This window comes from Homo sapiens, chromosome Y (assembly GCF_000001405.40).
Source record: "Homo sapiens chromosome Y, GRCh38.p14 Primary Assembly".
NCBI classification, from domain to species: domain Eukaryota; kingdom Metazoa; phylum Chordata; class Mammalia; order Primates; family Hominidae; genus Homo; species Homo sapiens.
Window position 1 is genome coordinate 26,267,439 of NC_000024.10, and position 132,411 is coordinate 26,399,849.

Sequence of the window (132,411 nt, forward strand, 5' to 3'; positions counted from 1 at the left end):
CTTGGGCCAGTAAACTAGAAGGCATAAAGAAGCAGTCAGAGATTTGGATGCATCATATAATTATCATGGAGGCGGAGGTTAAATGCAGATCTATAGAACGTGTGGCATGATGTACTCATTATGTAAGTGGCATTGCTGTCAGGGATAAATAAAACTAAGAGCAGTTTCTCCTCATTTACATGGTGGTTGAATTTTTAGAACTGTCTTCCTCCCCACTGCCCCTCAAAAATGAGCTTAAACATAAAATCAAGTTTGTTTTTAGACTCAGATAACTGATAGGTTTTCATCTATGACTGTCAAGGGAGACAGTCAAAAGTCAAGCAAGCTTCAGGATACTTGTTTGATATGGGGCATTTTAGGATATCTAGCATCTCTCACCCTTTCCATTTAATGCATGCAGAACATCCCCCATCGCTGTATTCCCTGAAAGTAGCCCTATGAATTTTTACAACTTCCTCTAGCAATTCTCCTGCTGCTTTTGAGAGCTACTGCTTTATATTTTTCTATACTTCATGAATTTTCTTTAATGAAATTTACTATCTTTTATAAACTTTTTTTTAAAAAAAGCTCTGGCAGAGTTTTAAGCTCATCTGTGTTCCTATAATAAAAAGACATAAGGTCACAAGTCACTAACACAAACTAATATCTTGAAAGCAATTGGAGGCAGAAGAAATCAAAAAAAGAAAAGGTCAAGAAGTTAAGTATACTATCCTTAGTAGCTGGATAAACCTTTCACATCTTTGGATGAGATGCATGAGAGAAGTCCAAACAGATACCTCAAAGAACAATTTATTCTATCTTAAAAAAGATTTATGATTAAAGCAGAATTCACTGATGTAAAGGGACACTAGTTCCAAAAAATTACAAGGTCTCAAAGGAATACATGTGAGCTTTGATTACGGAGATTTCCTGGGCAACAGCACGACCTAAAATTAATAGAGTCCATAAAAGGAAGATGCCAAAAGAAACTTTGTGCTTAAGATGGTTTATACAGCTTGGGCTACAGCAAGACACAACCCATATATAGAAAATCACAGCATCTGCAGTATTTTAAGAAACTATAGTTGCAAAGCAAGAGCAAATGTACAGTGAGAGGAAAGATCCTTCAAGGCCAGTGTGGAGTCAACCACTAGAGAAGATTCTTCAGTGCATGCTGGATAACAGGCAGCTTCTCACATACTGAGTTGGTTGGCTGCCATTTCTCAATCTCTATCTTTTTCCCTGGGACTGCGCATTGTCATCAATTGCAGAAATCCAGGACAGCTTGCTTTTCTACATGTGGAATGCCTGCCAATTCCCAGAAGCTGGCTACCGCAAGACGGTTTATTAACAGCAAAGGCTGTTAACAGCCATTGCTTATCAAGTTTACCCTTACTTTTATATCCTTATGAACATTATCATGTTATCAAATTTCTCAGACTTTTCAAAACCCTTTCATTCTGGGGACGAGCTATCTTTTCCTTTTTTTAAAAAAAAATCTGCCTAAAGATTAAACAGGTTAAGAGGAGAAAAATCTATATTTTATTATCTCTCTAAGTCTGTTAAAAGCAACAGAGGCTTGCTTAAAAAATAGATTTTGGTTGTTATGTAATATACTGCAAAAAATATTACTTTACTACATAAATAACTATTAGATAGCTCATGTACCATGTCTTTAAACTTAGTCAAACTGTTGTTCTAACTCCACAGTGCAATCTTGTCTGGGAAATACCTTACCATATTAAGCAATCGAGCCCCAGAGAGAGAGGAAAACGAATCAGACTTAGGATTTTACCTAAAAGGAGAATGGCAAAAATACTGACTGGTGGTGGAGAGTGGACAGAAATTTGCTGGATACCCTCCAGCAGATAAAGTGGTTTCACAAGATTAAGTAACAATATTAAAAAATTCTGCTCGAGCGAAAGGATCCAGCAAATAGCCAGAAGCAATGCTGTGAAAAATTGGAGAAAAAGGGCTGCTATTTACTCAAAGGAAGAAGGTGGGAAAAAATAGTAAAGATCTCTGAAACTAGGACTGTTGGAAGCACTGGCAAAGAAGCATAAATGGAATGGGTTATTTAGGCATAAAAATGAAAGCCTGCTTGCTTGACAGAGAAGTTGCAGGGACTTGACTTGATCAGATGCTCAACAGGTTCCAAACACAATTTGAAACATTTAGTTCTTGTTCCTTTCCTTTCTACTCATTTCTTTCCCCCTACTTCAGCAATCTCCTTTAAAACTTATTCCTCAAAATTCTTCAGTTATGTGTCAGAACACATGTTGGAGTTATAGAGGATGTGGGGCTACTTCTGTGACTCTCCAAATAATCCATTCTTTAAGGATAAATTAATAACTTCAAAATCACATGATCCTAAGGCCAATAAAAGTATTCCGAAAGCCTTACTCTCATCCAGATGTAGGAACTTATAAATTTGGAAAATAATTTAAATGGATTGTAATCATCTCTGTTTAAATGTATTAGCTCATTTTCATTTCACAATTCTAAGAGGTAGACTATTATTATCCCTACTTTACAGATGAGGAAACTGAGGCATAGAAAGGTTAAATAACCTATCCAAAGTAGTTAAATGGTTAAGCTGGGGTTAAATGCAGGGAGTCTACCTCCTGGGTGTGTCCTCTTAACTATTATGCTGTATTATTTGTCATAACATTATGTGATATAAGAGATATAACAGATATAAAGATACAAATTTGGAAGGTAGTGCAACAGCTGTGCACTAGGACTACAACTATGTGACACTAGCAAGGTACTTAATCTCCTGGGCCTCAGCTGTTAACTTTAAAATGACAGTGTTAACTAGGTGGCCTTTAAAGTATTTTTTAGCTTTAAATTTAGTCTATAACTGTCATTCTAGCCACCCCAGAGAAATCAAATTTTAATATACAGTAACACATTTTAGGTGTTGTTTTATTTCTAATAAAAGTTTTTCCAAGAGTCTTCTTTTTTTTGGGGGGATAGGGTCTTGCTCTGTTGCCCAGGCTGATGTGCAGTGGTGCGATCTTGGCTCACTGCAACCTCCGCCTCCCGGGTTCAAGTGATTCTCATGCCTCAGCCTCCTGAGTAGCTGGGATTACAGGTGGGTGCCATCACACCCAGCTAATTTTGTATTTTTAGTAGAGATGGGGTTTCACTGTTGACCAGGCTGGTCTCGACCTCCTGACTTCAAGGTCCATCTGCCTCGGCCTCCTAAAGTGCTAGGATTACAGGTGTGAGCCACCATGGCTGGCCCCAAGAGTCTTCTTAACTGAAATTGAAGTGACAGTTATTCAAAGATGTAATAGAGCTGAAGAAAATTTGGCAAAGGAGACCAAGAGGTAAGTTAACAGATCATTTGCAGACATAGTAATTAATAGAATCCCTCTGATGTAGTAAGAAGAGTCTTATGACATCCCTGGACTCCAAAGGCCTCTAGACAAGTTTGCAGAAAGGAAGAAATTTCTAGTTCAAAAGACACCAGAAGATGCCCTGTAATGTCCAGCTCTCCTATACCATTGCACGGCCCATTTATAAACAGACTGAGCAGATTTCATGGGAAATAGCCCTTGAAAAAAAAAAAAAGGTAAAATAAGAACAATGATAAAACTGCCTATTGTTTCATGTGTTTTGTTTGATTTCGTTTTGGAAAAAGGGGGAAACTGCATCCATATTCTCAGGGTCAGGTACCAGGATTGCTCAGTTTCCTTTCTGATTCTTCCCCTTCTCCTCACTTTGAATTTCGGAGTGCTCCAGGGCTCTTTCGGCCTCTTCTCTGTCTACATTCATTCTCTTCGTGGTCACATTCAATCTCATGGTTTTAAAATACAATCTTTAGGTTTACTGATATCCAATTTGTAGTTCCATCCTGGCCCTTAAACCTGAATTGCAGATTCCTATATCTAACTGTCCTCTTGACATTTCCATGTGGAAATATGTCAATTAGACCTATTAGATTTAACAATTCTAAAACCAAAACCAAATGTCTACTTTTCCCCCACCAAATGTATTATGTATTCTTCTTGTAGTATTCTCCATCTCAATTAATAAAATTCCATGCTTTTAGTTGCCTTAGCTAAAACGTCTTAGTGTCAACCTTGACCTTCTGTTTTCTCACCTGATATCCAAGAAAACAGCAAATCTCATTGGTTCTAACTTCAATATATATCCTGAATATGACAACTTCTCAGCATCTTTACTGCTTGCTATTATCCTGGTACAAACCACCGTCAGTTTTCTCCTGGATTACTGTATTATAATGGCCTCCTAACTGATGTCCCTGCTTCCACTAACGTCCTCCCAGAGTACATTCTCCAAAATAGCAGGCAGTAATCCTTTAAAACATAAGTATAATCATGTCACTCTTCTGCTCAAAACTACAAAAGCCAAAGTTCTTATAACTTATCAGTCTATGCCATTTGGCCTTCTTGCACATTCCACTCTAGCCACACTGGTTTTTTTTTAATCTGTTCTCAAGCATGCCAGATACCTATCTTAGGGTCTTTGCAATTGCAATTCCCTCTGCCCATAACACTCTACCCTACATGTCCACATAGTTTCCCACCTTGCTTCCTTTAAGACTAGGCTTAAATCATATTTTCTCAGTAAGGCCAATCCTGACCACCCTACTTATAATGTCAACCTCCTTCCATGTTGGCACTTCTGATTCCTCCTTAGCCTACTCTATATGGTTTTTCCATAGCACGTATCACCTTTTAACATAGTATTTACTTTACATATTTATGTTGTCTGTCTCCCCCACTAGAATGTAAATTCCATAAGAGCAGGGCTGTTTGTTCATTGTTGCATCCCCAGAATCTAGAAAAGTGCTTGATCATAATCGGCGCTTAAAAGCACTTGTTGAATTAAGATGCTTACAAAAGTGAAGGCAGGACAAAATGGAAAATGCATTTAGTGGCTTTTGGTATATTTCTATTTATTTCTATGGCATTAATTTTCTGTTAAAGTTCAAAACTCAGCTCTGCTAGCAAATTCCAATTGTGTTCTTTCATTTAGTTTGAAAACTTTGCATTTAATAGCTTGACTCTTTTAGAAGACTTTTACCAACAGATCTCTCCACGAGCATACCCCCAGTTATCTAAGGCAGGTACCTTGATATCTATAATTTAGTAACTCTTTAACACTATCTCCTTTACCAATGAGTTCTGAGGGATGATTAGTAATCCAGACCTACTGATTGCATTCTGGATGGGGACAGCTATATTGCTAACTTTGAGGGTAAGGTTTCAGTAATTTTGTTCAGATTGAGTGCCACCTGATTTATCTAAAAGCAACAGAGATTCTAGGGGAAAAGAAAAGTATGAAAAGTCTTACTTCCTGACATACATAACTACCCACCTATGTCAAGGATAGCAGAAGAATGCTGATGCTCTACCCACTGAATCCTGATACTCTGAGTAGGCTTTTAAGTTGTCCTTCAAGAAGACGTTCCTTCACTCAAGGAGGTGAGATGCTACTAGCAAGTCAATTCGAACATGTAGCCTGCTGAGTAAAAAAACCAAATGGATGAATAGGGAATAGAAAAGGATGTAAGTCCTAATTTCAGTTTTGCTTCACTACAGTCAAACAAAGAGGTTCCCTGAAAAAAGGTACAGGTTGCTCACCTAGCAGAGATGTCATGCCCAAATAATTCTTAATTTCTCTGAGCCTCAGTCTTCTTAACCATAAAATTGGTTCCTAATCCAAGATATCTCTAGATCCTCTTCCAATCCTATGATACCAAAAGTTGGGAGGCAAGTACCTTTACTACATTGAACCGGGTCCTTCAACAATTCCTTAAAAACAAAAGCAATTTGTCTTCTGCTCAGCTTCTTTAGTGCACCATTCTGCCTGTTCACCAACATCTTTTCTGTTGACCACTTGTGCCCTCTAGTGATAAATTCAATTATACAACAGGATTGGCTTGGAAAACAGCTCCAGAGCAAACAGGGAAAACCGTAAGAAAGCAACAGATAAAACTCAATGTAAAGAAAATGGAATCCAGGTCAAAGATGCAGGTAAAAAAAGATGGAAATAATCCAAAAGGTCATTATCTTCTGTGGCATACCTATGCTTGTTCCCTCCAGGGCAAACATTCTATGTGATTACTACTATAGTAAAGAAAACAGCAAACACACTGCTGAATATAAAAGCATTTTCAGATATAATTAGAATAACCCTATTCCTCAAATTAAGATGCAGATTATTTTTCATTTAGAAAGACAAGGGATCTATTAAGATTCTCAGAGACTGTCATATACCTAATGTGGATAAACAAAACAGAATTGTTTTTAAACACATCTGTCAAGGAGATGCTAAGATGTCAATTTTATATATTAATTGCTAGTTTCACTGGTTCATGGATTTACCAGTGGAGATGGGTTCAGACTAAAACTATGCACTGTGTTGGGCTTAAGTAGGGTCCCCAGCCTTCTAAGCATGTTCCTTGCTGTTCCCAGCATAGCAATGCATGACTAGTCTATCACATACTCTCTTTTTAAAAATTTTAAATTGTTGCATTACAATAGTACATATTTATGTGGTACAAAGTGATATTTCAATACATATATGCAATATGTAACGATCAAATCAAGGTAATCAGCATATCTAGCATCAAAAATAATTTATGTTAGGAACATTCAAAATCCTCTCTTCTAGCTATTTGAAAATATACAATAAATTATCATTAACTATATTCACCCTTTAGTGCTATAGAACACCAGAACTTATTCCCCCTACCTGTAATTTTATATCTGTTAACCAACCTCTGACTGTCTCCCTTTTCCAGACTCCAGTAACCACAATCCTACTCTCTACTTCTATGAGCTCAACTTTTTAAGATCCTACATATGAGAGAGATCATGAGGTATTTATTTTTCTGTGACTGACTTACTTCACCTAACATAATGGCTTCCAGGATCATTCATGTTGCTGTGAATGACATAATTTCATTTTTCTTTATGGCTAAATAGTATTCCACTATGTACATATACCACATGTAATTAATCTGTTCATCTGTTAATGGACATTTAAGTTGATTCCATATCCTGGCTATTGTGAATAGTGCTGCAATAAACATAGGGGTGCAGATATCTCTTTGAAAGACAGACAGACAGTGAGAGTGAGAGAGAGAGAGAGAGAGAGAGCAAGAGCCAGAGAGCGAGAGCACCAAATCCTAACCACTAGACCACCAGAGAGCGTCATCTCTTTGATACACTGTTTTTCTTTCCTCTGGATAAATACCCAGTAGTGGGACTGCTGAATCATATGGTAGTTCAATTTTTAGTTTTTGAGGAACCTCCATACTGTTTTCCATAATGGCTACATTAATTTATATTCCCACCAATAGCGTATTAAGAGTTTCTTTTTCTCTATATCCTCACTAGGTTTTGTTATTTTTTGTCTTTTTGATAACAGCCATTCTAACAGGTCAGATGATCTATTTCATTGTGGTTTTGATTTGCATTTCCCTGACCAAATATTCTATTGATAGCAAACATTATGGCCACTCCTGGCCATAAATCTTACCTGTATATAAATGTTGGTTACATTTTTCTTGGTATATAAAAAAGGAAATGAACTTCAATGACCTCAACAGAGATTTAGTTTAAACAGCAGAAAGGTCTTAAACCACGTTGTTGTCACTGCTATACAAGTGAAGTATTAAACAATCTTCTTTTGAAATCTTTAAGAAGGGGGGAAAAACCATAGATATTTTGAATCATTTAGGGCTAACTCTGACTGGAGGCATAAGATAAAGATAATAACCATTGAAGCTTCCTTTCTACCATTAAAATTAAATATTATTGGCTGGGCATTGTGGCTCATGCCTATAATCCCAACATTTTGGGAGGCCAAGGCAGGAGGATTGTTTGAGCCCAGGAGTTCGAGACCAGCCTGGGCAATGTGGTGAAACCCCATCTCTAGAAAAACTCCAAAAATTAGCTGGGTGTGGTGGCTTGTGCCTGTAGTCCCAGCTACTTGGGATGCTGAGGTAGTAGGATCACTTGAGCCTGGGAGGTTGAGGCCGCAGTGGGCCATGACTACACCACTGCACTCCAGCCTGGGTGAAAGAGCAAGACCCTCTGTCAAAAAAAAAAAAAAATTAAATATTACTGCTGGTTGATTTCTATCTTTTCCATTCAATTCTCTGTCCTGAGAGGCAACCATTCTTCTGATTTCTATCACCATAGATTAGTATCGCTTATTCTTCAGCATTAATGATGAAACGTTTTAAGGTGATGGAAAAGTTCTATATCTTGATTTGGGTAGTGGTTATACTGGTACATACAAGTGTCAAAACCCAGCAAACAGTATATTTAAAATCTGTGCACTAATTGTAAATTATATTTCAGTTTAAAAAAACCAAGATATTAGAGTCTTGGGAAGAGATAACTTTAAAAATAATAGATATCATCATTCTTAAGGAGTGGACTAGGGAAGAGAAGGAAGCCAGCATGACCTCAATAGCAGATATAGTTTTATTGAACTAAAAACCAAGAAGGGAAAGAGCTGCCCTGGCTTCTCAACTGTATCCATGCTGATTAGCTAATAGCACCATTTCAATAGAATGCCCTCTGCTTTAACTGGCTCATTTGTTGTTGCAGAGCTGAGTCAACTGTACTGCCTGAAGGATGAAAACGGAGCTGGGGTAGAGAGGTGGTCATAAGATGCTACTGATTGTCTTGAAATAGAAATGTAGGAATTTACACTAGGCCATGATCAGGCATGTGGCTCTGTAGGCCCATACAGATAATGGCATCGTGCCTGCTAGCATTAGGAGAGAGTGCTCAAGGGAGAAAAAAAGTTAAGAATTTAACTGAAAGAAATGAAACAAGCAAATATAAGACTTTTACAAAAAGGATGCCTCACCCTATGCTGATTCATTATCGGCCTTTCTTCTTGCACTATTGGCGAGGCTGGAGATTGGCACTTGGAATATATTTCTTATAGCAACCTTAGCTTATCTGCATAAATTCAAATGTACCAGTCCACAGATAAGGGGCTGTTTATTCTTTCTGATTCACATTGTTGTTTTCTTGACACATGGTAAACACTAGTAGATGCCTTATGCAATTGGGTGTGTGGAGTATTTTTTAGTCTGACAAATGCCTTTCACATCAAACTGCAACGGTCTCTGCTTTTCTTCATACTTTCAAGTCAACAGTCCTAAAGTAAAATTCCCTAGGAAGTACTGCATCAAGATCATCTTAATTTTCCTTACTTGGTACCCTCTAGGCTAGGATTTTCCAGTGCCAAGGAGTTTAGAAAAGTAGAAAATAGAATTTTCACTGGCAAAAGACATTCTTATGACAACAAAGCCTTCCCTTTTGCAATTCCCTGGATTTAAATGGCCTACGTATGGATAATGTTCCATTTCAGTACTCTATTCCTAAGTTATATATGCTTTGAGTTATAATTCCCCAAAGGAACTTTCCTATATTCACTCTTCCTATCTCCAAAAGCCTTTCCAAGCCCCTTGAAGAAACTAAGAGTTGCTGTAATTCATACACGTACACACATGCATACACTCTTGCCCCAAGGAACCTCTATATACTATTTCCACACCTCATAGCTTGCCTTTATGAAATAGCCCCAGCTTCAGCCAAGGGCAGGCAATTCTCACCTATGTCACCATTAGTCATTAAAGGCACTACTTTCTGGAAGGCTACTATTGTCTGTTTTGGATCTAGACAAAAATATAGGCAGATCAATGACAATATATTATTTATATCTTCTCTGCTAAAGATGAGTTAGATGTTAATTTTCAGTACAGGTTATCAAATATACTCTGAGAACATACTTCCAATAAGTTGTAGGATACGATACAAAACGTCATCTTTTTACATAATTTCAATAGAAAAGCACATGTATTTCAATTAATTTAGTCAAAACCAAATTCCTTACTTCTTGGAAAACAGTACTGAAAAGAAAACCACCACCAATCTTGTCTGAGTGGCTTACAGGAGCCTCGAGTGTCTTCAGAAAAGCTGAACTTAGGCCTTTCACTGCAGGGAAGAGTTGGATGTCAGGCCTTAAAAGGCGAGAGTTATATAAGATGCCAGATGTTTAATCTTATCTCAAAGTCAAATATAAACGACTTGGGGACTGTCTGATGTTTTACATTCTCCACATTTATGTCCCTCTCTATTAGTGTGGATCCAAAAAGGAACTGGTATCACTCTTCACTTTTCATTCAAAGATTTCAAAGTACTTCATATAATCCAATGACATAGTCACAAGAGAGAAAATGATGGATCCTATAACAGTGTGAAAGACTGGCAGCAGGCATAGAAAAATGTAGGAAACTGGTTCAAGAGTATAGGCATTGTTACACCACATGAGAAAATAGTACCATAAACTAATACCTGCTCCATCTCTTAGAGGAATGTCTATCTCCAAACTCCCTCTCAACTAAAATCTGCATAAGTCTTGCCCTTTCTTCTACTAAAATTACATACAAGAGCAAGACTGTGCTCTCAAGAGACATGCCTCACTGGCTTGTCACTTACCCATGTTTCTTTGACCTCTTCAGAGCCATCAGTTTCATCCTCCTAAAAAAGAAAAGGGAAGAAAATCAAGAGGCTCATCATCACAGACATCCTTGAAAACAACAAGGTCAGATCCCATCAATTATGCATCTTGGCATTTCAAACATGGGCAATGAGAATTGACTTCCAAGTGATGCTCTGTTACTGCTACTTTTCACAGCCATCACAGGCAGGCAACTTAGAAATGTCACCTGTAGTCTAAAAAGTCAAATCGACCACAGTTGGTAAAGGGATATCTTTAAGACAGACAGACAGACAGACAGACAGACTTAATTTCATCTTTGTCAATACTTATCAGTCAATTTGGCCCTAAAACAATGAAATATTTTTATCTAAAAATAATTTATAATGGATGACTATTACTGTCTCATTTCTTGTCTCACTGAATAAAGTGTGTCCAATTTTCAAAGGAGTCATTGGTAGGCAGGGTCATCTTGTCCAAGTTATTGGCCACTTGTTCTTTAAAATGCCAATAACAAGGTTGAATGAGGCTACAGAACAAGATATGGAAGAGGATGAATGGAACTACTGAATGAGTATTTGTAGTTAGTAAACATTGGCATATCTGTCTTTATTTTAAAGCCAAAGTTCATCTATTTTATGTTATTTGTTCCACTTTTTCTCCAAAACAGTAAAACTAAGTGAACTTGTATTACTTAGAGGTTTTAAGTTCCTTGAACTTCTTGTAGTACTCCTACAATATTTAGTTAGAATCTGCTCATATGTGGCGTTAAGATATTGTTGACTCACTACATGACATTCAGGAAATATTAGGAAGGACTACTAAAACTCAACAAGCTTATTCATTTGTTAATATTTGTTTATATGGCTGTTGTACATTTCCAGTTTTTTAATTCTTTGCCAATTATTTACTGAGTGCCTGCCATGTGCTTAGTTAGCACTGTACTAGATACTGGGAATCTAGCCGGAACATACCAAATGAGTCCCACACTAGTTAGGTCTTTCTTCTCTTTTCCTCAGTAATACTTCCTGAGAAACTGCAAGATTCATGGCACCATGAAGGACTCTTTCTTTTAAACTCAACTGTAAGAATGGTGACCAAGAGTAATACGATATGCCTCAGCACAGACAAATCTACTTACATCCTTTGACCAGAAATTGATGTCTGTGCCTCTTCATCGTTCCTTGGGCCACCTCCTCTCTTGGACAGACAGCCTCTTAGAGGACTGCTCATCCAAATCTGCTTCTTCATTCTCTGGCCAGAGATAAAATAAAGTATGAACTTTAAGAATCTGCGGGATGTGCACTGTGGAGGGGCCTGTGTCTTTTGAAGCTCTACATACCATTTTTGTCCATTTCCTTTGCAGTTGTAGTGTTTGTGGTAGTCTTTGAACTCTCAGAATCAGGGACTGAAAATCTATTTGTCCATAGCAGGTGGGAACTGGTGTAGAGTGAGGGTCTTGATGTAGAAGGAGATGCTGGCGTGGTGGGTTTGTCTGGCTGAGCTGGGCACCTCAGGTGATGACAGATAGGCTGGAAATAATCCACAACATGAGATATTAGAAATCAAGTCCATCTAAAGAGTAAGGACAGCAGGTTTATACAAAATGTTTTTTTTTCTATATTAAGAGGCTTTTGAGGAGATGATGATCAATATTGAGTACCTGGTAATAGGTACTCAATAAATGAACTAAGCTAAAGTTAGTTAATTAGACAGAAAAAAAAAACAGCTTCTAGACTCCTACTCTGAGAATCCCATCATGTTGAGAACAGTTCAAGCAAATTATTCATCAATTAACCAAAGGGTACTAGATAGCATTAACCATGTAAAAAATTCCTTTGATCTTGGAATGAAAATAAGAATGATGGCCTTTTTAAGATGGAGGGCTGAAAGGCAAGGTTTATGTAGGGAAACAAAAAGATCAGGAGCATGAAGAAGCAAAAAGTAGGGATTACTTGAGAACAGAGAACAAATGTGATAATCCTACCGAGTTCTGAATACTCTACCACCTTGCCATAACCAGGCTTACTGAAACTTTCTAAAGTTCCCATTTTCCTTTTTGTAGTTTTGTTTTGTTGTTGTTGTTCTATTTTCTTTTCTTTTTTTTGAGATGGAGTCTTGCTCTGTTGCCCAGGCTGGAGTGCAACGGTGCAATCTTGGCTCACTGCAACCTCTGCCTCCTGGGTTCAAGCAATTCTGGTCTATTGTGGTCTTTTTTTTTTTTTAAACCTGAGAGTTAGGACAGATAGAGCCTAACAATAAGACTTAACTTGGTTTATGGAAGACTCAGAGATAGATAAATCCTTACTACACATTAAATTTATGACATAGAGATTGTACACATTTTTGTGATTTATAAAGACATAATACAATAAAATGTAGTAAATTTGGAGTCAGACAGATCTTTGTTCAAATTCTAGCTTCAGCATTACTAGCTGTGACCTTGAATAAGTTACTTAGCTTCTCTGGGCCATAACATCCTCATCTATAAAACAGAGATAACACCTTCTTCAGAGAAGATTATGAGGATTAAATTAAGAAAATGTGCATTAGGTGCTTAGAAGAATACCTGGTAATAGGTACTCAATAAATAGTAGCTTATAAAACAAACAAAATACAAAATAGAACTTCAGTTTATGGAATCTAGCCATTCAGAGTCAAAGCAAGGAGATTCCTTTCTTCTATAACCACAGTGACCATAACATTTATCAGTCCAAACGGGGACACTTTTGATAATGCAAAGGAGTGGTAATGATAATTACATAAAGTCAACAGTTGTAATTGGAACCATCTTAGGTAAACCAGGAGTTATGTTCACCCTAAATATAAACTTATACCTTTGACTACCAACTCCACTAGAGAAATGAAACGTAAATAAAAATGTCCCTCCCAACAGTGACACTCATGAGTGCTGTGTAAGCCCCTTAGGTTTATAAGAGTTTGAAAAACAATACACTAGTAGTTAAGAGAGCAAGCTGTGGAGTCAGACTGCCTATGTTCAAACTCTGGCTTAACCACTTCTTGGCTATGTGAAATGGGCAAATTCCTTAACCTCTGTGATTCAATTTCCTCATATATAAAATAGAAATAGTAATATTTACCTCAGAGAGTTGTTATGAGGATTAAATGCATTAATACATGAGAAGTACTTAAAATAGTGCCTGGCATAAAGTAAGCACGTATTGAGTAAAGTAAACACTCAATATATGCTTATATTTTTATTTGCATTTTGTTATACTATGACCTCTCCTTTTAGACTAGAAGGGCATTTATTCAAAAGCATCTGAGAGCATCAGTGAACTCTCAGAAGAAAAAAATGGTCATTTAAGGACCGACATCCTCTAAATTTTTGTCACACAGGTTTGCAAACTAAAGACAGCCATACTGAGTGAGTTGTCCATTGCAAGGTAGAACACAGCCTTTGAACTACCAGTGAAGAAGATACTCCCCAAACTAATTACCCTGCTTTTAGCACATTACATGCGAGCAAAAATGAGCTCACCTCTTCATCCAGACTCCTGCCCCAGGGCTGCTGGCCCTCCCCAGCTTCTGTTGCAGGAACTGCTTAGGTCTCATGCTTCTCAGGGCTCCCCTCAAGCCCTTCAGTGTCTGTAGGCTTCTCACGAGGCTGCTCCTGAGCTTGCCTCTCTGCCCTCGACTGGCTGAATGTCCTTTCTGCTTCTTGAAGGTCTGCTAGGGTGACACCCTGGGAAAATATCACAAGATCAGGGCTGTTTCACACTAACCATGGAATAACTCTTCATTGATCAGAAGTATTCCCAAAAAGATCTAATAGTTGTCAAATTCCAAAATGAAGCCCCTCAAAATGCATAATGAGGCCACTTCAAGCAATATATGCTTAAAATAAGCATCTCAGTGTACAAAGAACCCGGGCCTGAGTCTAGGTACATTTTAAATGTAATACTTTCTTTTTTCTGGTTTGATCTCCAGAAAACAGGTCAACATTGATGTCTGCCTGTTATAGATGTACTTTTCCCATACCAAATAGTTCTCAGTATCTTTATTTGAAAGGTCTCTACCCTCCCAAGATCAAATGGTTACCAACAGAGATTCCCTAAACAGCAGATACCGGGAAAAAAAATTCACTTAAAAAAAGAAAAACCTGGCTCAACAAGATGAAAATTCAGAGCTAGGCTATGATAACAACAACATAACCTCTTAAAACTCCTAGACTAGCTTTTCTTTAATATGAATTCCCAAGTAACTCTAGGAATCATATAGGGATATTCCAACAATTAATGCTCCCCCCCGCAGTGTCACAGGGGCAGCAAGACAGAAGAAAGGCAAATGATGACAAAACTACAGGAGAAGAGAGAAAAGGAGTTTAGAAAGAGCATGAGCTGATTCCAACTCAAGTAGTTATGTGCATGAGTCCTCAGAAGAAGGAAGTTCCAAAGCTGGAAGGTAGTTGATCAGGCACTGTATCCACAGCTTGCTTCCCCTCCCCACCCCCAGCTTTTTTACTATTAATTCATTTACTTACTCATTCTGTTAATAAAGAATTAGGTGTCTTTAGGCACTAGAACTACAAAGACAAATCCAATGGTTACTGTCAAGAACCTTTTATTCTAGCAGAAAAGATGTAAGAAAACAGATGAGTATAATGAGAGAATGTAAGTATTAAAACAGAAACACAAGAGTATATAAGAGGAATATCGAACACTGGGTTTTAAAGAGTAAAAAGAACTTGGGTAGGGGGAGGGAGAAAAGGCATTATAGGTAGAGGGATCCTGTACAAAGATATGGAAACAAGAGAGGCCATGGATGATTTAGGAATCTGCAGGTAACTTAGCAAAGATGAAGCCCACAACAAAAAAAGGAAAGTTGGAAGAGAGAGAGAGAATGAGGATAGGTGATTTTAAGAAAGCAGGCAGAGGCTAGGTCATAATAGATTTTGTAAGCTATGCTAAGAAGCTTAGATTTTACTTTCTTTGGGAGTTGGTGGTCCCTTTGAGAATCTCATGAAGACTACTGAGAATCTAATAAAATCTCCTCAAAAATTATGTACACATTTCAAGGAGTTCAAAGATCTATTCAAGTTTTGACATGGACCTTCACTCCCTCTCTGCTGAATCTTTCCCTCTAAGACGTTTCCATGTTCCTGTCTCTCCCACCTTCAATTCTATGCCCCTCTCCGGCAACTTCCCTATCTTCTCCCATTCCTTCATAAACAAACTTGAAATCATTCCACAGCAATTTATCTTCCCCTATCATTTATTTCTCACTCATTTATTTATTCAATAAATATATATTGATTTATTTACTGTATGATGGTGGAAAAGATGAGCAAAAGTATAGTCAGTCTTCTTTTTCACACCCATTAGGATGGTTATTACCAAAAAAAAACAGGCTGGGCATGGTGGCTAACACCTGTAATCTCAGCACCTTGAAAGGCCAAGGTGGGTAGATCACTTGGGGTCAGGAGTTCAAGACCAGCCTGACTAACATGGTGAAACCCCATCTCTACTAAAAATACAAAAATTAGCCAGGTGTGGTGATGGGCGCCTGTAATCCCAGCTACTTGGGAGGCTGAGGCAGTAGAATTGCTTGAACCCTGAGGCAGAAGTTGCAGTGAGCCAAGATCACACCATCGCACCCCAGCCTGCGTGACAAGAGCAAACAACAACAACAACAACAAAAATATTGGTGAGGATATGGAAAAATTAGAACCCTTGTGCACTGCTGATGGGAACATAAAATGGTACAGCCGCTAAAGAAAACAGTATGGCAGTTCCTCAGAAAATTAAAAATTGAATTACCATATGATCCAGCAAATTCCATTTCTCAGTATATACTGAAAAGAATTGAAAGCAGGGTTTCAGGGAGATATTTGTATAGCCATTCTCATAGCAGCATTAAACAGCCAAAAGGTGGAAGCAACCCAATGTCTACTGACAGATGAATGGATACACAAAATGCAGTATCCATAAAAGGCTGAAATATTCATCCTTTAGGAGGGAGGAACTCTGACACATGCTACAATATGGATGAACCCTGATAACTATGCTAAGTAAAATACGACACAAAAGGACAACTACTATATGATTCTACTTATTTGAGGTTCCTAGCATAGTCAAGTTCATAGACAGAAAGTGGAAGCAGCATTGCCAGAGGGAAATGGGGAGTGATTATTTAATGGATACAGAGTTTCAGTTTGGGAAGAGGAAGAAAGTTCTAGAGATGAATGGTGGCGATAGTTATACAACAATATAAATGTACTTAATGCCATTAAACTGTAAACTTAAAAATGGTAAAACTGGTAAGTTTTATGTTACATATATTTCACCACAATAAAACAAAACAAAAAAACAGTCAGTCTTGGTTCTCTTAGGGGTTACATTCTAATGGAGGAAACAGACAAATAATCATCAAGTACAAATAAAGGAAGAATACATGACCTACTTTGGGAGAGTCAAGAAAGACAACAAGGGTGTTTTTGCTGCCATATATAATGTCTCTTTTCCAGTGGTAAAATTTGCTACTTGACCTCTGTAGTATTTAAAACTGTGGAACTTCTCCTTTTCACTGGAAATGGACTTTTCATTCACTTCCATGCTGCTACTATTTTCTGATTTTCTTTTCAACTGCTCCTGCTGCTTCTTTTCATTCTGTTTCATGGGCTTATCTTTCTTTGCTTCTTTAAATAACAAATTCATAGCCTTCTCTCAATTTTCACTGCCATTACAACTTGATTTCATACCCTTGTAATTTCCTGGGACTACAATACAACTTGGACTACAATACAGTTCCCAGCAAGTCTTCTTGCTTCCAGGCTTGGCAAACATACCTCTACCTACCATTCCCATCAATTATCTGCAGGGTGATTTTTCTAACCTATAATGTAGACTATATCATATTCCCTTAAACTGCTTCAATGACTCCTTCAGGGATTCCTTTTGTAACATCTTTATTAAAATACAATCCTCATATCATAATCACCATTTGAAAGTATACAATTCCTTGGTGTTTAGTTTATTCACAGAGTTATAAAATTATCACATCTAATTTCGTAATTTTCATCACCCCAAAAAGAAACCGCGTACTCACCATTCTGCCTTCCCCCCAGCCCTGGCACTAATCTAATTTCTGTCTCTTTGGATTTGCCTATTTGGGACATTTCATATAAATGGAATCATATAATATATGGAGTGTTTTGTGTCTGGCCTTTTTTAACTTAGCATAATGTTTTCTTAAGGTTCATCCATGTTGTAACATGTATCAGTACTTCATTTTTTTTATTGCCAAATAGTATGGATTTATCACATTTGGTTTACCCATTCATTAGTAAATAGACATTTGGCTTATTGTTACTTTTTGGCTATTATGAATAATACTATTACAAACACCTATATACAAGTTTTTATATGAACATATGTTTTCATTTCTCTTGAGTAGAACTGCTGAGTCAAATGGTAACTCTAAGTTTAAAATTTTGAGGAATTGCCAAACTCTTTTCCCTTACGGATTCTTAAAATGTAGTAGGGATATAGGGATGTATAGGGATTCTTAAGGTCTTTAAGCACAAGTGAAATAATTAATCCTGTGAAGGAAAAGAGATAAACCTGTTCTAAGCCTGGAGGAATATTGGTGAAATGGGTAGATGTAGATGTAAATTCATTTGGTTCTATGTAGTATAAGATTCAACACAGTGAAAGCTTTTAAGACTGGCTGGAATAGGGCAGTCATTTTTATGTGTGTGTTTTGCTTTGTCTTGTTTTTTTGAGATGGAGTCTCGCTCTGTCACGCAGGAGGGCAGTGGAGCAATCTTGGCTCACTGGAACTTCTTCTGCCTCCCAGGTTCAAGCAATTCTCCCACCTCATCCTCCCAAGTAACTGAAATTACAGGCACACACCACCATGCCTGGCTAATTTTCATATTTTTAGTAGAGACAGGGATTCACCACGTTGGCCAGGCTTGTCTTGAACTCCTGACCTCAAGTCAGGAATGCTCTTGGTCTCAACTCCTTGGCCTCACAAATTTCTGGGATTACAGGTGTGAGCCACCATGCCAAGCCGTGTGCGTGTGTGTGTGTCTGTGTGTTTAAATCAGCAGTTGAACATGGATATTGCAGTGTGTTTTGGGACTAGAGCCAAGATGGCCAAATAGGAACAGTTCCGGTCTACAGCTCCCAGCACGAGCGACACAGAAGACGGGGGATTTCTGCATTTCCATTTGAGGTACCGGGTTCGTCTCACTAGGGAGTGCCAGATAGTGGGTGCAGGACAGTGGGTGCAGCGCACCGCACGCCAGCCGAAGCAGGGCGAGGCATTGCCTCACTCGGGAAGCTCAAGGGGTCAGGGAGTTAGTTCCCTTTCCTGGTCAAGGAAAGGGGTGACAGACGGCACCTGGAAAATTGGGCCATTCCCACCCAAATACTGCGCTTTTCCGATGGGCTTAGGAAACGACGCACCAGGAGATTATATCCCGCACCTGGCTCCGAGGGTCCTAAACCCACGGAGTCTCGCTGATTGCTAACACAGCAGTCTGAGATCAAACTGCAAGGTGGCAGTAAGGCTGGCGGAGGGGCGCCCGCCATTGCCCAGGCTTGCTTAGGTAAACAAAGCAGCCTGGAAGCTCGAACTGGGTGGACCCCACCACAGCTCAAGCAGTTCTGCCTGCCTCTGTAGGCTCCACCTCTGGGGGCAGGGCACAGACAAACAAAAAGACAGCAGTAACCTCTGCAGACTTAAATGTCCCTGTCTGACAGTGTTGAGGAGAGCAGTGGTTCTCCCAGCAGGCAGCTGGAGATCTGAGAACAGGCAGACTGCGTCCTCAAGTGGGTCCCTGACCCCTGACCCCCGAGCAGCCTAACTGGGGGGCACCTCCCAGTAGGGGCAGACTGACACCTCACACAGCCGGGTACTCCTCTGAGACAAAACTTTCAGAGGAACGATCAGACAGCAGCATTAGAGGATCACGAAAATCCGCGGTTCTGCAGACACCGTTGCTGATACCCAGGCAAACAGGGTTTGGAGTGGACCTCTAGCAAACTCCAACAGACCTGCAGCTGAGGGTCCTGTCTGTTAGAAGGAAAACTAACAAACAGAAAGGACATCCACACCAAAAACCCATCTGTACATCACCATCATCAAAGACCAAAAGTAGATAAAACCACAAAGATGGGGAAAAAAACAGAGCAGAAAAACTGGAAACTCTAAAAAGCAGAGTGCCTCTCCTCCTCCAAAGGAACACAGTTCCTCACCACCAATGGAACAAAGCTGGAGGGAGAATGACTTTGATGAGTTGAGAGAAGAAGCCTTCAGACGATCAAACTACTCTGAGCTACAGGAGGAAATTCAAACCAAAGGCCAAGAAGTTAAAAACTTTGAAAAAACTTTAGATGAATGTATAACTAGAATAACCAATACAGAGAAGTGCTTAAAGGAGCTGATGGAGCTAAAAGCCAAGGCTCGAGAACTACGTGAAGAATGCAGAAGCCTCAGGAGCCGATGCGATCAACTGGAAGAAAGGGTATCAGTGATGGAAGATGAAATGAATGAAATGAAGCGAGAAGGGAAGTTTAGAGAAAAAAGAATAAAAAGAAACGAACAAAGCCTCCAAGAAAAATGGGACTATGTGAAAACACCAAATCTACGTCTGATTGGTGTACCTGAAAGTGACGGGGAGAATAGAACCAAGTTGGAAAACACTCTGCAGGATATTATCCAGGAGAACCTCCCCAATCTAGTAAGGCAGGCCAACATTCAGATTCAGGAAATACAGAGAACACCACAAAGATACTCCTCGAGAAGAGCAACTCCAAGACACATAATTGTCAGATTCACCAAAGTTGAAATGAAGGAAAAAATGTTAAGGGCAGCCAGAGAGAAAGGTCAGGACACCCACAAAGGGAAGCCCATCAGACTAACAGCTGACCTCTCCGCAGAAACTCTATAAGCCAGAAGAGAGTGGGGGCCAATATTCAACATTCTTAAAGAAAAGAATTTTCAACCCAGAATTTCATATCCAGCCAAACTAAGCTTCATAGGTGAAGGAGAAATAAAATACTTTACAGACAAGCAAATGCTGAGAGATTTTGTCACCACCAGGCCTGCCCTAAAAGAGCTCCTGAAGGAAGCACTAAAAATGGAAAGGCACAACCGGTACCAGCTACTGCAAAATCATGCCAAAATGTAAAGACCATTGAGACTAGGAAGAAACTGCATCAACTAACGAGCAAAATCACCAGCTAACATCATAATGACAGGGTCAAATTCACACATAACAATATTAACTTTAAATGTAAATGGACTAAATGCTCCAATTAAAAGACACAGACTGGCAAATTGAATAGTCAAGACCCATCAGTGTGCTGTATTCAGGAAACCCATCTCACATGCAGAGACACACATAGGCTCAGAATAAAAGGATGGAGGAAGATCTACCAAGCAAATGGAAAACAAAAAAAGGCAGGGGTTGCAATCCTAGTCTCTGATAACACAGACTTTAAACCAACAAAGATCAAAAGAGACAAAGAAGGCCATTACATAATGGTAAAGGGATCAATTCAACCAGAGGAGCTAACTATCCTAAATATATATGCACCCAATACAGGAGCACCAAGATTCATAAAGCAAGTCCTGAGTGACCTACAAAGAGACTTAGACTCCCACACATTAATAATGGGAGACTTTAACACCCCACTGTCAACATTAGACAGATCAACGAGACAGAAAGTCAACCAGGATACCCAGGAATTGAACTCAGCTCTGCACCAAGCAGACCTAATAGACATCTACAGAACTCTCCACCCCAAATCAACAGAATATACATTTTTTTCAGCACCACACCACACCTATTCCAAAATTGACCACATAGTTGGAAGTAAAGCTCTCCTCAGCAAATGTAAAAGAACAGAAATTATAACAAACTATCTCTCAGACCACAGTGCAATCAAACTAGAACTCGGGATTAAGAATCTCACTCAAAGCCGCTCAACTACATGGAAACTGAACAACCTGCTCCTGAATGACTACTGGGTACATAACGAAATGAAGGCAGAAATAAAGATGTTCTTTGAAACCAACGAGAACAAAGACACAACATACCAGAATCTCTCGGACGCATTCAAAGCAGTGTGTAGAGGGAAATTTATAGCACTAAATGCCCACAAGAGAAAGCAGGAAAGATCCAAAATTGACACCCTAACATCACAATTAAAAGAACTAGAAAAGCAAGAGCAAACACATTCAAAAGCTAGCAGAAGGCAAGAAATAACTAAAATCAGAGCAGAACTGAAGGAAATAGAGACACAAAAAACCCTTCAAAAAATTAATGAATCCAGGAGCTGGTTTTTTGAATGGATCAACAAAATTGATAGACCGCTAGCAAGACTAACAAAGAAAAAAAGAAGAATCAAATAGATGCAATAAAAAATGATAAAGGGGGTATCACCACTGATCCCACAGAAATACAAACTACCATCAGAGAATACTACAAACACCTCTACGCAAATAAACTAGAAAATCTAGAAGAAATGGATAAATTCCTTGACACATACACTCTCCCAAGACTAAACCAGGAAGAAGTTGAATCTCTGAATAGACCAATAACAGGATCTGAAATTGTGGCAATAATCAATAGCTTACCAACCAAAAAGAGTCCAGACCAGTTGGATTCACAGCCGAATTCTGCCAGAGGTACAAGGAGGAACTGGTACCATTCCTTCTGAAACTATTCCTATCAATAGAAAAAGAGGGAATCCTCTCTATCTCATTTTGTGAGGCCAGCATCATCCTGATACCAAAGCTGGGCAGAGACACAACCAAAAAAGAGAATTTTAGACCAATATCCTTGATGACCATTGACACAAAAATCTTCAATAAAATACTGGCAAACCAAATCCAGCAGCACATCAAAAAGCTTATCCACCATGATCAAGTGGGCTTCATCCCCGGGATGCAAGGCTGGTTCAATATATGCAAATCAATAAATGTAATCCAGCATATAAACAGAACCAAAGACAAAAACCACATGATTATCTCAATAGATGCAGAAAAGGCCTTTGACAAAATTCAACAACTCTTCATGCTAAAAACTCTCAATAAATTAGGTATTGATGGGACGTATTTCAAAATAATAAGAGCTATCTATGACAAACCCACAGCCAATATCATACTGAATGGGCAAAAACTGGAAGCATTCCCTTTGAAAACTGGCACAAGACAGGGATGCCCTCTCTCACCACTCCTTTTCAACATAGTTTTGGAAGTTCTGGCCGGGGCAATTAGGCAGGAGAAGGAAATAAAGGGTGTTCAATTAGGAAAAGAGGAAGTCAAATTGTCCCTGTTTGCAGACGACATGATTGTATATCTAGAAAACCACATTGTCTCAGCCCAAAATCTCCTTAAGCTGATAAGCAACTTCAGCAAAGTCTCAGGATACAAAATCAATGTACAAAAATCACTAGCATTCTTATACACCAATAACAGACAAACAGAGAGCCAAATCATGAGTGAACTCCCATTCACAATTGCTTCAAAGAGAATAAAATACTTAGGAATCCAACTTACAAGGGACGTGAAGGACCTCTTCAAGGAGAACTACAAACCACTGCTCAATGAAATAAAAGAGGATACAAACAAATGGAAGAACATTCCATGCTCATGGGTAGGAAGAATCAATATCGTGAAAATGGCCATACTGTCCAAGGTAATTTACAGATTCAATGCCATCCCCATCAACCTACCAATCACTGTCTTCACAGAATTGGAAAAAACTACTTTAAAGTTCACATGGAACCAAAAAAGAGCCCACATTGCCAAGTCAATCCTAAGCCAAAAGAACAAAGCTGGAGGCATCACGCTACCTGACTTCAAACTATACTACAAGGCTACAGTAACCAAAACAGGATGGTACTGGTACCAAAACAGAGATATAGATCAATGGAACAGAACAGAGCCCTCAGAAATAACGACACATATCTACAACTATCTAATCTTTGACAAACCTGAGAAAAACAAGCAACGGGGAAAGGATTCCCTATTTAATAAATGGTGCTGGGAAAACTGGCTAGCCATATGTAGAAAGCAGTGTGTTTTCATTGTACCTCCAACAGAAGGGTAGATAGACAAAATGACATTTTAAAAAAAGCCACACTCACTTGAGTAGACCTTCGTGTCTGCCGAGCTTGTCTGGAGCGTGCTGTCCTTAAAACTCTGCTTCCTTATCCTGTACAGGAGTCAGATAGGACCTGCAGAGAAAAAAAAAGTAATAGCAAAAGGAAGATCTTTGCTGAATATACTTGAGGAATGACAAAGTGTTTCCATGTATTGAAGAGATTTCTACATTCTAGGAATGAACTTAAGCAAAGTCAAAGTGACAGATATGCTATCAACCATCAGCAAACATTACAGAATCCAAGTTATTACAGTTGCTCCCCTTATCTGTGGTTTTGCTTTTTGTGGTTTCAGTAGCCCATGGTGAACTGTGGTCTGAAAATATTAAATGAAAACTTCCATCAATAAACAATTCATACATTTTCAATTGTGCACTGTTCTGAATAGCGTGGTGAAATTTCATGCTGTTCCATTCTGTCCCTCCGGAGATGCAAATCATGCACTGTTGTGATATCACAGTGTTTATGTTCAACTAATCCGTATTCTACTTAATAATGGCCCCAAAGTGCAAGAGTAGTGATGCTGGCATTTTGTTATAACTGTCTATTTTATTATTAGTTATTAATATTATTGCTAATCTCTTACTGTGCCTAATTATAAATTAAACTTTAGTGTAGGTATGTATTTATAGGACAAATTGTATTTATATAGGGTTCTGTACTATCTGTAGGTTCAATCATCCACTGGAAGTCTTGAAAGGTATCGTGCGGTGGCTCACACCTATAATCCCAGCACTTTGGGAGGCCAAGGTAGGAGGATCACCTCAGGTCAGGAGTTCGAGACCAACCTGACCAACATGCTGGAACCCTGTCTCTATTAAAAATACAAAAATTAGCCAGGTGTGCTGGTGGGCACCCGTAATCCCAGCTACTCAGGAGGCTGAGACAAAAGAATCACTTCAACTTGGAGGCCGAGGTTGCAGTGAGCTGAGATTGCACCACTGCACTCCAGCCTGGGTGACGAGTGAAACTAGGTCTCAAAAAAAAAAAAAAAAAAAAAAAAAAAAAAAGAAATGTATCTCCCATGGATAACGGGACTATTGTGTTTTTAAATGTATTACTGTTCACACAGAATCATGTCATCTGTAAAATGAGAATTTTATTTCTTCTTTCCCATCCTTCCAATTTTTATTTCTTTTCTTGCCTTAATGCTTTGGCTAGGAATCTCTAGGACATGCTGAAAAGCAGTGATGATAGTAAGTTTTCATTCTCTGTAATCCTGCCATCAAAGAGAATGCTTTCAGCATTTTTTCATTAAGTGTAATGTTTGTTGTAAGATTTATGCAGATACCACTCATCAAATTAAAGCAATTCCCTTCTATTCCTACAGAAAACAGGCTAAGAGGGTTTCTCGTTGTTTTTTAATCATTAGTGTATGTTGAACTTTATCACATGCTATTCTTCCCCATATATTGAGATGATTGCTTTTCTCCTTTTTTCTGTCAGGAAGGTGAATTACATTGAATAATTTTTGAATGATAAAGCAACACTGAATTCTTGGGACAAGCTCAACTTGGTCAAGATGTACCATCTTTTTATATAGATTTTTAAACATATTCACTATTATTTAGTTTAGAATTTCTACCACATTCATGAAAGAAATTGGCTTATAATTTTCCCTTCTTGTAATATGCTGGTCAGCTTTGTGAATTAAGGTTATGTGAATTGTGAGTGTTCTCTACATGTCTATTTCTGTAAGAATTTGTGTAAGATTTGGGTTATTTCCTCCTTAAATGATTGGAAGTGTTCACTAATCAAGTCATCTGGGTTTACAGTGTTCCTTGTGGGAAGGTTTTGTTTTTTATTTTTGAGACAGAGTCTTACTTCGTTGCCCATGCTGGAGTACAGTGGCGTGATCATAGCTGACTGTAGCCTTGATTTCCTGGACTCAGGCAATTTTCCCTCCTCAGCCTTTGCAAGTAGCTGGGACTACAGGTGCACGCCACCACACCTGGCTAACTTTTTTTTATTTTTAGTAGAGATGAGGTCTCGCTATGTTGCCTAGGCTGATCTTGAACTCCTGAGCTCAAGCGATCCTCCCACCTTGACTTCCCAGAGTGCTGGTTTATAGGTGTGAGCCACTGTGTCCAGCCCTTATGGGAAAGTTTTAAATAAAGGGTTCAATGTCTTTAATAGAGTTAGGCTTATTCAAATTTTCTGTTTTGGTAATTGTTTTTTAAGAAATTTTCCATTTTGTCTGTATTATCACATTTAGTGGCATAAAGTTGTTAATAATACCCTTAGAATACATTTGTTATTTTAATATCTAGAGCAGTGGCTTTCAAATTGTTTTGGTCTCAAGATCCTTTAATATTTTTTAAAATTATTGAGAACCCCAGAAAGCTTTTGTTTATATGGGGATTAATATTTATCTTACTAGAAATTAAAATTTAAAAATTAAAAAATGTATTTATTAATTTATTTAAAAATAATAGCAGCCAGGAGCAGTAGCTCATGCCTGTAATCCCAACACTTTGGGAGGCCCAGGCGGGTAGCTGGCTTGAGCCCAGGAGTTTGAGACCAGCCTGGGCAACATGGCAAAACCTCGTCTCTTCAAAAAATACAAAAATTAGCCAGGTGCAGTGGCATGTGCCTGTAGTCCCACCTACTCATGAGGCTGAGATGGGAGGACGGCTTAAGCCTGGGTGGCAGAGGTTGTAGTGAGCTGAGAATATACCACTGCACTTCAGCCTGGTTGACAGAGCCAGACCTTGTCTCAAATAACAATAACAATAATAATAATATTAAAATAGCCCTAGATAAGATGGAGTGATGTCAGCAGGATGGCCAAATTGAGTTACCTAAAGCCCATCCTCTCCACAAAAAGGGACCAAAACAATGAATAAACAACGATATTTCAATTAAAATGACCAAAGAAGTACTCGGGAGAGCACCAGGGGAACAGCAAAATCCCTGTGGAAGACAAAAGCCCAGGGCAGCACCATAGAGAGGGGAGCAAGGTATTCTGCTTCTGCCACACTGTCTCCCCTACCAGGATCAGCCTGGAGCCAGAGGGGGCTTCTTAAGGGAAAAACGTAAGCTGGAGATCACCAGTGATCCCCATTGCTACCATAAATGCCAGAAATTCTTGCTATAGGAGAGTCCCTCTGTCCTCAAAGGCCCTGAATCCAGTTTGGAGAGTAGAGTTCATACAGTTAACTTTGCCTAGAGTAGGAGCTCACCTTGAGCACCCCCTGCCCCCCACCCTCACATCCTAAGCTGCTGCTACTCAGTATCATCTTGAAACTGGACCTACTACTAGAATGTGCCCTTCCCTGTAGTCCGGTACAAGAATGGACTTTCTCCATTCATGTAGCCCTGCCATCACTCTACCATGTTCACACAGGCGCCTGTAGCACTACAATCCTAGCTGCCTGAAGCCTAGTCAGATGCAACAACTGAGACCTCTGCACTTGAACCCATGTGGTACAATACCCTCCCAACCCCAGGAACAGCCAAACCTGCACATGGGGGAAACTGCCTAACTGCTGGCCAGTCCCCTCACCGGTACATACCTGCACTGCACAGCTAGCTTGCCAGCTGAACCTATGCACACCCACATCCAGCCCAACAACCAGTTCTACCGTGGTTCCACCCCTCAGACCGCTGCAGAACCACCCAGCCCTGCTGTGGCCACACACCACTGTGCCTGACAGCCAGTTTAGCAGCAGCCCTGCCCCAAAGACAGATCACTGCAGGGTTGTGTGGCCCTGCTGTACCCATGCTTGGCCTGATAGTTGGTCAAGCAGCAGCGCTGTACCCCTGGATTTCTCAGGAGAAACCTTGTAGGCCAGGAGAGAATGAGATAATACATTCAAAGTGTTTGGGGGAAAAAAACAAACCTGTCAGCCAAGACTACTATATCCAGCAGAGCTATCATCCACCAATGAAGGAAAAATAAAGACCTTCGCAGACAAGCAAAAGCTGAGAAAAAACCATCACCACTAGACTAGCCTTACAAGAAATACTTAAGAGAATGGTATAACTGGAAATAAAAGATTATAATTATTTTCATGAAAAGATGTAAAAGTATAAAACTCACCAATAGAGGTAAGTTCATAAATCAAATTCAGACTAGCCCAGTGATTTAATGGTGCTATGTAAGTCTCTCAGTCCTCTAGTATGAAGGTTTAAAGTCAAAATGGTCAAAACTCCTGACAGTTACAATTAGTAGCTAAGGAACACAATCACAGGTAAAAAAGTAATTACAGAAACAAAAAAGAGAAGTCTAGAGCATTTTAATGCAACCAAAGTTAAGTTGCTATCAGCTTAAAACATTCTACTATAAGACGTTTAATGTTAGCCCCATGGTAGCCACAAAGAAAGAAAGAAATTACTGCAGAGGCACAAACAAGAAAGAGAAAGGAAACAAAGCTCAGTACTACAGAAAACCACCAAACCACAGAAGTAAATAAAAGAGGAAGAAAGGAACGAAGGATCTATAAAACCACCAGAAAAAAAATTAACAAAATGGGAGGAGTAAGATCTTCTTTATCAATAATAAGCTTAAATATAAATGGATTAAATTATCCAATTAAAAGATACAGAGTGGCTGAATGGATTAAAAACAAGACCCAACCATATACTGCCTAAAACAGACTCACCTAACCATTAAAGACAAACATAGACTAAAAGTAAAGGGAGGGAAAAAGATATTCCATGCAAATGGAAACCAAGTGAGCAGGAGTAACCATGTCAGATAAAACAGACTTTAAGTCAAAAACTGTAAAAGAGGACAAAGAAAGTCATTAGACATTGATAAAGGGTACAATTAAGCAAGAGGATATAAAAACTATAAATACATACATCCATCCAAGACCAGAGCACACAGATATATAAAGCAAATATTATTAGAGGTAAAGGGAGAGATAGACTGTAATACTATAACAGTAGGTGTCAAATGTAGTGAACTACAAGTTTCTCTTCAAGGAATCAGTATGCCAGTATATTGAGCTCTCTTATTCTCTATTCTCCATTTTAAAGCTTAACTTCCTGGTTCTCTTCGCCCTCTTGCCTCTAGCTTCAGTACACAACCCCCTCCTAGCCTCTATCACCTGCTCTGTCCTGAGTCACCCCTGGTCGCCTGCTCTGACCTGAGTCATCCTGAGTCACCTGTTCTGTAACCGTCGTTCCTGCCAAACTACTCACTGGGATTTTGGGTGCAGACTTCCTCTGTTCCCTCTGTCAGTCTTTCTCTCTTTTTTCATATACTTTTTGGGTTTCTCTTAGAAGCTCTTCCATAGGTTTGTCTTTCCAGTTCTCTATCTTTTGTAATTTCTTGTTAATATCTTAGCCAAGATTGCACCTACTGCATTCTGGCCTGGGCAACAGAGCAAGACTCCATGTCAAAAAAAAAAAAAAAAGGTGTTCTTCATAAAAATAAAACAAAATCCTAAAATTCATATGAAACCAGAAAAAAAAAAAGAACAGCCAAAGCAATTCTGAGTGGAAAGCTGGAAGCATCACACTACATAACTTAAAAATATACTACAAACGTATAATAACAAAAACAGAATAGTACTGGCATAAAAACAGACACATAGACCAATGGAACAGAATAGAAAGCCCAGAAATAAATTGACATACCTAAAGCCAACTGATTTTTGACAAAGGTGCCACGAACACACATTAGGGGAGAAACTGTTTCTTCAATAAATGCTGCTGGGAAAGTGGGACATCAACATGCAGAAGAATGAGAGTAAATCCCTACCTCTCACCACATACAAGAATCAATTCAAAGTAGATTAGAGACTTAACATGGAAACCCAAAACTGTGGAACTACCTAGAATATAACATAGGAGAAATGCTTCATGACATTGGGCTAAGCTAGGATATTTTAAATAAGACTTCAAAAGCATAGAAAACAAAAGCAAAAATGGACAAATGAGATTGCAACAAACTAAAATGCTTTTCCATAGCAAAGGAAACTATTAAACAGAGTAAACAGACAACCTAAAGGATGGGAAAGAAAACTTGCAAACTATACATCTGACAAGGAGTTAATATCCAGAATATATACGGGACTTAGCAGCAAACAAAACAAAAAAACAAAAACCTGATTTTAAAAATGGGCAAAATACCTTAACAGACATTTACTTCTCAAAAGAAGTCATACAAATGGCTAATGAATATATGAAAAAATGGTCAACATCACAAACCATCAGGGAAATGAAAATCAAAACCACAATAGGTACCATTTCACACGACTTAGAATGACCATTATCAAAAAGACAAAAGAAAACCAGTCTTGGCAGGGATGTGAAGAAAAGGGGAACACTTACATAAGTTGGTGGGACTGTAAGCTAGTACAGCCATTGTGGAAAACAGTATGGAGGTTCCTTTAAAACTTAAAAATAGAACTACCATATGATTCAGCAATCCCACTACTGTGTACACATCTACAGGAAAGGAAATTAGTATATTGAAGAGTTATCTGCATTACCTGTTTATGGCAGCACTATTTACATTAACAAAAATATGAAACTGAGTCCTCAAAAATGGAAGAATGGGTAAAGAAAATGTTTATATCCAGAATGGAACAGTATCCATCCATTAAAAAGAAGAACAAAATCTTGTCATTTGCAACAACACAGATGAACCTGGAGAATATCAGGTTAAGTGAAATAAGCCAGACACAGAAAAAAAAATACTGCATGATCTCACTAATATGTGCAATCTAAAAAAAGGTGGGGGCAGTTGATATCATAAAATCAGAGAGTAGAACAGTGGTTACAAGAGACTGGGGAGGGAAGAGGTGAGAGAAGGATGGGGAGAGGTTGGTTTATGGTTCAAAGTTATAATTAGACAGAGGGAATAAATTCTGATGTTCTATTGCAGAGTAAGGTGACTATGGTTAAAAGCAAAATATTGTATATTACAAAATAGGTAAAACAGTTGCTTTTGAATGTTCTTACCACAAGGAAATGATAAATGCATGGATGATGAATATACTAACTACTCTGATTAGATCATTATACAACATAGATATGCATCGAAACATCAAACTGTACCTCCATAAATATGTAGTTATGTGTCAAATAAATTTTAAAATAAAAAAGAAAATAATAGCCCTAATACATTTTAACATCAATATTATTTTTTATTAAAAAAACTATATCTTCCAAAACAAAAAATTAGAAGAGTGGCATTGTTTTACATTTTCATAAATTTCTTTAATGTTGGTTTAATAGAAGACAGTGGGATCCTCTTATCTCTTTATGCAGTCAATATATTGTTTTGGTTAAAATATATAAAGACTAGTCTTTCACAAATACATAGTTGGAAAAGCGAGGAGTATTGTGATAGCTTTCTCAGATAATTGGGAGATATTTTTCTTTGATGCTACACCAACACAAGTGGTGGTTAATTACAATGTATACTCTAAAACAGGGGTCCCCAACTCCCGGGCTGCAGAACAGGACTGATCTGTGGCCTGTTAGGAACCACGCTGTACAGCAGGAGGTGAGCGAGTGAGCATTGATGCCTGAGCTCTGCCCTCTGTCAGATCAGCCACGGCATTAGATTCTCATAGGGACGTGAACCCTATTGTGAGCTGCCCATGCCAGGAATCTAGGTTGTGCATGCCTTATGAGAATCTAACTAATGCCTGATGATCTGCAGAACAGTTTTACCCAAAACCATCACCGTCCCCCACACCCCATGCCTCCACCAGTCTGTGGAAAAATTGTCTTCCACAAAACCAGTCCCTGGTGCCAAAAAGGTTGGAGAACACTGCTCTAAAATATATTAATAGATTTTTCATATTCTGTTACATTGAAATCCTTTGGTCTATCTTATACTTTCAAAGAATCTTCTTATTCATGCATGATTTTGTAACATATCTTTATAAGTCATTTGTAAAATATTGGTGCATTTGTAAAATATTGCTACATTAAGCAGATCTTCCCAATATTGACATACTACATTATATAATAATAGTAAAAATAAATTATTTAATATCACCTTTGATCTTAGAACAGTCTTTAAGTATTGGGAAGCTGTCAGTAATATTACTCATGGTGGCATATAAGTTTTCTAAAATTCTAATTTCTGCTTGAAAGTTTAAATTTTTAATTGGCAACAAATACTCAACGGCTTGACTCTATTTTCAAGAAAATGTCTGCCAAATTACTCAGGTGTGAATAACCATTGTTTGACCATCAGTAATGCTTTGAAGTAAAAAACGGTGTTCTGTGAAAAATCAAGCTAGTTTCTGCCCTCTCTTGGGACTCCAATCATTTATGTTAGACCTTACTGGCCATGTTCTACTGATTTATCATGCTTTTTCTGCATTTTGCATCCTTTTATCTCTCTGTGCTTCATTCTGGATATTTTCCACTGTCCAACCTTTCAGTTCACTATCATTTCTTTATCTGGTCTACTACTGCAAACTCACCAACTGAGTTTCTTGATTTCAGTGATTTTTTGTTTCTAGAATTTCCACTTGATTGTTTTTAACAGATTGCAGTTCTCTGGTGAAAATCTCTACTTCTTATCTACTTCCTGGAACATATTAATCACAATGATTTTAAAGTCCATGTCTGATAATATCAGTATCTGGACCTGTTCCTATTGTCTATTTTTTCTTTTGGTCTTTTGGTAACTCTTATTTCTTGGTATGTATGCTAATTTTTAAATTAACATCAGGCGTATTTAATAAAAAAACGTAGTGAGTGATAACTCATGACTGTTGTTGCTACCCTTCAGAGAGAATATTTTTTCCCCCTGGCAGTTAGGCTAAGGAAGTGGTTCTTAAACTTTCACTTGTATCAGAACCACTTTGAGGGCTTATGCAATACAAATTTCTGAGTACCACACCAACAGAGGTCCTGATTCAGCAGGTCTGGTGTAGGGGTCTGAGAATCTGCATTTCTAATAAGTTCAGATGACACTGCTGGTCTGGGGACCACACTTTAAGAAACAAGAGACTAAGGAAAAGTACCTTAATCCACTTTGATACTGAGCTGGTTGGAAGCTAGGCTTCAGTCTTTTCAAGGGCTGGTCTATTTCTGGTAAGTCCTTAGAATGTAGCCCTTCAGTGGTTCTAAATCAAAGTCTGGGGTATCTGCTAGGCTCTCTTTCTGAACTCCAATCATTCCCTGAGTCCCATGAGACTACCAAAATCTTGTTCAGTTTCTCAGGCTCATAGCCACTGCTTTACTAATCAGCAAATACCTCAAGGGGAAAAGTAGAGCCAAATGTTGGGTTTACCCTTTTAAGGTTTCCTTCTCTCCAGGATCTTGATCCCTCAAGTTCTCACTTGCTTCGTAACTCTCAAGTACCTTCAAAAACTTTTTTCTTATATTTATCCAGCTTTTTCTAGTTATTCTCAGTGGGAGATTTTACATAAACAAAATATGCCACAGACTGAAGCAGAAGTACCCAACCAGGCAATGTTTTTAATACTCATATTTTTTCCCTCAAGGTAAATTAGTAAATTGGAATTCCAATACATGTGTCAATATACTGTAGTTTGGTAGGTTTGCATATTTCCTTAATATATTCCTCTCCTCTGAGTGAACTAAAAAAATTAAGTCCCAAAACTAAAGCTGTAGTCCAGATACTGGAATTGGTGAGAACTAACTTCCCATGAAGTTCTGTCTAGATTACCAGCAAACCTACTCATATGTTATTTCTACCTGCAAAACATACAGTATCACTATTTTACTGAATTCTTGATCTTTATCTCTTCTTTGCATACAGTACAGAAGGCACAGTGAAAGAAAAAGGGCTCAAGCTCCCTTATCCTACTGTCTACTCTAGAGAGTTTTTTTGAATGAGAGAAACAGAGCTCATAAAAACCTGGTAGGTAAGATCAGGAATATTTTACTTGACTTGGAATCTTAAATATTTGAAATCACACATGTGAAATCACATTACTTTTTTGCCAGGGGGAAAAAACAGGCAAAAATATGAAAATAAAAATCAACTAAAATTCTACCACATGGAGATAATCTCATTTTTATTTTACTGCATATAAGTCCAGATTGTATGTAAATATATAGTATACAAACTATATATAGTTTTTTATAAACCATAAAACTATAAAAACTATATACTATGAATATCACACATATTACTCTGTAGCCTGTGTCAATATATGAGAGTTTTATTATTTAAGAAAAAATATATAAAAACAAAACCCATAAATTCCAGTACTTGAACTGTAAATGTTTTTGAAGGAACATTTTCATTTATTTTTCTTTATCTCAGATGGGCATTCGAAAGATCAGAGAAGTAACGTGCCTAACTTATAGCTGCGTTGAGGACATACTATACTACGTTTTCATTAGAGACTAAGTCCTTCTGTAACACTTTCTAAAATCTAGACCAGCTGGTCAGCAAACTATGACCTTGGGCCAAATCTGGCCTGCAACATTTTTGTAAATAAAGTTTTATTGGAATCACAGAGAAGAGTTTAGTAACTGCAACAGAGACAACATGGCCTGCAAAGGCCAAAATAATCACTATCTGACCCTTTATAGAAAAATATTGCTGACCCCTATGTAGAGCAAGCCCTCACTCCAAACTCCTTGATTTTTCTGAGAAGCATTGCAGCCATCCATGAATCTGAATGCTACAGGATTCTTCATTGCTATTCAAAGAAGACAGATATAGTCTCACAAAACAGAAATAAAAATAATGGAAGCCATGGCTTCTCATCTATCCCCTTGCCTCCTGCATCTGGAAAAAACTAGGCTAACACTCACAGTTTAGTAGCATGGGAAGGAATTCAGATGCCAAAGTCCTCTTATTACCATCTCTATCTATTATGTTTCCTAGAGGGCAGGAAGAATTTTTCTTTGTATTTGTTATGATATTGAGATTACACAATCAGTGGCATTCAAATAATTGATTACAGAGAATTAAGCATGACTTCACAGATATACTTTGTACTTTGTCTCTAAAGTTTATACTGCCCCTTCGCACACTATAAATGGACAAATTCTGCCTCAAGAAGTTGTTTTGGGAGAATTGCTTGAGCCCAGGAAGTCAAGGCTGCAGTGAGCCATCACTGCACCACTGCACTGTAGCCCAGGGTGACAGAGTGAGAGACTGTTTCAAAAAAAAAAAAAGAAAAGAAAAGAAAAAGAAAAAGGAAGTTGTGCAAAACATCCAGCAAATCACCAGTGAATATTTTAAAAGTCACAATAAATGATGATAAAAGACCTAAACTATACCTTTTATACAGGTATAGTGTAGTGATAAAGTACCCTGGCATAAAAATCATACTGCCTGGTTTTGTACCATGGCTTCTCAACTTACTTGGTAGGTGATTGTGGATAAATTATTTAAGCACTCTATACCCAAGTTTCTTATACAATGAAGATATGAGCAGTTGTAATAGATATATACAGATATATTAATAGAGTTGTGAAGATAAAATGCAAACCCATGTAAGGCACTTAGAATAAAACCTGGCACACGTTTGCTGCTACTACCATGACCAGAACTACTATCATCATGACCAATACTCTTACTACTACATTATTTTCATTGTCATATTAAAAGCTCATCAGTAATAATTTGGAAAATAAAGAAAGGATAGGTGTGCTACAATATTCATCACATCTAAATCAAAGAGTTCCCCTTAATTATTTTTACCAGGTATGGCTAACTCATTTGGAAGAGGACTTAATTCCCTTGAAATATTCTCCATGAAGCTTCATAGGGTTACCTAAGTAAAATAAAACTACTCCAAGTAGATGAATGAAAAAAGAAATAATCATAATTTCCAAGGAGAGAACAACGCTGCTTTCTCTAGAATGATAACAAAATAAATTTTGTCTGGAATCCAATGGGAAATTGGGTTTTGAAGTAGCTTTAGAGTCCTATACCTCAAATCTGTTGAGGAGAGAATGGTATTTAAACATGTTCACTCCAAACAGGAAAGGAACTAAGTTGAGTATATAGCTTTTATAGATGTCTCTTATAGTATATGTCTTACTAAAAATTTTTTTTTTTTGAGACAGAGTCTTGCTCCGTCTCCAAGGCTGGAGTGCAGTGGCGTGATCTCAGCTCACTGCAACCTCTGCCTTCCAGGTTCAAGTGATTCTCCTGCCTCAGCCTCCCGAGTAGCTGGAAATACAGGCATGTGCCACCAGGCCCAGCTAATTTTGGTATTTTTAGTAGAGCGGGTTTTCCACCACATTGGCCAGGCTGGTGTCAAACTCCTGACCTCAAGTGATCCCCTGCCTCAGACTCCCAAAGTGATGGGATTACAGGGTAAGCCACCACAGCCCGGCCATAAAAATTTACTATATTTACATATTATATAGCTTATAATATATAAAAATATAATTAAAGACATACTATATAAATATTTTATAGTATATGTCTAATACTGACCACTGAGGATGCTGTGGTCATTAATTACAGAATATCTAATGGTCTTATAAGATAGTTTATTATTGATTGAACTATGCCCTTTTTTTTTTTTTTTTTGAGACAGAGTCTCACTCTGTTGCCCAAGCTGGAGTGCAGTGGCACAATCTCAGGCTCAATGCAACCTCTGCCTCCTGGGTTCAAGCAATCCTCCCACCTCAGCCTCCCTAGTAGCTGGGACTACAGGCGCATGCCACCACACTCAGCTAGTTTTTGCATTTTTTAATAGAGAAGACGGAGTTTCACCATGTTGGCGAGACTGGTCTCGAACTCCTGACCTCAGGTGATCTGCCCGGCTCAGCCTCTCAAAGTGCTAGGATTACAGGCATGAGCCACGATGCCTGGCCAATGTCCTGTATATTAACATAAGATTACATCCACAAAAGTTCTTCAGACATCCTAAAAACACCTTCTTTAATATCAACCTGGAAGTAAATATGGATAGCTACTGGGGGCGGGGGTAGGGGGACAGACTTAGGGGGATCATGGGAATCACAGACCTATGCCTACAGACTTTATGAATTCAAGATGTCATTTGATCTAATTCTAAGACTTCAGGTAGACACAAAAAATGTATTCTTATTTTACGGATGAGTCAATAAAAGCCTAAGGAGATGCTAAAACACCCAAGGTAACAATGTTATATACCTAAAGGGATTTTAACCATGTTCTCCTGCTTCCGGTATAGTTTTTCTTATATTGCACCACAATGAACACTGTTTCCTCCACTCAGTACCATGGTATTCTAGCTATGTAGATTTATGTAGCAAGACATTTCTTCTGGCAAATCCTGCAATATCGGGAACTAATGGATAACAATGTCTTGCATTAAACTTCTCCTAGCATCCCGACATTTCCCAAAAATCTGTCATAATCAACACTCCATTCTTGGGAAAGTATGATTTTTACATTTCTAGAAATTTCCATCAACATGGTATAAGACTGCCATGAACAAACTATAAACATTAAAAATATCAGGGATAAATTCTTCTTTGGAGGATGCAGTTGACTCTACAGTTGCTAGGACACTATGAGGTAAATTTTAGTTTAAATTTTCCTTGCTGTTCCTAATTGGGAAGGGGAGGCTAATACTATGGTACAATAGAAAGAACAGGCACCTGGATTCTAGTTTTAGCTCTGCCATTAATTACTTGTTTGATCTTAAGTGAATCAATCTCTTGGAACTCTAGTTTCTTCATCTGTAAAACAAAGGGGTAAATCTAAAATTTTAAAGATCCCATTTAGCTTTAAACCATGATGAATCCATATTTATACTGATTCTGAACAAACGGCCTCTAAGTCTGCTCACCAAATGTCTATTCTCAGTCTGGCCAAATACTACATTTCTTTTATTTCATGGGTTACTTTCTTTAATACTGACCAACAGAACTTTGTGTAATAATGGAAATGTTGTATACCTGCACAGCCCAATATGGTTGCCACTAGTCACATGTGGTCACTGAGCAGTTAAAAGAGGAACTAAATTTTAAATTTAATTTTAATTATTTAAATTTGAGTAGCCACACATGGCTACTGATTACCATACTGCACACCACAGCTCTAGAAGTCCTGAGAATTCAATTAAAAGACAATATTATCAAGCCCTCTCCTCAAACCTGAAAACCAGATCCAACTCATAAAACTTAAACTTAACAAAATTTCATCAAAAATGCAATTTGTGGCTGGGCACGGTGGCTCATGCCTGTAATTCCAGCATTTCAGGAGGCCGAGGCGGGCAGATTACCTGAGGCCAGGAGTTTGAGATCATTCTGGCCAACACAGTGAAAGCATGTCTCTACTAAAAACAGAAGAAATTGCATAGTGGCCTACACCTGTAATCCTAGCTACCGGGGAGGCTGAGGCATGAGATTCACTTGAACCTGGGAAGCAGAGGTTGCAGTGAGATCGCACCACTGCACTCCGGCCTGGGCGACAAGAGTGGGACTCTGTCTCAAAAAAAAAAAAAATGCAATTTGTTAGTCAGCTAAGTTTAAAAGCAATTGATTCCATTTTCTTCTCAAAGTTCTCATTTTTCTCCTATGCTTCATGGAGGTGGTATTAGAGTAATCTTACATTTTTATATGTGGTACTTTAAATAGTGCCATATAGTGCTGGGGTTCCCACCTTTACAACAGTTCTATAGATATAGCAAATAGGAGTAAGCCCACAGATACAGCACACTTTAGAGCTACTTTTTCCCAATTGCAGCATTTATACTCTGCTGTCTCTGTACACCTTTCCCTGTACCACCCTACTTTCCCTCTGCCCCCTTTGACAAAGAGCGCTCCAAGAAAACAGGCTGTTACCTCCTCGAGCAGGCCTGCATAACAGAACGAAGGTCAAGAGATGCGTGGAAACGAATAGCCAGAAAGGTAAGTGGCTGCTGGGAAAGACTGCAGTCTCAGCACCCGGTCTCCCTTGGACACTGGAAAAGGCTTGCACTGCCACTGCTATACAGCAAGCCAGAGGCAAAGCTTGCAATTTGCTAAGGAGCTGCTACTAAGGAGGAGGAGAAGGAAGGGGAGGAGAAAAGGGAAAGAAGGCAAAATCTTGGGCCTCGGCAGAGCCAATGCTGCTAATAGTTCCCAAAATAACATTCAATTAGATACATGTTTTATACACTGTACCAAACCAATCAATACTACTTCTCATTTGACAGGGAGGGGAGAGAGAGAAATTATTCCTCATGTGAAAGAAGACAGAGCAAAGAGAGATGCAGCATTCTCATTCTGGATCCTATTTCATCTGCCCTTGAGCTACCCTAGTTGCTGCATCCATCCAACTGAGCTGTAAATACTGCCTCACTTGAGGCTCAGGCATAGCCAGCTGGCAAATGCCAACAGCTGTGAAGAGACAGATAGATAAAAAAGGAACACCTGACACACAGAAATGCAGGAACAAATTTCATATCTGCTATAAATGGGATAAACCTAGATAGATAAAGAGTTTACATACCACTCAATTTGATAAGCTAGCTACAGATCAGGAAGATTTCCAGGTCTAATATGTGTCACATATCAAAATATGATCTGATTTCATAGTTTAGGACAATTGCATTCAAATGCTCATGTGCCATTTTTGGCCTCTCTAATCTGACACTGAGATCAGAGCTCATGTTTAAGCAACGAATCAAAGCTACAATTCCATTAAGAATTTTTTAAGAAAGAATTTCCCTCAGCCAAACTAAGCATTTCTTAAATCTAGACCTATAATTAACTGGCCCCAAATGTCAAGAGTGCTGAGTTTGCAGGGGGTGAAGTCAGCAAATTTTGTCTGTAAAGGGCCAAACAGTAAATCTTTCAGGTTTTGCAGGCCTACTCAACAGCTCTGTTGTGAGGCCAAAGCAGTCACAGACAACACATAAATGAATGGGCAAGGCTGTGTGACTACTGCTTGCTGTGCTACACCAGCAGAAGGGAGCAGCTGCAACAGAAACCATGTGGCTTGAAAAGTCTAAAATATTTATTATCTGGTCCTTTGCAGAAAACATTTGCTGATCCCTGCTCTAGACGCTAAGTTATATATCACCAAGCTATGGCTCAGAGAAGTCCTTTTGCTTTAGAGAAAGTGTGAGTCTGGTGTTTCTGTGACCTACCTTAGATAACTACTATATCATCTTGAATTCTTTTCCATGTGAACATTTGTTCCATTAAAAACATGCCAGCCTCAGTGCCAAAGCCACTTGCACAATGACAATGCTTTTACTTATGTAGGTCACTCTACAGTTAATTCACTGGTCAGAACAAGTGTTACTGATGGTAAGAATGGCAGATTCAAGCACCAACAAGGCCAGTGAGTGCTGCTTTATTTCACACACATCAGCTATACCAGCTGGACCTGGCCAACTGTCTCAAATATTTATCATTTACTACAAAGTAGACCAAGACAAATTCAGCACCACCACTAATTTTTTTTAATAAGATAGCCCAAGAAACTAAACACACAAAATGTATATGGAAATAACCTATATATCAAACAATAAGGGGAATGGTTAAATAAAGAAAGTTCATATGATAAAATATTATAGACATTAAAAGACAAACTAAAAAGTACCATATATATGTAAGTTCCAAAATATTCATATCTGGAATATATAAAAAACTTTTACCCATTTTTTTAAAAAGAACCAACCTAATGACAACAACAAAATCAACAAAATACATAATCAGGAAATTCACAAAAAAGGAAACCAGAAAAGCATATAAACATAAGAGAAAATGTTGTTTCACTAGTAATAAAAAAAATGCAAATTAAAATGAGAAATGATTTCATCTTCCTTAGATTACCAAAAAAGCAGCAACAAAAAAAAAAAAAACAAAAACATTTTAAGTCTAACCTAGTTGTAAAGAATTAGAAACTCACATACATTGCTGGTGAGAGTGAAGAGGAGAGCAATCAGGCAGTGTCCAGTGAGATGCACTTACCCTATAGACCCAGAAATTCCATTTGGAAATAAATACTGTTGAGAAACTCTTGCACGTTTGTGTCAAGAAACATGAACAAGAATGTAAACAGCAGCATCATTAGTATTAGGGGAAGAAAAAAAAAGACCTAAACACCTAAATGTCCATCAGCACAGGAAAAAAACAAAAACAAACTGTGGTATAATGGTACAATGGACTAAACTAAGCATTTAGAGTGAACAGACAGAATGCTAAGTGACAAGAGCAAGTTTCAGAATGATGTGTGCAGGTTATACCATTTATATAAAGTATTAAAACATGTAAAAGAATTATATAAGTATGCAAATGAAAAATAATAGTAATAAAAATTTGAGAATGATAAATAGCAAATTCAGGATAGTGATTAATTTTAGGGAGAGAGTCAAGAGATGAGACTGAGGAGAGATACACAGGAGCTTAGCTATATTTTATTCTTAATAACTGAAGCAAATATGGCAAAATATTGGGATTTGATCAGACCAGAAGATGGAGAGATTGGGTGTTTGTGATATTTAGTAACTTTTTGTTTTCATTTTTTTTTTTTTTTTGAGATGAGGTCTTGCTCTGCCACCCAGGCTGGAGTACAGCTGGCATGATCATAGCTCACTACAGCCTCAAGTGGGCTCAAGTGATCCTCCCACATCAGCCACTTGAGAAGCTGGGATTACAGGCACAGGCTCCCATGCCTGGCTAAATTTTTTTTTTCTTTATAATTCTCTGTAGAGATGAGGTCTCACTATGTTGCCCAGGCTTGTCTCCAACTCCTGAGTGCAAGTGATCCTCCCACCTCTGCCTCCCAAAGTGCTAGTATTACAGGCATAAGCCACTGCACCTGGCCAATAATCTTTTAAAAGAAAAAGCCATACACAGCATGATCTCAAAATAAATAAAATATATAAAGATGTTAGCAGTGATATTGCTGATGGTAAGAATACGGGCAATTTTTATTTTCTATTTAAAATACAGTTATTGTGGGAAATTTTGTAAACTTTTTAAAAGGTTAGAAACTTTTAACTTTGAAAAATGATCATTAATATTTAAAGGACTGTTCCAAACAGTAAGATATACATAAAAGAGATGTATTTGTATTTCACACTTTTTTTTATTACCATAGTTCAAAGTGATATAGAAAGCACAGGTACTCCTCAGTATATGCTAAATACTAAAGGAAGCTAAATATGCCAGAAAAAAATTGGTCGGCCATAGGGGGCAAAGAGACAGAATAGAGGTCGGATGTGGTAGAAAAAGGAGTTCTAGCTTGCATAAGTAGGCAATCAGGAAAAGACCTGTGTTAGCATAGGTGGACTCTCTGTATTACGACCAGTAGATTCACAGACTCGCCTACTCTCACCAACTCCTAGAAATCGGTCTCCAGCTCCTGTAATCACTAGGATGGCCTCCAATGGGGGAAAAGGGTGGTATCTGGGGAAGCAGAAAAGCTCTTAGACCTGTGGTTCTTAACCTTTATTGAAATCTAACCCATCTTTAACAATCAGATAAGAAATGCAATCTCCTACCCCTAAAAAAGCACTTACGTATACACAAAATTTGGCTAGCAATTTCAGGGATTTCTGAACTTTCCATTAGCTCAGATTATGAAGGAAAGGATCTAGAAAGAAAGAACTCCCTAAAAGACCTAAATTCGATTTATCTTCAGAGAAAGCCTCTAAAATAAGTCCATTATTTTCACTTTCCAATTACCCTACTTTGCAGATGAATCCAATTCCTTTAAGACTCAGTGGCATATTTTTTTTTCTTTTTTGAGTCAGGTTTCCTGAGGTAAGTTTACATATGGTAAAATTTGTCCTTTTTAGCAAATAGGTCTGTGAGTTCAAGTTTTGACAAATGCATAAAGTCTCTGTCACTGTAATCAAGATACAGAACAATTCTGTCACCCTCCAAAACTCACTCATGCTACTTGGTAGTCACCCCAGTCCTAGCCTAAGGAAAATTTTTTTTAACTTTTATTTTTTATTTATTTATATAGGTAAACTCATGTCACAGAGTTTGTTGTGCAGATTATTTCATCAGCCAGGTACTAAGCCTACTACCCAATAGTTATTTTTAAAACTCACTGTTGAAGAAACACATTGACATTTTCTCACACTAGAAAGTAATATATAAACCAACAACTGCCTTAGCTCATTAAGTCAGATGTTGGCCACTATACTAAACTGTAGATTATAACAAAAAAAGTGCTATTCTACCCACAACTAACCACCATTCTCGAAGTTCTAGGAAGGTAGGGACTACTCTTCATCATTACATCATTAAAATTTAGCATTGTGCCTACCCTTTATTTGGTACTCTAAAACAATTATTGAACTGAATTAAGGTTATGGATGAAATTCAGAATCTGAGCTATTCAGTTTTGTTTTAGAGTTGACCCTAATTCTCTACATATTTATTTACCATTTTTAAAGTTTGGTCAACAGTGTATTGGTTCATGCGCTCATTTTGTTCATTCTATTCAACCAGTTTCCCATTTTACCTTTCTTTTCTTTTTTTTGAGACAGAGTCTTGCTCTGTCACCCAGGCTGGAGTGCAGTGATCACTGCAACCTCTGCCTCCTGGGTCTAAACGACTCAGCCTCTCAAGTAGCTAGGACTACAGGCAGGCACCACCATGCCTGGCTAATTTTTTGTATTTTTAGTACAGACGGGATTTCACCATGTTGGCGAGGCTGGTTTCGAACTCCTGACCTCAGGTGATCCGCCCGCCTCAGCCTCCCAAAGTGCTGGGATTACAGGCATGAGCCACCATCCCCAGCCACCACTTTACCCTTCTTTACCTATTCCAAATCTCTGTTCTGAAGCAAGATCTTGTAAGGGAGTTGGACATATTAAGTACTGATAATTAAAATTTAAGACAAAAATTGCCACAAAGAGATAGCTCTGGAGAGGAAATCTGAGGAGTATCAGGAATAAAATATTGCAAGGGGATGATCTGGGCAGAATCTAAAGAGAATAAGAGACTTCCTAGAAAACAACTGGCTAGCCATATGTAGAAAGCTGAAATTGGATCCCTTCCTTACACCTTATACAAAAATTAATTCAACATGGATTAAAGACTTACATGTTAGACCTAAAACCATAAAAACCCTAGAAGAAAACCAAGGTAATACCATTCAGGACATAGGCATGGGCGAGGACTTTATGACTAAAACACCAAAAGCAATGGCAACAAAAGCCAAAATTGACAAATGGGATCTAATTAAACTAAAGAGCTTCCGCACAGCAAAATAAACCACTGTCAGAGTGAATAGGCAACCTACAGAATGGGAGAAAAGTTCTGCAACGTACTCATCTGACAAAGGGCTAATATCCAGAATCTACAATGAACTCAAACAAAAATTACAAGAAAAAAACAAACAACCCCATCAAAAAGTGGGTGAAGTATATGAACAGACACTTCTCAAAAGAAGACACTTGGCCAGGTGCGGTGGCTCACGCCTGTAATCCCAGCACTTTGGGAGGCCGAGGCGGGCGGATCACGAGGTCAGGAGATCGAGACCATCCCGGCTAAAAACGGTGAAACCCCGTCTCTACTAAAAATACAAAAAATTAGCCGGGAGTAGTGGCGGGCGCCTGTAGTCCCAGCTACTTGGGAGGCTGAGGCAGGAGAATGGCGTGAACCCGGGAGGCGGAGCTTGCAGTGAGCCGAGATCCCGCCACTGCACTCCAGCCTGGGCGACAGAGCGAGACTCTGTCTCAAAAAAAAAAAAAAAAAAAAAGAAGACACTTATGCAGCCAAAAAACACATGAAAAAATGCTCACCATCACTGGCCATCAGAGAAATGCAAATCAAAACCACAATGAGATACCATCTCACACCAGTTAGAATGGCGATCATTAAAAAGTCAGGAAACAACAGGTGCTGGAGAGGATGTGGAGAAATAAGAACACTTTTACACTGTTGGTGGGACTGTAAACTAGTTCAGCCATTGTGGAAGTCGGTGTGGTGATTCCTCAGGGATCTAGAACTGGAAATACCATTTGACCCAGCCATTGCATTACTGGGTATATACCCAAAGGATTATAAATCATGCTGCTATAAAGACACATGCACATGTATGTTTATTGCAGCACTATTCACAATAGCAAAGACTTGGAACCAACCCAAATGTCCAACAATGATAGACTGGATTAAAAAAATGTGGTGCATATACACCATAGAATACTATGCAGCCATAAAAAATGATGAGTTCATGTCCTTTGTAGGGACATGTATGAAGCTGGAAATCACCATTCTCAGCAAACTATCGCAAGGGCAAAAAACCACACACCGCATGTTCTCACTCATAGGTGGTAACTGAACAATGAGAACACATGGACACAGGAAGGGGAACATCACACACCGGGGCCTGCTGTGGGGTGGGGGGCGTGGGGAAGGATAGCATTAGGAGATATACCTAATGCTAAATGACGAGTTAATGGGTGCAGCACACCAACATGGCACATGTATACATATGTAACAAACCTGCACGTTCTGCACATGTGCCCTAAAACTTAAAGTATAATAATAAAAAAAAAGAGACATCCTAGAAAACAAGGGAGGACAACATTGCTTGCAGGACCATTCTCAGATTTTAAGCAGGAGACAGTGACTGGATGAGATTTGCATATAAGAAAGATCACTAATGCTGCACTGTAGATGGTGGAATGGTGGGTGGGGCAGGGGAGAGGAAGGCCCAGTTAGGAGGGCCTGAGTTAACAGAAAGAGAGGAGAGGATGGAATTGAAGGATTCTTAAGGAGAATGACAGACAAGAGTTGGTGACAGACTAAATATGAGAGGTAAAGAATGAAAAGCCTTCTAGTTTGATTTCCAGGTTCTCAGTTGGGTGACATGTAAGACAATTAGCAAAGAGATTTCTAAAAAAAAAAGTGAGAACAAAGACTTTCTCTTGCCTTTTTAAGGCTAGAGAAAAGAAAGATTTGGTTTACCTGTTTGCTTATTCCCTCTTTCTAAAGAGGACTTGAGAATTCTTACAGAAATACATGTCTATAACAATACTTCAAATAGATAAATAAAGGAAATAAGAAATAAGGAGATAAAGTAACAGCCAGAAATGGCTATTGTTATGGAGTGCCTACATGAAGTTAGGCACTGTCCTAAGTAAGTCCTTTACATGTAGTACAAGGAACTTCTGCAAAGAAGTTTGAGCTGGAGAGAGAGATCTGAGTGCTAACTGCAGCAATCAGAATGGATGAGATCAGCTAGGGAGAGTCCTAAGGAGAGAAAAGAAGGAAGCCTAAGGAACAATACCTAAGGTGTTTACAGAAAAAAAAGGGCTAAAAAGAACACAAAGAAGGAGCAATCAGAAAAGGTAGAAGTGAGCCAGGAAAGAATAATATCAGAGAGGTTATGGTAGAATAAAAATTTAGGAAGGCAATAGTCAACATTATAAATTACTGCCAGGATTCAAGGTAAAAGATGAAGTGACTAAGGAATTTAGTAATTTGGAAGTTCACAGGGCCCTTTGCCAGAAAAAATTCACTGGATTGGGGGGTGGGGCAGAATTTCTGTTTCAATATGTTGAACAATGAATAGAAGGCCAGGAAATGGATAAAGTGAAATTGGAAGACTGTTTCAAGACTAACAGTGAAGGGAAGAGTGAGATATGGTAACCCTAGAGAGCAGTGCAGGGTCAAATGTGAATCCTATTACGACAGGAAAAATAAACAACTGTCAAGGACAAATGAAATCATGGTGCAGGTGTATTTTTGTAATAGATAGAACTAAACTTGCAGTTTTGCTTCCCAATGTTTATGCATTTTGTATGCTAAGTGTTCTATTAAACACTGTCAATTTCATTATAAAGAAATTTAGTTCTCAAAGGATTCTTGAGCTATTACTATATTTTATTCACATGTCAATGATTAATGAGCCATTTTCAGCACAAGTGTGCAAGGACTGTGAATCATACTCTAGTTCCCTTTATCAGGTTAGAAGACTAGATTTCCTTAGAAAAAATAAATTTAAAAGCTAGGTCAGTATACTATCCAGTATTATCTAAGAGACTCTGAGGAAGAGGAAGAAAAATCACTGTTTAAAGAAGAATCAGAAACAAGCCTTCAGGTAATAGCTGTCAGCCAATTCCATTTTTAAAAATACTTCTTAAAATAGAAATATACCTTCCCAAGGCTCTGGAACTCTCCCAAAGATAAGTTTCTTATATTCAGCAACCTCAGCCAACCCTGGACAGCCAGATGACCCATAAGACAACCTCTCATTTGGTTCTCAAAACAAAAATAAAAACAAAAAAACCCTATTTCCCATCTAGATTTCAGAGAGGCTAGCAAGTTTTCAATTTGCTTTACTTTCAGAAGTGATATTTCCCTACACAAAGACTCATTTCCTAGAAGTTCTACTTCCCCTTCAAATAAATATCAAGAGATTCTAACCATTGTGCTTATATTGCCAAGCTCATGGTATACAAATATCCAGTGAAGACTGACCCCTTGGACACATTTTCTTGGAGGTGTAGAAGAGCAAGCATGGGCCTCAAAGTCCAAAAGACCTGGTTTTGAATTCTGGCTTTTCACTACAAATTCTGTGACTGTGGACAGATTCCTTAACCTAGCTGAGCCTCAGTGCATTCTCTTACGTGAATTAAGAAAAGAATATTACTTATCTGACAAAGTTACAAAGATTAAATGCATCTAGCAGGGTACTTGGCTTATAGTAAGTTTTCAAAAACATTAATTCTCTTACAGCATTTAAACCTTTCATATACTTAAAGGCCAACTCAATCTCCTCTGGCTCCATGAAGCCCCTTCTGACTACTCCATCCTATACCATTCATCTTCTCTGAACTCTTAATATACCTACCTAAACACAATTTTGCTCTCAAGGACATATTATTCCTTAATACACACTCATGCCTAACTATGTGTACATTTGATGTCTTGGATCATGAGAGCACTTGGGCATGTCCCTTTTTTATGATACTCACAGTTTTTAACACAATATTGAGCACATAACTAAGGCAGTCACTGATGACTTAGAATGCTATTATTTTATAATCTAATATTCCCTATAGATCTCCTAACTCCACCAATTAGCTGAGTAAGAAACTGAACAAGAGAAGTTAAATGGCTTGCCTGAGAAGGCATAAATTGTGGGCTTAGCTGGAGAGTAAACTAGGTATCCTCTCTTGCAATCCAGGGAGCTTTATACCTTGTACCTGTTGCTCTTGTGTGAAGAAGTGCCAGGGTGAATGTGCACAAAGGGCCTTCATGTGCCAAAAAAAAATCTGCATTCCCTATACTAAAACACTTAAATGGAATGGGATAGAAAGGCTCATCTGCGAACTCATCCAAACACAAAACGGTCTTTGCTAGCTTCATACTCAAGTAGATCAATAGACATTCTTCTGCTGCCATCTTATGGGCATAGAAGATCACTACACATGGGCTTATTTTCATTTTAGAAATAATTTTATTCAATAAACATTTACCCATCATCTACTATGTATTAGGCTCTGTGAAGAAAACTCAATTAAAAGCACCCCCAAGAAGCTCAGAATGTAGTAATGAAAAGCAACAACATACCACTTAATAAATTAGTAAACCAATCCTAAGACAGTGTTACAAAAAAAGAACACTGAAGACAGAATACTAGTTTTAGCCTGGGGCTCGGGTGTAGCAAGGTAGTCAGTAGTGGGTTTTAATTTGCAGGAGTTCTTTTTTTTTTTTTTTTTTTGAGACGGAGTCTCGCTCTGTCGCCCAGGCTGGACTGCAGTGGCGGGATCTCGGCTCACTGCAAGCTCCGCCTCCCGGGTTCACGCCATTCTCCTGCCTCAGCCTCCCAAGTAGCTGGGACTACAGGCGCCCGCCACTACGCCCGGCTAATTTTTTGTATTTTTAGTAGAGACGGGGTTTCACCGTTTTAGCCGGGATGGTCTCGATCTCCTGACCTCGTGATCCGCCCGCCTCGGCCTCCCAAAGTGCTGGGATTACAGGCGTGAGCCACCGCGCCCGGCCTAATTTGCGGGAGTTCTTACAGTATGAATACAATTTTGTTAAGCAGAGAAGGTGAGAAAAAACTATTCCAGAAAGAAGGTCACACATGGACAAAGGAAGAGGGTCATGAAAGTAAAATGTACAGGAAATAGGCCTAATCTTTCTACCTGAGTAAAGTGATGCAATTACCAGGAAGAAGAGTTGAGAGAAAGGGATAAGAAAAATAGAGAGAAAAGTATAGTCCTGGGTAGGCTGAATTCAGAGTTTGGTGAGTGCTCTCTCTACAGAACTAAAATGACTAACAATCAGCAGGATTTTCTATATTGCCTGATTCAGCATGTGTTTGTATTCTGTCCAGAAATTGGTCCTCTGAACAAGATCAACTGGGAAACTTCTCATCTTATATACATGGAAAAACATTAACTTCCATTAATATTCATTCTGATTGTAGAGTGTGTAGTAAGTAAATAACTTTTACCCATACCTGATTGAACTAGTCTCTTCATTTTATAATTTCAAAGGCCAACTCAAGTTGCAATCTGCCCCTTCACCTACGTAAATGAGCTTCTTTCTGTAATTGCCCTAAATATCCAACAATACTTTTTTCTGTTTTACTTATTTAAAACATATATAATATTTAAGGCAAACAAAAAAGATATAAAGAATAATAAACCATCACCTATGTCTTACTATCCAAGTTAAGAATAACAGTGCCAATTCCAGTTTCTTCTTTAAAGAAGAAGCATGTTTCTACTTCTTGAAACTCTTAATTGTCCTCTGCTACCCTAATCTTTTGGGTCTGATGTTTATAAGTCAGTGCACATGTTTAAATTCAATAGGAATGTGAAGAAACACTAGAGAAGTTCCATACTGGTTATATCTTATTCTTACCACTTGCCTTCTCCCACTTCTCCAACCATACCACCAAATCAAAGTATGCAACCAAGCCAGTTTCCCAAAGAAACATGCATCTAGGACATTAAAGCCATCAAACAAAGAAATTTTACCTGCTGCTTCTGACATTCCAGGCCCAGCACTTGCTGATGTCTCAATTCAGCACACTGGAGTTAGCCTCCAAACACATAGAGCGCTAACAAACTATGGCAGAGGCTTGTCTCAATTCCCCAGAATGCCCAGATCAACTTCCTGTGCCTGATTCCATAAAACCAGGAATAGCAAGGAACTCTATTGCCAGATCAAATCATTCCAGGAGAGCAGGTCAAGCTACCTCAGACACACCTTGCCACACACCTGTGCAGCAACTTTCCCAGAAGCCCAATTTTCAACAAACAGGTGGCCACTCCTCTGACTGTCCTTCTCTAAACACTGGAGCTCATTTTATGAGATTGTACCAGCAACTGTCCTTTTCTAACATGGGAAAATCAACTGATAAAAGAGAAGGGAGGGTTGAATGAGGGCTGAAAATTTTGTTCCCTCCTACATGTCACCAATATTCACAGCTCTGAAAAATGAACCACTTTATCAGAAGGAGATTAACCGCAAAAACATGGCTGATAAGCGCTTTTAGTAGCACGTGTTGGGTGACTGTCTTCGCTGTGAAGCAGCTGGGAACTGGGATAGAACTACCAGAGGTTCTGCTACATAAAGAAATGGATTCTTGTCCTTTCATCTAAATGCAGGTGTCCTGAGGGGGAGGGGGAAACACTTTAAGCTTCCACTTCTGAACTGTTAAGTGGTGGGCTGAGAAACGCATGACAAATGCCCTTGTCTCTGAAAATGAAGTGAGATGGTGTTGGCAACAGCCGTGTTTAGCAACAGAAATACTGAAAAAAGAAAATAGACTCTTTTATTCAAGGCTCTAAATCTCATTATTTTAACTCTTAGTAGACACTATCCAGGCCTCCCTTCCCAGAACTGTTTGGTAGAGATAAACAGTACTAATGTTATTTTTAAACAGCTTTATCGAGACATAATTCACATGCCCATTAGGTGTACCATTTAAAGATTTTTAGTATATTCAGATTTATGCAATCGTCACTATAACCAATTTTAAAACATGCTCACCCTAGTATCAAAAATATCCACTACTGCATAGTATGGAATGTTCTTGTTTGCAAAACAACAGAAATTGACCTCACTAACTTAGGCAGGAAAGGAATCTGTGGGAGGGAATTACTAATATTTTTAGCATAAAGAATATCACCAGGATAGGAGGCCAAGGCTCAAACTTGCCAGCAAGGGTCAACTGCTACCATTATTACATTCAGCTCACTAGCTCTTGCCTCAAATAAATGTTCAAATGCTTAGATTCCTGGACACTGCTTGGTGAGGGGAGAAAAGGCATAAGAAGGTACCTGTGTATGGCTGCCACTTACTATGTCAGCACAATGGAGATTTTCCCTTAGGGCTGCAGAAAATAATGTATAACATTATAAATAATTGGTAAGGAGATCAGAGGCAGGATAAGTGAGCTTAAATTTAAAAATTAAGTCTCCTAAACTTGAGATATGGAATCCCTATAGCATGTAGGGTTTAAAAATTAAATAAAACATCCCTAAAATCTAAAATGGTATTAATATTTAGCATTTTAGGGTGGAACTTATTTCCAAATGTATTAGCTCTGGAGAAGCTAGGAATGGATCTTAATGAAAGTCAAAAAAGCATTTTCCTGGTAATGACATAAATAATTGTCATATATATCTCTAAATTGTTTTGTAGTTTGCAAAGTACTTTCACATAGTCTGTCTCATTTGATCTTCACAATAGCTCCATGAGATAGATTTGGGAAAATCTAGGTTACTCGTAAATCATTTCTAATCCTCATATACATGCAAACAAGGTAAGCATTATCTCTTTTTTACATATGAGGAAAGAGTCAGAAACGGAACTTGATTTATTTAACCAAAATCACACATATAAGAGGCTGAACTGGACTATTCTTTTTTTTTTTTTTTAAAGAGATGGGGATCTCACTATATTGCCCAGGCTGGTCTCACACTCCTGGCATCAAGTGATCCTCCTGCCTCAGCCTCTCAAGTAGCTGGGATTACAGGTGTCAGCCACCATGCCCCATTTGAACTGGAACTCTTAAATCAATCCTGTGAATTTTCGACTAAGTCTAGCCATTCGCAGTTATCTAGGGGTAGCCTCATCTCTCAGGTAGCAACATATCATCACTATTATTTCAAAGAGATATATTCTGAAAAAAAATTACGTAGAGGTGCCATATGACACTGAAAGCAGTTTGTTTGTAAGGCATATTCAGCCTGGTGAAGGCTCTTGTCATTTTGCTACCTAAGGATCAGGGCCAAAGCACTAAAAGAATCACCTTTTTTCTTTCTGTTCCAGAATTGTTCAGAGTCCCACAGCATAATCCTAATTCTATAAGCAATCCAGAGACCTCCAGAATGGTAATATAGTAGAAAATGTACCCACTGCTACATATGTTTCACTCTCTTCTTGTTCAATATTCACACTTAGGAAGAGAGAGCTTATTTCTATCAGTAGAGAAAAAACTTGGTAGTGGCAGCATGGCCACAGACTTTTAGATAAACTAATCACTTTAGAACAAAAATGGAGAAAGATTGGAGTCATTTGTGGAACCTCTTTTCTAGAGTACCTTTTTGAATTGACAACAGACAGTCTTTAGCTTGGACACAGGGGAACAAATCAAATGACTTTTAAAAACTATAACTCAGAGTTTAAATTCTTGATTTAAATTTTGAACATTCCAAAGATGATGCCAAATTAATCTGCTGACAGCTTCACATTAGTAGGTATAATTACCTAGCTTATAAAGACCCCAAGGGACTGAAGAAGGTCCATAAGTGTGGTATGTATGACTCAGCCAGTACTCACTGTATCTTGACCAAGAAAAGCAGAGTCATATGTAATGTGAGCTATTTGGGAAAGATAATTTTAGCTTATTGTGGAGAAAAACTATTTTTAACCATTTCTACAAAGAAAAGAAAGAGCACCATTAAAAAAGAGGTAAAATTCAGGGTTGGGTGAGAGAGAAAAAGCTAAAGGAAAAACAAAAGAATCAAAGGCAGACACTATTAGACTTTAATATTAGCGATGGGAATTGTTTACATTTTGTTGCTAAGGAAAACTTGGAGCTTTGGAAAATGAACCCAACCACCACCCTATTGTGACAGCTGCTGCCTGGCCCTGGTATTTCTGCAGAGCTATCTGCCAACAGCTTGCCACCTGCCATTTCTATCCTGTCAAATCAGTCCCTTTAAAATCAGATGACCTTGTTGGTTTCTATAGTTCTCACAAGCAATCCAAAGACTGAATGGCAGTTATCAGAAAGCCCTAAAGATAGACTGTTGCATTCTGAGCTGTGGACTGGCCCCTGAGTCAAAACCTTTATTCTGAACGGATAATACTTAAATTCAATAGAAGAAATGGTCAGTGAATTCAATGAGGAGGAAAAGAAGGCCTAAGTGATGGTCTCTAGTGTGCCTCTGACTCAGAGTGTCATATTAAGCAAAGACTCTATGCTCTTAGGGCCTCAGCATTCCCATTTGTAAAATAGGGAGCGTATGTTCTATTCCTTTCTATCTTATAAAGAGAATACATTTAAGCACACTTGAGCTTTTCAGAGGGGAAAAAAAGGAACTTCACAAATCCAAGATTATGCCCTTCTCAAAAAGGAATAAAGTGTTTCAGAAGTTCTGTACTATGTATGCAAAACCATAAATTATCTAGAATCCTGCAAACCTTGAATCTCTGTTATATTTACTCTTCAACGATCACGGCCTTCTTCACAGACTTACATTATAATAAAGACTGTTGTCCCTATAATTAATATTCCTTCATGCCCTCCTGCTCCCTCTGCCCCATAATAACAGGAATCCTTTATCATTCTGGAACTTTGGAAAATACACAAAAAATAAAAATAAAAACTATCCATAATACACCCAAAAATCCAATATTAACATTTCCATGTTTATTACTATTTGGCATCATAATGTATTCTTTTATATCTAGCTTTGTTCATTTAGCAACATATCTGTAGTTAAACTGAGTAACAAACTGTTAGCACAAGGGTATAAAGCTGAGACTGATAATTGGCCAATTGGTATGCACATACCCACTTATCCCCTCTTAAGATAAAACATTCTCAGAAAAGGAGAGCCAGCTGTGCAATTTAATGGTAAAACCCACTCCCCAAATGAAGTGCTTTAATTACACTGCAAATGGAGATTATTTCTGAGAGAGAACCTTCTACTACTTTGGTCTTGCTGTGGCCAGTTTTAAAGCCCCATTTATCCCAATGCTCACTAATTGTCTGAATTTGGACCTGTGAACCCAGGCTTCAGGCTTTTATCAAGGTTTCCCAGTAGGAGTCAAAATCCTTCCACAATTAGCTGATTACAGAGAAAGCTGCAGCTTCAAGAGTAGAATTAGCATCCAGCATGCTCTTTCAGAAGTAAAATTTAGCTGTTTTCAAAACATCTGATTTTTTTTCTTTCATTTAATGCTTGTCTAGCCAGAGAAACTAAATGGCTTTAATTCTGTAAAGGCTTAAATGATATGTTTTATTTGATCAAGTCATTCCCCTGCTGGAAATCCCTCAATTGTATTCCATAGCTGTGAGACTAGAAATTCAACTTTCTTAGCATAGTAAAGACAAAAATCTACATGATTTGGTTCCGGCCTACCTCTCTAGCTTGTCAATTTCCAAAGTTTCTCCAGTGGAATACCAGTCTTGGGTTTCTTTGATTAACAAAACAAAACTACTGGATGAACTCAGAAATTTGGAAAATGCTGCAAATTCCCTAACCACTCCCATGTCCCACTCTCCCCACTCCCCAGAGAGGAATGACCCTAAGAAGGCTTTTGAGTGATCCTATTTAATTTTGTTTAATCCATTGTTCCCAAATTCATTTAGCCACAGCATACTTTTTTTTTTCCTTCATCTAAATCTGTTTCCACAAAAGACACTTTCAGAAATGCTAGCCTGGCCTCACCTTCTCCCAGCTTCAGGCATTCTGAACTTGTTTGTTTCTTGAATTTCTCATGTTTCCTCTCAAATACCATCCTCCTATTACTACTTACAGTTAACTTAAAGTTGTCTTTCAAAATTCAACTCCAGTTACCTCCTCTGGTAGGCCTTCCTTGTCACCCTATTAAATCTAATTTAGATTCCCCTCCTCTACACTCTCATAGCAATCTATACATATCTTTACCACAGCACTTAACAATTGTACAATAATATTTGATGTACTTATTTGACTTCCCATAATAGTTATATCCTCAAGGGTAGAAAAAATGTTTTCTTTCTTTTTTTTTTTTTGACACGGAGTCTCGCTCTGTCTCCCAGGCTGGAGTGCAACGGCGCAATCTCAGCTCACTGCAACCTCTGCGTCCCAGGTTCAAGTGATTCTCCTGCCTCGGCCTCCTTAGTAGCTGGGATTACAGGCACGTGCTACCATGCCCAGCTAATTTTTTGTATTTTTTTAGTAGAGATGGTGTGTCGCCATGTTGGTCAGGCTGGTCTTGAACTCCAGACCTCAAGTAGTCCACGCGCCTCGGCCTCCCAAAGTGCTGGGATTACAGGTGTGAGCTGCTGTGCCCGGCCAAAAGAATGTTTTCTTTGGTCTTGTATCCTTAATGTCTCTGTGCCTGGCACATGGCAGTCTCTCAATAAATGGTTGTTAGGTGCTTCATACATGTGGGTTCCCATTTAAACAAGATTCTATATAGATAATACTATTTTGCAAAATCTTATACTTTAAAAACCATTCCTGATTCATTTACCAAACTGTTCCTATACGTGTGTCTATCTTCAATATAGCTGGTCAACTGTAATTCTTGTTACCTATTCCAATAATAGTTTGAGGTGTCTTTCTGCATTTAAAACTTATATTACATGTTAGTCTGCATCTATGAGTTTGTCATAGAACTCTCCCTCATGGTGACCTTCAGTGTTTATGTTTTATGTGAATTCATCTTTGGTTGAAACTGTTTTTACAGTTTACAGTCTTTTACTCTGGATTGCAGCTGTGTTCCTCCAAGGTGGTTTTGAATTTACTTGTGCCAGGGCCCCAGAGTTTCAAGAGTACAGACACAGTTTCTGTATTAAATCCCTGACTTCTGGGATTTCTAAACTATATGAATAGTGAAAATTCCTCACAAGTGAGTCGTCTGCCCTACCCTGACCCTTGTATAGATTTCCTTCCTTGCCACTTCTTTGAGCTATGGCCTAAGTACCTTTTCATGAACCCTTTGAGATTTCTAGCTTGATATAGTTTCTTAGTTACAACTTGCAGCCTTAGTAGGTCCACAGCCATGCTTTCTACACACAGGACATTAAAATCTGAGTGTCCAGACCTTATGGTCTACATATAAGTCTGACACCAACCCTGGGTCACTCAAACTACTCTGGCTTTTGAGTACTCTTCACTTTTGTCATCTGAGAGTTCCCTATTATTCTTCTGAATTCAACTATGAATTTCTGTTTATAATGGGCAAGGGAGCCTTATAAGTTCCATCTACCATGTTGGAATTATCCTCCTAAACCTGTTTTGAAACCACTCACATTTCTTTCTTTCTTTTTTTTTTTTGAGACGGATTCTTGCTCTGTCGCCCAGGCTGGAGTGCACTGGTACAATCTCGGCTCACTGCAACCTCCACTTCCCAGGCTCAAGTGATTTTACTGCCTCAGCCTCCTGAGTAGTTGGGATTACAGGTGTGTGTCACCACTCCTGGCTAATTTTTGTATTTTTATTAGAGATGGGATTTCACTGTGTTGGCCAGGCTGGTCTAGAACTCCTGACCTCAAATGATCCACCCCCCTCAGCCTCCCAAAGTGCTGGGATCACAGACGTGAGTCACTGTGCCTGGCCAAGATAATTCACTTTTCTCTATCTCTTCTACCATTATCTCAGTGCAAGCCACTGTTCTCTCTCATGAGCCTTTCTTCTGCAGTGGTTTCCTTACTGGTCATCTCACATCCATTCTTGTCTATTTTTCCTCATCCAATTCATATGTAAAACTGCAGCCAGAGTTTAAAAGTCAGAACTTTAAAAACTATAGGTCAGGTCATGGTACTTTTTGCTTAAAATCTTCTAGTTGCGTATGACCCAGAAATTCTACTCCTAGGTATATAATCAAGAGAAATGAAACCAGATGTCCACATGAAAACTTCTACACAAATGCTTGTGGTAACATTATTCATAATAACTAAAAGGTGGAAACACCTCAAGTGTCCATTGACTTATGAATGGACAAACAAAATGTGGCATTATCTATATGATGGAATATTATTCACCCATGTAAAGGAATAAAGTACTGATACATGCTATCATATGGATGTACCTTGAAAACATTATATTAAGTAAAAGAAGTCAGTCACAAAAGACTGTATTTTTATTCCATTTATATAAAATGTCCAAAATAAGCAAATCTATAGACAAAAAGTAGATCAGTGGTTGCTTAGGCCTAGGTGGAATGAGGAGATTGTGGGGGATAGTTACAGGGTACAGGCTTTCTCTCTAAGATGATGAAAATGTTCTGTAATTTACTGTGATGATGGCTCCACATATCTGTGAATATACTAAAAACCACTGCACTGTACACTTTAAATGAGTGAATTGTATGGTATGCAAATTCTCTCTCTCTCTCTCTATATATATATATATGTATATAGCTCCTACCCATTCCTCAAGCTTCATCCTAGACCTCTCTCCCTCATTCTCTACTCTTTGTCACAATGTCTTCTCTCAGTTTCTCCAAAAGATCAAGTACCTTTCCACCTCAGTGTCTTTTCAATTGCCAGGCCTTTTGTTTGGAATGCCCACTCCCTTCTCTTCACTTAGCTATTACTTAACCAGCAGATCTCAGGTTGAGCAGTATCACCCCCTCATGAGAGCCTTCTTTCATCCTCCAGGAGAAGGGAAATATTTTTTTTTTCAGAGACAGGGTTGTGCTCTGTGGTCGAGGATAGAGTACAGTGGTGTTATCATAGTTCATGGTAGCCTCAAACTCCGGGGCTCAAGAGCTCTTTCCGTCTCAGGATCTCAAGCAGCTGGAAGCATGTGCCACCACCCAGTTAATTTTATTTTTGTAGACATGGGGTCTTGCTGTGTTGCCCAGGCTGGTCTTGAGCTCCTGGTCTCAAGTGATCCTCCCAACTTGGCCTCCCAAAGTGTCAAGATGACAGGTGTGAGCTACCATACCTGGCCAAGAAGGGAAGTCTTCTGTTGGCAGATTTTCGGTATGACACTGTTAGAACAACTCATACTACTTCTTTATATTACACAAATATAATTATTTACATTTTTCTTTTTCACTAGCATATTTGTTTCACAAGGGCTCACATCATATTTGTCCGGTTCACTGATGTATCACCTGGGCTTCTCATAGCACCTGGAAACAGGTACTTTAAAATATTCGGTAAGTATTTTGAAGATGAATGAATGCTAGAACATATCCAGTGAATAAGTCCAACCAGTCTACATCTAACATCTCCCTACTTACTTATCTTGTGCCATTCCTAAAATTCACTTATTTTGACTGTACTTGATGTACCACATTCAACTCATAATTCACTAATATTTTGATTTAACCCTTTGATTCATAAATCTGGTCTCTGTTACAGGTATTATCTTATTGATTGTAGGTTACAACATTTGCAGAAGGTAGTAAAACTAAGTTTCTCCAAATAACAGTTCATGCAACAAGGTATTTAATAATGCAGTTTGTTAAACAACTTGATTTCCCCCATACTTTCTGGGATCATGCTCTTAATGATGAATTTAACTCATTTTACTTCTTTCAGCTCAGAAAGATTTTTTAAAGAGAGTTTTTGTCAGCTAAAGATTACTTTTGCATTTAGTTTCTAGGTAAAACTAATAGTATCTAAATTACATTTGAGCTATTAAGTATAGAAGCATTTACTATTCATGATTGATTTATTACTATTTCCTTGGCTGGAAACCAATTTTAAAAAGACAGTTATTGGCTCTGAAACCTGTTAGCCCAGAAATTAGTTTTCTTCCATTTTATGTAAAGAAATGAAAAAAAAAAAAGAAAAAGAAAAAAGAAAGGAAGGAAAAGAAAAGAAGAAGAAAAACACTATTTTCCAACTCAACATCTCCCTTAACTTCTTTCTTAAAATGTGTCTTTATAAAAAAAAAAGTCTTTATAATAGACACATTAGAGCTGTCCTTATAATAAGCAAACATAAAAAGTTCAATTTGTATTGTATCTTGCATCTTGTTTAATTTGTATTGTGTCTTTTATACTTACTACACATACATACATACTCACGTGGGACCTGATGGCTTCACTGCTGAATTTTACCAAACACTTAAAGAAGAATTAATACCAATCTTACTCAAACTATTCTGAAAAACAGAAAAGGAAGGAATACTTCCAAACTTATCTGATGAGGCCAACATTACCTTGATACCAAATCAGACAAAGACACATCAAAAAAAGAAAACTACAGGCCAATACTAGCAAATCAAGTTCTATAACACATTAAAAAGATAATTCTTCATGACCAAGTGGGATTTATCCCAGGGATGCAAGGATGGTTCAAAGATACACAAGTCAATCAATGTGATATATCATATTGACAGAATGAAAGATAAAAACACTATGATCATTTCAATTGATGCTGAAATAGCATTTGATAAAATTCAACATCCTTTCATGATAAAAACCCTCAAAAAACTGGGTACAGAAGGAACATACTTCAACACACTAAAAGCCATATATGACAAACCCACAGCTATTATTATACTGAATGGAGAAAAACTGAAAGCCTTTCCTCGAAGATCTGAAACAAGACAAGGATGTCCACTTTCAACCACTGTTATTCAATAGGCCAGGCACAGTTGTTCACGGCTGTAATCCTAGCATTTCGGAAGGCAGAGGTGGGAAAATATCTTGAGCCCAGGAGTTTGAGACCAGCTTGGGCAACACAGTGAGACCCCATCTCTATTAAAAAAAAGAGAGCGAGAGAAAGTAATACATGACATACAAATTGGAAAGGAAGAAGTTTGCAGATAGATAATCTTATATTCGGAAAAACCTTAAGACTCCACCAAAAAAACTACTAGAACTGAAAAATTAAATAAAGTTGCAGAATTTAAAATCAACATACAAAAATCACTAGCATTTTTTTTGCCAACAGTGAACAATCTGAAAAAGAAATCAAGAAAGTAAACCCATTTACAGTAGTTACAAATAAAATAAAATACCTAGGAATTAATCAAATAACTAAAAAATCTTTACAATGAAAACTATAAAACACTGGTGTAAGAAATTAAACAGCACACAAATAAAGGAAAGATATAGCATATTCATGGACTGGAAGAATCAATATTGTTAAAATGTCCATACTACCCAAAGCAATCTACAGATTCAATGCAATCCCTATCAAAATACCAATGCTATTCTTCACAGAAATAGAAAAAATAATCCTAAAATTCATATGGAACTACAAAAGACTCAGAATAGCAAAGTCACCCTAAGCAAAAAGAACAAAACTGGAATAACATTACCTGACTTCAGATTATACCACAAAGCTATTATAACCAAAACAGCATAGTACTGACATAAAAGCAGACACATAGACCAATGGAACAGAGTAGAGAACTTGGAAATAAATCCATACATCTACAGTGAACTCATTTTTGACAAAAGTGCCAAGAACATACATTGGAGAAAAGACACTCTCTTAATACACACAAATATAAAAGCTCCTTCCTTTGGATATTCAAAATAATATGAAGTCAAACTGAAATCTAAATTCTGATAAGATTTCACCTGGTCTAATCTTAACAAGGGATAATTATAGCCTTAGTCTTTAAGTACACTTGAATCTCCCAAATGCAGTACATTCTATTTTTAATACTTCCTCAAGTAGGAGAAAATGACCCATTCTTGCTCGGTCACATTTTCTAATGTTTCTCTTAATGCTGGCAATCAAAAAGTTTTTCTTAGCTTCTACCTTAAATCTCTATGTCAATTCACAATATTCTCTCATAACTTCTCTCTAAAGAAATTACAGAATATCTAGTCACTATTCTTCTACCATAACATCACATATTATTCATTTCTTTTTCTGGTATTCTTCTCAAATTAATCAAAAGTTTATATCCTAGTTCTATTTATTTGAGCCTTGTGTCATACTGTTCCCTTTCTTTGCTGCCAGAGAAGTCAACGTAGACTATCCATAACAAAATATCCTTCTCTGTGCTTCACAGGTTCTCCATTACAAAATGGTGAAATAATGCCTAACAATTGTCTCTATCACAAGACAAACAGAAAAAAGATATACTTAAATCCATAATGACAGCCGGGCGCGGTGGCTCACGCCTGTAATCCCAGCACTTCGGGAGGCCGAGGCGGGCGGATCACGAGGTCAGGAGATCGAGACCATCCTGGCTAACATGGTGAAACCCCGTCTCTACTAAAAATATAAAAAATTAGCCGGGCGTGGTGGCAGGTAGCTGTAGTCCCAGCTACTCGGGACGCTGAGGAAGGAGAAGGGCGTGAACCCGGGAGGCGGAGCCTGCAGTGAGCCGAGATCGTGCCACTGCACTCTAGCCCGGGCGACAGAGCAAGACTCCGTCTCAAAAAAATAAAAAATAAAAAATCCATAACGGCGTGTCTATGCTAAATAATCATAAATAATTGAGTCACCAAAAACTGACTGCTCAGAGACAAAATACAGAACAGTAATATAAAGATATATTTTCAGGCTGGGCGCAGCGGCTCAGGCCTGTAATCCCAGCACTTTGAGAGGCCGAGGTGGGTAGATCATGAGGTCAGGAGATCGAGACCATCCTGGCTAACATGGTGAAACCCCTTCTCTACTAATACAAAAAAATTAGCCGGGCGGGGTGACACACGCCTGCAGTCCCAGCTACTCGGGAGGCTGAGGCAGGAGAATTGCTTGAACCCAGGAGGAGGAGGTTGCAAGTGAGCCGAGATGGCGCCACTGCACTCCAGCCTGGGCAACAGAGTGAGGCTCTGTCTCAAAAAAAAAAAAAAAAAAGACATATTTTCATAAATGTATTTGAAATTGGGAAAAACACTTTATGCCCATTCCTGTATCGTCTACCTCAAAGCAGAGCCCCACAAATGAAATCAGTAACTCAACATACCTCCTCTTCTCCCTGGCTTCCACAGAGGAATCTGTTCCAGTAATGGAGAGCACAGGAGTAGCTGTAACCCCATTGGCAGTGCTAGGCAGAGGGCGATTGGTGATCACACAGAACGGGGTGCTAGAAGAGACATTGTCTGCTGTTTTCTCTGCTGTTGAGTCAGCCTGGGATTTGTGAGGAGTCCTGAAATTTAAAAAGGTACAAGCAGAAAGGAAATGGTTAGGCACACTATACAACAAAGCACTGGCACAGAGACAGAAGGATTAAAGAGTGGTTCATCTCGGAAATCTTGCTCTGATTTTGTTTGTTGGTTTCTTAATTTTGAGCTCTTACAGCTTGCTTGGAATAGTATAATTACATGTTTAGTCTGACATCCTTTGCCTGAGGAGTCACATTTTATGAGACTTGTATGTGTATGTGTGTGCCTGAGATTTCGTTTTAATAAAAATCATTAGCTGTGGCACAAGGCAAGATAGTGACATATGCAAGAGTGTTTTAAATGACTCCCCAGTAGCACCTGGTCTCCACACATGCACATGGAGACAGGGCCTCTCTACACAAGAAAAAGACATTAAAGTCACTTACAATATTAGTCTCCACCTGTTCCTTAATTCTTGGCAGTGGGAGTCTTTGTGGTAGTCCTCAGCCTAGATTTGATGACCATCTTCTTGGATTATCCAGAGACAACTGATACTCTACAGTCTCAGTATGCTTAGTTCTCCCTCACCTAGTTCAGCAACTGCTCTCTCTTTCCATTTAACCAAATGCCTAATTGTCTATATTCATAACTGCAAAAGTGAGAAATTGAAAGAAAAACCAAACTGGATTCTATAAGTATCCTTAACCACAGACTTTTCAACAGCAAGCTGTATAATTAAACTCATTTACATGAATACAAGATCTTTGTTTCTTGACAAAGAGTTGGGAGCAACCATTGGCTCTCCACACAAAAAGCTATCATTTGTGATGTCACAGCTGTTGCTGGGGTAACAGAGGTCCAAAACTGATACAGAGATAGAGAAAGCAATGAAAAGCACAAATATTAAAAATCTATTTTTTTCACCTACTCACAATTATTAGCAGAAATGTTCACGGGTAGCTCGAAGCTTACTTCCAAATAATCAAATTATGAGCTTGAAAAAAAATAAAAACATAAAAATATAAATATGGTACCTAGATACAAACATAAAAGCAGAATATTTTAAAAGATAGATATAATATCTAAAAAACACATGCTACTTCTCCAGAAGCAATTAATGACTAAGAAAAAAGGTGAAATTTTATAGTCTGTTTTAATAAAAAAAGAAAAGGCAAAAAATTCCTCAGACTTACAAGATATGAATCTATAGGAAGTACTAATAAAATTAGCTAGACACACAGCTATAAAAAATTACACTTAACCAAACCTTACCTGAAGTTCTTTTTAGGTTAATAACACGTTTTGGTCTCACTGTAATTTCTTATGCTTTTGAAATGCCAAGGATTTTATTTTATTAAATTACATAATAGGACTTTTAGTATTATTTTGAAATGCAGTGTAATTTTACAAGTAGATTGTTAGAATAAGAACAGCCCTAGAGCAGAGATCAGAGGATATGCAATGGAGTAGAATAAATATGGGCTTTGGAAACACAACATTTGCTTAAATGTAGACTCTCTGATCTCTTCTTCATTGACAAAATAGAGATAGTGGCATCTTAAAATACAGAGTTCTTCTAATGATTAAATAAAATAATGTCGGCAGGACACCTAAAATAGTACCCAGAATAAAATATAAACTCAGCAGATACAAACAGTGACAAAATAGGTAAGAGCTTTGAAATGTACAAATCTGAGTTCAAATCCTATCTCAGTCCCTCACTAGCTGTGTGACCTTGGGCAGATGATTAACCTTTTGGTCTGAGTTTCCTCATCTATAAAATAATACTTCATATAATAGGGGGCTCATTATAAGAGAATAGATGATATATGTATGCATGAGACAGCTAGTTGTCCAACCCATATCCATTGTCCCTTTCTTCTTTATGAACTGAATCCCTATATCATTGAGGGCAGCAGTATACCTAGTTAAAAGTCCACACTTCTCAAAGTCTCCTGGCCACTAGAGCTATCCAGTGAGACATATGCAGACAACTAGTACTTCTGGGAAAATTCTCAGTTCAGAAGCATTCTTTCTTTGTCTGCCTCCTTCTTTCCTCTTCCTTCTTCCCTAGAGTACTGCCATGATAGCTAGAGCTCCAGCAGTTATTCTGGACCATCAGGCAACCCATGGAAATGGCAGCCATGATGCAAGAACTGTGGAGCAGAAAGAACCTGGATCCTTTAATGACTGTGGAGCTACTAAGCCAGCTCTGCCTATTTCTGGACTTTCTTAAGTGCAAGAAAAAAAACAAAAACCTTTATCTTATTTAAGCCACTACTATTTAGATTTATTGTTACATATGAGCAAACTAAATCCCAGTATAATACCCAACCAAATGCCTGTCACATAATGGGGTCCAACAAATGGCAGCTGTAACTATTTTCTCAGCTGCAGCTCTTAATAGTTATAGTAATAGCAATATAGTATTATTATATAATATATAATATTATATATGTAAAATATAGTAATACGGCCAGGTGCAGTGGCTCTCGCCTGTTATCCTAGCACTTAGGGAGGCCGAAGTGGGCGGATCATGAGGTCAGGACATAGAGATCATCCTCATCCTGGATAACATGGTGAAACCCCGTCTCTACTAAAAATACAAAAAATTAGCTGGGTATGGTGGCACGTGCCTGTAGTGCCAGCTACTCGGGAGGCTGAGGCAGGAGAATTGCTCGAGCCCGGGAGGTGAAGGTTGCAGTCAGCCAAGACTGCACCACTGCACTGCAGCCTGGGTGACAGAGCGAGAATCCATCTCAAAAAAAAAAAAAAAAATATATATATATATATATATATATATATATAGAGAGAGAGAGAGAGAGAGAGAGAGAGAGAGAGAGAGAGAGAGAGACATATAGTAATAATAACCTCTCTATGTTTGTTTCTTCAGCTATGGTGATAATAGTTAACATGTCTATGCAACTGGATTATTATAAGGACCTAATAAATTTACCCATAATTATACAGTATTATTATTAATAATCCATCATAAACCCTTCCCTCGTGGCTGAATTAATGATCACTGCTTATTTTAGGGAAAGAAATCTAGTAAACTGACAAATATCAATCAAGCACCATCACTGGTGTTCCTGCAACAACACTATCATTAAGATTTTTTTCATTTTCTTTATCAGTTGTAGACAGACCCAAAAAAAGGAGACCCTTTGCCACCACACATAAAGGATTAAAAGCCACAGTTAAAACTACAGCTAAAGTCCTAATGTATTTTCACAATAACATTCTACCATGCTATCCCTTAGATGAACTAGAAACCAAGAAGATACTGCCCCCAGAACACAGTTTAGACAAACACAAATCTGTCCCTTTTCACAATGTTTCCAGGAAAATACTCTCGTTGGCTGTAATAACAACTTTGACCCTAAGAGCTTCTGCAAGATCTCATCTTCTCTGCCTCTTAGCATACTGACATTTTGGAATTTGGTCTCTATGCCGTTTACCAACCCGGAGTAAGGAGAGTTGGATTCCTCACATAAGAATTATTATCTTTTCTTTTTAAATTTTTTTGTAGAGACAGGGTCTTGCTATGTTGCCCAAGCTGGTCTTGAACTTCAAGCAAGCCACCGCATTTGGCCTCCCAAAGTGCTAAGGCACTGTACCCAGCATTCACCTAAGAATTCTTTGTGCACCTTATCATATGGCTACACAGGAATTGGTAGATACAGTCTAACATAGCTCACAGTTTTTACATCAGGTGGTCACTGGCAATTTGATATCTTATCCTTGAAAACTAAACTTCAAGCTCTTTTTGGAGTCCTGTGAGGCCTGGCTAGCTCTCTGACAAGGAGATAGAGGATCTTTACTATGAACATCTTTGCATTACCTGCCTGCTTCTCAGTTTCTGACTCAGAAGCTTCATCTTCACCTTCCTCCTCCTCTGAGCTGGAGCTACTAGATTCTTTGTTTTCTTCCTCCATTTCTTGGGACTTAGGTGTCTCCTCCTCATAGAGCATCTTCTCTTTGCTAAATTAAAAATGACAACTTGAGTATAATTCAGAAATGATAATCAGGTATAATAAAGGGAACAAGTCTATAAACTTATATGTGGAAGCAATAACAGAAACATATTTAAATTCTTCTTTACATCTGTGTGTTCTTCCAAACCCTTCATTTTTGCAGACTAAGATTTAGTATTTGATGACAGAGTACGGCTCAAGGAAATCTGGCCTGTTTAACACACAGACAAAAGGAGAACTATGAATTTTGATGACAGTGGATAAATATTCAAAAAAATCATTTAACAAATGTTTACTGAGTACTTATTACATGCCAGGAATCATGCTAGGCACTGGTATAGTCATAAACAAAATAGACATTGTCTCTGAGTTCATGAAACTTACAGTAAGTAGAGGCAGAAGTTGAGACTAAGAGCGCCTAAGCCAGGATTTTAAAATGCTGCACACTGTCTCAATTAATTCTGAAGTTTAAAACACAGTCAACCATCCTTAGTGTCTCCCTCACATATCAATGCCACTCTCTTGTCCCACAAAGTTTCCCACAAGTTTATAGATCATTTGGCTAAATACAAACAGAGTTTCTTCACTTTATAAATTCTGAAGTTAAGTATGTCACTGACACAGAGCAAAGCTCATCCCATTACTCAAGCCTAAATGTCTTACTTCTTAAAGAACCCACTCTGAATCTTGCTGTTCAGATCTTACTCAATGACTTTATTCCATGTCTCCTTTTCACTTTGAAGCTGGAAATGGAGAAAACGAGAGAAAAGGGAAGAAGTTGACTATTGGTGAAAAATCAGCAGTATTGAGAACCAAAATGGTAATGTTATTCTGAAGAAAATAGGACCAACACAAAAGAGGTAGTGGGGAACCTGAGAAAAAGAGAAACATATCAGTTGGGTCTCCTTAGATGACAGAACTCATCCAAGGTAGAAGAGAAAAGCCATGGTGTTAAGAACTTCAATAAAACTGCTCCTATCAAATATCCAAACCTAATCTTCAAAAAAAAAAAAGTCTAGATTCTCAAGAATAAAAAGCCAAAAGGAACCTGAAAGAATTCTTTATGATTCATATACTGAAATAAGTTGGCAATATTTCTAAAGAAAACACAGGTACCGAATGGGAAATAAGCCCTTAGGGAAAACGGTCTGCTATTTAGATGCATGCTCTAGATAAAATGTATTCATATCCCTGGAACTCAAAGTTATGCAGAGGGCAAAGATAAGTACTATTCCCACTGGTGTAGAAATACTATTTCATGAATAATACTATTTCATGAATAATACTATTGATGTTCAAAAACCTTACCATGCTAGGTACAGAATACACAGGAACTCTCTATTTTTGCAACTTCCATGTGAGTCTAAACTTCTTCCAGAAAAAGTTTTTAAAATTACAAGAACCTAACTGTGCAAAGTATACAACTTATAATCAGGAAGGCTGTTGCTGCTAAATAACAGCATTGACACTGCATTTGAAAATCCTAGTTTCAGTGATCCTGACTGCTCAACAAAGAGAACAAAATGAACTTTAAGTTGTGTTTGTCTGAGCTTTATGTATGTGACTTTTCCACTGAGCCTTAAAATAACCAGAATCTTCACTTTACCATACCAGACATAATGCTGAACACAACAGAGATTAGGTATGGTTGATCTGTCCCATCATTGAGCTATATAGTTCTTTGATTCAGAACCGCTGTTTTCCACATTTGTCCTAAACTTTAGTTTACATTACCTGAGTGACAACACGTGCAGAAGAAACAAAAACAAAAACAAAAAAAGTCATTGATTTTTTTTTGCCCCTAATGTCCCACCCTAATGTCATTGATCTTTATTCTCCCCAACTCAAATTATTCATCTGCTTTATGAGTAAAAAATATGGCTTATTCACTCTTCATCCATATATTGGGTGGGTTTTCCATTGTGCAGTCTGAACAAAAATACCATACTTATGTAGTTCTCCTGTATAGCACTAATTAAGCCAAAGACATGCATGACCAAACTAGCATGACCAAACTATAAAAGATTCAAAATGAGGAGCAGAGAAAGGAGGACTGAATTGTAGATGTTTCATAAAACTGGAGTAAGTATGAATCACTGACCAAATACTCTCCTATATGAAATAACGGTTTTAGTATTATGTGTATTTACTTATTTTTTAAGAAATGTATTCTTCTCTGTGATAAATGTGCTTAAATAAAGATAGTCTTTTAGTCAATAAGAAAAAGAAAAGCTACGAGGTATCCTCCACTCTGGTACTTTCTATTTGGAAAAACATCTGATTTGAACATATCACATTCATTTTCTAGAACTCAAGTGTAATTATTAGTTTTTTGTGGCTGTTTTTAACTTTCAGCTCCTTGAAGTCTATCTTATAATGAGCAAAAAACCTGAACAATAATGGTTTCTGGGATATATTCTTCTAACAGACTGTTTACAGTTCCTGAAGGGAACAATTAACATGTCTGGAATGCAGATATGTCCATTTCAACTCTCAGCAGACACAACTGAAACAAGTGATTGAGATACTTGATGTGAACTGCAAACTATTAGAAAACTTTTGAAAGCACCAATCAGAAACTCACCACATTCTGCTTCTTCTGGAGCATCTCCAAATGCTCCACGAGACCCTCATCAGCCACATCAAATGGTGTCTGGCCTGGCAGAGAAAAGGAGCACCATGACTGATAGAAAACAGAAGCAGCAATTACATGACTTTATTAGGGAACTATTCAATAGTCACTTTTTGCCTTTGACTCCAATAATAGCTGCTTTTCAAACTAATCTACCATACATTATGGTAACACATTCATCTATCACACAGATCACATAACAAGAAACACCAAATCCTTTAAATATAGAGTTTGTACAAGAGTATTGTAGAAATCACACCATTTCTAATCCTTACTGCCACCTGGCAAATAATCAAGTGAAGTCCCTACTTGTATCTGTTCTAAAATGGTCTTAATTGCTATGATAAATTCCAAAAAGGGCTCTTCAAAACTTCAGAGGGAAGTTCAGGGCGCATGTTTAATAAAGATTAAATCACAGGAATCATCTTCCTTTAAGTGAGGGGAGGACTGACAAGAAAGTTAATTCTTTCAGGAAGCATCAGCATAATTAAGAACCCTGACCCATAGTCTGAGAATGAAACCTGGGTTCAGGAGAGATGTGATGCAGATAAGAATATCTTCTAATTAAAAGGCCATGTCTCTGCACTACTAGAAAATCAGTATATATATGGGCTGGGCACAGTGGCTCACACCTGTAATCCCAACAATTTGGGATTACTCAGTATTATTGAATATTCACTTTTTGCCTTTAATTCCAATAAAAACTGCTTCCCTAACTAGTCTACCATACATTATGATAATACCTTCATCTATCACAGAGGACACATAATGAGAAACACCAAATCCTTTAAACACAGAGTTTGGGATTACAAGTGGCAAGGCTGGGGAATCACTTGAGCCCAGGAGTTTGAGACCAGCTGGGAAACCAGTGAGACCCCCCATCTCTACCATAAAAAAAATTAATTTAATTAAAATAAAATCAGCTGGGCGTGGTGGCTCATGCCTGTAATCCCAGCGCTTTGGGAGGCCGAGGCAGGTGGATCACGAGGTCAGGAGATCGAAACAATCCTGGCTAACACAGTGAAACCCATCTCTACTAAAAAAAAAATACAAAAAATTAGCCAGGCATGGTGGCATGAGCCTGTAGTCCCAGCTACTCAGGAGGCTGAGGCAGGAGAATGGCGTGAACTTGGGAGGTGGAGCCTGCAGTGAGCTGAGATCGCGCCACTGCACTCCAGCCTGGGCGACAGAGCGAGACTCCGTCTCAAAAATAATAATAATAAAATAAAATCAGTAGACATAGGGATAGGAGTTCCAGAGCTTCTAAGTTGTTTGAAGTGAGACTGAATAACACTATTTTCAGCCAAACTCAAGGATCTTTGTCATTATAACATTTTAATGACTCACATGAATACAGCAACAATAAAATCTTTCATACCTCACCACAGACAGTAACATTAGGCTCCTCAAAGCTCATTTTTTTGCCAAGAACAAATATTTTTTTCCTGTTTTAGAGGCTTGAACATAAATACAATCAGAAGGTCCATGGAGTTTTATTTTAAATAACAAACATAACTCTGTGTTAATAGGGCCAGAGGCAGGGTGGTGGAGGGTAACATAGCTACCAGTGATGTATATTTCACCACAACAGTCAGACTGCCATTGAATAGAGATGTTAAGCCTTTTATTCTAGAGACCCAGCCACCAATCTCGTTGTTCTTTTAGAGGTTCAGGCTCACTAACCAGTTTTTTTCGAATATCCATGTCACAAAGTGCTTCTGCCAGGATGGAGCAAGCCTCTTTCACTCCCCAGTGTGCAGCAGCATGGAGGGGAGTCCAGCCATCATAATCCTGAACATTGAGTTCATAGCCAGCCTGAATTAAAAGTCTAAAAAGAAAACCCAAAACAAGACATATATCTCCTGTATATTACAGTTTTCTGGCAAATACACTATTACCTAATTGATATTTCAGATTTTGGCCCTGAACCACAGGGGTCTTATGATTACTTCTGCCCTCTAAGGCACGGTTTGGGTTTCATATTTACTATTTTGTGTACCAATCATAGATGACCTTTACCAATCCTCTCCAAAAAGTCATAAGATATTTCCTAGGCATATCCATGTTATACCATACAAGGGGAGTATACGGAAACATATGTACCTAAGATTAAGCAAAGCATAATTCAATTAGCCAAATCACATAACTCTGTTAAAGATACATTTTCCATTTTCCAGTGCAGGGAAGAAGTAATATATAAAATGAAGATTCTCATAGGCTGTGGTCATTCTGTCTATCTGTAATAGTGTCAACAATAAAGATAAAGTTTAAAAAAATAAAATAAAATGAAGACTCAATTCTCTTCAGGGTATTTTCTCAACTAGCTTTCTGGTTGGTCTTTCTAGGACACTATATTTACCATATATCCACATATCTCCAACTTTTTGCTAACTATAAAGCTGTAATTTAACTTGTATGCATGGAAGAGAAAAGATTTGACTCCTGAAGACCCAAACTACATTGGGGCCCTTATGGATAGCACTATCAGGCAGAAATGGAGCACCAAAACACTGCTATACCTATTAGAAACCCTGCATTGGGTGAAATATGAAATACTGGAAGAGTCCAGTTAACAACTGCACATATAATGCCTCTGGCAACCCATGTATCTGGGAAAGCCTGTGAACATTAAGTACCAAGAGCTACAAGAAGCGTGTATGGATGTAAGGAAAAATGGAACAGACAGAGTGGTAGAGTCCAAATCCCTCATATAAGTTTGGCTATCCTGTGCCAGCTGGACACTGCATACTCAAGATCTATATAATTAATCTAATGACACAAAAGAAATTATATAAGTCAAAATGGAACAAATGATCACAAGTATTACAGGTCACAAGAAGAGGTCATTGCAGGGATATTAAGGACAAATCAGAGAACTGGAAGAAGTCCCCTCCTAGGACCATGTACCTCAACTCTGTTTCACAACATACATGTTAGTGAGAAGCTAGAGGAATGGTAGGAGGGAGGGAGACAATCCATGGATGAATACCAGCAAAATGTGAGAAAAGACTGCACAATCAGAGAGGAAACCAACAAAAAAGGAAACACGTCATAGCGGAAAATCTAATTCAGCCTCTGCTTCCAAAACCTATTTCATCTTCTCCCAGTGAACCACTCCTGATTGATGTAAATGGACAATACCTGAGGACTTCAGAGTAGCCCTTGGCAGCAGCCACATGAAGGGCTGTAGCCCCGGAGCGAGCCTGCCTCACATCCTCTATTTTCCCACTGTTGAGCCACTGGTGGGCATCCTGCAACATCTGCTGCTCTTCTTCTTTTCTTGACTGCTCCAGATCAACTCCTACAGAAACCAGACACCAGATAGCCAGGATTACTAAAGCTCCACTTAAGTTTGACAGGATATTTTCTTTAGATTAAAGCACATCATAAACATAAATACAAATAACAGTTTAGCCATCAAATTGGGTAATTATCAAATTTAGAAGATCAATGGCATTTGTACACATATTAATGGTCTTACAGGATTAAATCATCAGGTTAAATATTATGTGATATAGATCCATTAAGGGAATGCACCTAAAATTGTTTCCAACAGAACATAAAGATAAAGGGGACATTATTTTTACATTATAATATTTGTACAAAGCTATAAAGTCTTTTTACATGTTATATGACTTTAGTTTCCCAACAATCCTTCAAGGTAAATATAATAGATATTACAGTCTTCATTTAACAGATGAGGAAATAAAAATAGAAAGATTAGGAATCTTGCTCAAAGGCACAAAACACATTAGTGACAGAGCTTGCCACTAGAACTCTGATATCCTGGGTCCCTCTCTGTCATTCCTCTTCTGGGTCCCTATCCACTCACTATACCATAGGATTAGTATCCAAAATTTTGGTTTCAGGTATTGATATACTTTAAAAATTGAACTATCTCTAAAGTTCATTTCCATATACAGGTAAATACACTGACTTGAAGCTATATAATCTAGGACAGATTAGTAGGTGATCTGCAGTTTAAAAACCTGTCTGCTTTCAAGGGAATGCAGATTTTGTTTTCCTTAAAAACATTATGGGGGAGAGGAGCCAAGATGGCCGAATAGGAACAGCTGCAGTCTACATCTCCCAGCGTGAGTGACGAAGAAGACAGGTGATTTCTGCATTTCCATCTGAGATACTGGGCTCCTCTCACTAGGGAGTGCCAGACAGTGGGCGCAGGTCAGTGGGTGCACGCACGGTGTGCAAGCCGAAGCAGGGCAAGGCATTGCCTCACTCGGGAAGCACAGGGGGTCAGGGAGTTCCCTTTCCTAGTCAAAGAAAGGGGTGACAGACGGCACCTGGAAGATCAGGTCACTCCCACCCGAATACTGCGCTTTTCCGACGGGCTTAAAAAATGGCGCACTAAGAGTTATATCCTGCACCTGGCTCGGAGGGTCCTACGCCCACGGAGTCTTGCTGATTGCTAGCACAGCAGTCTGAGATCAAACTGCAAGGAGGCAGCGAGGCTGGGGGAGAGGCGCCCGCCATTGCCCAGGCTTGCTTAGGTAAACAAAGCAGCCAGGAAGCTCGAACTGGGTGGAGCCCACCACAGCTCAAGGATGCCTGCCTGCCTCTGTAGGCTCCACCTCTGGGGGCAGGGAACAGAAAAACAAAAAGACAGCAGTAACCTCTGCAGACTTAAATGTCCCTGTCTGACAGCTTTGAAGAGAGCAGTGGTTCTCCCAGCATGCAGCTAGAGATCTGAGAACAGTCAGACTGCCTCCTCAAGTGGGTCCCTGACCCCTGACCCCCAAGCAGCCTAACTGGGAGGCACCTCCTAGCAGGGGCAGACTGACACCTCACAAGGCCGGGTACTCCAACAGATCTGCAGCTGAGGGTCCTTTCTGTTAGAAGGAAAACTAACAAACAGAAAGGACATCCACACCAAAAACCCATCTGTACATCACCATCATCAAAGACCAAAAGTAGATAAAACCACAAAGATGGGGAAAAAAACAGAGCAGAAAAACTGGAAACTTTAAAAAGCAGAGCGCCTCTCCTCCTCCAAAGGAACGCAGTTCCTCACCAGCAATGGAACAAAGCTGGATGGAAAATGACTTTGACGATCTGAGAGAAGAAGGCTTCAGACAATCAAATTACTCCGAGCTACAGGAGGACATTCAAACCGAAGGCAAAGAAGTTGAAAACTTTGAAAAAAATTTAGAAGAATGTATAACTAGAATAACCAATACAGAAAAGTGCTTAAAAGAGCTGATGGAGCTGAAAACCAAGGCTCGAGAACTACGTGAAGAATGCAGAAGCCTCAGGAGCCGATGTGATCAACTGGAAGAAAGGGTATCAGCGATGGAAGATGAAATGAATGAAATGAAGCAAGAAGGGAAGTTTAGAGAAGAAAGAATGAAAAGAAATGAACAAAGCCTCCAAGAAATATGGGACTATATGAAAAGACCAAATCTACGTCTGATTGGTGTACCTGAAAGTGACGGGGAGAATGGAACCAAGTTGGAAAACACTCTGCAGGATCCAGAAGAACTTACCCAATCTAGCAAGGCAGGCCAACATTCAGATTCAGGAAATACAGAGAACACCACAAAGATACTCCTCGAGAAGAGCAACTCCAAGACACATAATTGTCAGATTCACCAAAGTTGAAATGAAGGAAAAAATGTTAAGGGCAGCCAGAGAGAAAGGTCGTGTTACCCACAAAGGGAAGCCCATCAGACTAACAGTGGATCTCTTGGCAGAAACTCTACAAGCCAGAAGAGAGTGGGGGCCAACATTCAACATTCTTAAAGAAAAGAATTTTCAACCCAGAATTTCGTATACAGCCAAACTAAGATTCATAAGTGAAGGAGAAATAAAATACTTTACAGACAAGCAAATGCTGAGAGATTTTGTCACCACCAGGCCTGCCCTAAAAGAGCTCCTGAAGGAAGCGCTAAATGTGGAAAGGCACAACTGGTACCAGCTACTGCAAAATCATGCCAAAATGTATAGACCATCAAGACTAGCAAGAAACTGCATCAACTAATGAGCAAAATAACCACCTAACATCATAATGACAGGATCAAATTCACACATAACAATATTAACTTTAAATATAAATGGAATAAATGCTCCAATTAAAAGACATAGACTGGCAAATTGGATAAAGAGTCAAGACCCATCAGTGTGCTGTATTCAGGAAACCCATCTCAAGTGCAGAGACACACATAGGCTCAAAATAAAGGGATGGAGGAAGATCTACCAAGCAAATGGAAAACAAAAAAAGGCAGGGGTTGCAATCCTAGTCTCCGATAAAACAGACTAAGAGCTAAGTATCTTAAATATATATGCACCCAATACAGGAGCACCAAGATTCATAAAGCAAGTCCTGAGTGACCTACAAAGAGACTTAGACTCCCACACATTAATAATGGGAGACTTTAACACCTCACTGTCAACATTAGACAGATCAACGAGACAGAAAGTCAACAAGGATACCCAGGAATTGAACTCAGCTCTGCACCAAGCAGACCTAATAGACACCTAGAGAACTCTCCACCCCAAATCAACAGAATATACATTTTTTTCAGCACCACACCACACCTATTCCAAAATTGACCACATACTCGGAAGTAAAGCTCTCCTCAGCAAATGTAAAAGAACAGAAATTATAACAAACTATCTCTCAGACCACAGTGCAATCAAACTAGAACTCGGGATTAAGAAACTCACTCTAAACCGCTCAACTACATGGAAACTGAACAACCTGCTCCTGAATGACTACTGGGTACATAACGAAATGAAGGCAGAAATAAAGATGTCCTTTGAAACCAACGAGAACAAAGACACAACATACCAGAATCTCTGGGACGCATTCAAAGCAGTGTGTAGAGGGAAATTTATAGCACTAAATGCCCACAAGAGAGAGCAGGAAAGATCCAAAATTGACACCCTAACATCACAATTAAAAGAACTAGAAAAGCAAGAGCAAACACATTCAAAAGCTAGCAGAAGGCAAGAAATAACTAAAATCAGAGCAGAACTGAAGGAAATAGAGGCACAAAAAACCCTTCAAAAAATTAATGAATCCAGGAGCTGGTTTTTTGAAAGGATCAATAAAGTTGATAGACCGCTAGCAAGACTAATAAAGAAAAGAAGGGAGAAGAATCAAATAGATGCAATAAAAAATGATAAAGGGGATATCACCACCGATCCCACAGAAATACAAACTACCATCAGAGAATACTACAAACGCCCTCTATGCAAATAAACTAGAAAATCTAGAAGAAATGGATAAATTCCTCGACACATACACTCTCCCAAGACTAAACCAGGAAGAAGTTGAATCTCTGAATACACAAATAACAGGATCTGAAATTGTGGCAATAATCAATAGCTTACCAACCAAAAAGAGTCCAGGACCAGATGGATTCACAGCCGAATTCTACCAGAGGTACAAGGAGGAACTGATACCATTCCTTCTGAAACTATTCCGATCAATAGAAAAAGAGGGAATCCTCCCTAACTCATTTTATGAGGCCAGCATCATCCTGATACCAAAGCTGGGCTGAGACACAACCAAAAAAGAGAATTTTAGACCAATATCCTTGATGAACATTGATGCAAAAATCCTCAATAAAATACTGGCAAACCGAATCCAGCAGCACATCAAAAAGCTTATCCACCATGATCAAGTGGGCTTCATCCCTGGGATGCAAGGCTGGTTCAATATATGCAACTCAATAAATGTAATCCAGCATATAAACAGAACCAAAGACAAAAACCACATGATTATCTCAATAGATGCATAAAAGCCTTTTGACAAAATTCAACAATGCTTCATGCTAAAAACTCTCAATAAATTAGGTATTGATGGGACGTATTTCAAAATAATAAGAGCTATCTATGACAAACGCACAGCCAATATCATACTGAATGGGCAAAAACTGGAAGTTTTCCCTTTGAAAACTGGCACAAGACAGGGATGCCCTCTCTCACCACTCCTATTCAACACAGTGTTGGAAGTTCTGGCCCGGGCAATTAGGCAGGAGAAGGAAATACAGGGTATTGAATTAAGAAAAGAGGAAGTCAAATTGTCCCTGTTTGCAGACGACATGATTGTATATCTAGAAAACCCCATTGTCTCAGCCCAAAATCTCCTTAAGCTGATAAGCAACTTCAGCAAAGTCTCAGGATACAAAATCAATGTGCAAAAATCACAAGCATTCTTATACACCAACAACAGACAAACAGAGAGCCAAATCATGAGTGAATTCCCATTCACAATTGCTTCGAAGAGAATAAAATACTTAGGAATCCAACTTGAAAGGGATGTGAAGGACCTCTTCAAGGAGAACTACAAACCACTGCTCAAGGATATAAAAGAGGATACAAACAAATGGAAGAACATTCCATGCTCATGGGTAGGAAGAATCAATATCATGAAAATGGCCATACTGTCCAAGGTAATTTACAGATTCAATGCCATCCCCATTAAGCTACCAATGACTTTCTTCACAGAATTGGAAAAAACTACTTTAAAGTTCATATGGAACCAAAAAAGAGCCCGCATTGCCAAGTCAATCCTAAGCCAAAAGAACAAAGCTGGAGGCATCACACTACCTGACTTCAAACTATACTACAAGGCTACAGTAACCAAAATAGCATGGTCCTGGTACCAAAACAGAGATATAGATCAATGGAACAGAACAGAGCCCTCAAAAATAATGCCACATATCTACAACTATCTGATCTTTGACAAAACTGACAAAAACAAGCAATGGGGAAAGGATTCCCTATTTAATAAATGGTGCTGGGAAAACTGGCTAGCCATATATAGAAAGCTGAAACTGGATCCCTTCCTTACAGCTTATACAAAAATTAATTGAAGATGGATTAAAGACTTAAACATTAGACTTAAAACCATAAAAACCCTAGAAGAAAACCTAGGCATTACCATTCAGGACATAGGCATGGGCAAGGACTTCATGTCTAAAACACCAAAAGCAATGGCAACAAACGCCAAAATTGACAAATGGGATCTAATTAAACTAAAGAGCTTCTGCACAGCAAAAGAAACTACCATCAGAGTGAACAGGCAACCTACAAAATGGGAGAAAATTTTCACAACCTACTCATCTGCCAGAGGGCTAATATCCAGAATCTACAATGAACTCAAACAAATTTACAAGAAAAAAACAACCCCATCAAAAAGTGGGCGAAGGACGGCCGGGCGCGGTGGCTCATGCCTGTAATCCCAGCACTTTGGGAGGCCGAGGCGGGTGGATCATGAGGTCAGGAGATCGAGACCATCCTGGCTAACAAGGTGAAACCCCGCCTCTACTAAAAATACAAAAAATTAGCCGGGCGCGGTGGCGGGCGCCTGTAGTCCCAGCTACTCGGGAGGCTGAGGCAGGAGAATGGCGTGAACCCGGGAAGCGGAGCTTGCAGTGAGCCAAGATTGCGCCACTGCAGTCCGCAGTCCGGCCTGGGCGACAGAGCGAGACTCCGTCTCAAAAAAAAAAAAAAAAAAAAAAAAAAAAAAAAAAAAAAAAAAGGGGGCGAAGGACATGAACAGACACTTCTCAAAAGAAGACATTTATGCAGCCAAAAAACACATGAAAAAATGCTCATCATCACTGGCATCAGAGAAATGCAAATCAAAACCACAATGAGATACCATCTCATACCATTTAGAATGGCAATCATTAAAAAGTCAGGAAACAACAGGTGCTGGAGAGGATGTGGAGAAATAGGAACACTTTTACACTGTTGGTGGGACGGTAAACTAGTTCAACCACTGTGGAAGTCAGTGTGGCGGTTCCTCAGGGATCTAGAACTAGAAATACCATTTGACCCAGCCATCCCATTACTGGGTATATACCCAAAGGACTATAAATCATGCTGCTATAAAGACACATGCACATGTATGTTTATTGCAGCATTATTCACAATGGCAAAGACTTGGAACCAACCCAAATGTCCAACAATGATAGACTGGATTAAGAAAATGTGGCACATATACACCATGGAATACTATGCAGCCATAAAAAAGATGCGTTCATGTCCTTTGTAGGGACATGGATGAAATTGGAAATCATTATTCTCAGTAAACTATCACAGGAACAAAAAACCAAACACTGCATATTCTCACTCATAGGTGGGAATTGAACAATGAGAACACCTGGACACAGGAAGGGGAACATCACACTCTGGGGACTGTTGTGGGGTGGGGGGAGGGGGGAGGGATAGCATTCGGAGATATACCTAATGCTAGACGATGAGTTAGTGGGTGCAGCGCACCAGTGTGGCACATGTGTACATATGTAACTAACCTGCACATTGAGCACATGTACCCTAAAACTTAAAGTGTAACAATAAAAAAAATACTATAAGAGAATACAAAAAAAAAAGAACATTATGAAAGAACTCCAGGAGTTCTTCCCTTTAGCCAATAACTCACCAATAACTGTGCCAGTGAAAAGGGGTTAGGGTGAGGCATACCCCATTATACAAAATAATAAAATGTCCCAAATACAAACATACCCATTCAAAAAGTTTTACATTCATTAGCAGTCTTTGTGCTTGGTCTACTCCCTTTCAGCTCTTAAAAGAGAAACTGCTGGGTGCGGTGTCTCATGCCTGTAATCCCAGCACTTTGGAAAGCCTAGGTGGGTGGATCACCTGAGGTCAGAGTTCGAGATAAGCCTGATCAACATGGTGAAACCCTGTCTCTACCAAAAATACAAAAATGAGCTGGGCATAGTGGTGGGCACCTGTAATCCCAGCTACTCGGGAGGCTGAGTCATGAGAATTGCTTGAACCTGGGAGGCGGAGGTTGCAATGAGCTGGGATTGCGCCACTGCACTCCAGACTGGGAGACACAGTGAGACTCTGTCTCAAAAAAAAAAAAAAAAAAGAGAGAGAACCTGTCAACTACCTACGTATTATCTGTGTGATTTTGGGAGATGGATGGGATGAAGAGGTAACCAATTTAAAACAGATCAGTACTCCAAACACAAAGAAATGTTAGCAGTGCTGGCAAATTAAACATATATATGAATACCCCTTTCAATAGAGTATGTTCCCTCAATGAAGAGTCAGCAATCAAAACAGAAAAAAGTGGTTTCTCTAATCAAAACTATTTTTTTTTTTTTTTTTTTTTTGAGACGGAGTCTCGCTGTCGCCCAGGTTGGAGTGCAGTGGCGCGATCTCGGCTCACTGCAGGCTCCGCCTCCCGGGTTCACGCCATTCTCCTGCCTCAGCCTTTTGAGTAGCTGGGACTACAGGTGCCCGCCACCTCGCCCGGCTAATTTTTTGTATTTTTAGTAGAGATGGGGTTTCACCGTGTTAGCCAGGATGGTCTCGATCTCCTGACCTCGTGATCCGCCCACCACGGCCTCCCAAAGTGCTGGGATTACAGGCGTGAGCCACCGAGCCCAGCCCAAAACTATTTTTTAAAACTGATTTTTTTAAAGTTTTTTGTACCTTTTAAAGCAAATCTTAGGAGATAAAACTAATTGAGGCTGGAGGTTAAGCTAAGCATAAAATTCTGCAATTCAATAGGGCACAAAGCCAGGCGCTATAGCTCACACCTTTAATCCTGGCACTTTGGGAGGCCAAGGCAGGTGGATCACGTGAGGTCAGGAGTTTAAGAACAGCCTGGCCAACATAGTGAAACCCTGTCTCTACCAAAAAATACAAAAATTAGCCAGGCATGGTGGTGCACACCTGTAATCCCAGCTACTCAGGAGGCTGCAGCAGGAGAATCACTTGAACCTGAAAGGCAGAGGTTGCAATGAGCTGAGATGGCACCACTGCACTCCAGCCTGGGCAACAGAGTGAGGCCCTGTCTCAAAAACAAAAAACAAACAAACAAACAAAAAAATAGGACACAGAAACTATACATGAAAGGCAGCAAAAGCAAGTAGTTACTGAGCTAGAACATCACTATATTAAGGTAGGATCAGCATACTTTCTCCAAAGGGCCAATATATATTTTCAGGTTTGTGGTTCATCCAATCCATCACTACTACTCAACTCTGCTGTTGTAGCACAAAAGCAGTTTTGGATAATATGTAAGCAATGTGCATAGCAAGAATTGGCCCTGACTGTTCTAAAAGTTCATATTGGGAAAGACCACTGGAGCTAAATCCTCTGGGATGAACTGCAAGATTGTGAGTAAGGTAGTTTAGCAGAAGGACAAAAAAAAAATCACTACAAATCTTGTCCACAGAGTTTTGTGGTGGAAAAAGAACCCAGGGACTTCCAGGTTGAAAAATTCCATCCTATTCTGTGAAATCGATTCTCCTAAAACTATAAAATAAGAATAAGCATTTTTAGAATATATTATTCTAAGTTCGCTTCCTCACCTTAACAAATTATCATACTAATTCTCATGGTTAGTTACAATAAATATTTTTATCAGCACCACTTTTAGCTCTCATCAAGGGAAAAGATGCAAAGTCACAAACTGAATTTAGCCAATTCTCAAATTTACACTGTATCCCAATACCATGCATACACACACTAAGAAATGTTCACACTCCTCATCAGGTCACTCTTAATTGTATGATGGGTATGCAACCTCTGAATGGCAAAAACAAGGAATGACTGGTCATCCTTTTGACATCTGGCCTATTCTTGTCTGAGTTATTATGAGGATACATGATGCTGGATTAATGATTAATGCAGTGCAGACAGATCAAATCCTCTCCTGTCGTGTGATAGTGAAATGCTCTGCACAGCAAAAGGATTATTTTCTGTAAATGGCAGTGTTTAAGAATCTTTCCTGGCCCCCTCCAATCCATGAGGTTACCTTGCTTCTTTACTTGCTCCAGAAGAAGATCCTTCATGGCTGGCTCTTCTGCAAGGTCAGAGGGAACTTCACCTTCACCATTGACAATACCTCCACTGGCTCCGTGATTAATGAAATACCTGCATAGACAAGATCCAGGATCAATATTATCTGTCAATCTAATATAAATTTTACCCATGCATCTGGCATTCAATACACAACGAAGTCTCTATTTTGAGTTTAAAATATGGTCTCAGTTAAGATATTCCATTATTAATTTCTATGTGCCTTAAACTTCAATAATTAAGACTGAAGGCTTCCCCATTTCCTGACTAGAGCAATGCCAACAAACAGGATTTCTTTCACACTCATGTTACTAACTCCCATCCTGTCACTCCCAGTGGATGGCAAGAGAATTTCTAAGTTACATAAAGAAGGCATGCAGCCTTAAACTTTCCCAGTGCCACATTGGAGCTTATTAAGTAGTGCTGTGGGTGTGAAAATAGAAGAATAAAGTGTGCATTTAAATTTGCATAAATCTGCCTAAATTATGCCTCCATAAAACTCTCCTATCAACCAGACATCCACATGAAATCTTCCTCTACTCTAAGATGAAACTAAATTACTTAAGAAGAAATATTAAAACGTTAAAGAATTAAATTCTAAATCCAAATAGAATACTTGATTCTGAAGAAGAAAGGTCTGATAATTCAATACCTTACATAGATCCTTTTTGATTTTCAGAGTGCTTTCACATAAAATTATATCATAAGTCTTAGGCAACATTATGAAGTGGGCAATGTGGGTATTACTACCATGACTTTAAGAAATTGAGGTTCATACATATTAAGTAATTTTCTCAAAACCACATAGCGGGTAAATGGCAGAGGGTACAGCCCCTGTCTTGACTTCAAATCTAGTTCATCTTTTCTTTAGATCAAGTCACTTTTGGGCCAGTGAGAACCCTAATAACACTAGGAGCTCTATCAAATACTCAGAAGTGTTTAAAGGAAAAAGAAAAATGCTTCAAATTAGACTTCAATCCATTCAACAATTCAATAAACATTTACTGGTCCCCTACTATATTGAAGAAACCACTTTTTTTTCTTTTTTGAGACAGGGTCTTTGTCTGTCACTCAGGCTGGAGTGCAATGGTGTGATCTCGGCTCACTGCAATCTCCACGTCCCAGGTTCAAGCAATTCCCCTGCCTCAGCCTCCTGATTAGCTGGGATTACAGGAACGTGACACCATGCCCAGCTAATCTTTTTTATTTTTTTAGTAGAGATGGCGTGTCACCATGTTGGTCAGGCTGGTCTTGAACTTCAGACGACAAGTAGTCCACCCGCCTCAGCCTCCCAAAGTGCTGGGATTACAGGTGTGCGCTACTGCGCCTGGCCATGGGAACTACATTTTAGACACTGTAGGAGATTAAAAAAAAAAAAAAAAAGAGAGAGAGATAATATATGGCCACTGGCCACTGCATTCAAATAATTGGCAGAGGGAGCCAAACGCAGTGGCTCACCCCTATAATCCTTTGGGAGGCTGAGGTGGGTGGATCACTTGAGGCCAGGAGTTCGAGACAAGCCTGACCAACATGGTGAAAACCATCTCTACTAAAAATACAAAACTTAGGCGGGCATGGTGGCAGGCACCTGTAGTCCCAGCTACTCAGGAGGCTGAGGCACAAGAATCATTTGAACCCAGGTGGCGGAGGTTGCAGTGAGCCAAGATCAGCCTGGGTGACAGAGCAAGACTCTATCTCAAAAAAAAAAAAAAAAAAGTTGGCAGAGGGAAAAGAATCAATAGAGATTAGATTAAGAACATGTTTTTGCTTTCTCAGTGCCTAGTACCTGGTATAATAGGGCCTCAACAAATGTTTGTTAATTTATAGATCAATTCTATATGTATAAAGCTCAAAAGCCTTCACAATTCACCTTTTAACCATCTCCTTCTTTCCCTTATAGTCTCAGAGGAAGACAGACCTTATTCAATTCCAAAACTAACTCCCTCTATTTGTATTCTTACTTCTATCAAGTCCTAGTATTCCGTTCATAAATTACCCTTCATTTCCACATATTCAACATCTCCTCTCTTCTGATTCCTCTCCATTAAGCAAAAGGAATATTCAGCTATACCTCCCCAACCCTGAAATATCAAAATGCAAATAATACACATAGTAAGCACTCAACAAATGTTTCCTGGATTGAAGTGTACCCTATACTCTATAATCAAACTAAACCACTTACTGTTCCCAAACACATCAACTCTCACCCAGCTCTCTTCCACAGCTTGTTTCTTCCAACTAGGTGGAACACTCTCCCTTCTCTTTTCCCATGTAGAAACCTTGCAATTCTTTCGAAGTTCATTTAAAATGCTTTTGCCTTCATGAAACCTTCGCCTGTTCTCACAAACTGAATTCCCTCTTTCCTTCCTTTAACCCCATACTCCCTCTTCTCCTCCCCAACAAACACTAATTCTAGACCTCGGTTATGACTTACACTGTACCTCGATGCAATCATTCCATCAGACTGAAAGCTACTTGAAGGCAATGTGAAAGGAAAATAAAAACTTGGGACCCTAATTTCACTATTCCAAAAGAAAAAAAATTAAACTGAAAGCTGAGTCATGCAAGAAGCTGCCTTACCTTTTGTTCCTAAGCAGATAGCTATAGATAAAAAGTTAAATATCTCCACAGGTTCTATGTTTACCTCTATGTTCACATTATCTTATGTAAAGCGAGATTTACTGAGCGTGAGATGAACATGTAATTGACTATTCCCCTACTTGCTCCTTTTCTCTGGCTACATGTGAATTCAGGAATGTGACCATGCCCTCCCCTTTTCCCCTCCAGGCTGCTTTTCCCTTTTAAGTATTGAAGCTCTCAACTTGATCTCTGGGGAAAGGCACAGATCTGTCTCCCGGGTGTGCGTCTTTAACCTTGGTAAAATAAACTTTTAAATTGATTGAGACCTGTCTCAGATACTTTTTGGTTCATAGCAACAACTGGGTCTTCCAATTATTATCGCCATGGCATCTGACACTTGCTTTTTTCTCTTGGTATTCCATAAATACTGCTTGAATTACATGAAATATCTTAACCACTCTACTCTGACGTCTATTCCATCCCTACTGGATCAGGCATAATGTCACTTGGGTATACAGGACCCTGCTTTTCCTGCGTTCTACAATCAAGAGGACAAATTTTTAGAAAGTAACTTGGCTCTCTGTTTTTCCATTTTCTCCAGTTCTAGGAAAAAAAAAATTTAAAAACCTCTTTATTTTTACTTTTACCTGGACAAGAATAAATATCAACCTGTGAAGTAATTTCTACTTTATCTCTGAGAATCCTTACAGTTGCCCAAAGGCTCACAAACAGCCACTAGCTCAATAAATATGCCCCTAGAAAATAAGGCCTTCTTGTCCCTCCTAACTCAACACCAATACAAGGTCTTTATGCTACTATCTTAAGGGAGGAAGAAAGAAAATGAAATATGTTCAAAAACTTAGAATAAATTAGTATCTCAATAAACTGTAAAGCCAAATGCTGTATGTTTGGGTCAATCTGCTGCTTCTAAGTGAAACATTTATTCATTAAAAAAATGTTAAAACACCCAGCTAACTAGCATTGAAACTGAACTCATTTTAAAATGAGGAAAAAAGCCTCTGAAGCTCCCTGCTTTTGATACAACATACTGAGACAAAAAGATCACCATGAAACATGAAATAGAATGTACTTGGATTCTTCCTAGAAAGCCAGTTTGCCTTTATTCATTTCTACTACCTTGAAATTTATTTCCTAATGATTCTGGGAATAAGAGCATAAAGTCTAAGATCTTTAAGATACAAAAATAAAAACGACAAGATGATCACGGACTGATCTTATTTACAACATTCTCCATTGGCCCTGAGGTAAAGCAACCGAAATGAACAGTACAAACAATGTTTTTTTTCCATTTCATATTAAAAAATGCTACATACTGCAAATAAATAGATGATAGTAAAGTCAAAACCTGTCTAATAATGATATGCATAGTGAAAAATAAAATAAAGAAGGCCATCTCTACCGCCACCCCACCTCTGCAATGGAATCTGGTCTAGATCACCTCTCTCCTGGTCAGACTTCCAAGTTTAATTTATAATAATCTGTCTTAGGAAATAGTAGCTCTCACAGATTTATTTCATTCAAGGTAATATTTGTTTGAGCTAGAGATTGTTACATTTTGAACTTACTTCCAGAATAATTATATTTGTTCATAAAGATGAATTAAAGAAATCACTGTAAAAAAAAAAAAAGCAATTACAATCATTCTCTGTACCTAGCTTCACACACAGGAGGATAATGCCAGCACAAGTGATCCTAATTCTAAGCATGAGCTCTCCTTAGAAAAGTGAAAGAAAAAACTTAGGAAAAAATTGAATCCTTGAATGTAATGAGATTTGGTAGCTCAAATATCACAAACATGCCACCTGAACAAATAGCAATTGAAAGGCCAACATGTTCTATAAATGTTTCTTAAATAAATGTTTTAAGTAAAATTACCTCAACTCTTAGGCATCAGAATTCTGATGTTACTGGATAAGACTAAGAATAAGAGCCCTCCTTCCCATTAGACTCTGAAAATGGGCAGCCTAGGGGATGAAAAGGTTACTGACTTTTACTAAATTGGAACAGACAGAGGAATCAAGAGTGAAGAAAACTGCATTGTTTATTTCTGTTGGCTCTGGGGCCAAGCCAGTCATCCACTTTTTAGAACAAGCAGCCCAGTCAAACACCAGTGCTGCTGCCTAAAGTTTCTCTGGCTCTGACTCTCCCTTTGTTTAACTTCTCCCACTGAGCATCCCTGGGTCAGCAGCAAACCTAGCAACTCAGGCTCTCCCTTAGGAAACCTGGGCAAATCAGATTCTGCGGGAAGTCATTATCAGGCCTCTACACAGCTGCCAACAAAATTCTCCCTGCTGTTTCCTGGACAGGAGAAATGTAATGGAGCTCTAATCGTATTATTGAAAAGGGCCTTCACACAAGCAATCTGATTTTCAAAGGAGCATAGAATATCATGATTTTATTTAGGGAATTTACCTTAACAATATAAATTTACCCTTATCTAGGATACACTCAACTACCTCATTTTAAAGATGTTTTGACTGCCATTTTAAAGATGTTTCCTTGTTTAAAAATAAACTCCCCGATCATTCCTTCACACAACAGATATTTATTCAGTGCCTCTTATATCTCAGGTACCACATGGTCAGGATTCTTCTGCCCACGGGAGGGGCAACTAGTTGTCCTGGAGATTAGTAGCTCCTAATGTATCTTATTAAATATTCCCATTCAACTAATGTGGACAACACATGCCAGTGCCCACCTTTCCTTTGTTCCACCTGTTTAGGCTCATTCTTCTGCTATTAACTACACGAGTGCTGTGACTGGTATGCTAGGCATTTTTTATCTTCATTTGTACTAAGCACTGATTTTTTTAAAAAAACAATGAAATAGGTTTACAAAGAATCCAGAAAAACATCTCCAGGCCTGCCTATATACGTGCCCAGCTACAGTTGTTCAGAAAGTGAACCCAGACAGTGGAACAGCCACCTCTGCATATCCCAGCAAATTATAAATTACCTGAAAATAGAAGCAAACAAAAAGAGTTTCAACTAAAAAACTATGGATTTAGCAGCTTTACAAACCATTGTATTAGTTATGTCTTAAAGATAATTCAACTTTCTGCTTTTGTAATCTGTAATAAAGAGAGATTATAACTATTTAAAAATTCAAATTCCTAAGAATAGAGGAGAAATGAAGGCCATTCCTACAAATACTGCAAAGCTACACACACAGAGACTCACTCACTCTGCTATGTTGAGATAGCCACAGAAAGCTGCTGCATGAAGGGGTGTCCAGTCCTCTTTGTCTTGCTGGTTTACATTGGCTCTCTTCTCCACCAGAAACTTCACCATGTCCAGATTTTCATCAATACAGGCCTGAAAAGAAAAGCCCGTTCATTCATTCAACAAGTATTCATTGAGTTCCACTATGTGCCAGACACTGCTCTGGGCATTGACAATGCCCAGCAGTTCTAATAAATACATTAATTTCTATTTCTTCCATACTGTGTCCAGAGCATGACTTGTAGGCTTTGTGATCTTATGCAAGCTCTTAAATGTCTCCATGCCTTAATATCTAAACTGTGAAACACAGTTTCATGTATAATCATACTTAATCTTTTTTTTTTTTTTTTTTGACAGAGTTTCACTCTTTTTGCCCAGGCTGGAGTGCAATGGCATGATCTCGGCTCACCACAACCTCTGCCTCCCAGGTTCAAGCGATTCTCCTGCCTCAGCCTCCCTAGTAGCTGGGATTACAGGAATGTGCCACCACACCTGGCTCATTTTGTATTTTTAGTAGAGATGGGATTTCTCCATGTTGGTCAGGCTGGTTTCGAACTCCCGACCTCAGGTCATCCACCCACCTCAGCCTCCCAAAGTGCTTGGATTACAGGTGTGAGCCACTGCACCTGGCTTATGACACTTAAATCTTATTTATAGTATTATTAGGATTAATTGTGAAAGCGATTTCTAAAGTGCTACAAATAAATAAGCTGTTTCATCATTATGTTATAAAAAGGAAAGTATGTTACAAAACACTGATTTGTATATGAATTTTATTTTATTTCACTGCCACCTATTTGTCACAGATGCTTATCAATTTTAAAAGAAAATAATCAGAGGATCGCCTGATGCCAGGAGTTTGAGGCCAGCCTGGGTAACATAGTGAGACCCTATCTCTATTATTAAAAAAATTCATTCCTTCATTCATTTAAAAAAGAAAAAATCACACAGGATCAAATGCAATTTTTCTCAGTGGGAAGTTGTAGTTTACGACTCTAGAATTGCTAAACAAACACTGCTTTGGTGAGAAAGGGTAGGGTGATCATTTCAAACAGAAAAAATGTATTTTCATGTATTTTCTGAATGGCTTCAAACACTATGGCAAAGTATGCTTGCAGTTATGGATGGTTAGGGAGTCTCGTCTGCTCATTTCATGGCAGCAATTAGGAGAAAGCAGAAGCTTTCTGAATAAAGGCGTTAGGCTTACCATAAGACTAACAGAAAGAGTCACAAACAGCAATGAGATCTAAAAAAACCAAAAGGTCTTGACATAGCTACAGAATAAAAATGTGGTAGAAGGCCCACATGTGAAAATGGTAATCATTACCAAGGCTTGGATGGTTACAAAACCATTGGGATAATTCAGGACCAACAAACAAATGAGACTCCCTTTTTAAAACTTGCCTTTTAATGCCCTCCTTTAAAAAACAAGGCTAAAGCTTCAGCTCAGGAAGAATTATCCAAATCAAAGGATTTTCATAATAATATTAAGATATTACTTGCATTTTCATTGTATTGACATTTACACTAATGATGCAAAAGCAATGGTGAGTAAAACCGCTGGTGCCTTAACATGAAGCAAGACAATGGCATCAAAAACTACCAGCAGGCACTATATTCCCTCACCACGTACAGTTAAAAAAATAAAAAAGAAAGCCAGTTTCACTTAAGAATAACCTTGAAGAAGTAGTAGAAATGTTTTTTTTAATATTCTGTGTGAGAAAATGGAAAGTATACGTAAAGCACTTCTGCTGCATTTTGAGGTATGATGGTTGATTCTAGGAAAAAGCACCTCGGGCCAGGCATGGTAACTTATGCCTATAATCCCAACACTTTGAAAGGCTGAGGCGGTAGGATTGCTTGAGCCCAGGAGTTCAAGACCAGCCTGAGCAACATAGACCCCATCTCTGCAAAAAAATTAAAAATTAGCTAGGCATGGTGGCACGCACGTGTAGTCCCAGCTACCTGGGAGGCTAAGGTGGGAGGATGGCTTAAGCCTGGGAGGTCGAGGCTGCAGTGAGCTGTGATCACTGCTCTTCAGCCTGGGTGACAGGGCAAGACCATGTCTCGAAAACAAAAACAAAAATAAAAATAAAAACACACCACTTGTGCATCTGCTTCAGGTGTGAGATGAACTAGCCACTTTTTAAAATCAAAATAACACCATTTTTATTCAAAAGAATAACCAACAAATTATGATTATTTGGACTTGAAAATGAACAAAGTAAGCCTGTCACTCAGAGAAAATAATCAGTATGTGTTGCAATAAAATGTGACCATCCAAGTGAAAATAAGAATTCTGGAAACAGCTACCACCATGAGCTTGACAGCATCCCAGTATTCACTTTTCTGATAAGATCTGTTTGACTATCAACAAATCTGATTTGTTATTATATAATGAAATGCATTTAGATTTGTAAGATCTCTGTAACTCAATCAACCTATATTTTCCAAATAAACAAATGCATAGTTTAGAAAATCATACATGAAGTAAAAGATTCATTCAAAGTACAAGTTAGACTAATGTGTTTTAATGTAACAGAGTAAGAAAAGTCCATTGACATGGTTTCAGTTTCCACACTGCATGAACATTTAAGAAACTCATGTCTTCAACTACCATTTCTAAAACTTACATTTAAGAAACTATCAGGTCGGATGTGGTGGCTCATGCCTGTAATCCCAGCACTTTGGGGGGCCAAGGCAGGTGGATCACCTGAGGTCAGGAGTTTGAGACCAGCCTAGCCAACATGGTGAAACCTCATCTCTACTAAAAATACAAAAACTAGGCAGGTATGGTGGTGCACACCTGTAATCTCAGGTACTCAGGAGGCTGAGGAACAAGAATCACTTGAACCCAGGAGGGAGACATTGCAGTGAGCCAGGATGGCACCACTGCACTCCAGCCTGGGCCACAGAGACTGTGTCTCAAAAAAAAAAAAAAAAAAAGGAAACGAAGCATCACCTGTTGGAGTTTGGTATAATATCCAAGAAAAACATCTACAATTGTCTGAACAGACTATTAAAATGCTCCTCCCTTTTCCAAATATATACCTTTGAGAGGCCAGATTTTATATACTTTCATCAAAATAATATATCACAGCAGATTGAATACAGACATTAAAATAAATTTGTAAAAATGTAAAACAATATCACTATTTTTAATTAAAATATGTCATTTATATTAACATGTAAGCTGGGTCATTGTTGCTTTAAATGACTTAAGTACATATTTAATAACTACATATTTTAAAAATTTCTCAGTAACATATAATAATCAATACAAACAAAGTCCTGGTTAAATTTTGGGAGTCCTAAATGATTTCTTAAGTATAAAGGAATCCTGAGATCAGTTTGATAACCACTGTCTTTAATCAAGCATACCAAAAGATATTTCATGGTGATAATGAATAACTATTTAAACGGCAAAAGATTACTGTGGAAAGAATTACAGTTAGAACTCTAGAGGGCCCTTGTAACTACAGGACTTAAGTAGTACATATGATACCAAGAGAACTTACAGGAATTCCCTTCAGAGATAAACCTCATATCAATCCTGCATAGAAAGGTGATGAATGAAAAAAGCGTGATTTCATTTAGATGAAAATTTAATTAGATAACTTGGTTACAAACAGCATCTTTGTTATTTTTTTCCCAAAATATTTGATACTTCTTTTACAGTTACTGAGATTAGCTAAAAATGTCAATCTAGGTTTGATTTGATGCTATATAATATATTCCTCCAATCTGACCTTCTGGCCAATCTGACTTTTATAGCCAGTATTCATAATGGTCTAGTTTTCAACAGCAGCTCCAGAAATTATATTTCTTCTATGATGTTTTCTTAGGTTTATCAACTTCCACAAGTATATCCCATTCTTTACCATGTAAAATGTTTCATAATTATTCATCATATTTACAAATACTTCATAAGTATGCTTATCACTAAATTGGTCATATATTGTATGTCTGCCCATTTGCAATCCCATATGGCAAGATCTAGCCAACTTATCACAGAGTATCTCACTAAAAACTGTAAATCAACATTTTTATTTTATTTATTTTTCTTTTTTGTAAATAAATATTTTTAAGTAAAAAAATGGAAGGGGACACTTTCAAAAAGGTACTGAAGTCCAATAAGAAAAAAGAATTTTAAAGGTTGTGCTAAAAACACTCTTTGCCCTTAGTAATACTCCTATATCAAGAAGGTCAAATGTGCCGTCTAAACCTGTGTAGGCCAGGACAGCTGGGTCAATTGCTTCTTGCTGCGTTGCAAAATTTCTTTGGCTCTGAAAGAACAATCCAAAAACTTAGCTCTAATGTCCACACTACTATCAAGCAGACTTTTAGAAGCCAATGTTTTCAAGATCATTCTTTGGCCTTTAAAGACAATAAACAGCAGCCACATTCCAGAGGCCCTAAAATAAGCCCGGCTACTCCAGGTATCAAATGGGAGAAAACTTGTCTTTTCTCTTTCCTCCCCTCTTACTTCTCCTCTCCTTTTCTTAATCTCCTTCACCTCATCACTACTTCAGTTCTCTTCTTTTAAATTTTGTGATATTGTGTCTTATAAATCTCAAATCCTTGATAGAAAAAACATTTTTGAGACAGGGTCTTGCTCTGTTGCCAGGGCTGGTCATTGATTCTTGGGCTCAAAAAGCCTCTGTCTCAGCCTTCCAAGTAGCTGGGACTACAGTTACATGCCACTACAGCCAGTTTGATACAAAATTTTACGGGAATGACACTGTAAGGAAGTTTGAGAGAATAACAAGAACAACAAAACTAGCCTAATCTAAAAATGTAATTTGGCGATCATCAATCTGTGAAGAACCATCTTACAGAAAATAAAGGAGGCCAACTGTCTAAATCATTCCCCATACCCTCCACAAAGTGAAGGATGGTATGTTGTTTAAAAAAGTTTTGGCTAGGCATGGTGGCTCACACCTGTAGTCCCAGCACTTTGAGAGGCCGAGGTGGGAGGATTGCTTGAGTCCAGGAGAACCTGTGCAACACAGTGAGACCCCATCTCTATTTGTAAAATAAATAAAAGCACCAGCTTTGGAGTCAGACAGACCAGGGCTTGCATACCAGCTCTGCTGATATGTACAACCTAGAGTGGGGTATCTAACCTAACTATAAGCATATGTACTCATCTGTAGCATTGGGAGTACCACCTACCTCATAAGGTTTTGTAAAGATTAAAGGAGATAAGCCCTTGGAATTGTTTCTGACTTTGTTGTTGTTAAGGCAACATGTAACACACAGCAACTGCCTCAAGGGGAAAAAAAAACAAAAAGCACTTAGTCCTCAATGATCACAGCCCTCCCCACCCCCAGTACCTTACAGGAGGAAAGCAGTTTGGTTAAAAATGTCTTTGAACTAGCAAGATTCTGGAGCTTGTGTGTAAGTCTAACTGCAGAGAATTCCCTCTCTAATGTTCAGAATCCCATGGATTCTTAAATTCAGGAGCTATATGAATAAAATAGTATGCACCCAGTTAAGGTGGAAGAGAATCATTCTTGTAGGTAAGACCAATCAACAGAGTTGTAGGACACTCACTCTCATGAAGCACCTTGGAGTGACTGTTCTCTTGCTTTTTTTTTTTGTCTCCAGAAGAAGGAATATGACTAAAGCATGGATGAGAGACTAAAGCACGGATGAGAGACACAGTTCCTGAAAATCTTCTCAAGTGAATAACGACTAAATTTAGATGCCCTTCTGCCCACTCCATCGGCAGCTGTGCTGCTGACTCATTCACGACTGAAGCATGGTAGATGAGCAGATTTGCCCACTTATAAAACTGTTTCCAGGGTCATGAACTTCAACATCACGCCTCTACACAGAACTATGCTAAATCTTCCAGAGAGATAGGTCTTTCCTTTTCTTGGGAAGCAGGCTAAACAAGCTTTTGATGTCACACATGATAATGGAGAAATTCTTTGCATTTGGCCCAGATTCCTTCTGATGTAGTTTAAGTCTATTTCCTCCTATTTTGCATTCCTGAAGACATATCGAATTTTACTAAAGTAACAAGGTGTTCTAAGCTCCTTAAGAAGTAGAGACATAACTTAATTACTAGTATGAAGGAACTATTTAGAAAAACTGCCAGGTAATAAATTAAAGCTTCCTAACATCGGCATGTCACATTTGTCTGGCAATGACAATCTCCAAGAAAAATACTTGATTTTACCAATAATCTGGGGAAAGAGCACTGTGATCTCACTACTGTACCTGATACTGCTCTCTCCATATCAAAGGCAAAAGTGGCTGATATCAATCAGTGCCAGGGTTAAATCTGGCAGTGCAGAGAAGGCCTCACAAAACAAAGCCTCCTTGGTTCCCAAAATAGCCTGCAACTGTTGCCACCAGCAAGTGCCAGCTTTCAGAGCTGACCTTGCTGTTGTGTCTCAGAATATCACTAATACTACCTGCCTTGGCCTCAGAACAACTGTCTTCCCCATAAAACCCAGCTCCAGATGTCTGGGCATATGTTACACTAGAAGCTGGGCTTAGTGCAGCCTAACACCTACTTGTTTGGATTTTTCGGCCCATGCTTTCCTTGATTTCAACAAATCGTGTGGACAAAATTGTTGAGAGAGTATATCAAAAAACACACCAAAAGAGTAAAAAGGCAGTCCATAGAGTGGGAGAAAATATTGCAAATCAATGCTAACTTCGGCAGTACATATACTAAAATTGGAACAAAACAGAGATTGGCATGGCCCCTACATAAGGATGACAAGCAAATTCATGAAGCATTCCATATTTTTTATAAGCAAAAATATATGTATGTAATAAAGTTTTTAAATTTGCACATCACATATCTGTATGGGATTAATATCCAGAATATATCGAGAACTCCTAAAACTCAACAACAAAAAATAAACAACCTGATTCAAAAATGGGCAAAAAATTTGAATGGACATGTATCCAAAGATATAAAAATGGCCACCAATAAGCATATGAAAAAATGCTCAATGTCATTAATCATTAGGGAAATGAAAATCAAAACTACAATGAGATAGCACCTCATAACTATTAGGATGGCTATTATCAAAAAAACAAAATAGGCCTGTAGTCCCAGTTATTTGGGAGGCTGAGGAGGGCGGATTGCTTGAGCCCAGGTGATTGAGGCTGCAGTGAGCTATGATAGCACCACTGAACTCAAGCCTGGGCAACACGCAAGACCTATCTCTAAAAATAAATTATGAAATATAAAAATAAAATTTTAGCATGCAAGGAAATATTTAAAAAGTGTTGGCTGGGCGTGGTGGGTCACACCTGTAATCTCAGCACTTTGGGAGGCTGAGGTGGGTGGATCACGAGATCAGGAGATTGAGACCATCCCGGCCAACATGGTGAAACCCCGTCTCTACTAAAATACAAAAAATTAGCTGGGTGTGTTGGTGCGTGCCTGTAGTCCCAGCTACTTGGGAGGCTGAGGCAGGGGAATCACTTGAACCCCGGAGATGGAGGTTGCAGTGAGCCAAGATCACGCCATCGCACTCCAGCCTGGTGACAGAGTAAGACTCCATCTCAAAAAAAAAAAAAAGTGTTGGCAAGGAATTAAAATCCTTGTGCACTGCTCAGGGGAATGTAAAATGGTATAGCCTCTATGGAAAACAGTATGGAAGTTCCTCAAAAAAAAAAATAGAATTACCGTTTCTATTTTCTATTCAAAAATAGGATTTTGAATATATATCCAGAAGAATTCTGGGTATAAACTCAAAATAATTGATACCGGTCATAATGGCTCATGCCTGTAATTCTAGCACTTTGGTAGGCTGAGGCGAGTGGACCGCCTGAGCTCAGGAGTTCAAGACCAGCCTGGGCAACATAGCAAAACCTTGTCTCTACTAAAAATACAAAAAATTAGCTGGGGGTGGTGGCATGCGCCTGTAATCCCAGCTACTCAGGAGGCTGAGGCACGAGAATTGCTTGAGCCTGGGAGGTGGAGGTTCCAGTGAGCAGAGACTGTAGTCCAGCCTGGGGGACAGAATGAGACCCTGTCTCAAAAAAACAAACAAACAAACAAAAGAAATAATAATAATTGAAAGCAGGGTCTCTCATGTTCACAGCAGCCTTATGCACAATACCTACAATGTGGAAGCAATTGAAGAGCCCGTTGATGGGTGAATGGATAAGTAAAATATGGTATATACATACAATGTATATATACCAGAGGGAGTGTGGTCCTGATAACACCTTGATTTTAAACTTCTGGCCTCCAGAACTATGGGAGAATGATTGAATAATTTCGTTTTAGGCCACCAAGTTTGTGTTAATTTGTTACAGAAGCCACAGGAAACTAATAAACTTGCCATAGAATAGGGAATCAGACTCAGAACCTAGAGAGTCTGCCATATCCTCAATCCTTACTAGTAACTGAAAATCACAGCTGTAACTGATCCCTTCTTTGACAGATGAAAAGTGATCAATAAATTTATCATACAACTTTTTAAAAGACAACTACATTAAATAGAAAGTTTTAGAAACTGTTTAACCAATCTCTGGCTCCAATAGCAAAACCCTGAAAGAACTAATCATGGTTCTCACATGAGGCATTTTACTGAAGGTATTCTGGCTGAGGACTGAAACTGGGATAGAAATACTAATTGATGAGGTCCCTGTGAAACCCAACATTTCTAAGCTCAAAGTCCCCTTGCCCCAACTAGGCGGCCAAGAAATCATATGCCAAGAAATTATACAGCTGTCCCTCAGCATCCATGGGGAACTTGCTGCAAGACCCCCTGCAGACACCAAAATCCACTGAGGGTCAAGTTCCTTAAATAAAATGGCATAATATTTGCATATAACCTATGCACATCCTTCCAGATACTTTAAATCATCTCTAATTATTTAAAATGCCTAAAATAATGTAAATACTATGTAAATAGTCATTATTCTATACTGTTTTTATTTGTATTATTTTTATTAACATTAAATTTTTATTTTTCCCAAATATTTTCAATCTGCAGTTGGTTGACTCCATGGATGCAGAACCCATGGATACGGAGAGCCAGTAGTACAAATAAATTAAAGGTGATAAAGGACTCACACAGTAAATCTGGCAGTCTCCACCATCAGGAGATCATCACTACAGGAAGGCTTTAACCTATTAGTAGTTAAGATTGACTGATCCAGAGCTTGAGTCAATCCTTCCAAGTACCTGTCTCTTCATTCCAATCATGATATAGTATAACTACTGCTTAAGTGGAAATCATCACAGCAGTCTGCTCCAGCATGACAGGTGACACCAGCAACTGTCTGCCCTGTGTGAAAGATTCATAACCCCACTGGCAGAGACAGTTTGGCTCTCAAATGGTGAGAACTATATCTGATTATGTACTCAGTGGTCAGGCAGGCTCTGGACACAGATCTGTACCCTTTCAAGAGAGACAGCCGAGAGAGCAGAAGTAAAGAATTTTCCATGAAGTGTCATACTGATTAAGATTTTGTTCTCGGTAAACTGGCATATTACCTCAAGACTGCAAATGTTTACAGGTTGGGACCAGAGAACATCTCCCTTCAATTAAGAGCAAGTATCATATTGCCTAAGGGTTAACAGTACTTAAATTTCGAAAATGTGTTCAATTTGGATTCTAATAAGCCCTTCGCTTCAAATAATGTTTCCCTCAATCTTCTCCATTCCCCATGCTTTTATTCACTTAAATGAAGAAAAACTCACTCAGCTGTCTTACAACTTGGCAACTTTTGCACTATGGTTATACATGTCTGATTTCTTATCATCAAATTATGTTTTTTGAAAGTTGAGGAGAAAGAAGATGAAGAACTCAGAAAATGAAATCTGCATTTTCTCAAAGCTCATGAGTCATCTTCAAACAGAAGTTGTATGTTCCAGTCTCCAAATCTCTACTTTGTTACTCACTGATAATTCTAATTTTGAGGAACAATAAATGTGGCCTACTAATTGTGATAAAAATCCCAAGTATGACTTTCTTTCAGATCAAAGGTGAGATAGCTGAGTAACTCTGACACTTGAATAGAAGAAAGTCCTGTTGAAATTGGCTTCTTACAAATTCTGTACATAAGAGCTGAGACACACTAAGTAATGGAATGATACACCTTTACAGCCTTGATCAAAGAAATTCCTTGGAAAAAGTCTATTATAACAAAACAGCAAAGGAAAAAAAGAATATGGAAGCTGGAGTGATAAGCATTAGGACTTTTCATGTTACAGATGAAGAAACTCAGCCTTGGAAAAGTTAAATGATTCTTATTTAAGGTCATATATTCAGTAACAGAACCACCTAAATGCTTTCTACCCACCACTTTAGAGGTGTCTGAAATAGAGTTCATGGCCAGGGTCAAGAAACTACTTGTTTCATGGAACATTTTCAATGCTTAATACCATCTCCCTAAAAATAGCTTTATTTTAGTATATACAGTGTAAACCGATATTAGTCTACCCCTCCAATAATTTTATATAAGGAATGTGGCCAATTGGTCAATTTGAGTTGGTTACTCCTAACTAGACTAAATGCAAAACACAAAGATCTCTTTAAAGTGCTTTGGTTACCACTCTGTTTCTTAGCATGAGTCTGGATTAGAAACCTCCTTCCTCTCTTGGCTACCTGTCTTAATCACAGCCCCGCAATGGTCTACCCTGCTGCCAAGTTGGTGTGTAGAGTAAATTGTTGTCCCATGGAGAGAGATTTTTCTATTTAACTCCAGATCACTCTGTGCCCATAAACAAGTGTTTCACAGGCCACAAGAGCACAGCCTGAGAGCTATGGCTTGGGCAATGCTCCATAGCTGTCAAGTAAGCCTGGGGAAAAGAAGGAAGACAATTCTGGGATCTGAGTTGAGTAAGGAGTGAATGCCACAAAGAAATTAGGGGCAGTTTAAATCTGCAGAAAGTATAAATCAGCACACCAAATATTATCCCTAAAAGGAGATATTAAATAAAAGGTTATTATTTTCCCAGCATATTTTCATCAAGCGTTTTATATAGTCAAAGCTAACAATATGTTATTAATCCATAACACTTATTGTCATGTTCTCCCACAGGTAGAGTACTACATGGTAGAAGACACGAGAGAAAGCAGTTATATAACCCTAAGCAGTACAGTATACAGTTACAATTTTCTGTCCAATGAGTCAGATGCCTGAGAGATGCAACTCAAACACCTACAATGAGGGGTAACATATACAGATATTTGTCAAAACTTAGTGAACGTATACCTAAGATTTGTGCTTTTCACTGTATGTAAATTTTACTTCAAAAGAAAAATAATACTGTAAAGACGTATTTAACTCTAGTTTATAGTTAAGTATTTGGAGAAATTATTACTAATGTCTGAAATGGGATGAATGGATGAAGGGATGGATACATGACAAAGCAAATACAACATTAATAGTGGACGATAGCTTGTGTGGGTATATGGGGGTCACTGTGAACTTCTTTCAACTTTTCTGTGTTTGAACATCTTCATAATAAAAATTTTTGGGAAAACAAGAAAGTAAAGGGGATGGGCAGGTAATACAAATTAATAAAGCAGGCTCGGTGTAACACAGTAGAGATAGATGGGGCCTGGGGCACTGAGAAACGCATGTTCTGCCTAAAGAAGGCAGCTGCCACTCAACTCCAACCAGTTGTTACTTTGTGGGAATCTGGCCCCAGTGTTGTAATCTAATTTTTAAAAAGGAGTTTCAAATATAGAAGTTTTGTGTGCAAAAAATCTTTAATTTTAAAATACCATATGGGCCAAACACTATATTTTTAACTTACCAACTCATTTTCTATTCCAAAGATTTAAATTTTCGAGAAGAAATTGGGGGTTTCCTCTTGAGTTGTAAAGTTACCATTGTTATCAATAACACGTGCGTTTAAAGAGATTTCAGCTGTAGCTGAGACCTTATACTGTAACCTCAATTCCCCTGTTGTGTGGGCTGCTGTACAATAATGCCTTGCCAGGCCGATGCCACGGTATTCATGACACTGACCCAACCAGGACTTTGCTGTGGCGCAGGGAACAGCTGTGAGGCTGGGCTGGTTGGCACTGATTTCTCTAGGCTCACTTTAGGGTTATTTAATATGGAAAGAGCAATAGTACTTGTGAGTTTGCTGCTCAAATATAGTTCCTAAGTGTAAGTCACTTAGGCTTTAAGAGAAATTAGCACTAGTTGGGAATCAGAAACAGAAAAGACTTCTAAGACTTCCTTATATTCCCTGTTTTGTCTAAGTGGTGTCACAAATCACCCACGGTCCTAAGCTCTTAACAATCTCCATGTTATCCTTTCTCACCACTGACATTCTAATAAATGACCCTTTCTGTTCATTCTACCTCAGGGGTACTTCTCAAATCCATGTCCTCCCCAGTGTCTTAGCTGCCAGTACCTTACTTCAAGACCTCATCCTCTCTAGCCTGGATTACAGTTTCCTCACTGGTGTCTCTCATGAGTTTTTCCCTCCCATTGGTTCAATCTTCATATTCCTACTGCAATTATCATTCTAAGATACAATTCTGATAGTATCACTCTCTGGTTTGAAAACCTCAATACCTCCCTGTTGTCTTCAGGATAAAGGTGAAACTCTTTATCACGGATGGAATATAGGGACCTTCATGGCTGTCAACGTACCCTACCAGCCACAATTCCTTCTATTTTCCCCTAGCCTATAGGGTAAAGTTCCAATTTCTCAGTGTGGCAAATGAAGCCCTACTTAAATTTCTATGCATGCCCCTACCCCCTTTTTAGTCTATCCATGCATAGAGTTCTCACTATTCCAAAAAATGGACATTTTCTGTTTCCTCCAGACCTTTGCCTATGTTATTCTCTTTGCTTCAGATTCTCTTCATCGCTGCTGTTTCAGTGTTCTCTTTCTTCTTTATAACTCAGGTAAATAATTGTTTTATTTTTATTTTTTTAATTTATATTATAATTTTTTTTGAGACGGAGTCTCACTCTGTTGCCCAGGCTGGAGTGCAGTGGCGTGTCTTGGCTCACTGCAACTCCACCTCCCAGCTTCAAGTGGTTCTCCTGCCTCAGCCTCCTGAGTAGCTAGGACTGCAGGCGTGTGCCACCATTCCCGGCTAATTTTTTGTATTTTTTTAGTAGAGACGGGGTTTCACTGTGTTAGCCAGGATGGTCTTGATCTCCTGATCTCATGATCCGCCCACCTTGGCCTCCCAGAGTGCTGGTATTACAGGCGTGAGCCACCGCACCCAGCCCAAATAATGCTTATACTGGGAGGTTCTTCCTGTAGCCCCTTGACCAAGTTAGCAACTTCTTACTCTGCACTATAACACTTTGTACTTAGCTCTCATTTTATATTAGAGATTATTTCTGTTGCATTGTATCATTTACATGTCTCTTTCCACCACTAAATGGTAAAGTCTTAATCATTTTTTATTACTACATTTCTGCCTGAGGACCATGTCTGGTATAGTACAGGCCTTATTAATATTTGTTACATGAATAAATGGAAATGCACATTACAGTCAGGGAACACTGATTACTGAGACAAATTCTTAACCTGTTCTTTGGTAATATGAGTCAGTGTCAGATCAGAACTTTATCTTCTTAGATTTTCTGCTTGTGCTAACAATTAGACTTGATGGACCCTCAGCAGCCAGTGACTCTGTTATGGTAAAACACAGTCTAAAGCCCCTCAACTTCCTTTACCAGCTATAGGAGTCAGCTATAGGAGCCCTGACCCATTGTTTTTCCTTCCCTCTAATCCTAACTTAAATTAACTTTTATCTCTTATGAATGAAATCTGACTGTGATCTGTTTACATGTACAGGAACTTACATAGAGCTTATATTCATATTTAAGTATAACATTACTTATATAGAACTATATTTATGTTTAAGTATATCATTTTTGCTCTTGTGTAGAAAGGAGGGTACCTTGTTAACTCTGGAGAGTATACAAGGGTAATATAATAATAGCAGCTAACACATAACATTTAACTGTGTACCAGGCTTGAAGTGTTTTTATGTACATTAGCTCATTTAATCCTAATTGTATCCCTATGAAGGAGTTCTTATGATTGGTATGATAATTTAACAGATGAGGAACCTGAAGCAGACAGAAATAACTTGTTCCAAGAACACAAAACTACTTAACCAGTAGACCTGGGATTTGAACTCAGGAAGTCTTATTTCATAGTCTGTGCTCTTTTTTCTACATTGCTCTGACCTCAGCACTGTCCGAGGCCAAGGAAATGCTGGCTATGAGCAGAAACATAGTTGACCTCTCTTAAAGCTGCATCTTGTTTCTGCTAGGCCTAAACAGTCCAAATCTGGGTATAATCAATTTTGTATATCTGATAATACAAATTCACTATTGAGGCTGAAAACAGAAGACACACTAGAGATTAAGACTTTAGAAATCTGAACAACTTGTTTTTTTCCTAAAAGCATCAAGCATAATGATACAACAAAACATGGCCTGTAGTCCAAACTTCAGACTGCTATGTCCTAGAAGGGAAGTAGAATGAAAAATACAAACCAATAAATAACACAAACATCCCTTGAGGTCACAAATAGAAGAGTTAGATTCCACTCTCCCCAAGTAGCTTAGTGGTAGTACCAAGGTAAAAAGAAAAGCTTCCGTGATTTGGTTGGTAAGAGAAGGCATTCCTAAGTCCAGGAAAAGATCAGGAATAGCAAAAAGGTAGAAACCTCATGTTTCAAAAGTAGAATATGGACAGGTAAAAACCTGAAAGAGGACTCAAGATTCACTGTTAAGGCAAAGACTTTCCACATAGCCTGGCAAAGCAATGGCATCCCTTTATGGAAATGAAAATGAGAAACGCCCCCTGTCTCCTTTGATGGTAAGTGCTTACTTATCTGCAGTCAAATCTCAGCCTCCCGGAGCACTTCGCTAGCAGGGTGCTCAGAATTAGGTGAAGCTTGCCAAGACAGAAAATTTCAGATGCTTGTCATCTAGCATTAGGTATATCTCCCAATGCTATCCCTCCCCCCTCCCCCCATCCCACAACAGTCCCCAGAGTGTGATGTTCCCCTTCCTGTGTCCATGTGACCCTAAAACTTAAAGTATAATAATAAAAGAAAAAAAAAACTTAAAAAAAAAAAGAAAATTTCAGATGCTGTCGCAGAGGCACTGAAGGTTAAGGAAAGAGTGTGTGTTACCTTGCTTTCAATCTTTCTCAACTGTCTCATTTATAAAGTGTCCTCAAGGTGAAACTCTGAACAACTGTTATGTAGGACAGAGGTAGAGGAGAAATTTCAGAACAGAATGGAGGAAGTTATAAGATACTGTATAGGCAAAAGAGTCTGACTTTAATGTCACAGCCCATCCTAATCTTTCCACAGCTAAGTTTCTTAGCTATACAAGAAAAACACCAAATTTAACCTTCTTTTTATTTCAGGGTTGATGTGAGGACACAAGATGACAAATATGAAAACAGATTTTTAAAAAGATAACTAGTACATAAGTCCAAGTATTGCTATTAAATATGATATTCTTTGTGTTAATTAATAAAACAAAATATACTGTAAGGCAGTATAGTGCATTGATTTAGAGCAAACTTTCTCTGTAAAGAGCCAAATAGAAAGTACTTTATTTGGGAGACCAAGGTGAATGAATTGCTTGAGGGCAGGAGTTCAAGACCAGCCTGGGCAATGTGGGAAGAATCTATCTCTACAAAAAAAGAAAAAAATTTAAATTAGCCAGGCATGGTGGTGGACAACTGTAGTCCTAGCTACTCGGGAGGCTGAGATGAAAAACTTGCTTAAGCCCAGGAGGTCAAAACTGCAGTGAGGTATGATTGTGCCATTATACTCCAGTGTGAGTGACAGAGCCTGACCCTGTCTCTAAAAAAACAAGAGAAAAAAGAGCAAAAAGAAAGAAGTACTTCACACTTTGCAGATCATAGTCTCTTGCAAACATTCAACTCTGTCATTATAACCTAAAAGCAGCTATGGACAATACTAATACCAATGACTATAGCTGGGTTCCAGTAAAATTTTATGGACACTAAAAATCTGAATTTCATATAAGTTGCACATATCACAAAATACTTTTTCAGCTAATTAAAAGTGCAAAACTATTTTTAGCTTATAGGTTGTACAAAAACAGGCAGTGGGCTGGATTTGGCCCATGAGCTGTAGTTTGCTGACTCCTGATTTAGTGCATTGGCCAGAAAGTTTGAATTCAAATGTCAGCTGTGGAACTTAATAGCAATAACACCTTGTATAAGTTACTTAACTTCTTTCTGCCTCAGTTACCCCATCTATAAAATGGGAATAACAGTACTATTTCTTTCTTAGTATTATTATGAAGATTACATATCTTTATATGGACACAGCAGTTGGAACAGTGTCTGGCACAACTTAACTGCTCATGCATATTGCTGTTAGCTATTATAAACCATTTCCATAACAATCTCTAACAATTCTGCAAGTGTGCCACAGTTTCACATGCCCTCATATATTTACACATGCTGTTTCCTCTGTCTGGAATGCATTTTCCTGCTTAAAGCTTCTACATGGTCTGAAAGACTTAGTTTAAACATTACCTTCACTATGAAGCCTGCCTTGACTATTCTTCTCAACCTAGCAGATACTAGCCACTACCATCAGTTTCCCATTATCTATTGTAGTACATTGGATTTTATTGTAGTTATCTTTGATAGGTCAAATTCTCAGCAAGACGCCTTGTATGCAGAGTCTATGACTTACTAATTGTATCCCCAGGGCCCAGAATAGTTCTCTACACACACAAAACATGTATTTGCTTAATGATATTAACAATACAGAAAGCAAGCTAATACATTAATAATGAGGATAGAAATCTCCTAGTTATGTGCCATAAAAAGGAACAAAATCATGTGCTTTCCAGTAACATGGATGCAGCTGCAGGCCATTATCCTAAGTAAATTAACACAGGAACAGAAAACAAATTCTGCATGTTCTCACTTATAAGTGTGAGCTAAACACTGGGTATTCATGGACATAAAGATGGCAACAGTAGACACTGGGGACTACTAGAGCAGAGAGGGAGGGAGAGAGAAAGGGAGAGGGGCTAGGGATGAAAAACTAACTATTGGGTACTACACTTGCTAACTGGGTGATGGGATCAATCATACCCCAAACTTCAGCATCACACGATATACCCATTAACAAACTTGTACATGTACCCCCTGAATCTAAAAGTTGAAATTATAAAAAATAAATGAAATGAGACCTTTTTAATCTATCATTAAGGAAAAAAAAATATCGGCCAGGTGCAGTGGCTCACGCCTGTAATCCCAGCACTTTGGGAGGCTGAGGCAAGCAAATCACGAGGTCAGGAGATCGAGACCAGCCTGGTTAACACGGTGAAACCCCATCTCTACTAAAAGCACAAAAAATTAGCCAGGCATGGTGGTAGGTGCCAGTAATCCCAGCTACTCAGGAGGCTGAGGCAGGAGAATGGCTTGAACACAGGAGGTGGAGCTTGCATTGAGCCAAGATCCCGCCATTGTACTCTAGCCTGGACGACAGAGCAAGACTCCGTTTCCAAAAAAAAAAAGAAATCAGGCCAGGTGTGGTGGCTCACACCTATAATCCCAGCATTTTAGGAAGGTAAGGAGGGAGGATTTTTTGAGACCAGCTTGGACAACAAAATGAGACCTCATCTCTACAAAAAATTAAAAAGTTTGCTGGGCATGCTAACACATGCCTGTGGTCCAAGCTACACAGGAGGCTAAGGCAGGGGGATCGCTTAGGCCCAGAAAAATGAGGCTGCAGTAAGCCATGTATGCACCACTACACTCCAGCCCTAGGTGACAGAGCAAGACCCTGTCAAAAGAAAGAAATCTCTTAGTTATATGACAAATGTGAATATAATTAAATATGAAAATAATTTCTAATATCCTATTTTGAGTAAAATTTACCATGTTAATATCCATCCCCAGGCATATCCAGTGAGCATCCAGAGGTTTTCTTGGTGCTATTATTAGTTGGTAGCACATATCTTAGAATCCACACATTGATAATCACAACACTAGGTTTTAGAGATTCAAAAGGTCATCTCCCACCTCAATTTACAAAAAATATATATATATATGTTTAGTACTGAGGGGAAAAGGAAATAAAATAATGAAATGTGAAATTTCCACCAATATAACAATGTACATAGCAAAAAGCAAGAAGTTAACAGAATGAAAGCCCTTTTCTGAGCCTTCTCTTAAACTCTTAAGGAAATAGTCAATCATCAAAAGGCTTCACCAAGGCCATTGAGAGAAGTATGCTTTTTCAGCTAGTCAGGATTCTAACTAAAACAGAGTTACTTGGGCAACATAAGACATTACCCTTCCCACTCTCAACTTGCCAAGAGTGTTGTGTCCCTTTGCTTAGACTTCTGCCAGGCAAGCTATGATACTGTGCCCAAATGATCCTGTGCCAGACACAACAATCCCTCTGACAGAAGGTTCCTTGTGTCTACTAATTCTAGGCTAACCAGCACGCCTGGCATACTGTCTCTTAAAAAAATCAAAGCTGTTTTGGGAGAACAGGTTAAAGGAGGAAGGGACTCCAACAACTGAATAGTGAATATTTTCCAAAAGGCAATTTAATATCATCAAAATCAATGAATGCAATAATAATGAAGAGAGTTCAGTGAAGATTCAGATCACAACCCCCAGGTGACACTAACATGACAGTGAGGATGAAGTAGGAGCTTTCAATTTTCTAAGTTTTCTAAGTTAATGTCACATATGTAAAAATCCCAGCTGTTTGCTGTGGAAATAATGACATCAGAATCAGTTTGTCCTTGAGTTTTCGTTTTTGCTTCTTTTGTTTCTAATGTGTGTATGCATGTGTGTGTAATGCACTGGCTAAGAATTATCCATTTTTCCAGAGGTCTATTTCCCTCTTTCAGAGTATGAGATCATATACTATGAGAATCTGCCAAATTTAAGGAATTTGGCATATTGTCTCCTAAAAAAATCAAACATATAGAAAATACTTTTTAGCTGGGCGTGGTGGTGCACACCTGTAGTCCCAGCTACTCAGGAGGCTGAGGTGGGAGAATCACTTGAGTCCGGGAGGTGGAGGTTGCAGTGAGCTGAGATTGAGCCACTGCACTCCAGCCTGGGCAAGAGGGCAAGACTCCATCTCAAAAGTCAAAAAGAAAATATTTATATTAGGACTATGCTGTATTCTTGCCAGTGCCATTGTTATTACTACTACCATTACTATCATGATTTTCTTCAGTGCCAGAAAATAGCTGCATGTATAGTATTTAATTATTGCTGAATTTGGACATTCTCATAATTGCTAACTTATGGGATAGTAACTTTAGACACACTATTATCAAAAACTTTTTTTCTTCCAATATGTTATTTTAATATATCTGACTAAAAGGATTGGGTTTTCCTATATTTTAGATCTAGATTAATTTCAATGGAATAATATAAGTTATAATGCCATCCATTCTTCCAAAAAACTCAAATTTTAAATATATCCCCATGTGTCTTCCCAAAAGTCCTCTAAGGAAGGGAAAGGTTGAGGAATATCACAATACTGGTGATAGCAGCCAATATTTTTTCTGGTCTATTTGAAGCTGGGCATGTGGAAAAGACCTGGCAAGAGAGTAGTATGAAAAGACAGCCTACCACAAAGCTATGAGAAATTCTAGAATTTAAAAACTGTTTAGGAAAGGATGAGTGAGCAAAGGTGGTATAACCAGAGAAGAGAAAAGAAAAACAAATGTATCATGGAAGTCATAGGATGAAAGCGTTTCAAGAAAGAGTGGTTGATGTTGCTAACAGTCAAGTAAGCTGAAGAAAGGAAATGTCAGAATTAGCAATGTAAAGGTCATGGAGGACCTGAGCTTGAAATGTTTCAGTGCAGTAATTGGGCAAGAGCAAGATTAAGAATGGAATGAAGAGTGAAAGGAAATGAGAGCATTGATAAGTCTTGAAAAATATGGCTAAGAAAAGGAGGAAAGAGACAGAGTGATAGATGGAAGCCAGGAAGGGGCCATAAATTGTTGTTATTGTAAAATGAAAGAGACTTGAGCATGTTTAATTATATTTAGAAGCATTCACATGAAAAGAAAAGGTTGGCAAATAAGGTTGGATAGTGTGAGATTAAAGAGAAAGGCTCCAAAATAAAGACAGAAGGATTACCCTTAAATGGGAAAAACTCTCCACTGCAATAGGAGGGAAGGAAAAGAGAATGCCTCAGACATAGGTAGAGTGGTTTAGAGATAAAAATTGAGCCTGGGCAACATGGTGAAACCCCATCTCTACAAAAAATACAAAAATTAGCCAGGCATGATGGCACGCATCTATAGTCCCAGCTACTTGGGAGGCTGAGGTGGGAGGATCACTTGAGCCCCAAAGGCATTGCTTGCAGTGAGCCAAGCCTTACAGTGTGACACTGCACTTCAGTCTGAGTGACAAAGAGGGACCTTGTCTCAAAAAAGTAATAACAAATAAGAAATTCCCATCTGATTTCTCTGTTTTCTATCTTATCTGTGAAGCAGTAGTAATCACAGTAGTAACAGGGGTAGTGGTAGGAGCAATAATATCAATTAATATTTATTAAGGGCTTACTATACATGGGTGAAACACTGCCCCATATATTGAATATTAATGAATTAATATTCATTAAATACTGCCCCATATAATGAATGTTAATGAATTAATATTCATTAAATCCTCCTGGCAAGCTAATAAGATAAATATTACTATTATTACCATCATCATCATTTTTAGAAGATTAAGTAACATGCCCAAGGTCATATGGCTAAAAACTAAGGAGCCAGCATTCAAATCCAATCAGTCTGGCTCCAGGCATAATTCTGAACCATTTTATTAAACCAACTCTAAATTTAACAACCTACAGGGCACTAGAGACTTTCACAAGTCTCATGTTAAAGCACTTGTTAAAAGGGTTTTTTTGGTGCAGTGATAAACACAAAAGCCAGATCAGACAAGTTGTGGAGTAGGAAGCAAAGCAGGAGGAGGTGATATCAACTGTTCAGAAAAAGGAAGGAAGTAGAATGGTCAGAAGGGTGAGGATCATACAGAAGTATGAAATGATCATTCCAGAGAAATGAGTGAGTTGGCCAGGGACATACGATTGGGTTTCCAGACAAGGGAAAGGATCTATTTGAATTTGGGGACCATGAATGTAAAGTAATAAAAACGTATACTATTTGGTGATTTTCATCCACTTAGGTGTAACCACAGAGAAATCAGAGTTAGGTTCATCCAGTTAGGACGTTGACAGATAAGTTCAAAAATTTCAGAGAGGTAAGGAGTTTAGGGTTTAGGGAAAGTGTTATTAAAGTAAACAGAATCTAAGCAAGACAAGAAGAAAAGCTGATGAATTATAAAGAAGTAAATGGGAAAAAGAATTGGAAGTCCCAATTAGAACTGGTTATAAAAGCAGTGATTGAATTAGCAATTCCACATTATGGCCAAAAAGCCAGATGCATTAGAGGAGGAGCAGATATAGGTGATATTTGTGTCACAGGTATAACTGTGGAAATGGGTGACAGAGCAAGGTTGAGGGAAAAATCACCCAAAATGAGAAACATTTTCAGGAACAGTCACCCAAGTGAATGTTGGATGATTTGATAGAAAAATGAGATGGAGAGTAAGTTGTGAGCTAAGTCTTTGATGAATGAGGGAGTTAAAAGGTGGCATGAGAATCAAAGGAGCAATGGTATTTTATTTTTATTAGACGGTATAAGAAATAATGCTCAGGAAGTAACAATGGGGAACAACATGGTCCTAATACTGCTTCCTAACACCGAGTTATGTGAGACAAATGAAACCTAAACAACTTGAGAGGGCTTAAGTCTATGACAATAGCATAACTAATGCTGTGGGTTCCTAACTTCCAAACCAAAGCTCCATCCAATATCAGGTATACTATAGCTTTTTTCTTCAAATTGATTTTCTTTCTTTCTTTCTTCCTTTTTTTTTTTTTTTTTTGAGACAGAGTCTCACTTTGTTGCCCAGGCTGGAGTGAAGTGGCATCATCTTAACTCAATACAAACTCTGCCTCCCAGGTCTAAGCGATTCTCATGCCTCAGCCTCCCAAGTACCTGGGGTTACAGCGCCCACTACCACATCCAGCTAATTTTTGTATTTTTAGTAGAGACAGGGTTTCACCATGTTGGCCAGGCTGGTCTTGAATTCCTGACCCCAAGTGATCTGCCCAGTCTCCCAAAGTGCTGGGATTGTAGGCATGAGCCACCAGGCCCAGCCCAAATTGATTTTCTTTTCTTTTCTTTTCTCTTTTCTTTTATTTTCTTTTTTCTCCTTTCTCTTTTCTTTCCCCTTCCTTCCTTTTTTTTTTTTTTTTTCTGAGACAGAGTTTCACTCTTGCTGTCCAGGCTGGAGTGCAGTGGCATCATCTTAACTCAATACAAACTCTGCTTCCCAGGTCTAAGCGATTCTCATGCCTCAGCCTCCCAAGTACCTGGGGTTACAGCGCCCACTACCACATCCAGCTAATTTTTGTATTTTTAGTAGAGACAGGGTTTCACCACGTTGGCCAGGCTGGTCTTCAATTCCTGACCCCAGGTGATCTGCCCAGTCTCCCAAAGTGCTGGGATTGTAGGCATGAGCCACCAGGCCCAGCCCAAATTGATTTTCTTTTCTTTTCTCTTTTCTTTTATTTTCTTTTTTCTCTTTTCTCTTTTCTTTCCCCTTCCTTCCTTTTTTTTTCTGAGACAGAGTTTCACTCTTGCTGCCCAGGCTAGAGTGCAATGGTGCAATCTCGGCTCACCGCAATGTCCGCCTCGTGGGTTCAAGCGATTTTCCTGCCTCAGCCTCCTGAGCAGCTAGGATTACAGGCATGCGCCACCATGCCCGGCTAATTTTGTATTTTTAGTAGAGATGGGGTTTCTCCATGTTGGTCAGGCTGGTCTTGAACTCTCGACCTCAGGTGATCCACCCGCCTCAGCCTCCCAAAGTGCTTGTGGATTATAGGCATGAGCCACTGTGCCCGTACCCAAATTGATTGTCTTAAAGTAATCTAGTAACACAGAGTATATTTTTATTGTTAAGAGAAAAAAAATTAAAATCTAACTACAATATATCCTGCTAAAATACTGTCCAGATACTTATGTGCTTACATGTACTTTTCATATATCTTTCAGAATTTTTTTTTCTTTTTTTGAGATGGAGTCTCGTTCTGTCGCCCAGGCTGGAGTGCAGTGGTATGATCTCAGCTGGGATCTCGGTTGGCGCGATCTCAGCAGTGGTGCGATCTCACTGCCACCATGCCTGGCTAATTTTTTGTATTTTTAGTAGAGATGGAGTTTCGCCGTGTTAGCCAGGATGGTCTCGATCTCCTGACCTCGTGATCTGCCTGCCTCAGCCTCCCAAAGTGGTGGGATTACAGGCGTGAACCACCACGCCCGGCCATCTTCCAGAATTTTTAAAAGTGTAAATGGGGACATATTATATGTACTTCAGTGAGTTTTTCTTTCTACTTACAATATTCTTATAGAATGTTCTTGCATAGTGTTAGTACAGGTTTATGTAGGTCTACCTCTTTTGTTTTTTATTTATTTATTTATTTTTTAGAGACAGGGTCTTGCTATGTTTCCCAGACTGGTCTCAAACTCCTGGCCTTAAGCAATCCTCCTGCCTTGGCCTCCTAAAGTGTTGGGATTACAGGAGTGAGCCATCATGCCCAGACCTGGGTCTACTTCTTTTGTTCATAACAGCAAAAGATTTCCATACTGTGAATATCTAACCATTCCCCCATTTATATAAATTTAGGTTTTTCCTAATTTTTTTTACAAGGAATAAAAGAACATTTTTGTATATACATCTTTCTGTACATATGCTAGAATAAGGAAAGAAATAAAACTTGGGAGCCAAATGATCTGCATATATTTTTATAAATTCTGCCAAACTGCCTTCTGAAAAGGCTTTGCCCATTTACAAGACAGTTAAGTGCACCCATTTCCCCAACTCCATATCAATATCCATGCTTGAAAGAACTAATTCTTTTGGTTCAAGGAAAAAAAAAGAACTAATTTTTAAATTTCTGTTAAAGAACTGGAAAAAAAAAACACTGTTTCGATTTGCATTTTGCTAATAATGAAATCTGAGAAGTTTCTCATGTGTTTTAAATTTTTTTTAATGTTAAAACAGCTATGCTGAGATACAATTCACATACAATACAATTTGTCCATTTAAAGTATATAATTTCAGGCTGGACACAGTGGCTCACTCTTGCAATCCCAGCACTTTGGGAGATCAAGGCAGGTAGATCACTTGAGGTCAGGAGTTCGAGACCACCCTGGCCAACATGGCAAAACCCTTTCTCTACTAAAAATACAAAAAAAATGGCCAGGCTTGGTGGTGTGTGCCTGTAGTCCCAGCCCCTGAGGAGGCTGAGGCACGAGAATCCCTTTAACCCGAAAGGTGGAGGTTGCAGTGAGTTGAGATCGCAGCAGTGCACTCCAGCCTGGGCAATAGAGAGAGATCCTGTCTTTGGAAAAATAAATTAATTAATTAAATTTAAAAGTATACAATTTCAAAGGTACTTTTTTAAAAAAATTATAGTCATAGATAAGTGAAACCATCACCACAGTCAATTTTAGAAAATTTCCATCATCTCAAAAAGAAGCCCTGGGTTCAGTCACGGTGGCTCACGCCTGTAACCCCAGCACTTACGGGAGGCCGAGGCAGGTGGATCACTCGGGCTCAGGAGTTTGAGACCAGCCTGAGAAGCATGGTGAAAACCTCTCTCTAGCAAAAATATAAAAAATTAGAAATCAGCCAGGTGTGGTGTGGGCCTGTAGTCCCAGCTACTTGGGAGTCTGGGGTGGGAGCATCACTTAAGCCCAGGAGGTGGAGGTTGCAGTGAGACAAGATTGCGCCACTGCACTCCAGCCTGGGTGACAGAGTGAGACACCGTCTCAAAAAAAAAAAGAAAAAAAAGAAGTCCTGTATCCTCTAGCTATTGCTCCTCAACCTCTTACCCTCCCTCCTCCTATCCCTAAGCAACCACCAACCTACTTTCCCACTCCAGAGATTTCCCTATTCTGGACTTTCAAATAAACAGAATCATATAATATGTAGACTTCTGTGACTGACTTCTCTTAGCATCTGTTTTCAAGGCTCATCCAAACTGTAGCATGAATCAGTATTTCATTCATTTTTATGGCTAAATAATGTTCCATTGTATGGATACACATTTCGATTATCCATAAGCTGATGAACATTTGGGTTGTGTCCACCTTTGGTTATTATGAATAATACTGCCATTAACATTTTTGTGTAAGTGTTGTATGGACACATGTTTTCATTTATCTTCAGTACACCTAGGAGTAGAATTGCTGGTATGGACATACGTTTTCATTTATGGGAGTAGAACTGCTGGATCATATGGTAACTCTATGCTTAATTGTTTGAGGAACTGCCAGACTGTTTTTCAGCGGCTGCCCCATCTTACATTTTTACCAGCAGTATATAAGAGCTCCAATTTCACCATACCCTCACCAATACTTGTCATTATTTTACTTTTTGGTTCTAGTCATCCTAGTGGGTACAAAGTGGTGTCTCATTATGGTTTTCATTGCATTTCCCTGATGACAATTGATGTTGAATATCTTTTCAGGTGCTTATTGGTCATTTGTGTATCTTCCTTGGAGGCATGTCTATTTAGATTATTTGTCCATTTTTTAATTGAGATATTTTTTTCTTCTTATTATTATAAAGTTATTTATTTATTATTAAAGTTCTTTATATATTCTAGATACAAGTCACTTACAAGATATATAATTTGCAAATATCTCTCACTCTGTGGGTTGTCTTATCACTTTCTTTTTTTGTTTGTTTGTTTTTGGGACAAGGTCTTACTCTGTTACCCAAGCTGGAGTGCAGTGGCACGATCTCAGCTCACTGCAAGCGATGCTTCCAGGTCCAAATGATCCTCCCACCTGAACCTCTTGAGCAGCTGGGACTACAGGTGTGTGCCACTATGCCTGGCTAATTTTTCAAATTGTTTGTAGAGATGTTGTCCTGCTACAGTGCCCCAAGCTGGTCTTGAACTCCAGGACTCAAGTGATCTACCTGCTTTCTTGATAGTGTCCTTTCAAGTATTTTAAGCTTTTAGGCCAGGAGTGGTGGTGGCTCATGCCTATAATCCCAACACTTTGGGAGGCTGAGGTGGGAGGATCAGTTGAGGCCAAGATGTTGAGACCAGCCTGGGCTCCATACCAAAACCCATCTCTAAAAAAAAAAAATGCTGGATGTGATGTCACATACCTGCAGTCCTTGTTACTTGGGAGGTTAAGGTTGGAAGATCACTAGAGCCCAGGAGTTTGAGGTTACAGTGGGCCATGATCGCACCACTGCACTCCAGCCTGGATAACAGAGTGAGACCCTTCCTCTTAAAAATAAATAAATAAAGCTTTTAATTTTTATGAATTCAAATTATTTTTTCTTTTGTTGCTCATGCTATGGTGACATATCTAAGAATCTTTTGCTAAATCCGAGGTCATGGATACAATCTGATAGCTCATCAGTAAAATTCAATCAATTAATCAATCGAGGTCATGGAAAACATTACTGCTATGTTTTCATCTAAGAGATTTTTAGCTTTAGCTTTTACATTTAGGTCTTTGATCTATTTTAACTTTTGTATGGTGTAAGACTCCAACTTCATTCTTTTGCATGTTATCCAGCTGCCCCCTATACCATTTGTTGAAAATACTATTCTTTCCCCAGTGAATGGTCTTGGCACCTTTGTCATATATCAGTTGACCATGGTTGCATGGGTTTATTTCTAGAATCTCAATTCTATTCCATTGATGTACATGTCTACTTTTGTGCCGATACCACACTGTCTTGGTTACCATCGCTTTGTAGTAAGTTTTAAAATCAGGAAGTGTGAGTCCTCCTACTTTGTTCTTCTTTTCAGGATTGTCTTGGCTATTCTGGGTCCCTTGCAATTCCATGTGGATTTTTATTTTTATTTTTATTTTTTTTTTTTGAGACAGAGTCCTGCTCTGTCACCCAGACTGGAGTGCAGTGGAGCGATCTTGGCTCACTGCAACTTCCGCCTCCCAAGCTCAAGCAATTCTCCTGCCTCAGCCTCCCGAGTAGCTGGGACTGCAGGCGTGAACCACCATGCCCAGCTAATTTTTGTATTTTTAGTAGAGACGGGGTTTCACTATGTTGGCCAGGCGGGTCTCGAACTCCTGACCTCGTGACTTCTTGCCTCGGCCTCCCAAAGTGCTGGGATTAGCCACCTCACCCAGCCTTCCATGTGGATATTATCTCATATGTTTATTAGCCACATAAACTACTCCCCATTCATAGCCTTTCCTCATTTTTTAAAGATGGTTAAATTTTTTTTTTTTTTGAGACACAGTCTTATTCTGTTGCCCAGGTTGGAGTGCAGTGGCACCATCTCGGCTCACTGCAAGCTCCGCCTCCCGGGCACGCAGTTCTCCTGCCTCAGCCTCCCGAGTAGCTGGGACCACAGGCGCCCGCCACCACGCCTGGCTAATTTTTTGTATTTTTAGTTGAGACAGGGTTTCACCATGTTAGCCAGGATGGTCTCAATCTCCTGACCTTGTCATCCACCCACCTCGGGCTCCCAAAGTGCTGGGATTACAGGCATGAGCCACTGTGCCCGGCTGGTTAAATTTTTAAAATTGTTTATATAAAGAGCTCGTTACTCTGGATATTAATCCTTGATCACAAAATCTTTTTCCTAGTCTGTCATTTGTCTTTCAACTCTTTTTAGGATGTTTTTTGTCATAGAAAAGTTCTGAGTTTCATTTTACTCAGGAAGCCTTCTCCCTCCCACCTCTTCCTTGCTTCCTAGTTATAAAAATATTCACCTATATTTCCTTCTAAAAATTATATTAACTATTTGATTCCTTGGAACTTACTTTTCAGATGGTGAGAGTTAGGCGGTATAATTTTTTTCCCCAAGTAGAGAGCCAACTCTCCTAACACAATTTTTACCCCATTAAATTGAAATGTTACCATTATCAAAATTAAATTCCTATCTGTAATTGAGTCTGTTTCTGGAGTCTCTATTTCTTTCATTTATCTATTTATCTATTCCTCTATCAATACTATAGCATTTTAATTACTTAACTATATTTTGACATCTGGTAGGCCAAGACTCACCTTATTGAATTTTGAGGGATTTACTTGACTATTTCTGCATATTAATTCTTCCAGATGAAATTCAGGATGAGCTTGCCAAATTTTTCCATGGAAATTTTGACTAGAGTTACATGGATTTTATAATAAAAACAATAATAGCAAACACTATGGAGCCTACTAAGTGTCAGAAACTGTTTTAAGATCTTTCATATATTAATTCTAACAATTCTATGAGGTAGTTACTATTGTAGTACTACTAGATCAATATTAAGAAAGAGAGATGATACAATACTATTTCTATCAGTAGCTCCACTTATTTAGGCCTTCTTTCATGTTCTTTATGATAAAGTATTATATTTTCTTCCTACAAGTTTTATAGGCTGGCCATGGTGGCTCACACCTGTAATCCCAGCACTTTGGGAGGCCGAGGCAGGTGGATCACTTGAGGTCAGGAGTTTGAGACCAACCTGGCCAACATGGTGAAACCTTATCTCTACTAAAAATACAAAAATTAGCCTCGTATCTACTAAAATACAAAAATTAGCGGTGGCGTGTGACTGCAGTCCCAGCTACTCAGGAGGCTGAGGCAGAAGAATCGCTTGAACCCAGGAGGCAGAGGTTGTAGTAAGCCAAGATTGTGCCACTGCCCTTCAGCCTGGGTGACAGAGTGAGACTCCAGCTCAAAAAAAAAAAAAAAAAAAAAAAGTCTTATATATTTCTTCCTGGGCAATTATTCCTAAGGATTTTGTGATTTTTTTCTTTTTATTTTTCTTTTTTTGCTGCTTCTATGAACAGGATCCTCTTTCCCATTACATTCTTAAATGTATACTATTATATTCCAAATGATGGTTTGAAAAACTATTTTGTACTGATTCAAATTAAATTTATATAATTTTTTTCTGAAATTTCATTTACCTTAGAATTATTCTGCTTTTAAACAATGGCTAGTCTATCCCGTAATTATGTGTTAATCCCACAACTAATTTGCATATATTCTTATTGTGTGACACACGGCAATTCAAAGACTTGCTTTACAGGTAAAGTGACAACACTCCTATCTTTCCCAAATCTGCTATTCAGAATTACACTACGACATTAGATTAAACTTCTAGTGCATCTATTACAGAAAACTGCCTTCTACCCAGTAGAATGTGACCTAGAAGATCACAACAGTCAAATCTGAAGGGATAGGCAGAAACAGATCAAATTGGGAGTTTGTTTTTGAATAGTCTAATGATTGATCTTTTAATAAATCATTAAATAATCCTTTTCTACCTTAAGGGAATCAGGAAAAAAAAAATCTTGTACCATTGAAACATTAAAATGAAGCCAAGTTTAAGGAGTAGCCAAATAGCTAGCTGACACATTTAAGTTGTCTTTTTGGAGTTACAGCTATCTAGTTAACAACCTCAGAGATTAATTCAAATGAACCTGAAATAGCAGTATACCAACAGAGACCTCACTCCTTAGGCTTTTAGGGTGCCAAAGTCTACACTTAATTAAGACTAAGCCAAGATGATCCCCATATCTTTTTGAGACTAAGTTTCACCTTTCTTGCTCTGAAATTTTAGAACTCAATGAAACCTTCTACATAACTGGTAGTAGCCCAGCCTATTTTCTGGAGCACAGTTAGTCTTATTAATATGCCACACTGACATTGTTGACAGAGTATCCCAATTTAAGGCTGAATGGCAAAAACTCAAAGGCTTACAATAATGTTAATACTTTGTTTTCAAAGGCTATAGTAAAGGCCAAGAGCAAAGTCATTCTTCCAGCTTAATAGCATTGGAAAGACCACAGCAAGTACCAGAAGGCTTTCTGACACAAAATCAATAACTGCATGCAAATATGAACATCAATAGTCACATCTTCTTAGTCACTAGACTAAGTTAGGACTAGCAATGATCAAAAGCGCTTCTAAAATGTTCTTATCCCCTAACCTCTCCATTCCTCTCTGTAAAAGAATAGGATGTCATGAAAAGTTGTGTAATTCCATTCTTTTAATCGCAGTTTGGCAAAGTCCTTAGGCGAAAATATACCTAAATATATTCTCATGAAAATGGCCTTCATGAAGACTAGCATATTATAAAAATCAAACAACAGTAGGATAAATATACTACCCACGGGGGAAAAAAAAAACAAAACTCTGTCAAAGTGTTAAATACAATAGTACTTCAGCTCTTTCACTGTTATTTAGCGCCTTAAATTTGCCAAATGTCAAAGAAAGTCAACAGAACATATTAAATACACAGAAATCCAGGCCAGGCGCGGTGGCTCACGCCTGTAATCCCAGCATTTTGGGAGGCCGAGGCGGGTGGACCACAAGGTCAGGAGATCGAGGCCACGGTAAAACCCGTTCTCTACTAAAAATACAAAAAATTAGCTGCGCGCAGTGGCGGGCGCCTATAGTCCCAGTTACTCGGGAGGCTGAAGCAGGAGAATGGTGTGAACCCAGAAGGCGGAGCCTGCAGTGAGCAGAGATCGCGCCACTGCACTCCAGCCTGGGTGACAGAGCAAGACTTCGTCTCAAAAAATAAATAAATAAAAATAAACAAATAAATACACAGAAACCCATCATAAGTATTCAAATTAAATTTACATTCTGAAGTTAGCCATGTATTTTTTACTATAGAAAAATAGCTCTTGAGCAGCTGGGTGTGGTGGCTCACACCTGTAATCCCAGCACTTTGGGAGGCTGGGTGGATCACGAGGTCAGGAGATTGAGACTATCCTGGCTAACACGGTGAAACCCCGTCTCTACTGAAAACACAAAAAATCAGCCAGGCATGGTGGTGGGCGCCTGCAGTCCCAGCTACTAGGGAGGCTGAGGCAGGAGAATGGTGTGAACCTGGGAGGCGGAGCTTGCAGTGAGCCAAGATCACACCACTGCACTCCAGCCTGGGTGACAGAGCGAGACTCTGTCTCAAAAAAAATAAAGAAAAAAGAAAAATAGCTCTTGAGGCACTTGCAAATCTTATGGTTACAGCAGTCTCCTTATTATAATTGTCCCTTCATCCCTTGCAGTAAACCTTTTGAATAAAATCATTACTAAAAAAGCAAAACAAAACAAAACAAAAAACACAAAAACACAAAAAAAGAGCCTCTTGGACTAAACATTTAATCCTTAATAATAAGACAAAGGAAAATGTGACAGTTACTCTATGATTGAAATAGATTTAGCTGTGAACCCTTGCACAAATCACTTCACGTTCCTGAACCTTAGGTTTTTTGATCTGTAAAAATGATAGGGTTGAGCTCTATAATCACTAGGGTAGCTTCCAGCTGTATTATTCTATACTGATCTCAGCCCCCAAAGAGTCTAGGACAATTTCCAATAGATTTTAATACCCTGAAAAACTTGAGAAACAACTAAAATGAATGTTTTTATTTTACTAATGAGTTTATGTCAGTATTTTTATGGTGTTTGCTGGTGCCATTTGAATGAGCTTCTTTTTTCCAGATGTTGAATCTGAAGTTGAATTTAGACATTTCTTTTTAAAACATCTAGTACAGAACACAACACTTCCTCAACTAAGAAGAAGCCACTGGGAAAAAAGAACTGCTGCATGAAGAAGAAACTATTGAGAGGGATGGTAAAAGATGTAAACAGTCTAAATAATATACAAACGGAACAGTCTAAGCATAAATTGTTCAGATGTAATTGTCTGAGATGCTAAGGAAGATTTTCTGTAACAGATCTGCTCAATCTTTGTCTGATTTTCATAAACCTTATATGAAGTTGATCATGCACAAACCCCAAATATAAACCAATAGGTTACTTGGGCCTTGATATTTTGCAGCTCATCACCAGGAAATCCACGCAGCAATAATCAAGAACCATTTGCAAATAGAATCGCACTCTTGGCATTTTTTGAGAATAATCAATTAAAGAATTATTACCAGTTTTAATCTGAGAAATTAGTGATATAAAAATATGACAACAGCAATTGTAAGTGGAAATGTAGAGCTTTCCTACACAGTTGGAGGAAGTGTACACTGGCATAGCCAGTCACTTTGAACATCACTTACCCAGTGAAGATGCACAAATGTTTAATCTTTCACATAAACCCTAGGAAAATTCTAACACATTTACACATGAAACCATGTACAAGAATGCTCATAGTAGCACTATAAATTTTTAGTTGTCTCTTATAACATCTTCATTGAGATGTAATCAACATACCATAAAATTCACCTTCTGAAAGTGTACAATTCAATGGTTTTTAATACATTCATAGAATTGTGCAATCATCATCCTATGCAATTTCAGGACATTTTCATCTCTCCAAAGAGAAAGACTGTTCCATTAGCAATCACTTTCCACTCACCCCTTCCCCCAAGCCCTTAGCAACCATTAATTTACTTTCTATTTCTGTGGATTTGTCTTTTCTAGACAGTTCATATAAGTGAAATCATATAATATGCAGCCTATTGTGTCTGACTTCTTTCACTTAGCACAATGTTTTCATGGTCTATCCCAGTTGTAGCATATATCAGTACTTCAATTCCTTTTTATGGCTGAATAATATTTCATTTTATAGCTATACCACATTTTGCATATTCGTTCATCAGTTGATGGACATTTGGGCTGTTTCCACCTTTTGGTTATTGTGAATAGTGCTGCCATGAACAATGATGTACAAGTTCTTATGTGGGCATATGTTTTCAATTATTTTGGATATATACCTGGGAGCAGAACTGATGGGTCAAATGTTAATTCTTATGCTTAACATTTTGAAGAACTGCTAGACTGTGTACCAAAGCGGTTGTACCATTTTACAATTCCATCAGCAATGTATGAGGCTCCAATTTTTTCATGCCCTCACCAATATTTGTTATTGTCCATCTTTTTATTAAAGCCATCCTAGTGGGTGTGAAGTAATATCACTTTGTGGTTTGGATTTTTATTGCAATATTATGTATTAAAAGCAAACAGAAGAAAAGCAAACAAGCAACAACATCCTAGAAACAACTTACATGTCCATCAATAAGAAAAGAAATAGATTTTGGTATAATCATACACTGGGCTACCACATGACAATGTAAAAAATAAATTATTGTTACATGTATCAATGTGAAGATAAATGAATAGGTGCTGTGTATTACAAAAGAGATACATCTTAACAAATATAATTTAGATTATATCTGGGTTTTTTTTTTTTTTTGAGACGGAGTCTTGTTCTGTTGTCCAGGCTGGAGTGCAAGGGTGGGATCTCGGCTCACTGCAACCTCCACCTCCTGGGTTCAAGCAATTCTTGTGCCTCAGCCTTCCAAATAGCTGTGATTACAGGCATGTGCCCCTACACCCAGTTAATTTTTGTATTTTTAATAGAGACAGAGTTTAGCCATGTTGGCCAGGCTGGTCTTTAACTCCTGATCTCAAGTGTTCTCCCTGCCTCAGCCTCTCAAAGTGCTGGGATTACAAGCATGAGCCACCGAACCTGGCCATATGGGAAATTTTAAAAAGCACATAGCAAAAGGATACATAGAATATGATGTCATTTATAGGCCATAAAAATGTAAGACAATATTACAAAAGATTTAGGGATACATTCCTATGAGGTAAAGAATATGAAGATATATTCAACAGTATTGCTAATGGTCTATTTCTTAAGCTGATTTTCATAAACCTTATATGAAGTTGGTCAGCTGGGCAGAGTTAAACAGTATCTCATAAGACTTCTTAGTTTAATAAGATGGGATTGTAAAAAGCATTAGGGCTTCCTCATATGAAAACTCCAAACCCTAAGGCGGTCAGACTATGCAGTTCTTAAAACATGAACAATTGGAAACTTTTTTTAATCGACTTGAAATTTTTTAGTTACTTGTCCTGGATGAACAGAATATAATGACAATTTCTTTTTGTTCTATAACTATCTCTATATAATGAAACCAGTCTAAAACATTTGATGGATCAACAAGATTTAAACTTTATTGATATCACTATTAAATAATAATATTACAAAGTACTCTTGGATTTTGGATACACATCTCACAGTCAACCTTTTTTTTTCTTTGAGACAGAATCTTACTCTGTCCCCAAGGCTGGAGGGCAGTGCCACAATCTCGGCTCACTGTAACCTCTGGCTCCAGGGTTCAAGATATTCTCCTGCCTCAGCCTCCCGAGCAGCTAGGATTACAGGTGCACACCACCAGCCCGGCTAATTTTTTTATTTTTAGTAGAGACAGGGTTTTGCCATGTTGCCCAGTCTGGTCTTCAACCCTTGGCTTCAAATGATCCACCCCCCTCAGCCTCCCAAAGTGCTGGGATTACAAGCGTGAGCCACCATGCCCAGCCGCAGTCAATTTTTTTAAAGCTCTCAAAGAAATTCATTTCCTCCAACATAACATGCTTTGTTTTCCAAACTTTCCAAGTTGGAGATTTGTTTCTTTTTTTTTTTTTTTTTTGCTTTTTTATTTTTATTTTTTAAATAAAGTGTTTTTTTTTCTTTTATATATATATTTTATTATACTTTAAGTTCTAGGGTACATGTGCACAATGTGCAGGTTTGTTACATATGTATACATGTGACATGTTGGTGTACTGCACCCATTAACTTGTCATTTCCATTAGGTGTATCTCCTAATGCTATCCCTCCCCTCTCCCCCCACCCCACAACAGGCCCCAGTGTGTGATGTCCCTCTTCCAGTTTCCAAGTGTTCTCATTGTTCAATTCCCACCTATGAGTGAGAACATGTGATGTTTGGTTTTTTGTCCTTGTGATAGTTTGCTCAGAATGATGGTTTCCAGCTTCACCCATGTCCCTACAAAGGACATGAACTCATCATTTTTTATGGCTGCATAGTATTCCATGGTGTATATGTGCCACGTTTTCTTAATCAAGTCTATCATTGTTGGACATTTGGGTTGGTTCCAAGTCTTTGCTATTGTGAATACTGATGCAATAAACATATGTGTGCATGTGTCTTTATAACAGCATGATTTATAATCCTTTGGGTATATACCCAGTAATGGGATGGCTGGGTCAATTGTTCTACAATTGTTGCTTTACAGATCCTTCCAGCCCTTTGTTTCTCTTACTAACTTACTGTGGCCCTAATAATTCTGGACTTTATGCTACTCACTAGTCCATGAGAAGGTTAGGAGATAGGACAAAGGTAAAATTATAATGTTAACAAGCTACATATTAACAGATATCATAAAGGAAGGATTTGGAATTATTCGTAGATATCCTTTCCTTAGGCCATTCCCAGAAGCCATGGAAAATGCAATACTGACTTTCCTTCTTGGACAGAGTCTTCAAGCTGGTCTAAAAGCTCTTAGAGTTGAATACGCCAGTACCTAGATGTGGCTCCCTATTAGCTTAGGAAAAACACTGATGGAAATTTTCCTATGTCAAAATTGAAAGCCAGGATGAGCAGCTACCTGTCTAGAAAGGACTGCTCCATAAGTAGTCTTGGCCTAGGCTGCAGGAGGCAGTTGAGGGATGATACATACACACACACACACACACACACACAGACACACACACATACACACACACACACCCCAAAGCTCATCAAAACCACTCCCATGCTCATTAATACAAAAGAACAATACTCAGATATCTATATCAGGTCAAACCATAAGGTTCTTTTTTTTCTTTTCCTTTTCTTCCTTTTTCTCTAAGGGTAAGATAGATGATCATTAGGGACTCTTGCCCCCACTGAAATTCAGAGAAGAAATACAGTTGTTGTTCTTACACTGAATAATTCCAAAAAACCTTGAGGTCCTTTGGGGATTTTAATAATCTGAAAAGTACGTATGTATGTACACATATGTATGTATGGAATGTGTGTGTGCAAGGGAATACAGATACATTTATATGAGAAATGTATATGTATAAAAATCCTGGAATGCTATTTAGATACAATTTATGTACACGTCAATAAGAGAGAGCATCTATGAAAAAGAAAGAGAAAATGGGTAGTCATTAGTAAAGGAAGTAATTGCTTTATAAATTCTAGCACTATCAGTGCAGTCTAACAACCGCATGAACACTTGACCAAAAGACAGTGACTTTCAAAGACTATACCATAGATACTTGAGATTTTAATACTTTAAGTGTTAGAACAGAGCATGACTCAAATATGAAGAATTCAAAAGGCATATACACAATCATTTGTTTGGTACAAGTACAGGAGATCTTCAAAGGGATACACTCAAGTTCAGAGTAATAATTTACCAGAAAAGTCAGGAAAAGCTCTGGAATCAGTAACCAAAGCAGGCAACAGCGAAGAAGAGAGAAGGTATCTACTGACATTGAGAAGACAGAGCCAAGGAATGGGGTGGGGTGTTGAGAATATAAAGCTTCAGGGCTCTACTCTCAGGGGAAGGGGTGGGTATACAGCTTGAACATTCACTCTAAAATGGATAAGAAACAAATATAATAACCCAAAGTTCAAATCGTGTTCACAGAAATTGTTTCAAACACATTTTCTTCTTTACTCACAGGTCATATCAAAACCATTCTATAAATCTCTCCACTAGGGTAACAGCAGCCCTGGGCTGGAAACTCCAGGTAAATAATGAAACTCCTTCACCTCCTGAGTCTTCTGCCTGCCACAGAACAACTTGTTTGTGTAAGATAATATCACCTGTGGTTTGCTAAACCAGCAACAACGTATCATGAGAACAAGAAGGATGAATAAATTCTGACAGGGTAGAACTTCACAGAGGAGGTGACACCTGAGCCCAGCCTTGAAGTGATTAGGAGGGTTTTACCAGGCATAGAAGGGGAGCAGGAGCAGTTAAGCAAAGAGAACGGTATGAACAAAAAGTTCACGGAGTGCTCAGGAGATGGCAAATAATAAATGAGAAGGTATGTGAATGAGGTTGAGGAGTGGTAGGGAAAAAAACTGTTAAGACAGGTTGAAAGCATTTTAGATGCTTTTTTACTCTGCATGTGAATGGCTTCAAAATGCAAAATTGCATCAGAATCTCTGGGATACCTGGTAAAAATACAGATTCCTGTGCTGTACTCCAGATCTACTAAATTGAAATTTCCAGAGTTGAGGCTCAGGCATCTGTATTTTTCTTTAATTGTCCTCATTCTTAAACAGACAGAATCTGTATTTAATGAGTATTCTGATGTATAACCAACCTTGAAAGCCAATGATGGATTGTTTTTTAAAGAAAAGTTATATCATTAGATTGGTATTTTAAAAATAACAAGGTACTATTAGAAATAGACTGTAAAGATGTGAAATTAGGGGAAAAAATAGACCTATGGCAGAGTATGGCAATGAGGCATTCATTTATTCAACAAGAATTTTAAAAATACCTACTATGTACCTACAAGTTCCCATAAAGATGACAGTCTCAATTAGAATACTAGCAGTGTAAATGGAGACAAGAAGACAGAGTTATGAGACATCACACAGATAGAACTGACAAGTCCTGGTAACTCAGTAGATGGTGGAGATGGGGACAGAGGGAGCAAATCAGTTTTCATCAGTGATTTCCAAACTTGGATGAGCATCAGAATAAAAGATTCCTGGGTCTTACCATAGACCTAATGAATCAGGCTCTTTGGAGGATACAATTCAGCAGCCTCTATTTTTAACATATGCCCCCAGGTGATTTTCATGCAGTCAATTGGGAATCAATGACTTAAATGACTGAGTGGCTGATGATATTTCTCTTCAAGAAGAGAAAACAGGAGGAGGAGCGACAAATTTTGTGATAGGATGAGAACAATTTTGCTCTGGAAATACTGAGACCGAGAGAAACCTGTAAGACATCTACATCAAGATGTCTAATGGGCAGCTGGAAATGCAAATCTGGAGTCCAGGAAAAAAGTCAAGTCTAAACAGGTCAGGGTCAGACAGATCTCGACATCATTAGTACATAATGAGGGATGAGGCCATGGGAGTGGGTAAGGTTACAAAGAAAGAAAGAATATAGAGAAAGTGGGTTGGGGTAGAAATCTGGGCAAAGAGTGGGCAATGGAAGAGGAATTGTGAGCAGAAGAGTGATTCAGGAGGTAAGAAGAGGATCTGAGGGGAAAAAAAGCATTGTTTTGGAAGCCAAAGAATGAGAGTTTTAATTCATATGGAGATCAAGTAGACAAAATGTTATAAAATGCTCCAAAAGGATAAGAATTAGAAAAATGGCCGGGCGCGATGGCTCATGCCTATAATCCCAGCACTTTGGGAAACCAAGGTGGGCGGATCAGGAGGTCAGGAGTTGGAGACCAGCCTGGCCAACATGGTGAAACCCCATCTCTACCAAAAATACAAAAATTAGCCGGGTGTGGTGGCACATGCCTGTAATCCCAGCTACTCAGGAGGCTGAGGCAGGAGAATCGCTTGAGAGGCAGAGGTTGTAGTAAGCTGAGAACGGACCATTGCACTCCAACCTAGGTGACAGAGCAAGACTCTATCCCAAAACAACAACAACAAACAGAATTAGAAGGATGATAAGGCGTGGCATTTAGGAAGTCTGTGATGACCTTTGAGAAAGCAGTTTCAGTATAATGGAGCAAAGAAGCAGAGTGGATTTACACTACCCCTTGAGGAGAATTTGAAGAGAAAGGGAAGAGATGGGTCAGTGGTTTGCAAGAAAGGTAAGACTGAAAGTAAGTTCTTTTGGTGGCCATTTTTATTTTTAAGAATAAAGACCAAAAAAAAAAAAAAAAAAAAGAATGAAGACAACTTGAGGCATCTTAAGGAAAAGAAGAAGAGAGCACAGAACGGATGCTTAATAAATATTTGTGAAATATCAGTATTCGCAAAATCTTAAAACTGTCCTTGGCTGGGCGTGGTGGCTCACACCTGTAATCCCAGCACTTTGGGAGGCCGAGGCGGGCGGATCAAGATGTCGGGAGATCGAGACCATCCTGGCGAACACAGCGAAACCCCGTCTCTACTAAAAAAATACAAAAAATTAGCTGGGCGTGGTGGTGGGCGCTTGTAGTCCCAGCTGCTAGGGAGGCTGAGGCAGGAGAATGGCCTGAACCCAGGAGGCGGAGCTTGCAGTGAGCCCAGATCACACCACTGAACTCCATGCTGGGCGACAGTTCGAGACTCCGTCTAAAAAAAAAAAAAAAAAAAGATACTACCCTACTCACATTACTACTCCAAAATATTCAACCTGTTTATTTAATAAGCAGTTACGAGATACCCAACCTGCCAGGAACCATTCCTTTCCCAATTGAAAGTACCCTCTATCTTCTCAGAACATCTACACTAATTAGCCAGTCTATTCATTCCATAATTATCCCGCCTTAAACAGCTAGTTGTTACTGTTTTCATGTAACCATGTCTTAGCTCACCAAATGGTGTAACAGGGGTATCCAATCTTTTGGCTTCCCTGGGCCACATTGGAAGAATTGTCCTGGGCTACACATAAAACACACTAATACTAATGATAGCTGATGAGCATGAACAAAACAAAAAAGCCAAAAAAATCTCTTTATGTTTTAAGAAAGTTTATGAATTTGTGTTGGGTCACATTCAAAGCTGTCCTGGGCCTCATGTGGCCTCAGGGGCCATGGGTTGGACAAGCTTGGTGTAAAAGCTTCACCTCCCAACATTCAAAAAGAATAAAAAGGTATAAAGTTGAAAAAAAATTGTCTCTGATGAACTCTGGTTGGTCCACTATCCTATTATTTAATATTTATATTATATTGAAAAAAACTTTAATGATCCTTCCCATATTCCTTTACCATAAATAACAACTTCTAGGGTAATTTTTACATCAAATAAATGATTAAGACTAATTTTATTTAATCCACATACAACTTATCAAAGGATGCAATCTTTATATATAAGATTGTATTTACATACCAATCGCTAAACTGTTTTTAAAATTTAGTTTGTTTTATTCTTTCTACCACTAACATTTCTATCCATCCATTCAATTTATACTTTCAGTTTGCTTCCAGCTGATTCAATACCTATGACACAGTAAATTGTCTAAATTTTGCATGAACTTTCAACATCCGAGGCACTTATTCCTAACAGTTGCACTGCTCACATTGACATACTCCCTGAAGGTCAATGATCTAAATTCTGTAATATTTTTAGCATCTAAAATCCTGGTTTATGCTCTCCTTCTAGTTCTCTTGGTCTTTAAAAGACATAAGAACATGCTATCAAATTCCTAATTCCCTGTTAAGCCCTAACCAACCAAAGTTTAACTAAAAAAAAAAACCTAAACCAAGAATCAATTGTTAAGAAAGAAAATCAAATATTTTTAAGCAAAGGAAGTTATAAGGTTTGAAATACAAATTCTGATTATTCCAACTCTGATTATTCTTATTAAATTATCAACTGGAACACCTCACTGCTCTTTTCTTGCCACCACCCCCTTCCTCTGCTCAGTTCATTCACTGAACAAATCTTTATTCCCAATGCCTAAGACTTAACAGATACTGCGGTAGATGCAATTAACATAATAGTGAATAAGTTAGGCACAGTCCCTCCCTTCCCAGAGCCTAAAGTGTATTGACCCTAAGAATATATGTCAAATTAAACTATAAGACTATATGACAAGTGTTATGACAGGTAAGCTATAAGAAACAAAGTGGGGGCTGGATGCCATGGCTCACGCCAGCATTTTGGGAGTCTGAGGTAGGAAGGTTGCTTGAGGCCAGGCATTTGAGACCAGCCTGGGTGATACTGTGAGACCTTGTCTCTACAAAATAAAGATTAAAAAATTACTCGAGCATGGTGGTACACACCTGTAGTCCTATCTACTTGGGAGGATCCCTTGAGCCCAGGAGTTTGAAGTTACAGTGAGCTATGATTACACCACTGCACAACATAGTGAGAACCCTATCTCTTAAAAAAACAACAAAAATATATAAAGGGAAAACACAGTATGGGTTATGCCATGGGAGGCTCCTTAGATGCACTGATGTTGAACCTGAGACCTGTAAAATTGGTAGTCAAAGAAGAGAGACAATAAGGATTATGGAAGTAGGAGAAGGAAATATATTAAGACTAGGAGATGAGAAAATGACATAATTGAGAAAGTGAAAAATGATCAGTGTGGTTGAAGTACAGAATTCAAAAATGGGAACAACAAGAAGTGAGACTAGAGAATAGGGCAATGACAACCACTGAAAGATTTTAAGAAAGGTGTGACATATTCAGGTTTTCCTGGCTGAAGCATAGAAAATAGTTTGAGAGGCCAGATGCAGTGGCTCACGCCTGTAATCCTAGCACTTTGGGAGGCCAAGGCAGGCAGATCACTTGAGGTCAGGAGTTCAAAACCAGCCTGACCAACATGGTGAAACCCCGTCTCTACTAAAAATACAAAAAATTAGCTGGGCGTGGTGGCACATGCCTGTAATCCCAGCTACTCGGGAGGCTGAGGCAGGAGAATCGTTTGAACCCAGGAGGCAGAGGTTGCAGTAAGCTGAGATCGCACCACCGCACTTCAGCCTGGGCGACAGAACAAGACTCTGTCTAAAAAAAAAGGAAAAGAAGAAGAAAATAGTTGGAGAAAGAAGAATAGAGGCATGCAAATCATTCAGCAGACTGTTTCTGTAACCCAGGTGAGAGACAATAACTTGGACTAAAGTGGATGAGGCAGGGCACGGTGGCTCACGCCTGTAATCCTAGCACTTTGAGAGGTGGAGGCGGAGGCGGGCGGATAGACTGAGCTCAGAAGTTTGAGACCAGGTGGGCAGATTGCCTGAGATTAGGAGTTCGAGACCAGCCTGGGCAACATGGTGAAACCCTGTCTCTATTAAAACCACAAAAAACTTAGCCGGGCGTGGCGGCATGCACCTGTAGCCCCAGCTACTAAGGAGGCTGAGGCAGGAGAATTGCTTGAATCCAGGAGGCAGAGGTTGCAAGTGAGCCGAGATTGCGCCACTGCACTCCAGCCTGGGTGACAGAGTGAGACTCTGTCTCAAAAAAAAAAAAAAAAAGAGAGAGAGAGACAAATGAAAGCAGATGGATTTGACAGACATGCAGGAGGTATGATCCACAGGATTTGGTGACTACAACCTCATGAGAGGACCAGCACGAGAGGTCCATGTCTCTTTTATTCCTTACTATATTCACAGTGCTAGGTATCTAGCACATAGTTAACTGCTGTGTAAACATTCTTGAACAAATAAGAAAAACAAGGAATCACAGATGTTACCTAGGTTTCTAGCATAATGACTGCATAAAAGGAGGTGCCCTTTACTGAGATAGGAAACAGAGGAGAAGCAGTTCATATAAAATATGGTGAGTCTGAGGTACCTGCAAGCCTTCAAGGAAAGATAATCAGAATCCAGTTGGATATATAGTTATAAAGCTCAGGAGAAAATGTAAAATAATGGCAGCTTCAGTTAAAGCTACAGCTGATAACTGTCACTTTTAAAGCATACTATGTGAGACATCATCCCAATAATCTTTTTAAATTTCCCAGGTTTCTTAACAGTTTTATAATCAAGGGTATCAAAAAATTAATATACCTTCTTGACCATTAGAAATAATATTTTATTTCTTGACCAAGGTGGTGGTAACTCAAACCTCTGCTTTATAAAAATCCATTAAGTTATACATTTGTGTTTTATGTACACTTTTCTGTGTGTTAAATTTTGCAATAAAAAGGGGATTTTTTTAAACCTTCATAAACTAGAAATAAGAAAATTCCTTAATCAAAGAAGCTACTGGAAACTAAACACCATATTTCTAGTAGAAACAATAGAGACATTCTCGTTAAAGGAAAAAACAAACAAACAAAGATATCTTCTGTCACAATTATTAATAGTGTTCTAAATGTTCTGGTTAAAAATGAAGACCTGAAAATAAAAAAAGGAAGGCATAAACATTGGGGTCTTTTCAATAATGGTGCTGGGACAACTGGATATCCACATGCAAAAGAATAAAGATGGACCCCCTAGCTCACACCATATATTAAAATTAACTCAAAATGTATCAAACACCCAAGTGTAAGAGCTAAAACTACACAACTCTAAGAGAAAACATAGGTGTAAATCTTTGTGACTTGGGAAGAGGCAATAGTTTCTTAGATATGACACTAAAAGTGTAAGCAACAAAATTCTCAAATTTTTCTCTGAAAAATTAGAGAAATTAGACATCATCGAAATTAAAAACGTTATAGTGTCAAAGATTTAAACCTTTGGGGCAAAACCAAAAAGAAATTATCAGTGGCCAGGTGCGGTGGTTCACACCTGTAATCCCAGCACTTTGGGAGGCTAAGGAGGGAGGATCACTTGAGGTCAGGAGTTCAAGACCAGCCTGGCCAACGTGGTGAAACCCCATCTCTACCAAAAATACAAAAAATTAGCCAGGCATGGTGGTGCGCGCCTGTAGTCCCAGCTACTCAGGAGGCTGAGGCATGAGAATCACTTGAACCAGGGAGGTGAAGGTTGCCATGAGCCAAGATAGTGCTAAGGCACTCCAGCCTGGGTGACAGAGCAAGACTCCATCTTACAAAAAAAAAAATAAATAAAAGAAATTATCATCATGAGTAATAGATGCTAACATATAACTGAAAAATCCAGAATTTGAGAAAACTAATAACATAGTTCAGTAAGAAAATCAAATAAATACTACTACTTTTTAAAAACTGCTTTTCTTTTTTCTTTTATTTTTTATTTTTTTTTATTTTGAGACAGAGTCTCACTCTGTTGCCCAGGCTGAAGTGCAGCAGCACAATCACAGTTCACTGTAGACCTGAATTCCCAGGTCCAAGTGGCCCCCCTACCTCAGCCTCCCAAGTAGCTGGGACCACAGGCATCTGCCACCATGCCCAGCTACTCTTTTGTTTGTTTTTTTGTAGAGACGGGGTTTCTGTATGTTGCTCAGCCTCCCAAAGTGCTGAGATTACAGGTGTGAGCCACCTTGTCCAGGCAAAATTGCTGTTTTTTTTTTTGAGACAGGGTCTCACTCTGTCGCCCAGGCTGAAGTTCAGTGTTGATCTCAGCTCACTACAGCCTCTGCCTCACAGGCTCAAGCCATCTTCCCTCCTCAGACTCCTGAGTAGCTGGAACTATCCGCACGCACCACCACACCTAGCTAATTTTTGTATTTTTTCTAGAGATGGAGTCTTGCTTTGTTGCCCAGGCTGGTCTTGAACTCCTGGATTCAAGCAATCCACCCACTTCAGCCTCCCAAAGTGCTAAGATTACAGGTAAGAGCCACTGGACCCAGCCAAAAATTACTTTTCTAATATAAGAAAAACTGATTAGAAAATATAATGAAGGGGCCGGGCGCAGTGGCTCACGCCTGTAATCCCAACACTTTGGGAGGCCAAGGTGGATAGATCAACTGAGGACAGGAGTTCAAGACCAGCCTGGCCAACATGGTGAAACCCAGTCTCTACTAAAAATACAAAAATTAGCCAGATGTGGTGGCACGTGCCTGTAATCCCAGCTACTCGGGAGGCTGTGGCAGAAGAATCGCTTGAACCTAGGAGGCAGAGGTTGCAGTGAGCTGAGATCATGCCACTGTACTCCAGCAGAGTGCGTAGGGCAACAGAGCAATACTCCATCTCCAAAAAAAAAAAAAAAAAAAAAAGAAACTATAATGAAAGAAATGGCATTCAGAATATCAACATAACAACAAAAAAACTTGTTTTGAATAATGCACCATGTTTATGTAAAATGTTAACATTCGGGAAAGCTGGGTGAAGGGTATACAAATACTCTCTCTCTAAACTATCTTGCAACTTTTTTGTAAATCTTAAATCACTTCAAAATAACAAGTTTATTCAAAACAAAACAAGAATGTAAAGAAACAAGGCATAGACCGGGGTAAAATATCTATAATATATTTATCTGACCAAGGACTTATACCCAGAAAACATCAAGAATGCCTACAAATCAATAATAAAAAACAAAAAGCAAATTTAATGTACAAAAGACTTAAATCAGACACACACATACATACACACACTCCAAATAATGAATAAATATGCGAAAAGGTGCTGAACATCACTGGTCATTGAGGAAGTGTAAATTAAAACCAAAATGAAATAACACTATACAAACAATGGCTAATATTAAAAAGAAAAGGAAAAAAATGCACGGACAATATTAAATATCAACAAAAATGTAGGCTGGGCAAAGTGGCTCACGCCTGTAATCCCAGCACTTTGGGAGGCTAAAGTGGGAGGATCACTTGAGCCCAGGAGTTTGAGACTAGCCTGAGCAACATAGCAGGACCCTGTTTCTACAAAAAAAAAAAAAAAAAAAAAAAAAATAGCTGGGTGTGGTGGTGCACACCTGTAGTCCCAGCTATTTGGAAGGCTGAGGTGGGAGAAAGGCATGAGCCTAGGAGACTGAGGCTGCAGTGAGCCGTGATCAAGCCAGTGCACTCCAGCCTGAGTGACAGAGTGACACAGAGTGAGACTCTATCTCAAAAAAAAAAAAAAAAAAAAGATGTGGAGCAAATGGAACTCGTGTTCAAAAAAAATGACAATATCAAATATCAACAAAGATGTGGAGCAAACAGAATTCTAATTCATTTCTGGGGT

At 38.6% G+C, this 132,411-nt stretch overlaps 2 pseudogenes; one reads left to right on the forward strand and one right to left on the reverse strand.

Annotated features, from left to right (window-relative positions):
- PPP1R12BP1 (protein phosphatase 1 regulatory subunit 12B pseudogene 1) lies at positions 10,385 to 81,240 on the reverse strand (annotated as a pseudogene).
- On the forward strand, positions 93,551 to 93,654 carry RNU6-1314P (RNA, U6 small nuclear 1314, pseudogene; annotated as a pseudogene).